This window comes from Oncorhynchus mykiss, chromosome 25, assembly GCF_013265735.2.
Source record: "Oncorhynchus mykiss isolate Arlee chromosome 25, USDA_OmykA_1.1, whole genome shotgun sequence".
In the NCBI taxonomy this organism is placed as follows: domain Eukaryota; kingdom Metazoa; phylum Chordata; class Actinopteri; order Salmoniformes; family Salmonidae; genus Oncorhynchus; species Oncorhynchus mykiss.
Genome location: NC_048589.1, coordinates 18,759,999 through 18,866,197, shown reverse-complemented (window position 1 = coordinate 18,866,197; position 106,199 = coordinate 18,759,999). Strand labels below are relative to the sequence as shown.

The following is a 106,199-nucleotide window of genomic DNA, read 5'->3' as shown; positions in this document are numbered from 1 at the left end:
TTTATAAATCACTTACGTTACCTGGAATTGAGGTTAGAAGAACAGTCTTTTATGGGAAACATTTTCAGACCAGCTTGTTTTTGACGGATACTTTATGTTAGCACATAACCTTAAGAATGTATCTATTACGGCTAGCCAAGTCAAATCAAATCAAATGTATTTATATAGCCCTTCTTAGATCAGCTCTTATCTCAAAGTGCTGTACAGAAACCCAGCCAAAAACCCCAAACAGCAAGGAATGCAGGTGTAGAAGCACGGTGGCTAGGAAAACCTCCCTAGAAAGGAAAAACCTAGGAAGAAACCTAGAGAGGAACCAGGCTATGAGGGGTGGCCAGTCCTCTTCTGTCTGTGCCAGGTGGAAATTATAACAGAACATGGTCAAGATGTTCAAATGTTCATAAATGACTAATAATAATCACAGTAGTTGTCGAGGGTGCAACAGGTCAGCACCTCAGGAGTAAATGTCAGTTGGCTTTTCATAGCCGATCATTGATTTGTCTCTAGAGAGTTGAAAACAGCAGGTCTGGGGACAGGTAGCACGTCCGGTGAACAGGTCAGGGTTCCATAGCCGCAGGCAGAACAGTTGAAGCTGGAGCAGCAGCACGGCCAGGTGGACTGGGGACAGCAAGGAGTCATCATGCCAGGTAGTCCTGAGGCATGGTCCTAGGGCTCAGGTCCTCTGAGAGAGAGAAAGAAAGAGAGAATAAGAGAGAGCGTAATTAAATTCACACAGGACACCGGATAAGACAGGAGAAATACTCCAGATATAACAGACTGACCCTAGCCCCCCCGACAGATAAACAACTGCATCATAAATACTGGAGGCTGAGACAGGACCTTAAGAATGTATCTATTATGGCTAGTCAAATCATAACCTTAAGAATGTACAGTATCTATAATGGCTAGCCAAGTCATAACCTTAACAATGTATCTATTATGGCTAGTCAAATCAAAACTTTAAGAATGTATCTATTATGGCTAGTCAAATCAAAACCTTAAGAATGTATCTATTATGGCTAGTCAAATCATAACCTTAAGAATGTACAGTATCTATAATGGCTAGCCAAGTCATAACCTTAATAATGTATCTATTATGGCTAGTCAAATCAAAACTTTAAGAATGTATCCATTATTGCTAGTCAAGTCATAACCTTAAGAATGTATCTATAATGGCTGGTCAAGCAATCAGAAAATATTTTTGACAGTGTATTTTATGTACAGTATAACTATGTGTACAGTATAACCTTGCAGAGTGAATCTGTAAACATAGATCATTATAGTCTATCAGTAAACACATCCTTGATCCTGAACTAAAAGGTGTTTGTCTGAAAAGAGGTGGCTTCATCACCAGTTGTGTTGTCTTAGAGAATAGTTACTGTTAAGAGGGTTTTTGTTTGAAAAGAGGTGGCTTCATCACCAGTTGTGTTGTCTTAGAGAATAGTTACTGTTAAGAGGGTTTTTGTTTGAAAAGAGGTGGCTTCATCACCAGCTGTGTTGTCTTAGAGAATAGTTACTGTTAAGAGGGTTTATGACTGAGAAGAGGTGGCTTCATCACCAGCTGTGTTGTCTTAGAGAATAGTTACTGTTAAGAGGGATTTTGTTGGTTTGCTTCCCTGTGCCATGTGCCTGTGTGTGTGTGTGTGTGTGTGTGTGTGTGTGTGTGTGTGTGTGTGTGTGTGTGTGTGTGTGTGTGTGTGTGTGTGTGTGTGTGTGTGTGTGGTGTGTGTGTGGTGTGTGTGTGTGTGTGTGAAAGAGAGAGAGAGAGAAAGAAAGTGTGTGTGTGTGTGTTTATGTGTTTTCCTAGGAGACAATACTAAAAGAATGGGCGGTGTTTGGCGGTCGACGTCACCGGTCTTCCAGCCATTGCCGATTCATTTTCCATTTGTTTTGTCTTGTTGTGTATTTAACCCTCTGTTCCCCCAATGTCTTTGCGCAGTATTGTTTGTTGTAAGTGCTTGTGCACATTTATTTGACTGGTGCGCGTCGGGTTATTGTGCCCATATTTTGGATTTCTTATGCCTTTGGTTTTACTATTAAACTGCTCCGGCTATTACCTAGTTCTGCTCTCCTCCGTCTGACTTCCCTGCCACCAGTTACGCACCCCTTACAGGCATGGCAAACTATTACTGACTACAAAGACAAACCCAGCCGCAAACTCCCGAGTGACATGAACCTACCAGACGAGATCAATGCCTTTTATGCTCACTTCGAGGCAAGCAACACTAAAGCATGCATGAGAGCACCAGCTGTTCCATATGACTGTGTGATCACACTCTCTGTTGCCGATGTGAGCAAGACCTTTAAAGGGAAATAATGGTGAAATGAGTGCATTTAAAGGGGGATAGTGGTGAAATGAGTGCGCTCAAAAGGAGATAGCAGAGTGATGGGGGGAATGAAGTCCTGATTGCCCCCTCCACTCCCGGCATTCGTTTACCTTGAGGAGCGATTAAAAGAATATCACATCAATATTCCACCGCTTTGTTCCCTGGCCTCGATTAAGTTTGACCTGGGACAGGATCCAGGCAGTAGCTAGTGATGTTTAATGCATGAGGGAATCAGGGGAAAGGGGTATCTCACTGGGCGTTTCCCCCTAATGCAATGCAAATCTCCCCACCGCAGGAAGGCCCGGGTACCACCAGAATAACACATTGTCAAAATGTGATGCAAGTCATGTGATTATAGCTAGAGAAAGTAAAAACAAGGTTATTGCTTTTCTCTGTTGATTTAAACACGCACATTTCTCTACTCGAGACCTCTGAGGCATCTGTTTTAACATGAGCCATCCTATCTGACTGGCTGATGCGGTGAGGTGTAATGTCTCCAACATTTGCAAACACACGGACGGGCCTCCTGTGCAAGTAATTATCAAATCTGGATGCTATTCTACTCGTAAAGAGGGTCACGCTCTAATGCAAGGCATAAACAACGGCTCTCTACAATCATATTTGGTTGCATGTAAGGTGGTTGTTATTCTGTCAGGAACTACAAGACTCAGGATTAAGGAACAGATGCAACAGGTTAGTCAGTTCAGCCATTAGAGAAACCATGTTGTGGAGTTTAGCTTTTCTAGGTTCTAGGTTGACTAGGCAGTCATGATGCAATTCAACCTGGCTCTTTCAATCACTGAGTATGATAGGTTATATATCCTTGAGCAATATACACAATGCTGGCAACATCATGTCAGCAGACAAATATTATTGAGAGTGCTGAATAGTATGTAATTGTATTTTGTACAGTAGTAAGTGGTGTACATTTGGCTGACTGAACAGGTTATGATGGAACTGTAATGATTTTGCCTCTTGGCGATTCTCCGTGTTTGGTTTGGACAAATGTCTATGCTTGCATAGTGCATGTCTTTGTTCACTAGTGTTGAAGGGTCATTCATTCATATTTACTGTCTCTTTAGACTGATTGGGACTGCACTCGTGAAGGTGGTAAACAACATTTTAATGGCGTCAGACCAAGGCTATGCATCTGTTCTCATTCTCGTTCTCCTAGACCTTAGTGCCGCTTTAGACACCATCGATCACCACATTCTTTTGGAGAAATTGGAAACCTTAATTGGTCTACACGGACATGTTCTTGCCTGGTTTAGATCTTATCTGTCGGAGAGATATCAGTTTGTCTCTATGGGTGGTTTGCCATCTGACAAATCATTTGTACATTTCAGTATTCCTCAAGATTCTGTTTTAGGACCACTATTGTTTTCATTATATAGTATACCTTTTGGGGATGTCATTCGGAAACACAATATCAACTTTCATTACTATGCAGACGACACACAGATGTACATTTCGATGAAACATGGTGAAGCCCCAAAATTGCCTACCCTGGAAGCCTGGCAACAAATGTTTTACTTTTAAACTCAGACAAAACAGAGATGCTACTAGTTCTAGGTCCCAAGAAACAAAGACCCTATTACGGGGGCTGAGTCACTGGCCTACTAGTGCTCTTCCGTGCCGCCCCCAGGAGGGGTGTGCACGTCGTGCTAAGCTTTTTGCGCTATACTCGACTTGAATGGGTTGAGTCACTGACGTGATCTTCCTGTCCGGTCTTGCGGCCCCTCGGGCTTGTGCGGTGGGTACATGGGATATATTCAGCCTTGTCTCAGGGTAATAAGTTGACGGAGTGTTGTTATCCCTCTAGTGGTATGGGGGCTGTGCTTTAGCAAAGTGGATGGGGTTGTATCCTGCCTGGTGTCAGGCAATTCATCTTGATTTACACAAACGCTAAGGATGTGCTCCATTAAGTTACAATCCCGTGACATCCTTTCTTTCTCTATTGGGGGTAATGTCATCTGTTTTTCACCATCAGAAGCACAACACAGCAGTGGCTATAAATTCACACACAAACCTTGTGTACGGTACTCCTGGCTCGCTTCAGTGCACATATCTTTAACCGTCTGTGTGGACAGGACTGCACATATGAAGAGCATGTGTCCTCTTTAGGATGCACCAAACACATAGCTGGATGGGTAAGCAACTGAGGCGGGTGGACAGTGGGCACTTTAGATCTGAGCACTGTTTAGCAAACTTTAACAGTGCTCTTCAAAGAAGATGGGTTTTTCTAGATCATGTCAAATCAAATGAAATGTTATTTGTCACATGCGCCGAATACAACAGGTGTAGATGCTTACTTACAAGCCCTTACCCAACAATGCAATTCAAGAAATAGAGTTAAGAAAATATTTACAAAATAAACTAAAGTTTAAAATAAAATGAAGAGTAACACAATAAAATAACAATAACGAGGCTGTCACGGGTGTCGTTGGAAGTAGACCACCACGCAGCGCGGTGAGCGTATATTTTTATTTTATTTTAAAATGTCGCCAACAAAACAACAAATGAAAGAAACAACCGTGAAGCTTACAGGACTAAGTGCCACAAACAAAGTTAACTTCCCACAAATAACAAAGGGAAAAAGGCTACCTAAGTATGATTCCCAATCAGAGACAACGAAAGACAGCTGTCCCTGATTGAGAACCATACCCGGCCAAAACAAAGAAATACAAAACATAGAAAATAGAACACAGAATGCCCACCCAAATCACACCCTGACCAAACCAAAATAGAGACATAAAAAGCTCTCTAAAGTCAGGGCGTGACAGTACCGGTACCGAGTCAATGTACAGGGGTACAGGCTAGTCGAGGTAGGTAAGGGTAAAGTGACTATGCATAGATAATAAACAGCAAGTAGCAGCAGTGTAAAAACGAAGGGGGGGCGGGGGGGGGGTGTCAATGTAAATCATCCGGATGGCCATTTGATTAATTGTTCAGCAGTCTTATAGCTTAGGGGTAGAAGCTGTTAAGGAGCTTTTTGGTCCTAGACTTGGCGCTCCAGTACCACTTGCCGTGCGGTAGCAGAGAGAACAGTCTATGACTTAGATGACTGGAGTCTTTGACAATTTTTTGGGCCTTCCTCTGACACCGCCTAGTATATAGGTCTTGGATGGAAGGAAGCTTGGCCCCAGTGATGTACTGGGCCTTACGTGTTATGATAGGAGCCAGTGAACTCTTCAACTTTTCTACCATGGCCAATCTGAACATCCTCCCTCGAGACGAGTACAAGCATTCGTCACAAATCACTGCAAGTATTTCTTCACTTAAGCCCCCCAGAGAAAACCACAGAATGGCAATCACTTGGTAGAGCATGGAGCTTGCAACGACAGGGTTGTGGGTTCAATTCCCATGGGGGAAAAATAAAAAGTATGAAAATCTATTTACTCACGACTATAAGTGTCTGCTAAATGACTAAAGTGTCAAATGTAGAAAAAATATGGCAATGCAGAAAACCATTCTACTTAGTTGGTTGGACAGTTGTGGAGATTTTGATTTGAACATGTGATTGAAAACTTTAGAGGCATACATCTCTCTCCGACTAGCACTGTAGACAACCAGCTTCCTTCTGCTAAATCACTTAGTACAACGATAGTTGAGCTAGCCCTGGAGAGGCAAGATGAAGAGGGAAATAAACCACAAGTCCTGTGCATATAAACTCCATAACTTGTCCTTGTCCTTGGAGTTGTATTTCAAACACTTTGGACAAGTTCCTTAGGCATTCAGTGCAATCAGAAAGTATTCAGACCCCTTTCATTTTCCCACATTTTGTTACGTTAATTAAAGCCTTATTCTAAAATGGATTGACATATTTGTCCCCCCTCATCAATCTACACACAATACGCAATAATGACTAAGCGAAAACAGGTTTTTAGACATTTTTGGAAATGTATTACAAATATAAAACAAAAATACTGTATTTACACAAGTATTCAGACCATTTGCTATGAGACTCGAAATTGCGCCCAGGTGCATCATGTTTCCATTGATCATCCTTGAGATGTTTATACAACTTGATTGGAGTCTACCTGTGGTAAATTCAATTGATTGGACATGATTTGGAAAGGAACACACCTGTCTATATAAGGTCTCCCAGTTGACAGTGCATGTCAGAGCAAAAACCAAGCCATGAGGTCGAAGGAATTGTCCATAAAGCTCCAAGACAGGATTGTGTACAGATCTGGGGAAGGGTACCAAAACTTTTTTGCAGCATTGAAAGTGCCCAAGAAAACATTGGGCTCAATAATTTTTAAATGAAAGAAGATTGGAACCCCAGACTCTTCCTAGAGCTGGCTGCCCGGTCAAACTGAGCAATCGAGGGAGAAGGGCCTTTGTCAGGGAGGTGACCAAGAACTCGATGGTCGCTCTGACAGAGCTCCAGAGTTCCTCTTTCCTCTGTGGAAATGGGAGATCCTTCCAGAAGGAAAACCATCTCCGAAGTACTCCGCCAATCAGGCCTTCATGGTAGATTGGCAAGACGGAAGCCACTCCTCAGTAAAAGGCACATGATAGCCCGCTTGGAGTTTGCCAAAAGGCACCTAAAGACTCTCAGTCCATGAGAAACAAGATTCTCTGGTCTGATGAAACCAAGATTGAACTCTTTGGCCTGAATGCAAAGCGTCACTTCTGGAAGAAACCTGGCACCATCCCTACGGTGAAGCATGGTGGTGGCAGCATCATGCTGTGGGGATGTTGTTCAGCGGCAGGAACTGGGAGACTAGTCAGGATCGAGGGAAAGATGAACGGCGTAAAGTACAGAGAGATCCTTGATGAAAACCTGCTCCAGAGCGCTCAGGACTTCGGACTTGGGTGAATGTTCACCTTCCAATAGGACAACGACCCTAAGCACACAGCCAAGACAACGCAGGAGTAGCTTCGGGACAAGTCTCTAAATGTCCTTGAGTGGCCCAGCCGAAGCCCGGACTTGAACCCGATCAAGCATCTCTGGAGAGACCTGTAAATAGGTGTGGAGCAATGCTCCCCATCCAATCTGACAGAGCTTGAGAGGATCTTCAGAGAAGAATGGGAGATACTCCCCAAATATAGCTGTGCCAAGCTTGTAGCGTCATACCCAAGAAGACTTGAGGCTGTACTCGCTGCCAAAGTTGCTTCAACAAAGTACTGAGTAAAGGGTCTGAATATTTATGTGAATGTGATATTTCAGTTTTGCAAACATTTCTAAAATCCTGTTTTTGCCTTGTCATCATGGGGTATTGTGTGTAAACTGTTGAGAAAAAGGAACAATTTTAGGATAAGGATGTTACCTAACAAAATGTGGAAAAAGTCTAGGGGTCTGAATACTTTCCGAAGGCATTGTATGTACCGAAAGCAAACTCTTAGTGACAACTGCTCCCCTATCAATCCCAGAAGTTGTCCACAACTTCTACAGTATTTTGTTTGATCTCACAAAAGTGAGTTCCTGGCTGTGCTGTGTAAACAGTATAAACCTGTGACCTGACAGACATCAGCATATAACGTTATGTCATTTCACGATCATCCATCAAATTCCTCTAGTCCGCCAAGGCATCTCGTCAAAGGAGATTGGAAGTCTTCTCTATGGCCGGTTTTCTATACAACACGTCATGTCTGAGGCAGTGAGCCTATTTCATAGTAGCTGTTTGTGAGCCCTCTGGAAATCAGCCCTGCTCAGACCAGGTCTGTCTGGCTTCTCTATTTTCCATCTTGTGGTTTCTATATAAACACAGCCTGGACAAAGGACACCATATTTGGATTGGTTCACTGTTTGGTTGAGAGGTGTTCAACTACGCAATGAATAGGGGAATATTAAATACGGAATGAATATGGACATTTTAAAGTTGGTAATGTGAAAAGAACAATACCTTAATATTGCACATATTTCTTAAAGAACACCTCTGTTTCACACCCTGATCTGTTTCACCTGTCCTTGTGCTTGTCTCCACCCCCCTCCAGGTGTCAACCATCTTCCCCATTATCCCCAGTGTATTTATACCTGTGTCCTCTGTTTTTCTGTTGCCAATTTGTTTAGTTTCGTCAAGCCTACCAGCGGTTTTCCCTTGTGCCTGTTTTTTCTCTAGTTCCTGTTTTCCTGGTGTTGACCATTCTGCCTGCCCTGACCCTGCCTGCCGTTCTGTGCCTTGTCACACCTCCCTGGATTACTGACCTCTGCCTGCCCTGACCCTGAGCCTGTCTGCTGTTCTGTACCTTTTGAACTGCTCTGGATTACTGACCTTGCCTGCCCTTGACCCGTCGTTTACCTGCCCCCCTGTTTTTGTAATAAACTTTTGTTACTTTGTAACGGTCTGCATCTGGGTCTTCTCCTGAGCTTTGACACTGTGAATAAGAGACATCAGAAAATGTGTTTTAGCTCAGACATTGGCCAACAATGGAACATGAATTGAGATTCAGGTTAGGCCTGAAATAGGCCTAGCCCATTTGCCAATTCTTTATTTGAAGCAGATGGTTAATTACTAATTAATCTGGTTGGTTTAATGATATTAGGGAATTGAAACTAATCTATAGTCTATGTGACAAACTGTAATTGTGTTCAGATTATGTTTTAGAACTTGATTGCTTGTGGTTTATTAAAAATAATAGAAAATATATGGGTGTGTCGCAGTTCAGGAAATTCCGGGCAGAATATCATTATAAATCATTATAAAATCTTTGACCTTAAAAGGAATGTTCTGGGACATTTGACACCTTTAAAAAACTATTTAATAATGACAAATGAATGGATGATGCTCCAGAGTTATCTGCTTTAATGTGTGTATTATTGTATATCAGTTAGTGTTAACTGTAAAGGTGTAAACTTAGTGTCTTTCTCTAAGTGGAGGAACAGTGTGTTCTTTTGTCAGGGGGGACAGGACAACCCTGAACACCCAGACTCTATAGTGTCTCCTGGTTATTAAGTTCCAGATGCTTTGCTCTCTGTCAGAAAGGCGGGTAACAGTAGTAGATGGGAGGAGGATAACTTCAGAAGCCTGTTAACTCTCCCATTTTACAGAAGATTTTCCATGGCTTAAAGAGGCTTTTAAAAAAAAATGCACCCCATTTTATCGAGCAAACGTCCTTGGCACGCTGTAGGAGGAAGACTTATAATGAGCTTCTCCGGAGGAAACTCAATGAAGTCTGGAGACGCCTGTCACATAAGAAGTGGGTTTCCTGTAGGATTAAGGTGTCCTCATCAGAGGGGATCAGCTGAGACCTATATGAGGATGAAATAATGTAATGATGGGTATGATGGCTATTCCGCCCCGTAACACTGGCACTCCCAGGCACTCGCTTGTCACTTCCCAAAAGTCAGCAGTTTTCCTTGGCCTCCCTCCTGCAACCAAAACACATTTGCCTTTTTCATTTCACAGAGGGTAGTTAAAGTGGCACTCCAGTCTCCTTTTCACCTCATTTAACACCTGATTTACTTAAAGGCCCAGTGCAGTCAAAAATGTGATTTTTCTGTTTTATATATACCGAACAAAAAAATGTATGCAACATGTAAAGTGTTGGTCCCATGTTTTATGACCTGAAATTAAAGATCCCAGAAATGTTTCATTTGCACAAAGGTTGTGCACACATTTGTTTACATCCCTGTTAGTGAGCATTTCTCCTTTGCCAAGGTAATCCATCCACCTGACAGGTGTGGCATATCAAGAAGCTGATTAAACAGCATGTGTGTGCAGTTTTGTCACACAACGCAATGACACAGATATCTGAAGTTTTGAAGGAGCATGCAACTGGCATAATGACTGAAGGAATGTTCACCAGAGTTGTTGCCAGAGAATTGCATTTTCATTTCTCCACCATAAGTCGCTCCCAACATCATTTTAGAGAATTTTGAGTTTTTTGTTCTCTATTGCTCCTCAAGCAAGAGGGGAGGCCGATGACATCACGGACTCCCATCAGACCAACTCCTTGAATACCCTACTCCTTGAAGTTGGCAGCAGTGTCTAAAAAAACACAATTTTGCTCAAAACATATATTTTTTTTACGCTTTAGTGTACTTTACTGTATTTATACTTGGGATATCGCTTTTCAACAGTAAAAGTTTGAAGACCGCTGGAGGACTTTAAATATACGTTATTCTTTAGTTCTGACTCCGTAGGTGATAGTAGGGGATCGTTTATTTATGTCAGATAAACACATTTAATTTGAAAAACCCACTTATACTGTACAGTGGCACTCATTTCTTTAGCTATGGAATAGTCAACAGCATGAAAACACCACAATATAGCAATCGTTTCTTAATTAGATACGTGAACACACAATCTTGTCACCCAAGGCTAATAGACTGCCGTGAGCTAGGAAAAGCTGACCAAATAAGGTTGTGTTGAATTAATATATTTCACACTTAACCACCTGTTAAAAAAAAGACTGATGCCACTCTCTCATAAAACAAATCATGTGAAATTAGCAGGAATGGTGGGATGTAAAAAACAGATCACCTCAGCTCTCCCAGAATCAACATGTTCAGGCTAACTGGCTTTGTTTTCTCTACTGATGAGTCACTGGTGGAGGTTCTGGGTTGCTTTGATTTAAGGCAATTCAGAAATTCAAGTGCCATGATCCTGGTTCAGTCCACGTGTTGACAAGACAGTGATCGAACGCTATAACTAGCTGGTTAGTCTCGTGTAGCCATACCTCCAAATCACATTGTTGTCACCCCTCCCTTGGAGCCTGGTTCTCAACGAGGCAACTAGCTGGTATCCAGTCTTGTGGTTATAGGCCTACTCATGAGAAGTTGCAGCAGTTTGATTTAGCTGCAGGCTGGAGTCAAACCAGGTCACCCAACATTTAACAGCTGTCCATTGTACTGGAGCCATACCTCCTGAATTATGACCATATGAACTTGGATACAACAGTAACACTGGTAAATATATAAATGGCAACCTGCCACATGCACACAGGGTTGTTGCTAACATTTCAGTTAGCTATGAAAGGAGGCATTCTCCTTCTGAATAAGGCACACAGGGAAATCCACAGGCATAGAAACAGGAAACAACAACACAGTGTGCACATGTGTAGCACATCTCCATTCTATTAGTGGCCTCCCACAGTAGGCCTACTTGCAGTCAATAATGTTTTGTGTTGCTAGTGACTTCAGAGTAAAAGCCTATCTATACTATACTGTAGAAATCTCTACACTGATCAGGATCTCTGAAGAAAACATCAGAATCAATTGCTCAATTAATGAGATAGATACACTACTAATTTGATGCTAATTTCCTGTGATGAGCCCCTCATCTGTTTGTCTTTGATTTACACCTTGATTTAGACATCCCTCTGGCCTGTATCCAAGCAGTGCCAGCCAAGTTGATTTGCTCTCTTGCCTGTGTGTCTCTTGTCCCGAGTACCAACTGGAACCATCAATTCAGCACTGTGGCTTTGGAAGACAATGACTCTAACTCTAAATGTGCATGCCTGGGTTGGCTTGGACTGGAGCTATGAATCATCCATAGCAAGGACTTCATTGCTCATGTGGGAGCTGAAACATATATGGGAAGACAGTGGGGGATGAAAATAACAGCTGTTATAGGGACTACCATGCTTTTAGCTTTATTTAGACACATACAGCATATTATAACGCCCTAACATCCTTACAGATACATAAACATACAGTGCAAGGCAGTGCCTTCAGACCACTTTATCTTCCCCGCATGTTGTTGTATTACTGCCTGAATTTAAAATGGATTACATTTAGATTTCTGGTCACTGGCCTACACACAATACCCCACCATGTCAAAGTGGAATTGTTTTTCAATTGTTTTTCTCAAATTAAAAAAAAACGTAAAGCTGAAATGTCTTGAGTCAATCAATATTCAAGTAGTTTGTTATGCAAAAGAGTAAATACGTTCAGGATTAAAAATTCACATAATGGGCCGGTTTCACAGACAGGGCTTAGATTAAGCTAGGAGTAGGCCTTAGCGTGTACTAGTTAAACTGGGACATTTAAGGAGCTTTCATGAACGTGGCTTAAATTTGGCTTAGTTAGTCGGAGACTATGGAGTCCTGGAGTAAGGTAAGTAAGCCTAAATGAGAACATCTGGGTTAAGCCTGATTAGGTTAAGTATGAGCACATGCTGTTGGTCTAATGGTGCTCATAAACAACAAAAAACAGTGAGTATGAGAAAACGCTACTAAAACACATTTTGTCAAACCATCCAGTTGTTGAAAGTAAAAACCATACTACTGCTACTGAGCAAAAGAAAAAGGCTACCTGGGGTGGTAGGTAGCCTCGTGCTTAGAGTGTTGGACTAATAACCAAAAGATTGCAAGATCAAATCCCCGAGCTGACAATGTAAAAATCTGTCGTTCTGCCCCTGAACAAGGCAGTTAACCCACTTTTCCTAAGCCATCATTGAAAATAAGAATTTGTTCTTAACTGGATTGCCTAGTTAAAGGTTTTTAAAAAAAGAGTGGTTAGGCTGAAATTTGCATTGAATTCAATGTAAATGCAACCACAAGAAGAGTACAATAACTTCAGGTGAGATATCAGAAGAGAGTTATTTACTACTGGTGGTGGACCACCCAAAAAAGACTGATGAATTGAGTGACTTGCTGTCTGGAATAATAGAGCACCAGCAACCTCTGGATGGTATACCAGACGATGACCAACCTCTGGATGGTATACCAGATGATAACCATTTGGACAGTTCAGATGAAGAACTGAGCACATACAGTATGGTACAAATGCCAAAGAAAGTCAATTGGTTACTTCCTTTGGTAAATATATTCCACTGTCTGTGTCAATCTTTATTATTTCATTCATTCTAAGGATCATATGAGTTTATTTGTACTTCTAAAGGTGTTCTTTTTCCAAAGGAAAGGAACCTGAACAGGTTGGAAGAGCCAGTACACAGTGAGTGTGTTCCCTCCACATCTGCTATAGCATCCCTGAGAGAAGATGCTGTCACCACCTTTCAGCAGAGAACTAAAAAGATGACCATGCATGAAAAGTTAGCCAGAGAATTTCATGAGCATAAAATGAAATGTCTAAAGGAAGAACATGAAATGAAAATGAAAATTCTACAGGTTGAATTGGATATGAAGTTGGAAGAGAGAGGTATGATCCAAAAAAGATATAGTAATGAGACAATTGTGATTACCAGCCTTGGTGAACAATATGATATATAAAAAATAAATGTTTTGTCATTTGGATATTCATGAGTGAGACTATTTTAATCACCACAAACTACATTTTAAACCAGCCTTGGTTTAGTCACTCATTTAATTTTGCTGCACACAATTTGAATTTTGATAATGTTTGTTACATTATCAAAGCAGAAATAAGCCATAATGAATACATTCCATATTTAAATGCACCTCCTAGTTGAAGTGCTGCAATGTGAAAGCAACTCTGTGTGCAAGTCCTCGTTGGTCATTGCCTGCCTCAGCTATGGGCACATCTGCTTGATGCTGATCTTCCATTGGAGGATCGGGACAGCAATGCTACTTCAGGTAGTTGTGCAGTACAGCTGTAGCAATGATCACCTTGCAGCATCTTCTTGGCTTGAAATTAAGTGTATTGCTTGAACAGTGGAATCTATTTTTCCATACTCCAAGCATATGCTCGGCCATCTCTCTCGTGTAGATATGAGCTTGGTTTTATCTTTGCTGCTCAGCTGTTGTGGGATTTATGTATGGAGTGAATACAAAGTTATTCTGATCATATCCACTGTCACCAAATAGTAGTCCACTATGTTGTCCTCTCTGAAACTGAGCACATTATGAAGAATTGAGAAAAATCCTTGAATCATGAGTTGCACCTTTCCAACCATGTTTTAAAACTCTAAACTAGGAGTGCATACACCCTGAACATTAATGGAAAACCAGTTCTTACAGTTCTTGTACTCCTCAGCATCAGGAGTTGTAGGACACTTGATGGGAACATGACATCCTCTCTATACAGCCAATCCCTCCTGGGAAGTGTCCATAGTCATAGAATTGCACTTCATAGTTGGCTTGGCCAGCAGCACCAGGAAACTTGATGTAAAGACTCCTCAGTTCACAAATGGCCCTGCAGACTTTGGGAACTATTATACACACAGTTGCTTCACTGGCACCACACAAATCAACAGTTTCACGATGAAATATTCCAGATGCCAAAAACCTCAAAGTGATCAGAACTTGGAGAGAATTGGGTAAAGGCCTTCCTCTTTGAGACAGAGAGGAAAGTCTAGGCTGAAGCAAAGATATTATCTCTGATGCATTTTTTTTGTACATATGAAAGTGGTCTTGAAAAGCTATTTCATCAAAGTAATTTAATGGATTACTCGTATCCACAAATACTGGTCTGGCTGGCTTCTGTGGTGCATGTTGGTCTTCATTTAGATATTCCAAATAGTCCATGGTCCCTCACAAACAGTACTAAGCAGAAGTTAAACCTGCCTCTTTGAAGGATTAATTGAAGCTTAAATTTAGTCCTAGAGCAGCTCTAATCCTCCCTCCTACAATTGGCTTTGTTTAATCCAGAACAGGCTAAATCTACGACTATTTTAAGATAAGTCTGTGCAAGTCGCTTTGAGTTAAGACAGCTCAAACAGGCATTTTAGTCTGGGACTAGGCTTAAGTCTTGTCTGTGAAACCGGCCCAATAAGTTGCATGGACTATAATAAATAATAAATGATAGGGTTTAACATGATTTTTGAATGACTACCGCATCTCTGTACCCCACTCATAGAATTACCTGTAAGGTCCCTCAGTCGAGCAGGGAATTACAAATACAGATTCAACCACAAAGACCAGGGAGATTTTTCCAATGCCTCGCAAAGAAGGGCACCTATTGGTAGATAGGTACATTTTTTACAAAGCAGACATTGAATTCCTTTGAGCATGGTAAAGTTACTCTCCATATTTTCAAGCATTGTAGTGGCTACATCATGTTATGGGTATGCTTGTAATTGTTAAGGACTGGGGAGTTTTTCAGGATAAAAAATAAACGGAATGGAGCTAAGCACAGGGAAAATCCTAGAGGAAAATGTTGGTCAGTCGGACAATAACCTAAAACACATGGCCATATCTACATTGGAGTTGCTAACCAAGAAGATAGTTCATGTTCCTGAATGTTACAGTTTTGATCAATCTACTTGAAAATCTATAGCAAAACCTGAAAATGGTTGTCGAGCAATTATCAACAAAAAAATTGGCAGAGCTTGAAGAATTTAAAGAGAATAATGGGAAATGTTTCACAATCCAGGTGTGAAAAGCTCTTAGAGACTTACCCAGGAAGACTCACAGCTGTAATCTAGTTAAATAAACATTATATAAAAAAAATACAAAATAAGAATTGATGCCATAGGTGCTTCTACAAAGTATTGACTCAGGGGTGTGAATACTTATGTAAATAAAATATTTCTGTCTTTAAATGTAAATAAATGGGCACACATTTCGAAAAACATGTTTTCACTTTGTAATTATGGGGTGTTGTGTGTAGATGGGTGAAAAAAATGTTTTATTGCATTTTGAATTCAGGCTGTAACACAACAAAACATGTCAAGGGGTATGAATACTTTCTGAAGGCACTGTAGACAATAATGTTGTAAATCATGAAGGTGATTCAGTGTAATAACATAATAATTAGTTGCATAATTTTTAAGTCTAATTATATAGTAGGTTTATTATTTCCATATCAGAAGATCGAGGTCCGAATGTTGAAAGAAATGTTTATTTCTGATCAATGATGAACTGAAATCTTTTCAAATAAACATTTCTTTCAACATTCGGACTTCGAGTATCAGCAATACATTTCACAAATGAAGAAATACTAATGTGGTCATATTTTCAGAAAGCCAATAGACAGATATCAAGTAATATAGAGTGCATGAACTCAATAACATGCCATATGTTTCTCTATATTGACTAGCGACAAGCACAACAGTCTCTGTATTTGCCTTCTGTGAAATTGAACGGCTGTATTTTTTGTTTTAATTCTTGCATGCAGCAAATAAAGTCAAACATTTTGTCACCTTGCATAAATATACATTTAAATCATAAACCCTAGTGTTTGTATTTTGAAACGATATATGCCTGAATCACATGTGAAATATTTATTTAAATACTACTGTATATTCAAAAGTTGTATTCAATTCTGAATTTGTAACCTGTCATCATGACACTCAAAGAAAATATTATGAATACATAAAATAATGGTGTTGTATTACGGACGTAAAAAAATACCTCAGCGACACGTTACTCAATACTCTTCCTCGAATACTTACTTCTAAAGGCTAATGAAAGTCCCAAATACTTTTTGGGATAATTCACCATTCATCACAAAAACAGTCCTTTCTATAACAAATTTTATTGATTATCATAGATGCTCAGAGGCATGGAAATTAAATGTAGGGTTTATTAATGCTATTGATTTAACAACCAACAGGGTTTTATTTAGATTCCTGTTTGCAGGAGATATTTGTTTGAGAGCCCAAAAGGCATAAACCAGAGCTATCTGGTCTGTGGTGGTGATTTAAGTGCTGTAAAAATCATTAGGCCTACATACAATAATAAAACATTACAGGCTACAAGGCTCAATGTCAATGTGCAAATGTTGATTTTCCACTGACACAGACAAAAGGTAAATAAATATACAGTAGAGAAGAGACATGGGTTTGAAGTAACTGAGAAGGTGCATACTAAATAAACTAAATGTCTAAACAGACTTTAGCAACTATGGTTGATGTCAATACTTGTCAACATGTCCCCCTGTCATTCTAAATCTTCTGAAAGAGAGAGAGCGCGAGAGAGAGAGACTTTTTGAAATAATTCAATGTTTATTGGTCTTTTCTGTAGTTGGACTTATATTTTATTTGCTCAGTAATGGCATGTTGGCCTTCGGATTGCATATCCACCCTGACATTAATGAGTGCACCACACACCAGGCCTTTAATACCGCATCATCTTTACAGCAGACACATCTGACTGAGGGGATTTATTCCCCCTTAATAAACTCTCATAGGATCCATAATCGTAATGAAATATCTTCTACATCTATAAATCTATTTGACCCATGGGGCTGAAGGAAAGGTGGGGAAGCTCTAACCTCAGAGGATTACTGTTGATAGCCTGTATCAGTCCATGTTTCATCTACAAATCTGATACATTTGTCACGTTCTATTTTTGTATTAGCTAGGCCAACTGACTACTTCTGTTTCTCATCAGCTCATGTGGAGTCATTTCTGGTGGGAAAATGACACTAAAATGAAGGTTGTTGTTTTTGTTCTATTTTCTAATGGGCAAAGCTCAAGCAAAGACAGTACAGTTGTTTTCTTAGGAATGCTGGTCCGAATACCCAGGCCGGCAAGGGGAAAAATCTGAAGAAGTGCCCTTGAGCAAGGCACTTCACCCTAATGTGCTATAGGGGTGCCATACTACTATGGCTGACCCTGTAAAACAACACCTTTCACTCTACCTATCCGGTGTAGTATGTCTCATTTTATCACATATTAGAATGAAATGGCAATGTTTTTAAACTTTTGAACAGGAACATACTGTTTACGTCTACTGTCTTAGGTTTTCTGTATGGTGAACATCTGCACAAATTGAATAATTGTCTGTATGTCTGTTAATGGGTTTGTTACATTCATGCAGGTATGACTGTACACATAATTGTATCAAGAATGGCCCTGTGGTAACCCACAGCTATGAGAAGAGAGCGAGAAAGAGAGAGAGAGCGAGAGCGAGAGAGAGAGACTGAAGATAAACACATTTTTCAGACATAATTCAGCTCTCTTCAGTTTTAAACGAGACAGGTTTAGTATCTATGAAGTCATTTTTGTCACAGTCCGCTTGTAGGGTCACTACCCACTAGGCAAAAACTGGTTGAATCAACATTGTTTCCAAGTCATTTCAACAACAAAAACGTCCATGTGATGACATTGAATCAACGTGGGAAACTGATTGGATTTACAAAAAGTAAACTTAAGGGAATTTAGTCCTTTTTAAACCCAACTTTTAACCTAAATCCAATAACATGGTTAATTTGGTTGAATTCACGTTGAATTCACGTTAGTTGACAACTCAACCAAATGTAAATCAAAATTAGATGTTGAAATGATGTCAGTGCCCAGTGCGTAGTCAAAATGTTCTGTTATTCTCCTTCACGTTTCACTTGGTACTGGTTATACAGTACTTAGTAATTCCACTAACGGTCCGTATGTAGCCAAACGTAGCTGCTGCTCATGTTGGTATCTGTACTGATGGCGCAAAAGCCATGACAGGGAGACATGGTGGAGTGGTAACGCGTGTTACACCCAACGCCACTTGGGTACACTGCAGCATCCACTGAGAGGCTCTTGCTGCCAAGGGAATGCCTGACAGCTTGAAATATGTTTTGTTTGAAAAATGGTTAACTTTGTTAAAGCAAGGCCCCTGAACTCTTGTGTATTTTCTGCACTATGCAATGATATGGGCAGCGACCATGTAACGCTTTTACAACATACAGAAGTGCGCTGGTTATCAACGGGCAATGCATTGACACGTTTTTGTAAGTTGAGAGACGAGTTTAAAGTTTTCTTTACTGACCATAATTTTCACTTGTTTTACCGCTTGCATGATGACGACTGGCCTATCTGGGTGATGTTTTTTCTCGCCTGAATGATCTGAATCTAGGATTACATTGACTCTCTGCAATTATTTTCAATGTGCGGGACAAAACTGAGGCTATGATTAAGAAGTTGGAGCTCTTCTCTGTCTGCATTAACAAGGACAATACACAGGTCTTTCCGTCGTTGTACGTTTTTTTGTGTGCAAATGAACTCAAGCTTACTGACAGTGTCAAATGTGAAATAGCGAAGCACCTGAGTGAGTTGGGTGGGCAATTACGCAGGTATTTTCCCGAAACGGATGACACAAACTACTGGATTCGTTATCCCTTTCATGCCCTGCCTCCAGTCCACTTATTGATATCTGAACAAGAGAGCCTCATCGAAATTGCAACAAGCGGTTCTGTGAAAATGGAATTTAATCAGATGCCACTGCTAGATTTCTAGATAGGGCTGCGCTCAGAGTATCCTGCCTTGGCAAATCGTGTTGTTAAGACACTGATGCCCTTTGATACCACGTACCTACGTGAGAGTGGATTCTCGGCCCTCACTAGCATGAAAACTAAATACAGGCAGAGACTCTGTGTGTAAAATTATTTAATACTCAGACTCTCTCCAATACAACCCAACATTGCAGAGTTAAATGCATCCTTTCAAGTACACCCTTCTCATTAACCTGTGGTGAGTTATTTACAATTTTTGATGAACAAATAAGGTTTATTTGTAAAATGGTTAAATATTGAGCAAAATGATTGATTATTATTAAATTATAATTTGTGCCTTGGTACTATAAGAGCTCTTTGTCACTTCCCATGAGCTGGGTTGTGACAAAAACTCACATTCGTTCTTATGTCTAATAAATGTATCGAATAGTGTGCGTGTGGCAGGCTTACAATGGTGGCAAAAAACAACATTTGAGAGTGCGCTGACCCTGGGGCTAGAGGGGGTACGCAGCTGGAGGTTGAATGTTTGAAGGGGTACGGGACTATAAAAAGTTTGGGAACCACTGGTCCACACCATACATATATTTCTGTGAGAGTACTCTGAACTAATACTTTATATCTCAAGCTGAGGGAGTCAGTGAGTTATGGCGTTTGTTTTGTTTCTACTGCTGTAGGAGAGGCTTTGCAGATTGTGGCAAAGCTTCTCAAGGCCACACGTTTCACCAGCATGTGCAGCACATAGCTGAAGAGGAGAATAATGCTCCTCTTTCTTCTAGACTAACTCTGCTGCGTTGACTGGCTGGCACACTATATTACATTGATATTAAAAGTTGTCATGAGGTTAAGCAATTTCCCAATTTTAAAGGTCCAATGCAGCCGTTTTTATCTCAATATCAAATCCTTTTTGGGTAACAATTAAGTACCTACCAATTAAAATGGTGAAACAAACATTTCAAGCAAGAATTTAGCAAAGACGGTCTGAGTGAGAAGGGAAAACTGAAAATAAGCTGTAATCCATCCCACTAAAACAGTCTGAGATTTCATGCAGTCCTTTCAAACAGCTCTTACACCAAAAAGGCACTATCATTATATTCACAATTTCACAGTATTATTCCAACTTCACAGTGTGGAATTATACATGAAACACAGGTAAATCTAGTTTTTAACAGCACTGGGATTTCAATGAGTTCAAACCATTAGCATCGTGGTAATGGTTTCCCTTTCATCCCCCCAAAAAATAATAGAATAAAGAAAAATATTGGATTCCTTGGATATTTAATAGAACAGTTGAATAAAGAAGGAAGATTTTTTTATACAATGTTTATGTCTACAGTGGTCACGTCTCAGTCATCAGAGTTGGAAGTATTATATAAAAAGAAAACAGGGACCCCACAGTGATCATACAGAATTGTACAGTACGTGGCTGGTGGAGAGACAGTTCCATTCATCAAAGAATGACTAAAGACACCCTTCAGTCTCCCCATTGCCAAACACTTGAACTTCTCTTGGCAAATTTCACTAGAGTGACTTATCTTGTAAAGCATAAACAAGTATTCAAACACTGGAACTATTGGGAAAAACTACTTTGTCAGTGGATACACAACTATTTTCCGTAACTGATATAGATAGAACGTGAAAAAAACGATCTTTGCTTCAGATTCATTTATAGTTTTTTTTTTAACTGACATCCGAAAGGCAAAAATATTATAATATTATTGACAAGTTTGTTGACGGACAAAGGGTTGAGTCGGTGGCAGTGTAGAAACATTTAAATAAAAGTCCTATTAAAATTCCATTGATGCTGTTTATTCAGACCACTATCAGACTTTTCTACTGTAAGTGTTAAAAGGGTCTGCTGTTATGCTTTGGAAGTCAACTGTTCAAATGACATGAGAATGATGGAGCTCTCAACTCTGGCTTTTGTTTTGGTTATTTCAGATCCCCATTAACTGTTGCTGAAGCAGCAGCTATTCTTCCTGGTTATGAAATAGATGGAGAGTTCACAGTAGAACCACAATTTATTGTCCTTTATGACTTTTGGTTTCCATGGGTCGGAAAACACAAAATACAAACAAAGAGATAATGTAGAGAGGAAACACAAGACAGTGGCCATAATTAGCTCATTGGAGTTGGATGTACATTAAATTAAATCGCAACGTTTCAGATTGGCTCCAAATTACAGTACTGTGGGGCAACAGGCTTTTGGCCCCAGCAGACAGAGTTTTGTGTATTGAAATAGCAATATCAGTTTCAGCCTTTGATTATAATTCAGATGGAGATTCAAGTAAGCCAGCAGCGCCATGTAACAATACTCAACTGGGATGTTTCCCGGAAAACAAACATGCGCACTACCGAGTGATGTGAGGACATCAGAAAAAAAGAAAAGAAAGTATCTACAAGGTCATTTAGAATTTCTCTGTTCATAGCCGCGGGAAGTCGTTTTGGGATGGGGTCCAGTGCAGCACGCAGCACCCTCAGCACCCCTACTTCAAATCAAATCAAATCAAATCAAATCACATTTATTTATATAGCCCTTCGTACATCAGCTGATATCTCAAAGTGCTGTACAGAAACCCAGCCTAAAACCCCAAACAGCAAGCAATGCAGGTGTAGAAGCATGGTGGCTAGGAAAAACTCCAGAGAAAGGCCAAAACCTAGAAAGAAACCTAGAGAGAAACCAGGCTATGTGGGGTGGCCAGTCCTCTTCTGGCTGTGCCGGGTGGAGATCATAACAGAACATGGCCAAGACGTTCAAATGTTCATAAATGACCAGCATGGTCAAATAATAATAATCACAGGCAGAACAGTTGAAACTGGAGCAGCAGCACGGCCAGGTGGACTGGGGACAGCAAGGAGTCATCATGCCAGGTAGTCCTGAGGCATGGTCCTAGGGCTCAGGTTCTCCGAGAGAGAGAAAGAAAGAGAGAAAGAGAGAATTAGAGAGAGCATACTTAAATTCACACAGGACCCCGGATAAGACAGGAGAAGTACTCCAGATATAACAAACTGTCCCTAGCCCCCGACACATAAACTACTGCAGCATAAATACTGGAGGCTGAGACAGGAGGGGTCAGGAGACACTGTGGCCCCATCCGATGATACCCCCGGACAGAGCCAAACAGGGGCTATGCCTCTGTTACTGATGTTCATTTAACTTCTGCTGTTTTCACAATACATAGTAACCACCACCGCATATCTCCATTCATAAAACATTTACATAAGTATTCAGCCTCTGAAAGCAATGTCAGCACAATAACTGTTTGTCGGGGGCTTCATGAAATGTGTTTACATGGCCAAGCAGCCATACACAAGCCTAAGATCACTATGTACAATGCCAAGCGTCGGCTGGAGTAGTGTAAAGCTCGCCGCCATTGGAGTCTGGAGCAGTGGAAACGCGTTCTTTGGAGTGATGAATCCTGCTTTACCATCTGGCAGTCCGACGGACGAAACTGGGTTTGGTGGATGCCAGGAGAACGCTACCTGCCCCAACTGTAAAGTTGCGTAGTCCCAAATGTAAAGTTGGAATAATGGTCTGGGGCTGTTTTTCATGGTTTGGGCTGGGCCCCTTAGTTCTAGTGAAGGGAAACCTTAATGCTACAGCGTATAATGATGTTCTAGATTATTCTGTGCTTCCAAATTTGTGGCAACAGTTTGGGGAAGGCCCTTTCATGTTTCAGCATGACAATGCCCCTGTATACAAAGCAAGGTCCATATAGAAATGGTTTGTCGAGATCGGTGTAGAAGAACTTGACTGGTCTTCACAGAGCCCTAACCTCAACCTTATCAAACACCTTTAGGATGAATTGGAACGTCGACTGCGAGCCAGGCCTAAGCGCCCAACATCAGTGCCTCACTAATGCTCTTGTGGATGAATGGAAGCAAGTTCGCACATGAATATTCCATCATCTAGTGGGTCGGGCATTGATGTTGGGCGCTTAGGCCTGGCTCGCAGTCGGCGTTCTAATTAATCCCAAAGCTGTTTGATAAGGTTGAGGTTAGGGCTCTGTGAAGACCAGTCAAGTTTACATTGAGTTACCATGGTAACAGCCTAGAACGTGTTTCCACTACTCCAGAGTCCAATGGTGGCAAGTTCTTCCCAGAAGAGGGGAGGCTGTTATAGCAGCAAAGGGGGTACCAACTCCATATTAATGCCTATTACTTTAGAATTAGATGTTTGACGAGCAGCTGCCCGCATACAACTGGTCATGTAATGTATGTTCAAGTATAAGCATGACACCTTGTGATGTGAGCAAATTGTGCACATGGCGTGGCAAACATTTTCCATTTTCGAACATGCATTATTTTCACTGATACAAAGCAGCTATAAGCACATGAGTGTGTCCATAAATGCAAGAGGAAGTTGCCTCATTTTGAGAACTGTTGTTCTTGAACCAATAAAATGACAAATCAGTTTACTGTTCAATGGGCAGAGATGCTGATAGTGGGAGTGCACCCAGTCAACTGCCAAGAGTTGAATAATTATTAAATAATAGTATTTGAGCAATAACGTATAATCAAAACCAGCCTTTTACTTGTATTAATCTGAAAAGCTTTGACTCTATTTCAGTAACTATATTCAGCAGATAATCAAAGACATAAACAGCCTTCCATGCCTGGGTAGCGAGTTTCGTGGAAAAACACAATTCATCTAGCTCCCACTTTGAGAGATAGAATGCTTTGAAGGTTTCTCAACCTTTACATTTCTATACCCAGAGCAAAAGTTCAATAGTTTCTGAAGTGATCTTAAATCATGACAGGCATCCCCATGGTAACCCTGCAACAACCACAGTCAGACAGTTATCAAACTGATTGATGTCCGCCTCCCCCATGTCTAGAATACTGAAAACCAAACATTGGTGGTTTGTTTGTCCTTTCCTGGATTAACAAACAGCAGATTGTTTCATATCACATGTCTGGAGTACACGACTTAGGCCATACCAGAGATTCCTGTGGCCTCCGACAAACCCTTCGGTTCAATGTTCAAACCAGAGCTTTAGCATGCACATTTCTCCAGGCCAAACTTGTTATGTAATTAATGCCTTCCCCCTTTACTTTGTACTGAGGTCTCTGGCTGCTTTGGCTGGCTCACTCAGATGAGGACCAGGAGTATAGAAGCTGGCTGGGCTGCCATATAAGGGCAAGGCTACTGTATCCTCACCGCACTTCCTTTAAACTTCCTATAACACTCCCTGGGCAGAGAGGGTATGTACATGGAGAATGACTCACTCTTTCTATCTCCTCCTCCTTCCCATCTACTATATGTTACTGTGTGAGTGTGTGTAGGGTATGTGTGTGAGAGGGAGGGACTGCTTGTTACACTGTTGAAAAGTTTGTGAGAACCACTTCGGTGTAAATCATTTATCCTAGAAATTCTGTTCAGATTATTTAATGTGTTGAATTCTTATGTGTTGACACATTCTTAAAATTGGGCCCTGATGTCCATTGACAGATATTTATAATTGGAAAACAACATTTGTAATTGTGATGAAAATGTCTTATTCGGATTAAATGAAACTTTTTGAAAGTGACGTCAACAATAGCCATTGACCTGAAAGACTTATTCCAAAGACAGATGCCCTTAGTTTGTCCTACGGCACACACTCACCCAGGGTTTGTTTACGTCTGGCCAGCAGCAGTGCAGTACTCATGGGTGACATGAGACACATTTATCTGTTAGAGATGTCTTCAAAGGCTTTTCCTCAGACACAAGCTCACAGGAGGGACCTAGCCATGTTGGACACATTAAGACTATGAAATCAAAAACCTGAAAGGAATCAAGTGGCAGGGGAATGCATAATCAGATACAAGAGCCGTGAAATGTGTCCTTAATCCAATAGTTTAGACACACTATTATTAAAAAAAATACAAATTGTTCTGCTTTTGAAAGCAATGGGGTCCTACAGTGTGTGTCACGATGGGAGTCTGTGTGCGGTCAAAGACATCTGACTAGCAGGCATGGCGTGTGTTTGGATTCATTAGGATTAAGCTCCTGTCCCCAGCAGTCCCTCTGATCTCCAGCAATAATGTGACACAGATTCACAGCCTTCTGCTGATGTTTAGGAGGAGCCCACTATACACATAACTCAAATACCAGCCTGGCTTCAGAGCCTTATGAAACATAACAGATTTGTACGAACAGCCTAGTTACTATAGACAGACACAAAAGTAGGGAGGTTCGTTGGGGAGGATGGGTGGGCGTAATCCGTGATCGTCTAGCAATCTAAAGGTTGCGGGTTCGAGTCGTGTCTGAGACAACTTTAGCATTTTAGCTAACCCTTCCCCTTATTCAAAACGTAACCCAATTCTTAACCCAATTAACCTGCTAGGTAAATTCACCGAACACTCTGGGCGGTTTTAGTTCTCCAAACATTTTACGCAAATGATCCTAACCTTTGTCTTTAGTTCCCTTAACCATCAACGGAAATTCTCCCTGTAATTCTCCTTTGTTGTTACTCCTTTGTTGTTACAGAACAACAAGTAACCTGGTCTCAGAGAAAGGTGCATAAAGCTATACTTCTCCAAGATGTATAGTAAGTTATTCATCCAATTCGTATGCCGGAGCGGTCCGGTACGGAGTACAGTCAACATAAATAGTGGGGGTATGCCGTACCGGTAAAACATGAGCCTATCACAATAATTAAAACAAAGAATTCATGAAAACTGTAGCCTATTACATTATTAATCAGTACCGCATGTCAGACGCATGACAAATGAGCAAAAAGACTTGAAAACTTGTGGAATATGCGTGTGTACAGCAGTGTACGATTCAAGTTACAACTTGTGTAGACTTGTGTAGAGCTTATGACAATCACTGAATGTCATTCATAACGCTTTTTGTTGTTTTGTAAGTGATGTCTGTTTGCATTTATCAAATGGCACTGTATGGATGCCAGAATTATTTTTGAGTGAGTAGCCTAATATTTGGAATAGTAAATGAAGTCTGGACACTGACTGTAAACTTCACATGTAACCTACTTTAATCGTAGTATTAGCTAACTCCTGCAGAATGAAGTGTTCCTCGCAGTAAAATGATACACCAAATGTTAATTTTGTCTCAGGAACAGGAGTAGAGAAATATGATGTATTTCTTTCAGCATCTTGAGAGAATGAGAATGCATTCTTAGGGACCAGTTATGTAGCCAATGTGCAATTTCTTTCAGCGACATAAAAGCTGACGGCGTTTCATTTTCAACCACATAAAATATCCATCCAAGACGAATTGAAATACTAGCATAAACATGTTGGATCTTTTTCACAGCTTTTAATTTCCTTAAAACTGTTCAAACGGATGTAATTTAGAAATGTCCCTAGTCCCTAAACATACTTGCTCTGTGAGAAAAGCAGAAATTAAAGAGGAAACTTTACACATGTCAACCCTACTGTTGATGATTCATTGATCATTCTTGCGATTAAGCCTATGACATTATTCTGGTGAGCATGGCTTTATTTAGTGTTCTGGACAAGCATCAAGGAATGACAGAGGTGGGTGGAGACAATCACAAAGACAGGTGAAACAGATCAGGGTGTGACAACTGGTTGTGTTTATGCCACATTAAAAGGTGGGCTAATACATTTTAAAAGTTAGATGACAAATCTTTACTGTTGTGCCCATAGAGATTCTGTTAAATTAATATGGATTCTGTATGTAATTTTACATACGCTCTTATCCGTATTGACTTACAGTAGTGAGTGCATACATTTTTAATACTGGTCCCCCTTGGGAATCAAACTGACAACCCTGGCATTGCAAGCACCATTCTCTACAAACTGAGCCACACAGACCCATCTTTGTATTTTTATGCGTGCGCATACAAAGGAGGTTCCCACACCAGAAGGAAATTAAATCTACGTTCACCCCTGAACGTAACGTAATATATCATGCTAAATGGATTGTCACAGATTTACGTACAGACTAATACAAATTGCGTGCAGCTATAGCCCTGTGATACTGTGCTGTAGACCAGAGGCAGGCAGACTACTGTTGAGTTACTGCTGTTCCATTCACATGTGTAAGGCACACACTGCACCGTTCATCACAGTTCCATAATTACAGTATACTTACACTTTTAAGCTCAACACTAACAAAAACCCAAACATGATTTTACTGCATAAGCTCTTCTAGAACAAATGTTCTATCGTTTTTTTAAACTCAAGCAATTGAGTGCATCTCAAAATGCTCCATGTTAAAAGCCAGAAGAACATCACAAATTGATTCAGCACTCAAAAATGTGTGTTGACTGGGCCAGTGTCCATGTTGTGCTGCTGTGTCTGCTCTTTGTCTGAGGGAGAGTTGGTTCCCCTCTTCTTCTCCCTCCTTCTCCCAGGCCACTGAGGTAAACATGAGTCACTGACTCAGCAGCTGGGCTCTGTCCACCCTCATATCTCCCAGGATTCCACAAGAGACAGCCATGGCCAAGTCCAACTTGTAAACTCTGATGACGTGATCACTTCCTCCTCTTCCTTATTTGGACAAGTCCACAAAAGAAAGTTTTAACACTTCGTGTAAGACATATAGTGCATTCGGAAAGTATTCAGACACCTTCCCTTTTTCCACATTTTGTTACGTTACAGCCTTATTCTAAAATGGATAAAATAAAAAAAATCCCCTCATCAATCTACACACAATACCCCATAATGACAAAGCAAAAACAGGTTTCAGACATTTTTGCCAATTTAAATATCACAATAACATAGGTATTCAGACCCTTTACTCAGTACTTTGTTGAAGCACCTTTGGCAGCGATTACAGCCTCAAGTCTTCTTGGGCAAGACGCTACAAGCTTGGCACAACTGTATTTGGGGAGTTTCTACCATTGTTCTCTGCAGATCCTCTCAAGCCTGTCAAGTTGTATGGGGAGCGTCACTACACAGCCTATTTTCAGGTCTCTCCAGAGATGTTCAAGTCCGGGCTCTGGCTGGGCCACTTAAGGACATTCAAAGACTTGTCCCTTAGCCACTCTTCTGTTGTCTTGGCTGTGTGCTTAGGGTCGTTGTCCTGTTGGAAGGTGAACCTTCACCCCAGTCTGAGGTCCTGAGTACTCTAGAGCAGGTTTTCATCAAGGTTCTCTCTGTACTTTGCTCTGTTCATCTTTCCCTCGATCCGGACTAGTCTCCAAGTCCCTGCCGTTGAAAAACATCCCCACAACATGTTGCTTCCACCACCATGCTTCACCGTAGGGTTGGTGCCAGGTTTCCTCCAGACGTGACGCTTTGCATTCAGGCCAAAATCTTGTTTCTCATGGTCTGAGAGTCTTTAGGTGCCTTTTGAAAAACTCTAAGCGGGCTGTCACGTGCCTTTTACTGAGGAGTGGCTTCCGTCTGGCCACTCTACCATACAGGCCTGATAGGTGGAGTGCGCAGAGATGGTTCTCCCATCTCCTCAGAGGAAATCTGGAGCTCTGTCAGAGTGACCATCAGGTTCTTAGTCACCTCCCTGATAAAGGCCATTCTCCCCCGATTGCTCAGTTTGGCCGGGTAGCCAGCTCTAGAAAGAGTCTTGGTGTTCCAAACTTCTTCTATTTAAGAATGATGTAGGCCACTGTGTTCTTGGGACCTTCAATGCTTCAGAAATGTTTTGGTACCCTTCCCCATATCTGTGCCTCGAAACAAACCCGTCTTGGAACTCTACAGACAATTCCTTCGACCTCATGTCTTGGTTTTTGCTCTGACAACGGTGGAACCTTATATAGACAGGTGTGTGCCTTTCCAAATCATGTCTAATCAATTGAATTTACCACAGGTGGACTCCAATCAAGTTGTAGAAACATCTCAAGGATGATCAATGGAAACAGGATGCACATTAGCTCAATTTTGAGTCTCATAGCAAATGGTCTGAGTACTTATGGAAATAAGGTATTTCTGTTATTCATTTTTAATACATTTGCAAAAATGTCTAAAAACCTGTTTTCACCACTGATTATGATGAGGGGGAAAATGTATTTAATCCATTTTAGAATAAAGCTGTAACGTAACAAAATGTGGAAAAAGGGAAAGGGTCTGAATACTTTCCGAATGCTCTGTAAATGTATACTTCTGTCTTACATACAGTATGCCTACTTTCAGTCCATTGGACATATGAAGAGGACAGCAAATCAAACATATTTGGTTTTTCTATCGTGACAGTTTCAAAGGCATTCAGTTCAAACAAACGCTGTGGTCCATGCAGTTTGAAAAGCACAACGCAGCCCATTCATTTGAGTGGTGATTTATCGTCCCCTTTGAAAACAGACATATCACAGTGTTTTCCCGGGGTTGCCACAAAAGCTGTACATCACATAGATCGCACATGGTTTTCTTCAAGAGACCATCGAAAGCAGCAGGAAATGGGCCTTAACAGCATGACAGTGGTTTACAGAAACACACCGTTTTTAGGAGGTCTAAATGACTCTCCCAGGACTTCCAGATTGCACTTTTAGCATTTTGTTTTTTAATAACAGTTATTACAATTATATTACATCTATCAAACCTCTTGTATTTGTAAGTCTGAAGTATGAATAATAAAGCCAGCAGGGTTTGGGAGGGACTATCTTGATTGTAACAGTTTGGTGATGATCTCCATGATATTGGAGAGCTATATTCACTTTTTGCCAGACTGAAACGAGACTGGTTTCTAATTAACTAAAGGCAGCTATGGTCTGTCTTCAAGATGGGAATTTAAAAATGTATATTTTGGATCCCCATTAGCTGACACCATAACATCAGCTAATCTTCTTGGGGTCCAACACAGAACTTAAAAGACGTTTACAAATGATTACATTTACATTAAGACATTTCAAAAATGTCTAACAAGTAGGCATTACAGACCATTAAAATACCTGACAGGTAATGCATTGAACATTTTGTTGGAATATAATCTGTCCAGTCATGGTCGATCACCTTAGATATTATTTTATTGTTTTCTTGATGGTGTATTTATGTTTGCCTGGGAAATGTGATTTGGTAAAGAATTTAATTCAGTGGATCTGGATTTGAGGAGAGCTGTGGATTTGAGGAGAGCTGTCCTTGGTTTGTGGTTTATCAGATGTCCTGAACTAGGGAGGATGAGGGACTGTGGTTGGTTAGGCCTGCTTTGGCACAATCTCTTTGGAGTTGAAACTTTTACATAACAAAGTTGATGTTCTAAAGCGTTACAGAGAACCCTCAAACGAATCATAAGCCCTGAGAGTTTGTCCATTTTTCATGCCTGTTGTTTACGGTGGAGTGGATTACATTAGTGAATGTATAAACCAAGGTGTTAAGTTTTCATTCCATTGTTTAAACCAAGGTGTTAAGTTTTCATATTCCATTACTGAGCACAGTCAGGTCTCTGTCTCCTTCCATCTCATCTTCCTTCCTCCCTTTCTGTGCGAGATATGTGATCACGCAGAGTGCATGCTTATTTGAATAGAATCCCTGTCACTTCTATTTTAACCAGGCATGGCCCGGAGATGAGTGCAGATATATCAGGGCCTGTTTATAGTTAGGCAGGTGCTTCTAGTTATTGATGTGATGGAAAATAATGGGTCATGCTTTGAGAGACAAAATGATATGTTGGACTTGTCTCCCTTTTCCTCTATATCCTCCCTCCTTCTCCTCACATGTTTGGTGAGTGGCATGAATGCCACCATTCTCTGTCTTTCTATCCTGTTTAAGATAGTTATATCTGTCTATACCTGATGGCCAAGAGGACATTGACAGGGACTTGTCTCTTACTGTTCATTTATTCATGTAGGCTGAAATAAGTAACTCCCTTGCAAAGGTCTACATCTCAGTACCAGGAATAGTTTCTTAGTTTCTGTTTTGGGGATTTGGTCTCATTCCCGGAATTCTTTGGTCATTGCCACAAGAGTGTGTCACTACCAATAAGTACATGCTATTCCTATCTTCCTTGGAATCTTGATTTATTTGTATGAGTCATTATTGGCATGCAAATGGTCAACAATTAGAATATGTTGATTTACTCCTTGGCATTTTCAAAAACCATAACCCCAAACCATCAGGTTATTCACTGTTTAAAAAAAACAAGGAGAAAACAGTTTGTTTATGCTGGTACAAATATGTTGTGCTTCTTTCATGCAATCTTGAACAAAATGAGCACCCTGAAAATGGTAAATAAGTTGTTGTTATCTGACTCCATTTGAGCTCAAATTGTGCCATTCATAGTTGTATCCTGTCTGAATGACAAAAGCAAAGGCTAATATCCACAAAATCAGCATGTGAATCAAATTATTTATTTATATATAAAATGATAATTCCAGTGAGGTAGTCCCTCCGTTTTCTTTGCAACCCCATTCAGAGTGTTTTTCCTACTAATTTTATGCTCAATAGTGTTGATTGCTATTGAAAGAAACCACACTATACAGAGAAACTCATATTTCACTGTGGGTACACATCATTCTTTGATTATAAAGTTTAAAGTCAGGCCAAAATTTATTTCATAAGCTCTTTTTGGTAGTTCTGGATACCAGGCAAGCACCCACTCCTACAAAACACTTCATAGTAATCAGTGCCAACAGCTACTAGTTGCCAAGGAAAACAGTGTAAAACATAATGTTTTCAATATTATTTAACGGCGTTGATAATGTCTACTATTTGGATGATTGAGTCATGTTCTTAATGTTTTTGATTTTCCTGGACAAATGGGATTTCTTTCATAATGACTTTGTTTTGTCACAGTAGGAGCTCATTTATCATTTAGACTGGCCAAAACGACTTACATTTACCTGACGCATGTATCCAGAACCACCAGGGTTACGTGCCTTGCTCAAGGGCACATCGCTTGATTTTTCAGGGATTCAAACCAGCGACCCTTCAGTTACTAGCCCAACGCTCTTAACCGCTAGGCTACCTTCCGCCCACTTCATTGTCTAACAGCTGCAACTAAATTAGCATATTCCCCTTTTGCTACAGTACTTTGGCATTGCTGGTCCACAGTGGGCTTATTAAGTGTTAGAGGGAGGTTTTCTGGGTCCAGGGGAATAGACAGGCTTGGGCCACTCCCTGACTCACCCATACTGTAGTCGGCTATGTAGCATTTGGCTCCTAGGCCTGTATGAGACCATTTTTCTGTGCATAGGCCAGACTAACTTTTCCCTCTTATTTGACTTAACTGGCTGCATTCATTATAATCCATTATTCTATACTGTCAGTGGTGATATAAATCATTCCTCAGCTCATGAGGAATCAAAGTAACACATGAGGAATCATAGTAATACATTCAGTCTCCTCAGGAGAGAGGCTCCCAGAGAGGCCTCTGAGGATATGACTGAGGATTCTGTCCCTCGACATGTTATTCAGAGTCCCTATTTCTGTAGTGTGATTGAGTCACACACACCAGTACTCTATTTGTCCTAGAGTGACCAGCACTATGATATCCTTGGAGATATAGACTGACAGAGCCGTTCAGCAAGGCCCGTCTTTTGTAATCAACATCAATAGCAGTTAATATGCCTTCTGGATCCGCCTGACAAGAAGATATGAGACCTCAGGGTATCAGAACAAGCCTAAACATCTGCACTCCTCTTCCTATCTTGTCTGAGAAAATATGTGAATCGGAACCCTTTTGGCCCAAAACATCTCTGTCCCATCATCTGTTACTCCTTAACAGCCCGGTAACAGCAGCAGCCCCACCGGCCTGGATGTGGATTTATTTGATACCTCGGCTTGGCAACTTTGGAAATATTTGGCGATGTGGGACCAATTTTCAGGGATCACATCTCCTCACCGAAGGTTGCTTAAGTTTTTTATTTAGACTGAAAGCTCATGAAAGGACCTATTCTTCGCATTCCAAAACCACCAGTCTGCATGTGCTGATCCATAGCAGAGCAAATGCACGGGGGATTTTATTTGTGGCATGGTTCTCAAGCAAGAAACAATGCAATACTAAAGTAGAAATGGCAGAGGTATGCAGTTGAGCAGATGGTAACTGTGAATGTACTTGGAACCTATTACTTTGATATATAGTGCCTTCGGAAAGTAGTCAGACCCCTTGACTTGTTATAGCCTTATTCTAAAATTGATTCAATTGTTTTTTTTCATCATCAATCTACACACAATACACACAATAGGTTTTTAGAAACGTTTGCTAATTCATTCAAAATACAAAACTGAAATACACAAAATTATTCAGACCCTTTACTCAGTACTTTGTTTAAGCACCTTTGGCAGTGATTACAGTGGCAGGGTAGCCTAGTGGTTAGAGCTTTGGACTGGTAACCGAAAGGTTGCAAGTTCATATCCTGAGCTGACATGGTACAAATCTGTCTTTCTGCCCCTGAACAGGCAGTTAAACCACTGTTTCTAGGCCGTCATTGAAAATAAGAATTTGTTCTTAACTGACTTGCCTAGTTAAATAAAGGTAAATAAATTAGTTTTTTTTTAAAACAGCATTGAGTCTTATTGGGCAGAACGCTACAAGCTTGGCACACCTGTATCTGGGGAGTTTCTCCCATTCTTCTCTGCAGATCCTTTCAAGCTCTCTCAGGTTCGATGGGGTGTGTTGCTGCACAGCTATTTTAAGGTCTCTACGGAGATGTTAGATCGGGTTCAAGTCTGGGTTCTGGATGGGACACTCAAGGACATTCAGAGACTTGTCCCGAAGCCTCTCCTGCCTTGTCTTGGCTGTGTGCTTAGTGTCGTTGTCCTGTTGGCCCCAGTCTGAGGTCCTGAGTGCTCTGGAGCAGGTTTTCAGAAGGATCTCTCTGTACTTTGTTCCTTTCATCTTTCCCTCAATACTGACTAGTCTCCAGTCCCTGCCGCTGAAAAACATCCCCACAGCATGATGCTGCCACCACCATCTGACCAGACCACATGTGGGCATCCCCCCACACCAGAAGCTTCAAGAGGAAGCTAACCAGTGCCTATAATCTGGTTCAGGGCATTAATCAACCTAACAGGGTGTTTACAAACACTACAGGAACAAGATCATCCACACGTATTGATCACATTTTTAATGTTATAGGACTTTGTTCTAAAGCTGTTTCCGTACCCATTGGATACAGTGACCACAATATAGTGGCTATATCCAGGAAAGCCTAAGTTCCAACAGCTGGGCCTAAAATAGTGTATAAGAGATCTTACAAAATATTTTGCTGTGACTCTTATGTGGATGATGTTAAAAATATTTGTTGTCTTTTCTGATTAATGAGGAGCATCCAGACGCTGCACTTGAGGAATTTATGAAATCCAATTATTGATGAACATGCACCTGTTAAGAAACTGACTGTTAGAACTGTTAAGGCTCCGTGGATTGATGAGGGATTGAAAAACTGTATGGTTGAAAGAGATGGGGCAAAAGGAGTGGCTAATAAGTCTGGCTGCACATCTGACTGGCTGACTTACTGCAAACTGAGAAATGATTTAACTAAAACTCATCAAAAAGAAGAAGAAACGTTATTATGAAGCCAAGATCAATGATATAAAGAATGTGAACAAAATCTTTGGAGTACCTTAAATGAAATTATCGGCATAAAGACAAATTCAACTCCATCTTTCATCGAATCAGATGGCATATTCATCACAAAACCATTTGATGTTGCCAATTATTTTAATGATATTTCATTGGCAAAGTGGGCAAACATAGGCAGGAAATGCCAACAATGAACAGTGAGCCATCGTATTCTGGCATAAAAAAAACAACAATGAACAGTGAGCCATCGTATTCTGGCATAAAAACAACAACAATGAACAGTGAGCCATCGTATTCTGGCATAAAAACAACAACAATGAACAGTGAGCCATCGTATTCTGGCATAAAAACAACAACAATGAAAGAAAAGCAGTGCAAGTTAGAATTTTGTAGTTAGTGTTAGTGTGTTAGTGTGGGAGAGGTGGAAAAATTATTGTTATCGATCAAAAATGACAACTTAGATGGAAAACTACTGAGGATGGTAGCTGACTCTGTAGCCACTCCTATCTGTCATATTTTTAATCTGAGCCTAAAGGAAAGTGTTTGTCCTCAGGCCTGGAGTGAACCCAAAGTAATTCCGCTACCCAAGAGCGGTAAAGCAGCCTTTACTGGTTCTAACAGAAGACCTATAAGCTTCCTGCCTGCTCTTAGCAAACTGTTGGGAAAAAATGTGTTTGACCAAATACAATGCTATTTCTCTGTAAACAAATTAACAACAGACTTTCAGCATGCTTCTAGAGAAGGGCAATCAACATGTAATGCACTGACAGAAATTACTGATGATTGGTTGAAAGAAATTGATAATAAGAAGATTTGTGGGAGCTGTGCTTTTAGATTTCAGTGCAGCCTTTGATATTATTGGCCTGTTGTTGAAAAAACTGATATGCTATGGCTTTTCAACCTCGTAGATTCAGAGATATCTATCTAATAGAACTCAGAGGGTTTTCTTTAATGGAAGCATCTCTAATGTCAAACATGTAAAGTGTTGTGTACTGCAGGGCAGCTCTCTAGGCCCTCTACTCTTTTCTATTTTTACCAATGACCTGCCACTGGCATTAAACAAAGCATGTGTGTCCATGTATGCTGATGATTCAACCATATACGCATCAGCAACCACAGCTAATGAAGTCACTGAAACCCTTAACAAAGAGTTGCAGTCTGTTTTGGAATGGGTGGCCAGTAATAATCTGGTCCTGAACATCTCTAAAACTAAGAGCATTGTATTTGGTACAAATCATTCCTTAAGTTCTAGACCTCAGCTGAATCTGCTAATAAATGGTGTGGCTGTTGACCAAGTTAAGGAGACTAAATTACTTGGCATTACCTTAGATTGTAAACTGTCATGGTCAAAACATATAGATTCAATGGTTGTAAAGATGGGGAGAGGTCTAGCCGTAATAAAGAGATTATCTGCTTTTTTGACACCACACTCCAAAAAGCACCTTCTGCAGGCTCTAGTTTTGTCTAATCTTTATTGTCCAGTCGTGTGGTCCAGTGCTGCAAGGAATGACCTAGTTAAGCTGCAGCTGGCCCAGAACGGAGCGACACATTTTGCTCTTAATTGTAATCAGAGGGGTGCCTGCTCAGTCCCCTCCTGTACTCCCTGTTCACCCACGACTGCATGGCCAGGCATGACTCCCAACACCATCGGTAAGTTTGCAGACGACACAACGGTGGTAGGCCTGATCACAGACAATTACGAGACAGCCTATACGGAGGAGGTCAGAGTTCTGCCCGTGTGGTGCCGGAATAACAACCTATCCCTCAACGTAATCAAGACTAAGGAGATGATTGTGGACTACAGGAAAAGGAGGACCGAGCACGTCCCCATTCTCATCGATGGGGCTATAGTGGGTCCTGAGATCCTCAAAAGGTTCTACAGCTGCAACATCGAGAGCATCCTGGTTGCATCACTGCCTGGTACTGCAATTTCTCGGCCTCTGACCGCAAGGCACTACAGAGGGTAGTGCGTACGGCCCAGTACATCACTGGGGCTAAGCTGCCTGCCATCCAGGACCTCTACAATTGTCAAAGACCCTGGCCACCCCAGTTATAGACTGTTCTTTCTACTACAGCATGGCAAGCGGTACCGGAGTGCCAAGTCTAGGACAAAAAGGCTTCTCAACAGTTTTTACCCCCAAGCCATAAGACTCATGAACCGGTAATCAAATGGCTACCTGGACTATTTGTATTGTACCCCCCCAAACTCTCTTTTTACACTGCTGCTACTCTCTGTTTATCATATATGCATAGTCACTTTAACTATACATTCATGTACATACTACCTCAATTGGGCCGACCAACTAGTGCTCCCGCACATTGGCTAACGGGCTATCTGCATTGTGTCCCACCACCCACCACCTGCCAACCCCTCTTTTACGCTACTGCTACTCTCTGTTCATCATATATGCATAGTCACTTTTGCCATATCTACATGAACATACTACCTCAATCAGCCTGACTAACCAGTGTCTGTATGTAGCCTCGCTACTTTTATAGCCTCACTACTGTATATAGCCAGTCTTTTTACTGTTGTTTTATTTCTTTACTTACCTATTGTTCACCTATCACCTCTTTTGCACTATTGGTTAGAGCCTGTAAGTAAGCATTTCACTGTAAGGTCTACAACTGTTGTATTCGGCGCACATGACAAATAAACTTTTATTTGATTTGATGTGAATACTATGCATGTCAGTCTCTCTTGGTTAAGAGTTGAGGAGAGACTGACTGCATCACTTCTTCTTTTTATAAGAAACATTGATGTGTTGAAATTCCCAAATTGTTTGCATAGTCAACTTACACACAGCTCTGACACACACACTTATCACACCAGACATGCCACCAGGGGTCTTTTTACAGTCCCCAAATCCAGAACAAATTCAAGAAAGCGTACAGTATTATATAGAGCCCTTATTGCATGGAACTTCCTTCCATCTCATATTGCTCAAATAAACAGCAAATCTGGTTTCAAAAAACATATAAAGCAACACCTCGCGGCACAACGCCTCACCCCTATTTGACCTACATAGTTTGTGTGTATGCATTGGTATGTAGGCTACGTGTGCCTTTAAAAAATTAATGTAGTTCTGTCCCTGAGCTGTTTTTGTCTATTGATGATCTGATGTCATTCTGTATTATGTTTAATGTTTTGTGTGGACCCCAGGAAGAATAGGGATGGGTATCCTAACAAAATACCAGGGCACGCAGGTTGAAATATCAGAACAAACTCTGATCCAACTATATTAATTTGGGGACAGGTCGAAAAGCATTAAAAATGTATGGTAATTTAGCTAGCTAGCTTGCTGTTGCTAGCTAATTTGTCCTGGGAAATAAACATTGGGTTGTTATTATACTTGAAATGCACAAGGTTCTCTACTCTGACAATTTATCCACAGATAAAAGGGTAAAAGTTTGTTTTCTAGTAATCTATAATCCTTCAGGTTTCTTCTTCTTCTACTTTGGACTTTATATGGCGGTTGGCAACCAACTTTAAGGTGCATTACCACCACCAACTGGACTGGAGTGTGGACCTCAGTTCATCTTTCAATCACCCACGTGGGTATATGCTCCTAAAAACCAATGAGGAGATGGGAGAGGCAGGACTTGGAGCGCGAGTGTCACAAATAGAACCAAGTTCTATTTTAGCGCCTGGCTATGCAGACACTCGTTGACACGCACAAGCAGTGTGGGTACAATGATTGAATAACATGTACATTTATTTAGCAAAGCTTGCGTACGTGACACGAGAGGTGTGGTCAGCATGTTATAAAATCAAATGCGCCTTTTCCTATACTGTAGTCACAATGAAAATTCCTAATATGAGGGAAAATAGTTCTAGAAGGGGAACACACAAAGTATCTTTGACTACTAGTTCAGTGAGCATACACATGCACCAGACAAGGCAAGTGACATTCCAAGCATACTAGCACAGACAGGAAGTAAAAACCAAAGACAGGAAAAAATATCTCACCTTCACGTAAATCCAAACACTGACCCCACATGTCAGCTCTTGGTGCACATTGAGCTAAAATAGGCTAAGGAGGGATTTGATAACACTGTGTGAGATGATAAAGACATGACACTGACAGAGAGGCCTATTTTATTTCTGAAAGCAATTTCTGAAGTCAGACTGCAGCATTTTCCTCTCAGTGATATTAGCCAGAAGGTTTCTGTATGCTTAGACGTGGGCTTGCTGACGTAATTGTGTGAGATAGCCAGTCCAGCAACCTCTTCAAAGGGGAAACGCAGTGAGTGTCTGCACAGCCTCACAGCTTGCAAGCTGCCCAGACAGTATCCAATGTGTCATCATGTACATTCTACCATGTAGAATCTACATGATATATTCTCACTGCTAAAAGATGGCAGTCAAATTGCATCTGTCTACATCAGTCCACAGAAAGTCTTTATCAACAGTACTAAGTTTCTCACATGCTTTCTTGTGAGGCAGACAGACAGACAGACTGAGCCTGAACAGAATAACAGCTTTATTTCAGCTAAGAAAAAGAGGGAAAGGAGGAAAACGGTATTAACACTTGAACCTTTTACTTTCTTTTGATGATAACCCCAACAGGAAGGACAGGCAACGTCCCAATCTAAAACTATTTAATATTTTGTCTTATTGGCAGGGATGTACAGTATATTGTTTTCAAAAATCTGCAGACTGGGAAGTCCTAAATCAACAACAGAAGTTGGTTTGATTTTGCCAAGTCATGTTGTTGTTCTTCTTTCTCTCTCTCCGTTTCTGTGCTTTTGCAGAACTCAGCTGCACTGCAGACGAAGACTATATTGTCATTGGATATGCTTGTTGTGTTTACTCCCTGTGGAATGAGCATGTCTGAAGTCAGATTTTGTGATTATCATTGGCTATTGTGTTCCCAGCTGTATCAACCTAAAAAGTTTCTGTCAAAATATCTGGAATTAAAAGTTTATTGAGTTTTAGGATTCAGAATGCATTTCTCTGATGAGCTACAGAAGGTTGTGTGGGGACACCATCACTATAGGTGAAATGTCAATCGAGAGGAATATGAATGTGATTTGTTTCCTTAACCTTAACCCTAGCCCTAACCCTTATCCATTCCCTAAACTTAACCCTTACCCTAACCTTAGAATTAACCCTAACCCTAACCTTAACCCTTACCCGTATTCTAATCTAAACCTAATCCTAACCTTAACCGTAACATCTACAGATGGACTATCTAAATAACGTGTGACCAGACTGTAAACTGCAATTGAGCTCTTAGCTGGCTATGTTGTACACCATAACAATAAACTAAACCTTGAATATATAACGCCTAATGTAAACTCTAATGTAAACACTTATTTTTTGGGAACCGTGCTTCCTTATCTAGGGCTGACACTGAGGACTTGGGAAGAGCAGAATCAACACCCTCTGCATAATCAAAACAGTTGCTTTGTGCGAAGGTGTTAACTATGGAAAGTGCTAACCCATTTTCACAGTTAGCCATTGTTATGTAAATGTAAACTGAGAAGTACCAGCAGCCAGAAGTCAGAGCAGGTCCACTGAGTCCATGGCCTAGTGAGTCTCTGGAGCCGGGCCGTGGAAGTTGAAACACCAAAGTCTGAGCCTTTTTGATAAAATCAGGGTACACTGGGGTAAATCGCCAGTGGAAATTAGCCATTGGCTCTCATGACAAATGGCTGCTGAAAACAATATATATATATATATATGATTGTAGATTTTGGACCGGGTTAGGGTTAGCGCTAGGGTTAGGGTCAGTGTCATTATGCTCTGCAAATCAAACACTACACTTCCAAAAGTGCAGTGAGGTTGACTACTGGCCTCAGTTAGGCCACAGCCAGCCTCGTCCATATGTTGCCTTCTGGAGAACCCTCCTTCTATTGTCACTGAATAAAACCTTAGTCAGAGAAATTAATGAAGGCTCCACCACAAGACTCCTCAGTCCAAACTTTGGATTTGCTTTGGCTACTTTTAATCAAGAAGGGAAACACCCTATACCCCAGCATTACATAGGATGGGTGGCTATGAACAAGAGATTTACAATCAATGATGTGCTAGACCTGGAAAAATGATAAATACTTGATGTAAAGTGGAAAGGTGATTAAAGTCTTTTCAGATTTGAAGGGTTTATTAATGTCTTTTAAAATTCAGTTTTCTTGTGCTGGAGTCAAATCCAAAATAATGTTGCCACAACGTTTATGCACACAAACAAATGAAATAATCTCCATTATTTATTACAATAATATCTGAAATAATACCATCAACTATTTATATACCTTTTATTTTTGAACTGGTGCCATTTTAGTTTTATGATGACAAATTTCAATCATGCTCAAGGGGAGCATTTGAAAGTATAATGTTTCTAATGTGTCATGCATGGAAATATTTCAGACCTTTTACATTTTGATTAATAACATTTACAACCTGGCAGGTAGCCTGGTGGGTAGGAGCATTGGGCCAGTAACCGAAAGGTTGCTGGATTGAAACCGCGAGCTGACAAGGTAAAAATATGTAATTCTTCTCCTGAGCAAGGCAGTTAACCCACTGTTTCCTGGGTGCCGTGGATGTTGATTAAGGCAGACCACTGCACCTCTCTGATTCAGAGGGGCTGGGTTAAATGTGGAAGACATTTCAGTTAAATGCATTCAGTTGACTTGGTATTTTCCTTTCCTGTTTCCAAGAAATCACAAAAAATCTATGTGATGGAACAGTTTTAATTCTTCATAGAAATAAGAAAATGTGTTTGGGGTCAGAATGAACAACAGGTGTGAAAGCTAATCCCTCTGAGGTCGCGAGGGAGTGCGTTAACTCACGAGCAGTCCCCCTGACCCTCTGCACTGCTTCAGCCTGGTCCAGTTGTGTGGGATCATAATCACAGCACCAGACCAGACCCAGTCTCTATCAGATAAAGTGTCCCGGGCCAGCCGGAGAACATTCCAAAGCTGCTCCGTTTCTGATCAACATGTGGACTCTTTAGAGCGAGAGCTGCGTGGAAAATCCTGCATGGAGAAAGCTGCCTAGGACTGATGATAAGATTTGCCCAGAGGGCTCCTGGTCAAGCCAACGGTACTGTGGTCGGACCCTCTGAAGATTAGGCCACATCTGGCCAGGGAAGGACAATGCAATCTGTCCCTCCCACGGCATGCCTTTGGGATGCCATCAATACACGATAAGCTGTACAAAGATAGTGATTTGATAAGGGTATTTGATTGATTTCATTACAGGCGTGATATTGCATATTTCTTCATATTTCTTTCAAATTTTATTAGTCACATGCTTTGTAAACAAGACTAACAGTGCAATGCATACTTACAGTCCTTTCCAACAATGTAGGGATAAATATGTACTGAAGAAAAGTATAAACACAACATGCAACAATTTTAAAGATTTTATTGAGTTACAGTTCATATAAGGAAATCAGTCAATTGAAATAAATACATGAGGGCATAATCTATGGATTTCACATGACTGGGCAGGGGTGAAGCCATGGGTTGTCCTTGGAGGGCATATGCCCACCCACTTAGCATATCCCCCCTCAGATGATCCTGCAGGTGAAGAAGCCAGATGTGGAGGTCCTGGGCTGTCGTGGTTACATGTGGTCTGCGGTTGTGAGGCCGGTTGAGCGTACTGCAAATTCTCTAGAACAACATTGGAGACAGCTTATGGTAGAGAAATTAACATTCAATTCTCTGTCAACAGTTCTGGTGGACATTCCTGCAGTCAGCATGCCAATTGTACGCCCCCTCAAAACTTGAGACATCAATGTCATTGTTTTATGTGACACTGCACATTTTAAAGTGGCATTTTATTGTCCCCAGGACAAGGTGAACTTGTGTAATGATCATGATATTTAATCAATCAATCAAATGTATTTATATCAATCAAATGTATTTATAAAGCCCTTCTTACATCAGCTAATGTCATAAAGTGCTGTACGGAAACCAAGCCTAAAACCCCAAACAGCAAGCAATGCAGGTGTAGAAGCACGGTGGCTAGCAAAAACTCCTTAGAAAGACCGGAGCCTAGGAAGAAACCTAGAGAGGAACCAGGCTATGAGGGGTGGCCAGTCCTCTTCTGGCTGTGCCGGGTGGAGATTATAACAGAACATGACCAAGATGTTCAAATGTTCATAGATGACCAGCAGGGTCAAATAATAATAATCACAGTTGTTGTAGAGGGTGCAACAGGTCAGCACCTCAGGAGTAAATGTCAGTTGGCCTTTCATAGCCGATCATTCAGAGTATCTCTACCGCTCTTGCTGTCTCTAGAGAATTGAAAGCAGCAGGTCTGGGACAGGTAGCACTTCCGGTGAACAGGTCAGGGTTCTCACAGAGGACAGCGGATAAAACAGGATAAATACTCCAGATATAACAGACTGACCCTAGCCCCCCCAACACATAAACTATTGCAGCAATACTGGAGGCTGAGACAGGAGAGGTCAGGAGATCCTGTGGCCCCGTCCGACGAAACCCCCAGACAGGGCCAAACAGGCAGGATATAACACCACCCACTTTGCCAAAGCACAGCCCCACACCACTAGAGGGATATCTTCAACCACCAACTTACCATCCTGAGACAAGGCCACGTATAGCTCACGAAGATCTCCGCCCACGGCACAAACCCAAGGGGGGGGGTTGCGCCAACCTGGACAGGAAGATCACGTCAGTGACTCAACCTACTCAAGTGGCGCACCCCTCCTAGGGACGACATGGAAGAGCACCAGTAAGCCAGTGACTCAGACCCTGTAATAAGGTTTGAGGCAGAGAATCCCAGTGGAGAGAGGGGAACCAGCCAGGCAGAGACTGCAAGGGTGGTTCATTGCTCCAGTGCCTTTCCGTTCACCTTCACACTCCTGGGCCATACTACACTCAATCATAGGACCTACTGAAGAGATGAGTCTTCAATAAAGACTTAAAGGTTGAGACTGAGTCTGTGTCTCTCACATGGATAGGTAGACCATTGCATAAAAATAGAGCTCTATAGGAGAAAGCCCTGCCTCCAGCTGTTTGCTTAGAAATTCTAGGGCAAGGAAGGAGGCCTGCATCTTGTGACCGTAGCGTACGTGTAGGTATGTATGGCAGGACCAAATCGGAAAGATAGGTAGGAGCAAGCCCATGTAATGCTTTGTGGGTTAGTAGTAAAACCTTTAAATCAGCCCTTGCCTTAACAGGAAGCCAGTGTACAGAGGCTAGCACTCGAGTAATATGATCACATTTTTGGTTCTAGTCAGGATTCTAGCAGCCGTGTTTAGAACTAACTGAAGTTTATTTAGTGCTTTATCCGGCTAGCCGGAAAGTAAAGCATTGCAGTAGTCTAACCTAGAAGTGACAAAAGCATGGATACATTTTTCTGCATCATTTTTGGACAGAAAGTTTCAGATTTTTGCAATGTTACGTAGATGGAAAAAAGCTGTCGTTGAAACAGTCTTGATATGTTCATCAAAGGAGAGATCAGGGTCCAGAGTAACGCCGAGGTCCTTCACAGTTTTATTTGAGACGACTGTACAACCATTAAGATTAATTGTCAGATTCATTCTTGGGACCTAGAACTAGCATCTCTGTTTTGTCCGAATTTAAAAGTAGAACATTTGTCGCCATCCACTTCCTTATGTTTGAAACACAGTCTTCCAGGGAGGGCAATTTTGGGGCTTCACACCATGTTTCATCGAAATGTACAGCTGTGTGTCATCCACATAGAGAAGATCTAAACCAGGCCAGAACTTGACTTGTCCGTGTAGACCAATGTGTGTTTCCAACCTCTCCAAAAGAATGTGGTGATTGATGGTATCAAAAGCACCACTAAGGTCTAGGAGCACGAGGACAGATGCAGAGCCTCGGTCTGACGGCATTAAAAGGTAATTTACCACCTTCAGTGCAGTCTCGGTGCTATGATGGGGTCTAAAACCAGACTGAAGTGTTTTGTATATGTTGTTTGTCTTCAGGAAGGCAGTGAGTTGCTGTGCATCAGCTTTTTCCCCAAAAAATTGAGAGGAATGGAAGATTCGATATAGGGTCAAGGTTTGGCTTTTTCAATAGAGGCTGTATTACTGCCACTTTGAGTGAGTTTGGTACACATCCGGTGGATAGAGAGCCGTTTATTATGTTCAACATAGGAGGGCCAAGCACAGGAAGCAGCTCTTTCAGTAGTTTAGTTGGAATAGGGTCCAGTATGCAGCTTGAAGGTTTAGAGGCCATGATTATTTTCATCAATGTGTCAAGAGATATAGTATTAAAATACTTGAGTGTCTCTTGAGTGTCTCAGGACAACTGAGCTTTGGAGGAATACGCAGATTTAAAGAGGAGTCCATAATTTACTTTCTAATGATGATGAATTTATCACTGCTGAAGTGAAAGCCATCCTCTCTTGGGGAATAGGATGATCGAGCAGCAGTGAGGGCTCTTCGATACTGCAAAGTACTGTCTTTTCAAGCTAGTCGGAAGACTTCCAGTTTGGTGTAGCGCCATTTCTGTTCCAATTGTCTGGAAGCTTGCATCAGAGCTCGGGATTTTTCTGTATACCAGGGAGAAAGTTTCTTATGACAAATGTTTTTCGTTTTTAGGGGTGTGACTGCATCTAGGGTATTACCCAAGGTTAAATTGACTTCCTCAGTTAGGTGGGTAACTGATCTTTGTACTCTGACATCCTTGGGTAGGTGGAGGGAGTATGGAAGGGCATCTAGGAATCTTTGGGTTGTCTGAGAATTTATAGCGTGGCTTTTGATGATCCTTGGGTGGGGTCTGAGGAGATTATTTATTGCAATTGCAAACGTAGTAAAATGGTGGTCTGATAGTCCAGGATTATGAGGAAAAACATTAAGATCCACAACATGTATTCCACGGGTGTCACGTAATATCAAGGTGGGTGGAATCAGGCGCAGAGAGCAGGTTACAGTGAGTCGATAGTTATTTATTCTCCGAAAACCAAACACGGTCAACCCAAATATGCAGGGTGAAATAATCCAACACAGGATCAAAATATTATCGGAGAAAATAACACACACGTATTAACCCAAAATACATGAATCCAAAACAATCCCGCACAAAACAAGGGCGGGACAACCTACTACATATAAGGACGTTAATTAAACTAAAATACACACAGGTGAAACTAATAAGACAAAACCAACAGACAAACGAAAAAGGGATCGGTGGTGGCTAGTAGGACGGTGACGACGACCGCCGAGCACCGCCCGAACAGGCAGGAGAGCCAACCTCGGCGGAAGTCGTGACAGTACCCCCCCCCCTGACGCGCGGCCCCCGCAGCGCGCCGCCACCGTCCTCGAGGACGACCCGGAGGACGAGGTGCTGGGCGATCCGGGTGGAGGCGGTGGAAATCTCTCAGGAGAGAAGGGTCCAAAATATCCCTCACCGGAACCCAGCATCTCTCCTCCGGACCGTACCCCTCCCAGTCCACGAGGTACTGTAGGCCCCCCACCCGGCGTCTCGAATCCAGAATGCCCCGAACTGTGTACGCCGGGGACCCCTCGATGTCCAGGGGGGGCGGAGGGACCTCAGGCACCTCACCTTCTTGCAGGGGACCAGCCACCACCGGCCTGAGGAGAGACACATGAAACGAGGGGTTAATACGGTAATACCTAGGAAGTTGTAACCTGTAACACACCTCGTTTATTCTCCTCAGGACTTTGAACGGCCCCACACACTGCGGCCCCAGCTTCCGACAGGGCAGGCGGAGGGACAGGTTTCGGGTCGAGAGCCAGACCCTGTCCCCCGGTGCAAACACGGGGGCCTCACTGCGGTGCTGGTCAGCGCTCCTCTTCTGCCGTTCGCCCGCTAACCGTAGTGAGTCCTGAACGGCCTTCCAGGTGTCCTTGGAGCGCTGTACCCATTCCTCCACCGCAGGAGCCTCGGTCTGGCTCTGATGCCATGGGGCCAGGACCGGCTGGTAACCTAACACACACTCAAAAGGAGACAAGTTAGTTGAGGAGTGGCGTAGGGAGTTCTGGGCTAGTTCAGCCCAGGGAACATACCTTGCCCACTCACCAGGCCGGTCCCGGCAATAGGACCGCAGAAACCTGCCCACATCTTGGTTTACGCGCTCCACCTGCCCATTACTCTCGGGGTGAAAACCTGAGGTTAAGCTGACCGAGACCCCCAGTCTCTCCATAAACGCCCTCCATACTCTGGACGTGAATTGGGGACCCCGATCAGAAACAATGTCCTCAGGCACCCCATAGTGCCGGAAGACATGGGTAAACAAGGCCTCAGCAGTCTGCAGGGCCGTAGGGAGACCGGGCAACGGGATGAGACGACAGGACTTAGAAAACCGGTCCACAACGACCAGGATCGTAGTACTTCCCTGGGACGGGGGAAGGTCGGTAAGAAAGTCCACCGATAAGTGTGTCCACGGCCGTTGTGGAACGGGGAGGGGTTGTAATTTCCCTCTAGGAAGGTGCCGAGGAGCCTTGCTCTGAGCACACACTGAGCAGGAGGAGACATAAAATCTCACGTCTTTAGCTAGCGTGGGCCACCAGTATCTCCCTCTCAGACTCCGCACTGTCCTCTCAATGCCAGGATGACCCGATGAGGGGAGAGTATGAGCCCACCGAATCAGCTTGTCCCGGACCCCCCTCGGTACGTACTGAGTTCCCACTGGACAGTTGGGGGGGGCCGGCTCTGACCGTGAGGCCTCCTCTATCTCCGCGTCCACCTCCCATACCACCGGTGCCACGAGACATGACGGTGAAATGATGGGAGCTGGCTCAACGGGCCGCTCCTCGGTATCATAGAGGCGGGACAGCGCGTCGGCTTTGGTGTTTTGGGAGCCTGGCCGGTATGAGAGGGTAAACCGGAACCTGGTAAAAAACATAGCCCATCTAGCCTGACGTGGATTTAGTCTCTTCGCTGCCCGGATATACTCGAGATTACGATGGTCAGTCCAGATGAGAAAGGGGTGTTTAGCCCCCTCAAGCCAATGTCTCCACACCTTCAGAGCCTTGACTACAGCTAACAACTCCCGGTCCCCCACATCATAGTTTCGCTCCGCTGGGCTGAGCTTGCTCGAAAAGAAAGCACAAGGGCGAAGCTTGGGTGGCACGCCCGAGCGTTGGGACAGCACGGCTCCGACCCCAGCCTCGGACGCATCCACCTCCACTATGAACGCTAAAGAGGGGTCCGGATGCGCCAACACGGGCGCATTGGTGAACAGCTCCTTCAAACGAGTGAATGCTCTGCCCGCCTCTGCTGACCAGCGCAAGCGCACCGGTCCTCCCTTCAGCAGCGAGGTGATGGGAGCAGCCACCTGACCAAAACCCCGGATAAACCTCCGGTAGTAATTGGCAAACCCTAAAAACCGCTGCACCTCTTTCACCGTGGTCGGAGTCGGCCAATTACGCACGGCTGTAACGCGGTCATCCTCCATCACCACCCCAGAGGTGGAAATACGATATCCCAGGAAGGAAACGGACTGCTTGAAAAACTCACATTTCTCCGCCTTGCAATACAGGTCATGCTCCAGCAGTCGCCCAAGTACCTTACGCACCAGAGACACATGCGCCGCGCGTGTGGCAGAATAGATCAAGATGTCATCGATGTACACTACCACTCCCTGCCCGAGCAGGTCTCGGAGAATTTTGTCTACGAAGGATTGGAAGACGGCTGGAGCATTCTTCAACCCGTATGGCATGACGCGGTACTCATAATGACCAGATGTAGTACTAAATGCAGTTTTCCACTCATCTCCTCCCCGGATACGCACCAGATTATACGCGCTCCTCAGGTCCAGTTTTGTGAAGAAGCGCGCCCCGTGAAATGATTCCACCGCCGTAGCGATGAGAGGTAGTGGGTAACTAAACCCCACTGTGATGGAATTTAGACCTCTATAATCAATGCACGGACGCAGACCTCCATCCTTCTTCTTCACAAAAAAGAAGCTTGAGGAGACGGGTGATGCGGAGGGCCGAATGTACCCCTGTCTCAGCGATTCAGCAACGTATGTTTCCATCGCTACCGTCTCCTCCTGGGACAATGGATACACGTGACTCCTAGGAAGTGCAGCGTTCTCCAGAAGGTTTATCACGCAGTCCTCTCGACGATGAGGTGGTAATTGGGTCGCCTTCCTTTTACTGAAGGCGATAGCCAAATCGGCATATTCAGAGGGAATGCGCACGGTGGAGACTTGGTCTGGACTCTCCACCGTAGTCGCACCAACGGCAACTCCTCTACACCTACCTGAACACTCCTCTGACCACCCCTTAAGAGCCCCCTGTCGCCAGGAAATCACCGGATTGTGTTGAGCTAACCAGGGAACCCCCAACACCACTGGAAACGCAGGTGAATCTATAAGGAACAGACTAATCTGCTCCTTATGATCCCCCTGCGTTACCATGTCCAGTGGCACCGTAGCCTCCCTAATCACTCCTGACCCTAATGGTCGGCTATCTAAGGAGTGCACGGGGAAGGGTTGGTCTAACGACACCAGGGGAATCCCTAGCCTTAACGCAAGCCCACGATCCATGAAATTCCCAGCTGCGCCTGAATCGACTAGCGCCTTATGCTGTAGAGAGGGAAAAAACCCAGGGAAAGAAGTCAATACATACACATGACCGACAGGAGGCTCTGGGTGAGTCTGGTGCTTACTCACCTGGGGTGATCGAGCAGTGCTCCGCCTGCCATCCCGACTCCCAGACGAGTTCCTCCAGCACCGGTCTGACGTGTGCCCTCGTCGACCACAACTGGTGCAGGAGGACACTCCTCCTCCTGTCCCCCTCGAAGCTGCCCCTCCTAATTCCATAGGGATAGGGGCAGGAGGGCTGGGAAGTGGAAACGACAGGGCCTGATCCGAACGCCCGCGGGCAGCCAGCAGATTGTCGAGACGGATAGCCAAGTCAATGAGCTCATCCAGTGTGCAGGTGGTGTCCCGACATGCCAGCTCCCTGCGGACGTCCTCCCTGAGACTGCATCTGAAATGATCGACCAAGGCCCTGTCGTTCCATCCTGCTCCTGCGGCCAAGGTCCTGAACTCCAGAGCGAAGTCCTGTGCGCTCCTCGTCTCCTGCCGCAGGTGGAACAGCCGTTCACCCGCCGCCCGACCCTCTGGTGGATGGTCAAAAACAGCTCGGAATCGGCGGGTGAACTCTGGGTAATTATCCCTCGCCGAGTCCGGACCATTCCACACTGCGTTGGCCCACTCGAGGGCTCGCCCAGTCAAGCAGGAGACGAGGGCGCTCACACTCTCCTCTCCAGAGGGAGCAGGACGCACGGTAGCCAGGTATAGTTCCAGTTGAAGGAGGAAACCCTGGCACCCAGCCGCCGTTCCGTCATACTCCCGTGGGAGTGTCAACCGAAGAGCCCCGGAGCCCGATGTGGTCGCAGGAACAGGAGGTGCTGGAGAAGGGGGTGCTAGCGATGATGTGGGAAGACCACTCCTCTCCCATCGATCCATCCTCTCCATCATTTGGTCCATGGCAGAACCAATCCGATGAAGCACGCTGGTGTGGTGGAGGACTCTCTCCTCCATCGATGGGAGAGGAGACGCGGCTGCTCCTGCTGATTCCATGGGTGGTGCGGGATTCTGTCACGTAATATCAAGGTGGGTGGAATCAGGCGCAGAGAGCAGGTTACAGTGAGTCGATAGTTATTTATTCTCCGAAAACCAAACACGGTCAACCCAAATATGCAGGGTGAAATAATCCAACACAGGATCAAAATATTATCGGAGAAAATAACACACACGTATTAACCCAAAATACATGAATCCAAAACAATCCCGCACAAAACAAGGGCGGGACAACCTACTACATATAAGGACGTTAATTAAACTAAAATACACACAGGTGAAACTAATAAGACAAAACCAACAGACAAACGAAAAAGGGATCGGTGGTGGCTAGTAGGACGGTGACGACGACCGCCGAGCACCGCCCGAACAGGCAGGAGAGCCAACCTCGGCGGAAGTCGTGACAACGGGACAATACTAGGTCCAGAGTATGACTGTGGCAATGAGTAGGTCCAGAGACATGTTGGACAAAACCCGATGATGGCTCCAAAAGCCCTTTGGAGTGGGTCTGTGGGCTTTTCCATGTGAATATTTAAGTCACCAAAAAATGTAGTATTATCTGCCATGACTACAAGTTCCGATAGGAATTCAGGGACCTCAGTGAGGAACGCTGTATATGGTACAGGAGGCCTGTAAACAGTAGCTTTAAAAAGTGATTGAGTAGGCTGCATAGATTACATGACTAGAAGCTCAAAAGACTAAAACGCAGTCATTTTCTTTTTGTAAATTTGAATTTGCTATCGTAAATGTCTGCCTTTGCGGAGGTGTTACCACACCTGTCAGGTGGATGGATTATCTTGGCAAAGGAGAACTGCTCACTAACAAGGATGTAAACAAATTTGTGCACAACATTTTTGAGAAATAACCTTTTTGTGCATATGGAAAATATCTGGGATCTTCTATTTCAGCTCATGAAACACGGGACCAACACTTTACATGTTGCGTTTATATTTTTGTTCAGTGTACACAATGAGTAAAGATAACTTGGCTATATGCAAGGGGTACCAGTACAGAATGCAGGGTTATGAGGTAATTGAGGTATATACTGTAGGTAGGGGCAACAGGATACTACTGTAGGTACTAAACAGACGCAGTAGTGTGTGTGAGGAGTAAAAAGAGTTTGTGCAAAAAGGGTCAATGCAGATAGTGTAAGTTAGCTAAATAAGTGTAGTATCAGCGCAGTATTGTAGTATTCATATTAACTGCTCTGGAGGTCCTCCTGTTGATTTGTACGAAGCTCAGATAGTCTTCCAACTCAGGCGGTCAGCATGTGTACAGTAACGCTTGTTACTGGGAGGAGCAAATATATCTATCTTCCAAATTCATTCCCAAACATAATTATGGTCAATTTCAGGCCTAAATCCAAGTTTCCCACTCTACCAAAACATGTTCTCTCTCACTCCAGCTCTGGACTGTAATGTATCTGCTCTCGCACACAGAATTGAAATGACGTGACAGGAAAGAAAAGCAAAGGTTGAGGTGACAGGAAAAACACTTCTACGTGCCTTTCTTAAGCCCTGGCCTGGAGAGACATCTCACAGACCTCCTCTCCCCCAGAGCTTACATAAGCAGAGTGCAGCCACAACATTCCCCCTCCACTCTGCCTAGGGCCATGAGTCTCAACCACACCACAGTACACCACGGAACAGCCCGGCACATCACCATCAGCAGACAACACATTTCATATGACTGCTGTCAGCATGGCCGTTACGTTCTCAAGCTGGGGCTGTTTAAACAAGCAGCTGAGACAGCCAGTGACTACACAGAGCAGTGCTCTGCCACGGGGATGATTTGCTCAGGTCCCGTCCAATTGTTAAACAAATTAACTTATTGTGAAGTATAAAAACACCCAGAGTTAACTATGTGTATGTAGGTTTCTCTCCATCTCGCTGGGAAACAGGCCAGAAACTACAAACATCTGCTCCTCTTATAACGAGAAGACCCTAATTGTCACACCCTGACCATAGAGAGCCTTTTCATTCTCCATTTTGGTTAGGTCGGGTGGTACTAGGGTGGGTAATCTAGGTTGTTTTATTTCTATGTTGGCCTGGTATGGTTCCCAATCAGAGGCTGCTGTTTAGTGGTGTCTCTGATTGGGGATCATATTTAGGCAGGCATTTCCCCACTGTTTCTTTGTGGGATCTTGTATGGAGTTAGTGCATGTGGCACCTCTGATGTCACGGTTTGTTGTTTGTTTCTTTTTGTTGGGAGGTTTGCGCAAATAAATATGTGGAACTTTAATCACGCTGCGCCTTGGTCCGTCTCTCCACACAATCGTGATACTAATAGGTGTGCCATTTTTCTGGGGTTTTGTGAATTCGGAAGACTAGAATATGGTTACATAATGAGTGTTTACTGGTATAATAATGTATGGTTAGTTATGTTATTACCAATAATTGAAGATAACTAACAGTAAGACTCCCACCGTATTTGGGACATTTAGTCAAATAATAACTAACTACTAGAAAGTAGTACTAAACATTTGGATTTTTGGCAAATGTCATTAATACATTAACTTTTGTTGAAGGTTTTGAGGTCTCATTCTGCTTAGTAAAACAAAGACAACCCCAAGGTAGACAGTCAGCAGCACAGATAGGGGCTCGATTGAATCAGATCTGCTTCATTCAGCATCCACATACAGTAGAGGTTGTTTTGGTGGTGTCAGAGGTGGAAATGTTTTAGAGCTCTAAGCTCTAATTCAGTCTGTAAAGCTGAAGAGTTACAGATTCTGCGAGAGTTTTTTAAAGGTAATTTCCGATTGAACCAACATACAGCTTTTACCATGAATGCTGTCTCCACTAAAGCTGGAACATTGCCTTTAAAATTAATTTACGCTGTAAAGCTGAACTTCCGCGATGTGGATTGCATAGAGCCCTTAAGCCTTGTTCACAAAATCAGTTTTGTTTTTCAAATCGGATTTATATATGTGTTCAAACAGCAGTAATTTGCTGACATGGCTACACTAGGGGATCTATACACTAGGGGATCTATGGCCCTTCTTTGGACACTGTGTTAACAAATCTCCAAATTAGCTTCAATGCCATACAACACTCCTTTTGTGGCCTCCAACTGCTTTTAATTTCTAGAAAAACTAAATGCATGCTCTTCAACCGATTGCTGCCCGCACCCGCCGGCCCGACTAGTGTCACTGCCCTGGACGGTTCTGACCTAGAATATGTGGACAACTACAAATACCTAGGTGTTTGTTTAGACTGTAAACTCTCCTTCCAGACTCACATTAAGCATCACCAATCCAAAATTAAATCTAAAATCGGCTTCCTATTTCGCAACAAAGCCTCCTTCATTCATGCTGCCAAACATACCCTCGTAAAACTGACTATCCTACTGATCCTTGACTTCGGAGAATATGTGGACAACTACAAATACCTAGGTGTTTGTTTAGACTGTAAACTCTCCTTCCAGACTCACATTAAGCATCACCAATCCAAAATTAAATCTAAAATCGGCTTCCTATTTCGCAACAAAGCCTCCTTCATTCATGCTGCCAAACATACCCTCGTAAAACTGACTATCCTACTGATCCTTGACTTCGGAGATGTCATTTACAAAATGGCCTCCAAAACTCTACTCAGCAAATTGGATGTAGTCTATTACAGTGCCATCCGTTTTGTCACCAAAGCCCCATATACCACCCACCACTGCGACCTGTATGCTCTCATTGGCTGGCCCTCGCTACATATTCGACGCCAAACCCACTGGCTCCAGGTCATCTATAAGTCTTTGCTAGGTAAAGCCCCGCCTTATCTCAGCTCACTGGTCACCATAGCAACACCCACCTGTAGAACGCGCTTTGGGTGATCCCCAAAGCCAACACCTCCTTTGGCCGCCTCTCCTTCCAGTTCTCTGCTGCCAATGACTGGAACAAATTGCAAAAATCACTGAAGCTGGAGACTTATATCTCAATCACTAACTTTAAGCATCAGCTGTCAGGGCATCTTACTGTACCTGTACACAGCCCATCTGTAAATAGCACACCCAACCTCATCCCCATATTGTATTCTTTTTATTTTTCTCTTTTGCACCCCAGTATCTCCACTTGCACATCATCATCTGCACATGCATCACTCCAGTGTTAATGTTAAATTGTAATTATTTTGCCTCTATGGCCTATTTATTGCCTTACCGCCCTAATCTTACTATATTTGCACACACTGTACATATACTTTTCTATTGTGTTATTGACTGTACGTTTGTTTATCCCATGTGTAACTCTGTTTTGTTGTTTTTGTCACACTGCTTTGCTTTATCTTGGCCAGGTCGCAGTTGTAAATGAGAACTTGTTCTCAACTGGCCTAACTGGTTAAATAAAGGTTAAATAAAACTTTTTAATAAAAAATATTCTAACAAACCTAACGAAATGGTCAATCTAAGCGCTGGGCGGTAATGCTATAGGTTCGGGGGTGTGCCAGAAATATTTTTGCTATTTTCACAAGCACAATTATCAGCGTTGGCGCAAAAGGGCTGGATTTTTATGAATAAAAACAAGTTGTGGGTGTGTCGAGGCTTGGCCCCTCACTGGCCAATCAAAAAGTGTTCCATGGCTAAATATGTGGTTGATTCAAGTTGTGTACTCACAGTCTTTTATGTATTGCCTTGGAATCAACTCCAATTCAAATGTTAGTCTGTTATAGTTTGTTAAACAGCTTACAGAAACAAAATAACAAAATGTAGACATATCCCAGCTTTGCTAAATATGTTAACTTGAACCTGTTTGCAGTCCACATTGTTCTAAATTACATGGCTTCAATGTGGAAGTATATACATAGAATTCACACTGATGTAGGGGCTAGGCCCACTGTAATTGCATTATGGCTGAGCATGGACATGTCAAATGTAGTCAATAAGAAAGATTAAATTCACTAAAAAGAGAGTGAATAATTCGAATAAAATTCTAAACAAAATGAAACAACAACTTGTTTTAAATAGGCTCTATGTCTAAATACACTTACAGGCACCATAATTGCTTCCCATGAACATATAATATTAAAACAACGCAGACTATGGAGGGTTTTAGGCACATCCAATATTTTTACAGTAGCTGGACAAAGATGCAATATGAAGAGAAAAGAATGTCACCTTTATACTGCTCCCAAATAGGCCTATGATCTATGAACATAATCGGAACCATTTTACAGGTCAGATCGCGTTCACACATCTCCAGAAGTTGCATTGCAAGCGCGACACGGATGTTATCACCATAATACCAGAAAGTTGAATCATTCTAATAAGTTTGGTTGTAATAAAATACATCAAAAACAAGCAATGTTTTTTAAACAACAACAACAATACATGTTAAATGTAATGATATCATAAAATCGCCAGGATATAAAATACACATTGCTGTTGAACAAGCCTTCGTTATAGTCGGCCCAAGGAAGGGCTTTGGTTTTTAACATATGAAACGGAAAACAAGCCGTTTTTACGGGTTACAGAAAACTTCAGAATCTCTCGTTTCATGATGAGGTTTGGATACGTGGTCTAAGTCCAAAACGGGACCTGCATGGCTGAAATACTGTGGGCCTGCCTACAATTCAAAAAGTGAATGTCAGCTCACTGTTTCACTGCTATCAAACTTTATATTTTAATAAAGCTTTGGTGATTAAGATTTATTTCCAAGCAGTATCAGGAGCCGAACCATTTACCGACAATTTTGACTTCGCGATTGTATTGGGCAGACAAAAAAAGCCTTCATTGAGAGGAGGGAAGGCTATGCTTGGTTTGTAATAAAATAAAATTAAAAATGGAAAAACCATTCGTTATTATGTTTCTACATAGGAAGTATACAGGCACTACAATTGCATTAAGCTACTCTTGTTCCATGCGCATATGGGCTGTGTGCATCACGTCTCTATAGGCTGCGTTTTCGCTGTCAAAATTCAAGCCATAACCAACTGCGTTACCGCTAAACACTTAAATATCCCTATCAGCGCTGCCTGAAATGATCACTTTGGGTCATGTTTTTAAGGACACGTCTCAAATATTTTCACCCGCACATCTGAACGCAAGAAGCTGATATGGCTGATTGGTGGCAATAGTGGTGCTTAGGTAAAATCACTAGGGAAGCCAAGCCAGGAAAAGGTTTGTTCTATAACCTGTTAGTTCATATACCTTGCCACAATGATATATAGGCCTAAGGCCGAGACAATAAGAACACACCTTATGCAATATAAATTCAACCACATCTCATCACAAAACCAGGAGAGCAACATCTGTCCTCTGAAATCCACAAAGAATTTTGCATTTAAAAAACAGTTACATGACAAGCAAGTTAATGTTCTCAACATTTTCGGACTAATAAATAAGCATTGATTTAGAACCACGGAGAGTTACTACAAGTCAAAAAGAAAACAGGAGCTGCCTCCACTATTCCAGCACCATTTCAACTTCAAGATTTCCACATCATCAAATCACCTATGCATACAGTGACAACTGAAAGATAACAAAAACAATTTAGTCCAGTCAATCAATGTCAGCTAAATATAATGTGGCTGTCCATGGTACTGATTTGTGTGTGGTTTGAAATGTGGCTTGACATATCTGATTCCCTGTGCTTTTTGGTTGTTCACACTGCAGGAAAAATAACAGATTCAAATCAGATATGCAAAACTTTAGAGCTGTCAAATCCACAAGTGGCTCCGGATTAAAAATCATAGGCCTGGGGCATTCCTCTGGACCCAAGCCTCTGTTACCAGACCTCTCATACCCTTCACCAGCAGGGGACAGTGCATGGGGAACACAAAACCACAACTAAATACCCTCTCCAGTAGAATATTACCTTAGAAGCACCTGCTGTGGCATGGAAGTTGAGAAGGCAACATTCAGTCCAGCCTCTAGGCCTCAGACTCCCCTCTGGACTGTGTGAGAGGCTGCGAGGCATACATAGCCTGCAGAGCGCTCCTCTGTGTATGTGTCACTCTGAGGGCTCATCACTGTAATCCCCAGCTGGATTGATGACCTCAGGGGGAACGGTGGGAAATTAGTGCAGCTATTAGTCTCCTGTCTGACATGACACTGCCACTGTGCCCCGAGAGGAATACCTCTGAGGCCACTGCCCTGTCAGTACCATGAGGAGTCTGAAGTGGCCAGAGTGGGCCCTGTCAATCACCCCAATGAGGAATAAGGTGTTGAAACACCCATTCATGTCTACTTAAAAGACAGGTGTCATGTTGTGCCTTGTCGTAACACTCTTATGGTATAAAACGGTTTCTAGTGGACAGCGCAGGGCCCATTTAGCAAAAGGTGAGTACCCTGTCAGATGCAGGCAGCACAGCTTCAATACTAAATCCCAAACACCACAGGGCCTTTGGTTTCTTTTAACCACTACATTTTTCCACTATGTGGGGAGAGAGAAGTGGAGCAGAGGGCCCTCCAGCTAACTGCTGCTGTCTACACATGCCTGCTTTAGCTAGTCCTCTGGTTCCCTGTGAGGCAGAGGGCCCTCCAGCTAACTGCTACTGTCTACACATGCCTGATTTAACTGGAGTCCTCTGGTTCCCTGTGAGGCAGCGGGCCCTCCAGCTAACTGCTGCTGTCTACACATGCCTGATTTAACTGGAGTCCTCTGGTTCCCTGCGAGGCAGTTAAGGGGTTGTTGTAACTCCTAACAGTATGGTGTCCATTAAGACTGTTTATCGGGTCATTCCTATCTAGATGGCTTTAAAATTGGAGACTTATGAGGCTTCTCATGTTACCCTGTATTACTGTATAAACCATACAGTGCCCTTTAGATGAGGAATGCTCAGATCTGAAAATGAGATAAAGTGAGGTTTTATACCTGACACCACAGCAGTGGACCATTCACCTCCACATCGCCCTGTGCTCCACTACAGTAAGGCACAATCTGAGTGTGACAGGTATCAACAGCCTCATTGTCCTGTTTGTAAGGGTTTTCCCATTAAACGTTATCCCTGATGCCTTAATCCCTGTGTGAGAACATAACCTCAAATGATTGTACAGGAGACAGAGAGACTGCCTGGCATGGAAAAACCTGGACAGGAAGAAGGCATAACAGGCTGGGCATTATTCTCCATGGCAGAATCCTGCATTCTGTGAACACACTGGTCAGCTGTGCCAACCCTAGATAGGTGCCAGCCATGCTATACTGTTTGTCTTACTGATGTCCACATTACAGTGAGTCTGACACAGCCCTAAGAAGAGTAGCAGTAGAATGAATGGGAGAGTTGTTGAGACCCAGGCTGGGTTGGGTCCAGCGATTTGGATGGACATCTGGAGCAGCAGCTGTGTTGTTGATTCACTTCTTTAATGATTTTTGACTGTAGCTTTACCAGTGTGACTAAAATGACTATTCTAGTAAACATACAATATTGATTTGACAGTCTGTTGATTGCTCCTTTGGAAAGGGACATCAGGCATAGACTACTCTTACTGGAAATGAGCAGGCTGTTAAACAAGAATTGTTTGCTGTTTAATGGACCCAAACAGATATATCTTATGCCCAAGGGCATGCCCCAGTACTGCCTGCCAACAGCCAATTCGCTAGCATACCCTGTTGTCACACAGCCCCCTATGCCCTTTAATGTTGAGGCTCAATGTTAATGAGTTGAATCCATGCTCCTTGGCACAAGCTCTCATTTCCTGCCAGCTCCGAGCCTGCAGTCTCAGACCTGCACCTCCTCAGTTATTAGGGATTGACTAGTTCCAAAGGTCACTGACAGTGCAAAGTGTGACCTACTGTATGTGCCCAATATTGGGCCCTCTGCTTTGTGGTCTGTGTTTCAGAGGAGAACTGTAACGGTTTTCTTGTGGTGAAGGAGAGGCGGACCAAAATGCAGCGTGGTGGTTATTCATGTTTAATATATAAAGACACTATACATGAATAAACTAACAAAACAATAAACGTGCGAAAACCTAAACAGCCCTATCTGGTGCAAACACAGAGACAGGAACAATCACCCACGAAACACTCAAAGAATATGGCTGCCTAAATATGGTTCCCAATCAGAGACAACGATAAACACCTGCCTCTGATTGAGAACCACTCCAGACAGCCATAGACTATGCTAGATACCCCCACTAAGCCAAAAACCCAATACCTAACAAAACCCCAAGACAAAACACACCACATAAAAAACCCATGTCACACCCTGGCCTGACCAAAATAATAAAGAAAACACAAAAGACTAAGACCAGGGCGTGACAGAACCCCCCCCCCCCCCAAGGTGCGGACTCCCGTCCGCACAACTAAACCCATAGGGGAGGGTCCGGGTGGGCGTCTGTCCACGGTGGCGGCTCCGGCGCGGGACGTGGACCCCACTCTAACAAAGTCTTAGTCCATTTCCTTTGCGTCCTTAGATAGGCGACCCTCGCCGCCAACCTTGGCCTAGAAGCCCTCACCAAGGGCCCCACTGGACTGAGGGGCAGCTCGGGACTGAGGGGCAGCTCGGGACTGAGGGGCAGCTCGGGACTGAGGGGTAGCTCGGCACTGAGAGGAAGCCCAGTACTGAGAGGAAGCCCAGTACTGAGAGGAAGCTCAGGCAGGTAGTTGGCTCTGGCAGATCCTGGCTGGCTGGCGGTTCTGGCAGATCCTGGCTGACAGGCGGTTCCGGCAGATCCTGGCTGACTGGCGGATCCTGGCTGACTGGTGGTTCCTGGCTGACTGGCGGATCTGGAAGATCCTGGCTGACTGGCGGATCCTGGCTGACTGGCGGATCCTGGCTGAATGGTGGATCCTTGCTGAATGGCGGATCTGGAAGATCCTGGCTGACTGGCGGATCCTGGCAGACTGGCGGCTCTGGCTGCTCCATGCTGACTGGCGGCTCTGGCTGCTCCATGCTGACTGGCGGCTCTGGCTGCTCCATGCTGACTGGCGGCTCTGGCTGCTCCATGCTGACTGGCGGCTCTGGCTGCTCCATGCTGACTGGCGGCTCTGGCTGCTCCATGCTGACTGGCGGCTCTGGCTGCTCCTTGCAGACTGGCGGCCTTGGTGGCTCCTTGCAGACTGGCGGCCCTGGCGGCTCCTTGCAGACTGGCGGCTCTGGCGGCTCCTTGCAGACTGGCGGCTCTGGCGGCTCCTTGCAGACTGGCAGCTCCTTGCAGACTGGCAGCTCCTTGCAGACTGGCAGCTCTGGCTGCTCCTTGCAGACTGGCAGCGTTGAACAGGCGGGAGACTCCGGCAGCGCTGTAGAGGCGGAAGGCTCTGGCAGCGCTAAACAGGCGGGAGACTCCGACAGCGCTGGAGAGGAGGAAGGCTCTGACTGCGCTGAACAGGCGGGAGACTCCGGCAGCGCTGTAGAGGAGGAAGGCTCTGGCAGCGCTAAACAGGCGGGAGACTCCGGCAGCGCTGTAGAGGAGGAAGGCTCTGACTGCGCTGAACAGGCGGGAGACTCCGGCAGCACTGTAGAGGAGGAAGGCTCTGGCAGCGCTAGATAGGCGGGAGATTCCGGCATCGCTGTAGAGGAGGAAGGCTCTGACAGTGCTGGACAGGCGAGGCGCACTGTAGGCCTGGTGCGTGGTGCTGGCACTGGTGGTACTGGGCCGAGAACACGCACAGGAAGCCTGGTGCGGGGAGCTGCCACCGGAGGACTGATGCGTGGAGGTGGTACTGGATAGACCGGACCGTGCAGGCGCACTGGAGCTCTTGAGCACCGAGCCTGCCCAACCTTACCTGGTTGAATACTCCCGGTCGCCCTGCCAGTGCGGCGAGGTGCAGGCGAACCGGAGACACCGAGCGCAAGGCTGGTGCCATGTAAGCCGGCCCAAGGAGACGCACTGGAGACCAGATGCGTAGAGCTGGCTTCATGACACTTGGCTCGATGCTTACTCTATCCCGGCCGATCCGCGGAGCTGGTATGTACTGCACCGGGCTATGCACCCGCACTGGAGACACCGTGCGCACCACAGCATAACACGGTGCCTGCCCGGTCTCTCTAGCCCCCCGGTAAGCACAGGAAGTTTGCGCAGGTCTCCTACCTGGCGTAGCCATACTCCCTGTGAGCCCCCCCCCCCCCCCCCAAGACATTTTTGGGGCTGACTCTCGGGCTTCCATCCACGTCGCCGTGCTGCCTCCTCATACCAGCGCCTCTCCGCTTTCGCCGCCTCCAGTTCTTCTTTGGGGCGGCGATATTCTCCAGGCTGTGCCCAGGGTCCTTCTCCGTCCAATTCGTCCTCCCATGTCCAGAAATCCGGATTTAGCAGCTCCTGTTGTCGCTGCCTGTCACCACGCCGCTTGGTCCTGTTGTAGTGGGTGATTCTGTAACGGTTTTCTTGTGGTGAAGGAGAGGCGGACCAAAATGCAGCGTGGTGGTTATTCATGTTTAATTTATAAAGACACTATACATGAATAAACTAACAAAACAATAAACGTGCGAAAACCTAAACAGCCCTATCTGGTGCAAACACAGAGACAGGAACAATCACCCACGAAACACTCAAAGAATATGGCTGCCTAAATATGGTTCCCAATCAGAGACAACGATAAACACCTGCCTCTGATTGAGAACCCCTCCAGACAGCCATAGACTATGCTAGATACCCCCACTAAGCCACAAACCAAATACCTAACAAAACCCCAAGACAAAACACACCACATAAAAAACCCATGTCACACCCTGGCCTGACCAAAATAATAAAGAAAACACAAAAGACTAAGACCAGGGCGTGATTGGAACAAGGGGAATTTGGTCAGAGACTCAGAATGAGGGGGCCATCCCCTTACTGTCTGTTACATTGCCTATAGCAAATTATAATTTGGCTGTACTAATGGTTCTTTTGCATGGGTTGAATCTGATCGACCAACAATGAAACTGGTAATTACTAGGTAATAACTAGGTAAATACCTAGTAACAAAAAGTAAACGCATAGTAACTATTTAGTCCAAAACATACTTACTAGGAGCCAAGCAAGTAAGTACTACATACTTACTGAGTAAATACAAAGTAAGAACTTGTAATTATATATATATTTAGTGCCCAAGGTTAGTATTGAGGACCTTATAAGTAACTACAAGGTACTTACTGTACTATGTAAATACCTAGTCACAAAATCTATGTGGCATTTGATTTATTTATTACCACATACTTACCACATGAATACCTTCAAGTCAGTAATGCTGATATTTCTAGTCTCTCATGTTGTTTCTACGTACTTTACCTTTAGTTCTAAGGTGTTTATATTAAAAGGGCTGTAAAATAAAAGTATGTCTGTTTCCAGGTAGACACAATGTAGTTACTTGAGAAATCCCATCCCATGCAGACAACAGCAAATCTGTCTGCGGTCTTATCCTGTTGTTTCATGTTACCACCTTCACACTTACAGGTTATGCACAAGGTCAGAGGGCTGTAAAATGAAGCATTTGCTAATACCATGTAAATACCAGATACTTGCAGATCAACAAACTCTCCTTATGAGTAAGTGAAATGATTGTGTAGATATAATGTACCAATCATTTCCCTGTAGTTACTAAGTATGCATGTTGTAACAGGGCTGTAAAACTAAGGTTTCCAGGTACATCCCACGAAGACAGCAGCAAATCTGTCTGTGCTCTTACCCTGTCGTTACATAGTACAACCTTCCCACATAGGGTAGGTATAGTATAAAAGGGCTGTAAAAATGACAAGAGGTAACATTTCACAAGCACACGACTCAGAGTTTAATGAAAATTCATATTTAATGAAAATCAACCAGAGGTCAGTAGAAGCACACTTTGTTAGTATACAATCATATAAAAGTGCTAGCACATTTATTTTTACAAGGTCCTCAATACTAACCTTGGGTGCCAAAATATATACTATATAATCATATTGTTACTTTGTACATACTAAGTTACAATGTAAGGAGAAACAATGTAGAGAAACAGACTCTTGTCTTTGTCTAAACTGCAAGTTTAGCAAGTCATCATACACAGTACATGAGTATTAGAATTGGACAGGTTCCAGTCGGCCAACATGTGTGTTCACAAAAAATACCAATTCTAATATATGCAGGGTCACATTTGGTATAGAAAGTGCAAAGCAGTATGCTACAGAAGTCAATTTTCAGTTTGCATAAAGACTACAGTATATTGACATCGATTCCATCCTAATTGTCCACACTACTAGAGGTATCTCTCAGCAAGACGTGACCTCTACATTGAATTCTGGTGGTGGTAACTACTTATATGTGTATACACCAATCAATTAAAGCAGGTCACCTTTCGAAATTGCCATCTGACCCAATTCTGATGATGTGAGTTCCAACCAGACAATCTGGGCCCATGTGCTGGAATGTGACAGGACATATGCTATTTCCATCCCCATTATGTCATCTAACCGTGATGAGCTATAGACACTACTTTCAACTTTTTGTTATTTTGACCCCAGTGGCATGCCTCCCACATCTCTACAACTAATATTTTGCTTTCATAAAAATTCCTAATCCACTTTGCTTTACATTTTATCAGAGGAATTCTTTATTTTTTATTTTTTTCTACACACACTGTGCGAGAAGATAAACACAGGACAACACAGTAGCTTTGTTCCGGCTGCGACCCCTGTGTTGTGTTTGTTTCAGATTTACAATGGTGATTAGCTTTTCAAAACATGCGCTCCTCCTGTTGACACAACATTCTCGAGTCCTGTAAATCAGTGGGATTGTTATTAAGAGAAGATCTACAGCAGGAATTTGGGGAGATGTGCAGCGCATTGTAGTGGGCAGTGGCATTGTGGACGTGCAAGCACACTGGGGTTCGGATTTGATTACATCTCCCCACGGAACATCTGAGAGCCTGAATTCATAAAAAAATGTCCCAGTTCAACTCCACAGAGAGGCAGGCAGTAGGCTCTCCCTGGTTTAAGCTGTTCTCCTCTTGATCTCATGTGGCGGAAAAATACCGCACAGAAGTTGTCTCTCGTGGGGAATTTGTTGTTGAATGGAATACTTGAGACTCTTTTGGAAATAGATAAGCAGTGAGGATTAACCACAGTGCCGTTCTGAGGAAAGTTTGGAGTGTTCTAAGCAGGGATTCTTGATGGCTGTTTTGAATATAAGGAGATGTTTGCTTCCCAGTCTCACATCTGGTCTATCTGTGGTCATCACTGGAGACTGTTAACCCATCAGCCTCGTCAGGACAAATATGTAGGTATAGTCGTGTCATTACTAATTAGTTTGTAGTGGTAAAGGGGTAGTAGTGGTAAATGGGTGAAGATGGAAGTAGTTAAGTTAGTTAATTTCTCTTAACCCATACTTTCAGGCTGAGGGACCATCTAACATAAAGTTGTAAAATAGTGAACTACTCCTTTAATAGGTTCCAGAGCCATGCAATCTGATGAGGAATAACAAGGTGAATTCCACTGTGTTCATTTGAGAAAAGTGAAACAGCAGGGTGACCCTCTCTACTTCCTATAGGCCACGAGGAACTGTCAGCCTATCACAGCAAACAGTAACTTTACTAACACACTATACTAACATGGACTGGGAGTGGCATTCAGGATTTCAAAAAGTGTCTGAAAGATCAAAGATTCCATTACACCCAAACTGCTTGCTTTTATCTTGCCAAGTGAAAGGGCACATTCCTCTCAGGTAGTTCACAAAATGAGCCCAGAAATTAAACGTTCACCATCCATTGTACAAATGTATAGTGAAGAATAAAATCAAACGTTCAAGGACATGCAATAAAACAAAAGTCCCTGTCAAGACAGAGCAAGAATCATTTCTGACCTTTAACCACAAACCTGCTGTGTCACTGCCGTAGACAGTAATAACCACATCGTATTTCAAAAATAGGCATGCGATCTAAAGTGACATGTTATTTTGTCCCTGAGTTTTTATTTTATTTGACAAAATCACATGAAGTCAAAGACAAAGAAACGTGAATACCATGTGCTACACTCATTCTTATTAACAATAACTTTGGGCTTACCCCTCTACCGCTTACCCCTCGATTTTATTTAGAAATGAGATGTACTGAATATCGTCCTCGTGTAATTTTAATGTACATGATTGAGAAGGAAAACAGCAGGATAATAAATGGTGGTCACCAATCATAGTAAACAAACACAATGTCTCAAGATATAAATTAACAGCAATTCAACCAGTCCCCCTACATCCGATCCCATTCTATTCTGTGGACAACTTTTTCCTGTGCTCACAACAGGGTCTCTGCAATATTTATTTTACCTTTATTTAACTAGGCAAGTCAGTTAAGAACAAATTCTTATTTTCAATGACGGCCTAGGAACAGTGGGTTAACTGCCTGTTCAGGGGCAGAACGACAGATTCGTACCTTGTCAGCTTGGAGGTTTGAACTTGCAACCTTCGGGTTACTAGTCCAATGCTCTAACCACTAGGCTACCCTGTCGCCCCAATATACTATGTAGAGAGTCAAAGGACAGGAACACAGTGGCATAGGGGCCTTCTGAGTCAATAAACCATTACATAATACTCTTACATAAGGGAGTCTGAGATGGCCCGCCAAGTGCCTGCTGTTTCTGGAAAAAAACACTGACACAGAGTTACATGGAAAAACAGGATTTATTGATGCTAGCTACAAAGTCTGACACCTTGTTTTACACTAACATTCTTAACTAACAGTATGGTCAAATAAGATGATTCAATCAGTGCATTTTCCTACTGGTGCTTTAAACACCAGTTTGTTTGTTCCATTCTCACTAACATGACATTTTAACTGATGTTAGACATTTTCAACAGATACTGTACATAAACATCTAGGAAATATGAGTAGACAGTTATAAAATGTTGGCCCCTTTTCACAATTTGTCAGGGGAAACAAACCAAATTGTTTTCTGATTGAATGAAGCTTTAAGTTGTAGGGCGTTATTATTGTGATCAATCAAATACCTTTCACCACAGGTTTGTGCCTTTCCCACTGTGCTCAACTGATTCACTCATTCCATCATGATTCTGGAATAACCAATTTACTAAAGAAGAGTGAACAGCATATATTTGAGCAGACTTTGAAATCTGAAGTTTCGCCCTTCCTCCCAATGTGAAACATGTGCCTAATCACTAACGGTCCTCCAAGGCTGGGCCTGTGTGTGAAGATTTCCATAGATTTCCATTATTTGGAGAATAGTCGTGTATTTGATTGATAGCAGCTAGATAGCAGCTAACAATGCAGTTCACAATAATTAGGTTGTTCATTAATATCAGGAATCAAGGTAAGACCCAGATGCAGACACGTCAAATTGACAATGGTTTAATATTCCAACAGGGGCAGGCAATAGACAGGTCAAGGCAGGCCGGGGTCAGTACACCAGGGGTGGGGCAACGGTACCGGATGGCAGGCAGGCTCAGGGTCAGGTTAGGCAGAGGTTAACAATCCAGAGGTGAGGCAAAGGTACAGGTCAGCAGGCAGGCTCAGGATCAGGGGCAGGCAGAGTGGTCAGGTAGGCTAGCTCAGAGTCAGGACAGGCAAGGGTCAAAACCAGGAGGGCGATAAAAAGAGAGACTGACAAAAGCAGGAGCTGAGAACAAAAACGCTGGTTGACTTGACAAACAAGACAAACTGGCAACGGACAAACAAAGAACACAGGTATAAATACACAGGGGATAATGGGGAAGATGGGCGACACCTGGAGAGGGGTGGAGACAATCAAAAGGACAGGTGAAACAGATCAGGGTGTGACAGTTAAAGTGTGTTTCCTGAGAAGAGAAGAGTTGTTTTGATAAGTTGGGGGTCCTGGGTAGAAAGTCCTGGTTAGGGGCTTCAGAACCAGGCTGAGAAGCCGTGTTTTTCCTTCACCATCCAGATGCTGTCGATCACCTTACCATACTGAAAGACAAAGAGGCATTCTCCTTCATCACAAAACGGGATGAACAGGCCAATGACTTCTGCCTTCCTGTATTACATACAGTGCCTTGCGAAAGTATTCGGCCCCCTTGAACTTTGCAACCTTTTGCCACATTTCAGGCTTCAAACATAAAGATATAAAACTGTAACTGGGCTGAATAATTCTGCACGCCTAATTTTTCAGTTTTTGATTTGTTAAAAAAGTTTGAAATATCCAATAAATGTCGTTCCACTTCATGATTGTGTCCCACTTGTTGTTGATTCTTCACAAAAAATACAGTTTTATATCTTTATGTTTGAAGCCTGAAATGTGGCAAAAGGTCGCAAAGTTCAAGGGGGCCGAATACTTTCGCAATGCACTGTAACATCAGTAAGATATTGCAGAAGGCCATCCACTTCACAATTAGGTGTAGAATTGAGGTATTCTCGCTCTGCTCACCTGCTCACCTGGTCATCGGACACCTGCTCCAGATACAGATACAGATAGATGGGTGGTGTTGTGTACCTGCATGCAGGTGTATCCATAATCTGTACTGCAGAAGGCACTACAGTCCCTTGGATTAGATATGGCACCGACAGATATGGCAGCTCTGATTCTAACTCCTAAGTAACTTTGCAGTATTTTTATTTTGTGTGTGTTATTTCTTACATTATTAGCCCAGATTTTTTTTGTATTATTACCTACAGCCGGAAATAACTTTTTGATATCAGAGCGGTGGTAACTCACCAGCATTACAACCAGGAATATAACTTTCCCGAATAGGGTCCTTTGTTCGTACACCCCGGGGCAATTTAAGTTATTCTAGAGGATGCTCCAAAACATAGCCGAGAAGAGGTATTCGGAGTGGACTCAGGAGGTGTGCAACACCATCCACTGCTTCCGAGTATAGTACTCCCTAATGTTCAGTCTCTATATAATAAAGTAGATGAACTCAGGGCGAGGATCTCCATCCAGAGAGACGTCAGGAATTGTAACATACTCTGTTTCAAGGAAACATGGCTCTCTCGGGATATACTGCCCCTGTTCATTCAGCATGCTGGATTCTAAGTACATCGCACAGACAGGAATAAAGAACTCTCCGGGAAGAAGAAAAGAGGGGGTATATGCGTCATGATTAACCACTCATGGTGTCATTGTGATAACATACAAAAACTCAATTTCGTTTGTTCACCCGACCTAGAATACCTCACAATCAAATGCCGACCCTATTACCTCCCAAGACAAGTCTCTTCGGTTATAGTCACAGCCGTGTATATTCCTCCTCAAGCCAATATCACGACGGCCCTCAAAGAACTACACTGGAATTTAAGCAAACTGGAAACCACGTATCCTGAGGCCGCATTTATTGTAGCTGGGGATTTTAACAAAGCATCATTTGAGGAAAACACTACCGAAGTTTTACCAACACATTGACTGTAGTACTCACTCTGGAACAAATTGGACCACTGCTACTGAACCTTTTGAAATGCCTACAAGGCACTTCCCCGCCCTCCCTTCTGCAAATTTGATCACAACTCCATTTTGCTGCTCTCTTCCTATAAGCAGAAAATTCAACCAATCGGAATCCATGCATCAAGATTGTTTTGATCACACGGACTGGTATATATTCCGTGTAGCCTCTGAGAATAAGTTCATCAGGAAGTGTATAGGAGATGTTGTACCCACTGTGACTATTAAAACCTACCCAAACCAGAAACCATGGATAGATCGCATCATTCGCGCAAAACCACCACGCATTTAACCATGGCAAAGTGACTGGGAATATGGCCCGAATACAAACAGTGTAGTTATTCAATCAAGTAAGGCAATCAAACAGGCAAAACATCAGGACAGAGACAAAGTGGAGTGGCAATTCAACGGCTCAGACACGAGATGTATGTGGTAGGGTCTACAGACAATCACGGACTACAAAGGGAAAACCAGGCACGTCGTGGAAACCGACATCTTGCTTCCGGACAAGCTAAACACATTCGCCCGCTTTGAGGATAACACAGTGCCACCGATGCGGTCCGCTACCAAGGACTGTGGGCTCTCCTTTTCTGTGGCCGAAGTGTGTAAGATATTTAAGAGTGTTAACCCTCGCAAGGCTGCCATCCCAAATGGCATCCCTAGCCGTGTCCTCAGAGCATGCGCAGACAGGCTGACTGGAGTGTTTACGGACATATTCAAACTCTCCCTACAGTGTAGTTAGTCTGCTGTCCCCACTTGTGTCAAGATGTCCATCATTGTTCCTGTACCCAAGAAAGCAATGGTAACTTAACTAAATGACTATTGCCCCGTATCACTCACTTGTGTCATCATGAAGTGCTTTGAGAGGCTAGTTAAGGATCATATCACCTCTACCTTACCTGATACCCAAGACCCACTTCAATTTGCTGTAGAGCCACAGACGATGCAATCGCTATCGCTCTGCACACTGTCCTATCCCATCTGGACAAGAGGAAAACCTATGTAAGAATGCTGTTCATTGACCATAGCTCAGCATTCAACATCATGGTGCCAAAAATATCATCAAGGACTTCAACCACCTGAGCCACGGCCTGTTCACCCCGCTATCATCCAGAAGGTGAGGTTAGTACAGATGCATCAAAGCTGGGACCGAGAGACTGAAAAACAGCTTCTATCTTAAGGCCAACAGACTGTTAAATAGTCATCACGAGCTGGCTTCCACCCGGTTACGCAACCCTGCTCCTTAGAGGCTGCTGCCCTATCTACATAAACTTGGAATCACTGGCCACTTTAAAAACCTGTTGGGGCTAGGGGGCAGCATTTTCACTTTTGGATGAAAGGCGTGCCCAGAGTAAACTGCCTCCTACTCTTTCCCAGATGGGAATATATGCATATTATTATTACTGGTGGATAGAAAACACTCTGAAGTTTCTAAAACTGTTTGAATTATGTCTGTGAATATAACAGAACTCATATGACAGACAAAAACCTGAGAAGAAATCCAAACAGGAAGTGAGAACTCGATTTTGAAAACAGTGCCATTTGATGTCCATTTAAGATATGGATGTGCATGCACTTCCTAGGGCTTCCACAAGATGTCACCGTCTTTAGATTCTGGTTGTATGATTCTACTACAAAGGAGGGGCTCATAATAGCTCTTTGAGTGAGTGGTCTGGCAGAAAGCCTCGGTCTCATTGCGCGCGGTCACGAGAGAGTGTCCTCACGTTCCAATGCTTTTCTTCAGACAATGAAATTCTCCGGTTGGAACCTTATTGCTGATTAATGTTTAAAACATCCCAAATATGGATTGCATACATCATTTGACTTGTTTCTACGACCTGTAACGGAACTTTTTGAGTTTTTGTCTGGAGGAATTGCTCGTGCTTTTTGAGGATTGAATGCTGGGCTGAACAAGCTATCAACAAGTGGCTAAATGATGGGTTTTATGGAACTTTATGGAACAAATCAGTCATTTATTGGTGAACTGGGATTCCTGGAACTGCCTTCTGATGAAGATATTCAAAGGTAAGTGAATATTTATAGTGTTTTTTGTAGCTTCTGTTGATGCCAAAATGGCGGCTATTTCTTTGGCTAATTTGGGTTCTGAGCACCGTTCTCAGATTATTCTTTTTCCGTAAAGTTTTTTTGAAATCTGACACAGCGGTTGCTTAGAGGATACGTTTATCTTTAATTCTGTGAATAACACTTGCATCTTTTATCAATGTTTATTGTGAGTATTTCTGCAAAATCACCGGATGTTTTGGAACATTACTGCACGTAACGCGCCAATGTAAACTGAGATTCTTTATATATATATATACATATGCACATTATCGACACAAAACACACAATACATGTATCACATGAGGTCCTATGAGTGTCATCTATCTGCTGGAGATAATCAAAGGTTAGTGATTCATTTGATCTATAATTCTGCTTTTGTGACTCTACCTTTGGCTGTGAAAAATGGCTGTGTGTGTTTTTTAATTTGGTGGTGATCTAACATAAATATATGTTGTGTTTTCGCTGTAAAACATTTTAAAAATCGGACACGATGGTTAGATTAACAAGATGTTTATCTTTCATTTGCTGTATTGGACTTGTTAATGTGTGGAAGTTAAATATTTCTAAAGAATATTTTTTTAATTTCTCACGCCACCTTTTCAGCTGAATGGAGTGGGGGACTTCCCCTAGGGGAACGCCTAGCCATAATTAAAAATGGAACACTAGTCACTTTAATAATGTTTACATACTGCTTTACTCATCTCATATATAAACCAAGCAAAAAATAAACATTATTTTTCAGGACCCTCTCTTTCAAAGATAATTCGTAAAATCCAAATAACTTCACAGATCTTCATGGTAAAGGGTTTAAACGTTATTTCCAATGCTTGTTCAATGAACCACAAACAATTCATGAACATGCACCTGTGGAACGGTCGTTAAGACACTAAGAGCTTACAGACGGTAGGCAATTAAGGTCACAGTTATGAAAACTTAGGACACTAAAGAGGCCTTTCTACTGACTCTGAAAAACACCAAAATAAATATGCCCGGGGTCCCTGCTCATCTGAGTGAACTTGCCTTAGGCATGCTGCAAGAAGGCATGAGGACTGCAGATGTGGCCAGGGCAATGAATTGCAATGTCCGTATTGTGAGATGCCTAAGACAACTCTACAGGGAGACAGGACGGTCAGCTGATCATCCTTACAGTGGCAGACCATGTGTAACAACACCTGCACAGGATCAGTACATCCGAACATCACACCTGCAGGACAGGTACAGGTTGGCAACAACAACTGCCCGAGTTACACCAGGAACGCACAATAGGCTGAGAGAGGCTGGACTGAGGACTTGTAGGCCTGTTGTAAGGCAGGTACTCACCAGACATCACTGGCAACAACGTCGCCTATGGGCACAAACCCACTGTCGCTGGACCAGATAGGACTGGCAAAAAGTGCTCTTCACTGACGAGTCGCGGTTTTGTCTCACCAGGGATGATGATCGGATTTGCATTTATCGTCGAAGGAATGAGCATTACACCGAGGCCTGTACTCTGGAGCGGGATCGATTTGGAGGTGAAGTGTCCGTCATGGTCTGGGGCAGTGTGTCACAGCATCATCGGACTGAGCTTGTTGTCATTGCATGCAATGTCAACGCTGTGCATTACAAGGAAGACATCTTCCTTCCTCATGTGGTACCCTTCCTGCAGGCTTATCCCTCCAGCATGACAATGCCACCATCCATACTGCCTGCTCTGTGCGTGATTTCCTGCAAGACAGGAATGTCAGTGTTCTGCCATGGCCAGTGAAGAGCCTGGATCTCAATACCATTGAGCACGTCTGGGACCTGTTGGATCGGAGGATGAGGGCTAGGGCCATTCCCCCCAGAAATGCCTGGGAACTTGCAGGTGCCTTGGTGGAAGAGTGGGGTAATATCTCACAGCAAGAACTGGCAAATCTGGTGCAGTCCACGAGGAGGAGATGCACTGCAGTACTTAATGCAGCTGGTGGCCACACCAGATACTGACTGTAACTTTAGATTTTGACCCCCCCTCTTTGATCAGGGACACATTATTTCATTTCTGTTAGTCACATGTCTGTGGAACTTGTTCAGTTTACATTTTATTTTTGCTGAGTTTATATACTGTATTCTATTCTACTGCATTTTAGTCAATGCCACTGCGACATTGCTCAATCTAATATTTATATATTTCTTAATTACATTGTTTTACTTTTAGATGTGTGTGTATTGTTAGATAATACTGCACTGTTGGAGCTAGGAACACAAGCATTTTGCTACAACCACAATAACATTGGCTAAATGTGTGTATGTGACCAATTAAAATTTGATTTGATTAGGGGCGAACAGATTCTCCTGGCAGCCCTGAAAAGACCATCCACAATCCATCATCTATGCTACATCACAATCCTTCTTTGATCATGTGTAGCATACTATCTTCTGTTTTTAGTCAAAGGTTCATCTTCTGTTTGTGGAGAGCCACGTGCTTCCCTTAGGCTTATCCTCAGGATCCTGTGACGTTTGGAACACTGGACTGTGGCTCTGTCCTGACACCACTTTGATATGGGCATGACTAACTCATCTGTGGTTAGTCATCACATCAGACAGCATTTATACAGATGAAAATAATTGAATTGTGCACCAGATAAATAGCTGTTTGAAAGACCACAGCTCACCACCTATTGAATGTGATAAAGATAAGTCAAAGCAGTAAGCTACTTACAGTAGAGCCTGTGATGACATGTACTGGAGCTTTGGGCTGTTCCATGCGCCAATTGAAAACTTTGGGAGAGGACCATCAAGGGGCTTTTCAGTCTGTGACAAAACATTGATGGCGAGTGTATGATATACTGATTATTCACATGGGAACTGACCTTGTAGCTGTAGACAGGCTACAGTCTCTCATATGTGTGCTCCTGGGCCCATAGCTCCAGGTCCAGTCCTGGAAAAATACATTTCAATAGATTGATATGAAACTTTAGATACAGTATTTATCTACAGACTATGGATACCATCACAAAGGACAAAGAGCAATTGCTGGATCATAAGGCCTTTTCATGCCAATATTGTGTTATGAAAATATTAATAAGTTAACCCGCATAGAACATGCATCACATGTTTTGCCTATTTATTGCTATCCATCAAAGAGCACTAAATATAATGGTTCCCAATGGCTTAGACCACTCAATAAACTCTTAAAGGCAACAAACAAGCTAGAGAAACGTATAGGAAAACCTTTGGATAAGGGCTTTTTGGGCAGCGTCCAAACCAGCAGTCTGTCGTTGTAATAAAGGAAATGTGTTTGGATTGCTCTGCTCGCGCCATTGGGACATTAGTCTGTCTGAGAGGACAGATTTGTGAGCGTAACACCTATTTGAGCACAGTGCTATTGTGTGAGGTCATCAAATGGAGACCATACTGTGGAGGCATAATACATCCTCCAGACCCGGTGCAGGCGGTTTGGTGTCGTTCCGTCCGAGTCGGACCTGAGACAGAGCAGAGAGACAGACAGACAGATAGCATGCTGGGAGTAGGATCTGAAACCTGAAATCTGGTGTTGCTCTCTCATGCCAGGCTGTCACTCCATATCCATGCCAAGTGCTGAATGAAACTGTGGTTCAAATTGTTGTGATTACAACATCTAACACATACAGACGTGCTTCAGTGCTAATGTGGACTAGCCAGTTGCCTAAGACGTTACAGGTCAGACCCGGCAATTCATGTGTCCAGCAACACAGCAGAAAACAAATCCTGTAGAGGCTTTCACGTAGCATAGAAGAGCCCGCTGGGACACAGCCTAGCTGTTCTTCACATATCTAACAATGCTATGTCAAGTAAATCATCAGGACCATGTGATTTATAAAGGGTATTAACAGAATGATATAGAGCCCCCTTGGCCAGACAATAATAACAATTGAATGAGTAAAAAGTTGCATGAGGGGGAGCAGGGAGTTATTCCTGGTTGTAAATCTTCTCTTATGATCAGTATAAAGGATGTTTGGCCGGTCGACCGGTTGTTGCTCAGATTTGGTCAGATTTACACCCCTAGGGACGAGGAGCGATCAGAGTGTTTCTGAAGCGGAGCTCGCTTCAGTACCAAGCTCAGTCCCCCTCTGCCTCGCTCCCTGCTGGACTGCTGCATGCCGCCTTCTACTGACCTGTCAGGCCCAGGGTGATCTACACCGCAGCCCTCACCACGTCTGACTGACCAGACCACTCCAAACACGTTGCTTAATAGAGGACGGCTGTGTTCTTTGTCGTTACACGTTTTGGATGCTCCCACTCTAAAACCCCTTGTACGTGTTAACAATAGTTGCTGTTGAAGTTTACTTGTTAAAACAATTGCACATTCATTAATCTAGGAATACCATTCCTGTTCACAACTAATACAGAGAGTATCATTCATCCATCTATCCATGTAATTGACCCCCCCTCTCCCTAATCAGTGAGTGGTTTTATGCCGTACATACAGCACCAGTCAAAAGTTTGGACACACCTACTCATTCAAGGGTTTTTCTTCACTTACATTTTTTTTTACATTGTAGAATAATAGTGAAGACATCAAAACGATGAAATGACACATATGGAATCATCTAGTAACCAAAAACAACCTTCTGGCCCATAGCCCTGCGTGGCATCGACTGTGCCACAAAAGCATACTGAAGTGGCAAAATTAGGGTTGCTACAGTTATTGTTTTTTTTTTTGGTTGTAAACATTATTTTGAGTTAATTCTATGAGGCTATTCAATGTATTTACAGTGAAAGGGGAGGGGCACGTGAAAACATATATAAAGTCTCCGTCAAAAGTTTGGACACACATACTCATCCAAAAAAGTGTTAAACAAATCAAAATATATTATATATTTGAGATTCTTCAAATTAGCCACCCTTTGCCTTGATGACAGAAGTGTCTTGGCATTCTCTCAAACACCTTCATGAGGTAGTCACTTGGAATGCATTTCAATTAACAGGTGTGCCTTGTAAAATGTTCATTTGTGGAATTTCTTTCCTTCTTGATGCGTTTATTTAATAGTTTTGATGTCTTCACTATTATTCTACAATGTAGAAAGTAGTAAATATAAACAAAACCCTGGAATGAGTAGGTGTCCAAACTTTGGGCTGGTACTGTACATGCAGTAGCTCTAAAAGTGAGTGCTGTCGTCTTTGTTGTTGTTAGAGCAGTACATGGATCTGTTTCCTCCCATAGTGATGATCCACTCCGCTTGGTTCCCTAGCCTGTTGGCCTCCTGAGGAAGGATCAGACACCAGAGAATGAGTCACATCGCTGTGTGTGTGTGTGTGTGTGTGTGTGTGTGTGTGTGTGTGTGTGTGTGTGTGTGTGTGTGTGTGTGTGTGTGTGTGTGTGTGTGTGTGTGTGTGTGTGTGTGTGTGTGTGTGTGTGTGTGTGTGTGTACTGTTTAGAACACCATGGTCCAGTTCATGTTTTTCTTCATTGTCATAACATAGCTACTCTAAACAAAAAGTGTGTTACTCAAGATATTACATAATCCTAAAAAGGGCATTACTGACACTGCCAAGTCCACTAATACTGGGACTGTCAGTTAAAGGCTAAGTGCAGTCAAAACCTTGATTTCCCTGTGTTTCATATACAGTTGAAGTCGGAAGGTTACATATACTTAGGTTGGAGTCATTAAAAAGCATGACACAAGTCATTTGTCCAACAATTGTTTACAGACAGATTATTTAATTTATAATTCACTGTATCACAATTCCAGTGGGTCAGAAGTTTACATACACTAAGTTAACTGTGCCTTTAAACAGCTTGGAAAATTCCTGAAAATTATGTCATGGCTTTAGAAGCTTCTGATAGGCTAATTGACATCATTTGAGTCAATTAGAGGTGAACCTGTGGATGTATTTCAAGGCCTACATTCAAACTCAGTGCCTCTTTGATTGACATCATGGGGAAATCAAAAGAAATCAGCCAAGACCTCAGAAAAATAATTGTTGACCTCCAAAATTCTGGTTCATCCTTGGGAGCAATTTCCAAACGCCTGAATGTACCACGTTCATCTGTACAAACAATAGTACGCAAGTACAAACACCATGGGACTACGCAGCCGTCATATCGCTCAGGAAGGAGATGTGTTCTGTCTCCTAGAGATGAACGTACTTTGGTGCGAAAACTGCAAATCAATCCCAGAACAACAGCAAAGGACCTTGTGAAGATGCTGGAGGAAACAGGTGCAGAAGTATCTATATCCAAAGTCAAATTAGTCCTATATTGACATAACCTGAAAGGCCTCTCAGCAATGAAGAAGCCACTGCTCAAAAACCGCCCAAAAAAAGCCAGAATACGGTTTGCAACTGCACATGGAGACAAAGATAGTACTTTTTGGAGAAATGTCCTCTGGTTTGATGAAACAAAAGTAGAACTGTTTGGCCATATTGACCATCGTTATGTTTGGAGGAAAAAGGGGGTGGCTTGCAAGCCAAAGAACACCATCCCAACCGTGAAGCTCGGGGGTGGCAACATCATGTTGTGGGGGTGCTTTGCTGCATGAGGGACTGGTGCACTTCACAAAATAGATGGCATCATGAGGGAAAAAATGATGTGGATATATTGAAGCAACATCTCAAGACATCAGTCAGGAAGTTAAAGCTTGGTCGCAAATGGGTCTTCCAAATGGACAATGACCCCAAGCACACTTCCAAAGTTGTGGCAAAACGTCTTAAGGACAACAAAGTCAAGTTATTGGAGTGGCCATCACAAAGCCCTGACCTCAATCCTATGGAGAATTTGTGGGCAGAACTGAAAAAGGAATGGGCCAAAATTCACCCAACTTACTGTGGGAAGCTTGTGGATGTCACATCTGCTCCCCCCCCCGCCTTGGCGATTGAAGTTGTCAGGCTGCACTGCATCACGCACTCCTGCCATCAATTACTCACACCTGCCTTCTCTCGTCACGTGCATCAGCGATATTGGACTCACCTGGATTCAGTCATCACCTGTTTATTTCCTCCCCTATATTTGTCAGTACCCTTGCTCTGTTCCCTGCTGCTGCATTCATAGTTTTTTTGTCTATATTACTCATTTGCTGACCCTGTTCCTGACTCGTTCCATGTCCGTTCTTTATTAAATGCTTGACTCCCCGTACTTGCTTGTCTCTCCAGCGTCATCCCATATGACAGAATGCAGCAGCCATCATACGAAGCATCGGGGAGTACTGGCATTCCGGTTGTTGGTGACATCGGCTCTGGGTCGCCGCCGATGGAACCGGGGGACCCTAGCCAGCTCGTCGGGCTTCCATGCCCTAGCTGGCTCGAGAGATATCCTTGCACCGGTTGGCTTGGATGGCGCCCATCCCACCTCGGGCCTCAGCCGGATCGTCAGTTCTTGTTCTCCCAGCCGGTCCAGGAGTTTCTTTTGTTTTGTTGGTGCCGTTGGGGTGGATTCTGCCGCCGATGGAACTGGGGGTGCCTAAGTCAGCCCGTTGGGTTTCCACGCCCTGGCTGGCTCGAGAGGTTTCCTCCTCTCGGTTGGCTCGGCAGTTTCCATACCACGTCACACTCCACCGGGCTCCCTCTCTGCAGCGGGATCGACAGGCTTCTTGCCTCAGCCAAATCGTCAGGTTTCCATGCCTCAGCTGGCTCTCCAGGCTCCCACGCTCCTGCCGGTTCGTTGGGCTTCCACGCCCCAACCGGCTTGCCCAGCGCCCATTTCTCGGCCGGTTCCCCCAGGCGGGTCGCCAGATGGGGGGGGGGGGGGGTACTGTTACGTCTGCTCCCGCTCTTCCCCCCCAGCGCTTGTGGGCGCCAGGCTGCCCTGCATCACGCATCTATTACACACTGCCATCTATTACACACACCTGCCTTCCCTCGTCACACGCAACATATTGGACTCACCTGGACTCAGTAATCTGAGTTTATTTCCTCCCCTATTTCATCCCCTATAGTTGTCAGTTCCCTTGCTCTGTTCCCTGCTGCTGCATTCATTGTTTTCTGTCTATATTACTTGTTTGCTGAAGCTGGTCCTGTCTCGTTTCATGTCCGTTCTATATTAAATGTTTGACTCCCCATACTTGCTTCGTCTCTCCAGCGTCATCCCATGTGACAGTGAAAGGCTACCCGAAACATTTGACCCAAGTTAAACAATTTAAAGGCAATGCTACCAAATACTAATTGAGTGTATGTAAACTTCTGACCCACTGGGAATGTGATGAAAGAAATAAAAGCTTAAATAAATAATTCTCTCTAGTATTATTCTGACATTTCACTCAATTAAAACTTAAAACTTCTTATGACATATGTTAGGTCAGAGCCAAGTCACAAAAATACACACAGCTGTTTTTCCAGCCAAAGATAGGAGTCACAAAAAGCAGAAATATAGATAAAATTTATCACTAACCTTTGATGATCTTCATCAGATGACACTCATAGGACATCATGTTACACAATACATGTATGTTTTGTTCGATAAAGTGCATATTTATATCCAAAAATCGGAGTTTACATTGGCGCGTTACGTTCAGTAATGTTTTACTTCCAAAACATCCGGTGATTTTGCAGAGAGCCATATTAATTTCCAGAAATACTCATATTAAACATTGATAAAAGATACAAGTGTTATTCACAGAATTAAAGATAGACTTCCCCTTAATGCAACCGCTGTGTCAGATTTTTTTTTTTATATACGGAAAAAGCACACCATGCAATAATCTGAGTACGGCGCTCAGAGACCAAACCAGACAAAGAAATATCCGTCATGTTGTGTAGTCAACATTAGTTAGAAATAGCATTATAAATATTCACTTACCTTTGATGATCTTCATCAGAATGCACTCACAGGAATCCCAGTTCCACAATAAATGTTTTATTTGTTCGATAAAGTTCATAGTTTATGTCCAAATTCCTCCTTGTTGTTAGCGCGTTCAGCCCAGTAATCCATCTTCATGAGGCGCGAGCACTAGGTCCAGACAAAGTCCAAAAGTTACGTTACAGTCCATCGAAACATGTCAAACGATGTATAGAATCAATTTTATTAACATAAATCTTCAATAATGTTTCAACCGGAGAATTCCTTTGTCTGTAGAAAAGCAATGGAACGCGAGCTACCTCTCAAGTGAACGAGCGTCACGAGTTTGTGGCACTCTGCCAGACCGCTGACTCAAAGAGCCCTTATGAGCCCCTCCTTTACAATAGAAGCCTCAAACAGTTTCTAAAGACTGTTGGCATCTAGTAGAAGCCTTAGGAATTGCAATTTGACCCCACAGACACTGTGTTTCCGATAGGCCAAGCTTTGAAAAACTACAAACCTCAGATTTCCCACTTCCTGGTTGGATTTATACAATACAGCCATTTATCAGACAGATGTCCACATAAACACTACACCAGTCCCCTGCTACAGCAAAGGTCTGTCAGTGGTCACCTCTCCAGACAGGACAGGATGCGATCAACCAATATTTCCTGAAATGCCACCACCTCTACCGCTGGTAATTTTTCAACACTATAGCACCAGAACCACCAGACCGGAACACACACAGATAGAACCGGTTCCCATAATGAAAGAAGACCCAAACCCAAACCTGTGCCTTGGAGAGTGTTGTGTCTTTGGCTATGCCGGATTAATTGCTATGCCATGCTATTCTATAAAATCATTTCTCTGTAATTAATATCACCTGATTGAGCTAATCATGTAAATGTAATTAACTAGAGAGTCGGGCACCACAAACTAATATTTATAGAGCTGTTATCTTCCGAATAAACTCTTAAAGATTTAGCAATATTTTACATCAATAGCAGTCAACATTAATCGTCATCTTACTTCAGTCTCATATTCTGAAAGTTGTAAATTCTTGGTTATTTGAAAGAATCCTGGCTAACAAGTTGAATCAGCAATACAAAATTGGGTTTAATTATTTATTTACTAAATACCTAACTAATCACACAGAATAACATATACAAATCATTAATTATACCTGGATAATTCTTTACGTCATAGGAAACGTCCCTAGCGGGCGGAACAGATATGACAGCTTGTTACACAAAGGAAAAGGGGCGGGGTTTGAGTGAAAGAGCGGGAGACTGGGGGAACAAAGGGAAGAAGCTGTGCTATCGTAAATACAGTATCTTGTGCATTCTAAATTACCGCCCATTTGGAAAAGGAAAATGCAATAAATATTTATTCTGAGCTGCGCTTCAGTAGGTTGGTGGTAGATGGAAGACCGTGTTGCCAAACCGAGTCCTTTGTCCTTTGAAGAATGTCTCTGGTGGTCACTTGGATAAGTTGTAGTAACGTTGTTGTGTGGTAGATGAGATACTCTGTCTGTTCCTTCCTAACCTGCGTTTGCAGCTGTGGTCGCTAACTCGATGGCTAGGAGGTATCACTTCTGTCGTGAATAAGAGTTCAAGGTTCATACCATTCGCAACCAAAGCTCATGCTGATGTTGGCTTCGTTCTGTAGTTTTTATCTGAACCATTCTGACATGGGATCGTCATCTCACATCCGCGGAACAGGAAGTTATGTTGTCGTCAAGAGCTTATATAGGAAGGAAGAGAAGGGGTGTGTGTGAAAAGTTTACGACTTCTGTCTCTTCACGTGGGCAGGCCACTGAGTGAGCAGCCCTAACTTATGAAAACCCACATCTCACATTTTAGAAGCTAAAATCACATTTCATCCCATCACAAATAATTTCATATTCAAACATTTAAATTGAACAACAATTCCATGTGAATCTGATAACTCTGATGTATAGACTTTCCACTGTGGAGTTTATGTCATCTTATCATTGATGAGAATGTCTCAGATGACAACCAAACTGACATCATATTCATTAAGTACCACTGCATATGTTCAATTGTTCGGATTACCAGAATATAGTTCATTTCCTCCCACATACTGATGTTCCCAGATTCTCTATGTTAACCAAGGGGTTTTTAAATGTAACCTTAGTAGGTTAGAGAAGAGAAAAGAGGGAAAGAGGTATTTATGACGGTCATAAACCTATCCCCCAGGCCAACGTCATGACAAGAGCGTCAGTCCCAAGCGTGCTATCCACCCACCCAAACACGTGCCATTTCCACAATATTTCAATTGGGGAAACCTGTGGTGACACGCAGCATGTAAAAAGAAAAGCCTTTCTAGGAAGACGGTTACTAACAACGGCAGTCCAAGCCAAGAGCTAGCCGTGTCTTTATGAGTTTAGAGATTTTAATTTCACCAATAAAACTGGGAGCCAATCTTCCTTCCAGTTAAAACAGTAAAGTACGTGGTGAGGTGATGGGGGAGTCTGATACCTCTCCTGGCTTATGTAAGAGGCAGACAGGGTCGAGCAGCCCACCAGGGGAGCCCTGAGTGAGTATGGGTGCTGGAGGTCAGCTGACAGGGTTATTTACACTTTACCAATTAGGTTAACTGAGAACAAACACTCTATTTATTTTACAGCAACAACCTGCGGAAGAGTTACAGAGGGGATGAATGACATCGCATTTTTGTATCTGTCCCATTATGGTGTCTGTGATTGCACAGGCAGCGCCATTAAGGCCATCTCCAGTTTGAAGTAGCCAATTGTCTTCGACTACTACGTCTATAAGTTGGCAAACAAACTGAAAGGGTGCATGCTGCCACCTAGAGTGTGTTGTTTGAAGAGGTATAAAGTCAAAGTTGGCGATTTACTGCCAACTGCAGTTATGGAATGTTCGCTCATGAGTATAATTAATTGGCTGATCTCTTCTGGTGACCTGGGTGGAATTATGTGATCCTTCCTTAACCCATAGGAAGTCCTACCCAGTTGACTACTTCAAAATGGTTTAAGTCCTCAATGGTGCTGTCCAGTGTGCATGCTAAAACAGGCTTTTGGGTACTATGTCCACTGTGGAACTTAGCCAGGACACCAGGGTTAACACCCCTACTCTTATGATAAGTTCCATGGATCTTTAGTGACCCCCAGAGAGTCAGGACACCTGCTTTAACATCACATTCTAAAGACAGCACCCTATGCAGGTCAATGTCCCCTTCACTGTCCTGGGCATTTGGGATCAGAGGGAAGAGTATCCCCTACTGGCCCTCCAACCCCACTTCCAGCAGCATCTGGTTTCCCATCCAAGGACTGACCAAGAGAAACCCTGCTTAGCCTCAGAGGCAAGTCAGCAGTGGGATTCAGGGTGGTATGCAGAGTTGGGTAACCAGAGACAGTTCCGGACAGAGATTAAAAAGAAAGGTCAGGTTCAGGATAATAGAGGATCTCTAGTCAATGGGATAGTGCAACCTAGGGGTTAAGATTACATGGTCAAGGTAAAAGCTATGACAACTCAATAATTGGTGGTTAAATTGTTTGTAACAAAAGACCGGTCTACCATTTGCAACAAAGATTCTGACATAATCCTCATTATGCTGTAACATACTTGATAATCACAAACCATCCTGTGTGAGTTAGAATGGGAGCCACAACAGTATGCAGCAGTATGAAGGAGCCTGTGAACCCCTGTGAGCGTCACAGTCTGAGTCAAAGGTACTGTACTTAGTCTGGTTAATACCCCCATCTTGTGGTGGCTAGGCAGGGAAGCAGTTGACTGTCTGTTGGATGGACACGAGACCCAAGGTCTCCTTCTGGGACTCCACTTACCGCATACATCAAGCAATATACATTTTAGGAGACCCTGGACAATACAAATAAAAAAGCACTTCTGTTAAGTTCAATAACATATGGGCTTGTTTTGCTCAAATACTGAATGATATACTGTATGTGCATGTCTGAAGAGAAATAACTAGAACTTCCTAGAACAATAGCTCAAAAGTGTTTCTTTTTTTTCTCCTATTGACAGTGGAAAATCTGATTAGCATAATTTAATACGCTTATTTGTGTCATTAATGGATATTGTGTCCCCATGACAAACAGTGAGTCATCGGTTGTTAAAAAAAATAAAGTATTTAACCTTTATTTAACTAGGCAAGTCAGTTAAAAGAACAAATTCTTGTTTTCAATGACGGCCTAGTTGTAACTAGACAGGCTGTTTCCATGTGTGTTTTATTTTCCTAGAAAATAATATCAAGATAAAAATCTGAGGGGAGATGTTCCAACTTCAACCATGTCAAATGCAATGTGGATGGACTGATTCCTAATCCTAATCAACGTTCCCCCCCAACGTTAACTGTTTAAAAACAACACATACTAACCAATCAGATCTGCCCTTTCATGTCACTGATGAGTCTGTGCTACAAGGTGCCCACTTAATCCAGGCTCTTTGAAACGTTAAAGAAACAATTGCTGTCTGAATATCACCAGCTCACGTCATGGCTCATTGTTTCAAATGGCACCAGTTACATCCTATTGCCTCAGACGGGCCAGTGATCTATATGTGCAGGGGAACAAAGGCACTCTTGATAGTGGCCTTAGCATCTCATGTGGACACGCTGGTCTCATGCAGCTGGAATGCTAAGGACTCTTGTGGTCAGCCGGGCTTAATTGTCTTTCACTCTGTTGGTTTTGGGCGTAAAAAAAAAAGCTGAAGCAAGCTGCCACGAGTTTAGGTTCTGACGAGCGCCACAGAAAAAAACGTGGTGTTATCTGAGTGAGGGGGGAGGGTACTGATTTTTGATTTCATGTTCTAATGTCTGGTGACAAGGCCAAGAAAAACAGGCTACAGTTAGCAGCTCCTTAATTGAGGCCAGACAGTAGGCAGACTAGGCACATTACACTGGGAAAGAGTAAATCAGGCCTGGGGATACAAGGAGCACAAACATTATGGTGCATGATTAGATGTTTTGCATTCAATCCCCCCTTATGCTAACACACTCACACCTGAAAGCACATTCTCGCATCTGCACACAGATGAACAAACACAGACACACACGGTATAAGCATTTGAGATGTGTTGGCAGCTGATCCTCTGGATATGACACATCTGAATGCTTGAGCCTGTAAATCTCTGCCCTTTTTATGCAGATCTCTCACTGAGCTGATATCCTAAACCCAGATTCCAAGGACTTAAGCTCTGGAACTCTAATATCTAAGGGGCATCAAGGTTGTCCATCATGAACTCAGGGTTACACAGAGTATGATTAGGCATAACGTTGAGTAATGTGACAAACGTTTATCAATAGCTATTATTAACGATCAGGACATACGATCAGGACACACAGAAAGAAATATCAAAACAAACTATGAACCAACTATATTAATTTGGGGACAGGTCGAAAAGCATTAAATATTTATGGCAATTTAGCTAGCTAGCTTGCTGTTGCTAGCTAATTTGTTCTGGGATATAATCATTGGGTTGTTATTTGACCTGAAATGCACAAGGTCCTCTACTCCAACAATTAATCCTCAGATAAACGGGTAAACCAAGTTTGTTTCTAGTAATCTCTCCTCCTTCAGGCTTCTTCTTCTACTTTGGACTTTATATGGCGGTTGGCAACCAACTTTAAGGTGCATTACCACCACCAACTGGACTGGAGTGTGGACCTCAGTTTATCTTTCAATCACCTATGTCGGTATATGCTCCTAAAAACCAATGAGGAGATGGGAGAGGCAGGACTTAAAGCGTATGGCTACGCAGACGCTCATTGACGCGCGTGAGAAGTGTGGGTGCAATGATTTAATAACATGTATGTGTAAGTGTATTTTCCAACGCTCGCGCACGAGACGCGGGCGGTGTGGTCAGCATGTTAGTCCCCTCCTGAACTCCCTGTTCACCCACGACTGTGCGGCCCCGCACAACTCCAACTCCAACACCATCATTAAGTTTGCTGATGACACGACGGTGGTAGGCCTGATCACTGATGACAATGTGACCGCCTATAGAGAGGAGGTCAGTGACCTGGCAGTGTGGTGCCAGGACAACAAACTCTCCCTCAACATCAGCACGACAAAGGAGCTGATCATGGACTACAGGAGGCCCCCCTCCACATTGACAGGGCTGTAGTGAAGCAAGTTCCTCGGTGTCCACATCCCTAAGGAATTCACATTGTCCACACACACCAATATAGTCGTGAAGAAGGCACGACAATGCCTCTTCCCTCTTAGGAGGCTGAAAAGATTTGGCATGGGCCCTCAGATCCTCAAAACGTTCTACAACTACACCATTGACAGCATCTTGACTGGCTGCATCACCGCTTGGTATGGCAACTGCTTGGCATCCGACCACAAGGCGCTACAGACGGTAGTGTGTACGGCCCAGTACATCACAGGGGCCGAGCTCCCTGTCATCCAGGACCTCTATATCAGGCAGTGTCAAAGACTTCAGCCACCCAAGTCATGGACTGTTCTCTCTGCTACTGCACGGCAAGCGGCACTGATGCCGCAAGTCTGGAACCAACAGGACCCTAAACAGCTTCTACACCGAAGCCATAAGACTACTAAATAGTTAACCAAATAGCTACCCAGACTATCTGCATTGACCTTCTTTGCACTAACTCTTTTGACTCGTCACATTCGCTACTGTTATTGTTTAGTATTTATCCGGGTGCCTGATCACTGTACCCCTACCTATATGAATATCTACCTCAATTACCTCCTACCCCTGCACATCAACTCAGTACTGGTACCCTGTGTATATAGCCAAGTTATAGTTACTCATTATGTATTTATTCCTTGTGTTATTATTTTTCTATATTTTTCTCTCACTATTGTTGGGAAGGGCTGATAAGTAAGCATTTCACTGTTAGTCTATACCTGTTGTTTACGAAACATGGGACAAATGCAATTTTATTTTATTTGAGCCCAGTAGACTTTGTCTGAGAGTCATTGTGGGGTAAATAGAGTTTCTGTCAGTTGTTTCCATTGGCTTAAACGCAAGTTAGGAAACTGATCTGTCTCAGCCAGTGTTTATTTTGGACAAGGATTACTTGTTTAGATGTAGGTGGTTCTTGAACCAGCTCCAGACTTAGAAGCTGAAATAGCTCCCATATGTTCCAATGGCACAGTGGAGTTGACGAAAGTGTTTTCTACAGTGGAAAAGCTGTGGTTGCTCCACTCTGACCAAAAAGTTGTTTTTCTGAGATTCTACCCCTGCCTCACAGTACAGTACAGTAGCACATTATGGATACCAAGTCTGGGGAGGTCTGGCAGTCTGTCTCACCAAAATGAAATGCAGAATGTACTGAGTTTTTACCCAAACCATGTAATAATAGCATTGATTAGATGTGACCTGTACGGAATGAACCAAAATATGTACCAGGAGGGGAAAGCATTGGCTAATGGGGAGTAGAAAGTAAGCAGACTTCAACCATGTTGACTCACTGTTTATGAAGATTTCGTAATACTGTCAGTTTTTATCATCAGTTTAACACTGAATGACTGGTGCCTGTGTGTGTGTGGGTGTGTGTGGGTGTGAGAAAGTGAAAGAGCGAGAGAGAGAGAGAGGAGTAAATAAGTAGATAGGGTCAAGTTCAGGTCCTACACACTATGCAGCCTCGTGGTTCCCAGGACAGGTCATATAGGGCACGTAGACAGCTATGGACTGGATCTGGCGCATTAACTCATCTCCAATCCTACTGTTGCCCTGAAAAAGTTTGATTTAGTCATTTGCCACAGTATAATACACAGTATTAGTGCTAATGAAGTCTGAAATAATAACGCTCACAGAATAAATGTAAAAAGCACATTCAATTATCTAAAGCTAAAGTACTGTAAATCTTTCCAGACAACTTTAGGAATGTTCCATTTGCATACCAAACAAAACCCCAATGAAACCAGAACTGTTAATTTCACAAATATTCTAATAGTGGCAATTGAGCTTATGTACACATTGCGGTGGATGGCATGGCCGTCTTCTGGTTTTCAGTGGCCATTGCCCTTAATGAGCTTTCAGACAGAATTTCTATTTCTGTTTTTCTATTTATAATATCAAGGAAGCCGCGGAACAGAGTTAGACATTCCAGTTCAAACTCAGCATGAATTTGCAGTTATTCATTTTTGAGGTTGTCTGCTCATTAATGTCCAGCATTTTTCTCCATGTTTGAGAAAAGTATAAAATGAGCCAACTTTGCTTTTTAATTTCAGGGAAACAGCAGCCGCTGATGTATACCACTGGGGATTAATACCCAATAGTAATTGTGAAGAGCGCTGGCCAGTTAGGTTTAGGGAAACATGGCCTCTGTCTCGGCTGAATAGAGCCCTGGTGCTGTACTTCATAGGTGTTATGTCCCTAATTCCAGAAGATCTGCTGATGAAATGGGGAACACTAGAGATAAGACTGAGAAGGGGCAGAGTGGCTCTATCTCATATATCATCATTGATCTATACAGATACCCAGATGGCCTTTAGTGGTCTAGGCTCATGACGACAGAGCCCACTTTTACATCTTACCCTGAGGATACCATAAGCTTTGAGTGTGCCCCTGTATGCCATAGTTTAACTTCATGAAAATCCCATGAGAAAGTGCTGAGCATAAATGGTATGTGTATCATTCTACCAAATGACCAGTGATGGACAAGCGTGTACAGAAAACGAAAATATTTAGACATTTTACCTCATCCATGTCACATGCAAAGTCCCCTAGAAAACAAAAAAGCACATATTCGTCATGCTTTGCACAATTTTTACAAAGTGTGCTCCATATTTCACCTATGAGGTTTCAGGTAAGACCCAAATGCAGACTGTGTTGAAGTAACAATGGTTATTGCAACAACAGGGGCAGGCAAATGACAGTTCAAGGCAGGCAGGGGTTGATAATCCAGAGTAGTGTGGCCAAGGTACAGGACGGCAGGCAGGGTGAGGCCAGGCAGAGGCCAGTAATCCAGAGTAGGGGCAAAGGCACAGGAAAGCAGGAAGGCCCAGAGTCAGGACAGGCAAGGGTCGAAACCAGGATGACTAGAAAAAGAGAGACTAGGGAAAAGCAGGAGCTGAGACAAAACGCTGGTTGACTTGAACAAACAGGAGACAAAGGGCTGTGAGACATGGGTTTAGATCTAGACAGATGAAAAGTAGGAAGTACTGTATATGGAGGGTACGGGGCAACAGAGGAGGAACAGCAGAGGGGCTATTGATTTCATGCAATGGGCATGGCAGAACGGGCTCGATGGCACCAGTAGACCAGTCAATCGAGGGATTGTGTCTCTGGAGCCAAGAGAATCCCAATACCACAGGAATCTGCAGAGACTCAATTAGGAGGAATTGGATCGTCTCGCTGTGATTCCCTGACACTCGTAGGTTGTTGGGGATGGTATGGTGGGTGACCCGGCCTATAGAGCGCCCGTCCAGTGCTCTAACATCCATGGGAATGGAGAGGGGTTGAGTGGGGATGCCCAGCTTGGATGCCAGGGTAACATCTATAAGACTCATATCGGCCCCCGAGTCGATGAGTATCTGGAGAGACTTGGACTGGTCGCCCCACCACAGGGTGGCATAGAGAGGGGGGTGAGTAGGGGAAGAAGCAACATTATCCTTAAGACCCACCAGAGTACTCATTCCTACCAATGAGCTAGGTCTCTTGAAGGGACAAGTAGACACATAATGACCGACAGTACTGCAATACAGACAACTCTAGGTGTTAAGTCTGCGTACTCCTTCGGCTGCATCGGCTAGGGGCAAATTGTCAGTCTTCGGAGGCTCTTGGAGGAACTCGGGTCAACTCAGGTCCTTTTGGGGACGAAGACACCGGGGACTTCCGGAGTTCATCAGATCTTGGGATCCTTGAGTGAGCGATTGGGACCGCAATCAGACCTCTTCTCCCTCCTACTTTCCCGTAGCCGACCATCGATCCGGGTGGTTAAAGCGATGAATAAGTCAAGATCCATCGGTAGTTCCTGGGCTGCAAGATCGTCCTTTACTTCCTCTGAAAATCCGTGCAGGAACGTGTCAAACAGCTCTTCCGGGTTCCAGGCACCCTCCTGGATGCCTGGAACAAGCACAAGGACAGGTGAAACAGATCAGGGTGTGACACAAAGTTAACCACAATTATACACCACTATGATTGAAGTTATTATGCAACGGCAACATTGATTTGCTATTCACTTATGACAATCAGTCGGGAGTTAGCCGCATAAGCACTTAGGATGAGATCATAAATGCTGCCGACCTGGGTCTACTACTGCAGTCTGGCCAGAGACTGAGGGTTCTCATTGCCCATGTACCCATAGATGGAAAACCTGGGACTCCAGCTAGCACTCTCATTCAGAGCAGTGAAGGAGAACACATCACTCCAGCTAGCCTCACTGCCACAGTGGTACACTGCAGTGAACACAGGAAAGAAAACACTGTTCTATCAATACTATGATGATGACCGAATGTGACAGGCCATAAACATCCATCATGCTAGTTCGGTGAACATGGAACCCTAACATAAGCAGAGGCAGGTCTCAGGGCAGTGAGTGTGACCCTGTGTATGTGGATCTCCCTCACTTCTGATCCCGTCCATAAAAAAATCTGTCGTTCTGCCCCTGAACAAGGCAGTTAACCCACTGTTCCTAGGCCGTCATTGAAAATGAGAATTTGTTCTTAACTGACTTGCCTAGTTAAATAAAGGTAAAATACATTTTAAAAAGAGTTGCGTTGCTCTTGGCGGTCAGCTCAAACAGTCCCCCTCCACAGGCCGTACTCCATGGTGCTCTCCTCTGTCTCATTGATGGTGGTCTAGGTCATCTCCATAGAGGCAGGGAGTCCTGGGGAGAAAAGCCCCAAAGTTATCCAGCGAGGGGGCCTGTATTTTTCAATAACTCACAAGTCTGTGCTTTTGATATCCCTGTTGACAGGATTTGAGAATTAAACATTTGGTTAAACTCACTGGATATGACTTGTTAGTACAGTAGTGCTAGTGTAATATACAGTAGTGCTAATGGACTATATAGTAGTGCTAGTGTATTATAGTAGCGTTAGTGTATTATATAGTAGTTTTAGTGTATTACATGGTAGTGTTAGTGTATTACACAGTAGTGCTAGTGTACTATATAGTAGTGTTAATGTATTATACAGTAGTTCTTGTGTTTTATACAGTAGTGCCAGTGCACTATACAGTGGTGCTAGTGTGCTATACAGTATTGCTAGTGTATTATACAGTAGTGCTAGTGTACTATATAGTAGTGCTAGTGTACTATATAGTAGTGCTAGAGTATTATACAGTGGTGCTAGTGTACTATATAGTAGTGCTAGTGTATTATACAGTAGTGCTAGTGTTTTATACAGTAGTGCTAGAGGACTGCACAATCAGTCAATCAGTCAGTGTTTCTCTGATAAGGAAGTCAGAATCAGTCTACCAAACTGATGAAACAGCAGCCTGTGGAGTCAGCAAATGCAGTGTGGCAAGGCATGATGAGTCAATAAAAGCAGATGTGTTTGTTGATGTGTGCTTGTGATTGTTGATGTGTTCTCATTTAAAGGACAATTCATTCACTTTGAGTTAATATGTTCTTGCATTGGCTGTCTAACGGATGAGAACTGTATCACTTTGTGATTGTCTCCATACAAGCAGCCTTAACGTTCTATTAAAATAGTATTTTAGAGTGAAGCAGTGAAAGATCCAATCCACTACGAGAATAGGATGAACCTAAAAGTTACCAAAAATAGATAATTAATTAATTCTGTATTTGAAGCAGTTAATATTTACATTTTGAATTGGACTGCACCAAGCATGTTGAACACTAGGGGGTGCACAACAATAGTCCAGTATTCCTATTGTTCAATGAGTGCATTAATGAATCCCCAACAGTGTCTGGTCATTGTTGAGAAAAGTAACAGGGGCTCCGGTTGGGTTAAGAAACCAAGGCGAACGGATAGCAAAACCAGCCTTGTGAGATCAGAAAATCTTAGAACGTCTATCAACACTGACAGGTAGGTGATTGCAGCTATAGCAAGCTATCTATTACAATAGGTTAGCTCGAGGAAGTTTTAGTTATCTAACAAGCAACGTTAATTGAGCTCATCTGTAGCTATCCTTCCACATTCTACTGCTGTCTCGAGCTCGCTTGCTGCAAATGTTTAAACTACAATGCCGGTTTTACTGGCTGATAACTTTAAGAGATATGTATCGTGACAATGGTAAACAGACATTAGCTTCCTATGAATTAAAATGTGCAACATAACCAAAAGTGGCACTAAACATAGCTAGCCTTGCTCTCCTTTTCTGGCTACGTCATTATTAAAAAATAATAAACAACGTGCCCGCGAGGAATTGTGGGTAAAACACGTTTACCCAGCTGCTTGGTGTAGCTAGATATGTAATTACACATTCTTTCCCTATGCAAACATAGGCCCAAAGAAAAACCTGGGAATAATTTTGCCCCTTAATGTATCTCTGACTTTTTAAAGTGTATGTTCAGTGTGATGTAATTCAGGTTCTCGCTAGGCTGTCAACCCTTCAAACAGTTGTTCTTATACAAACAGCTGTACATTGTCTCTCTGGATATTCCCATTACAGAGCTTTGTGTTTATGTGAGGAGTTTTGATGTATATTGATTGCAATGTGTACTTTACCCTCCAGGATATTGATGATGGACTCAGAGGAGCCAGAGGAGCATGATAGTGAAGAGGGAGAATATCAAAGCCTTGAAGAGCAGGACATGGTCCAGTACAGAGTATGCTACTCTCATCCAAAGTACACCAAGGAGGTAAGTTTCGGCAGGGAGGGGTTATGATTCTTCTCAATTGCAGTCTATTATATTACTGTAACAACACATTATAGACATTATTGAACTGCATCAGCAATGTTTTGGTAACACCTCCATACAATTAATTGAAATTGATTTTGTAATATGTCTTTCCCTTTTAGTTGGATTTATATAAAAAGGAAGACGTTAAGAAGAAGAGGTAGGTTTTTGCCATTTCAAAAGTACGGGTTTAAAGGGGCAATCTGCCATTGCTACATTCATCTTTGTATGTATAAATTAATGATACCTATGGATTCTTGAAGAATATAACTTTTTTTTGCCTCATGAGCATAGTTCAACTATTTTACCCCATCAGAACCAAATATAAGCTTGTCTTACTCCAATGTTTGTAAACAAAGAAAATGTAACAAACACTATATAGCCTCAAAACATGGTTATAACTATAATTTTGATATCATGAAAGGTCTGTCATTTCATCATTAGCTCTGTGAATTTGAGAGTGGTTACATTTCTCCAGCCCCATCCTGCTTTTTACCAAAACAACTGCTGATTGCCACTATTGAAATCTTCAACTGGAACAACGTGCACACCTTTTTTCATTGTTTCATATAATTTATGATTGAGTGTAGTATTTCTGAGTATTCAGCCATATTTATGTTTCATACTGTAGATGTCCGGCAGGGAGACAGAAGCGGGTTGTGTCGTGTAAGAGGAAGACCCACCATCTCAATATCTGTCGAAGGAAGCAGCCAGCCACATGGAAAACTTGTGATGTGGCCAACAAGGAGAACGAAATGGCCTGTGTGCAGGACATGGAAGAGATATTCTATATGGACCCATGGGAGTTTCCACTCACTGCCCCCCATCCTAACAAGACTGACGAGGCTGGTTCAAAAAACAGTGACTACTTCATAGAGGTGTGAAATATCAGTAGTGTATTATATTTGTCTAATGTCTTTGGGGTGGGTTGTCTCATTATCTTATCATCGTGATATGCTTGTTGTCACAAATTTTTGAATGTATTCCATCACCGCTCTGCTGTTTTTCAGTTATCAAAAGACCACAACACAATGACAGAGGTGCTCTTTGGAAGAAATCTGAGACTGAGTGTAGCTTTGACCCTGTGGCAAAGAAATGTTGGAGAACTGCTTACGTATTTTTTAAGGTACGGTAGAACTTGTCAAGATTGAAATATCTAAGGCTTTATTGACACAAAGTTGTGATTCTATAATAGCAAAGCTCTTTTCTCCATCAGGATCCAAGACACTGGTGTGTTTGTTGATTTTCTTCCAGTGATAACAAAAAGGTACATTTCTCATTTTATTTTTAGGGGTAAAAAGCAATGATTACAATTGAAGTTTCATGACATTTATTTTCTATCTTTCACCGATAGCCTTGATGGTGAGTCAGAGTCACCCAGCGTTTCCATTGGCTGTTGTGTTGACCTTTTCCCCCTAGTGAAAAAGGTCCTCACTACTCCATATGAAGAGTGAGTACCACCGTTAATGACACTTTTCATTACAAATTCTTGAAAATCCAACTAAACTAATCCCATGTGGTCTTGCAGGCACCTGGTAGCTGGTTTACGATTGGTACAGTCAGTATTAAGACATTGGTGGCCAGAGCTCTCAGCAAGTGGAGGAACTGACACACAATCTATGGATGGGTATGTTTACTTAACATGCTGACTGGAAGCTATGGAGATGTGTATTCTTTGTGGTGCAGGCACGCCCCATGTGTAACTAAAACCTCTCTGTTTTTAATGATCATTGCAGAAATATCCAAGTGTTCAAACAGCAGCTAAAGGAGTTTTGGAACCAGCAGCCTCATTTGAGTTCAGTTCCAGGAAGTGCAGGTGACATAGCAAAGGTGGGTTCTAATTTACGATACATGGTAATTTGAATATATCTAAGACAAGTGCAAATAGTGTTAGTGAAATTTCTGTCATCTTCGTTCTTGTTTTCTAGGTTATAGACTATTACCTGTTACAATTGCCCTGATCGCAATGGTGGCCCATGCCAAGCTCCAGTCCAGTCCTGATGACATGTCGTTGGAGAGTTGGAAACCACATAAGAACACAATAGACTTGTGACACAATGATCTGCACTACTTGACTTTTGATGTGGGCAAAAGCATTACCAAATTAATTTGAGGGCTCCTAAACAGTGCCCAAAGAGTGCCTGCTGTAGTGCCAGAGAGCCACTCCATACAATGATTGTGCCTTGTTATTTTTTAAGAATTTTAATTACAATTTGAGATGACCAACCCTTGTCCACAATTGCTAACATGATTTAACCTCACTAAATTTCAATGGTATGAAATTAATCCAAAGGATGAAAGTGTGTGCAATTGATTGGTTACAGTAGAGAACCAATTGAAGTTGTGTTGGATGAATTAAAATGGTACTTGACATTGTTTTATTGTAAATTATTTTATTTTTTTATAAATGAAAATGCCAGTAAGGTTATGTGACACCTTTGTGTTCAGCCAGGCAGTGGTGTTTCAGAGTGGAATGGTTGGCTGTTGGTTGATGGAGTCGGAGAGAAAAGGTAGCGAGAGGGGGTACACTGAGTGGTGAGAGAGAAGAGGTGAGTCTCAGTGGGAGCATGTGTTGGTCAGTGCCGGCAGCTCCAGAGTGACTGCCAGCCGGGCAGCAGTACAGCATAATTAGTTATTAGCAACCGCCACTGCCCCGTATTTTTAGTCAGGCTATACTGAAATACTCTAGCCCTAGTTAGAGCCGATAACTAGGACTGAGAGTATAACTACGTTTTTATTTGTCAGGTCACATGGTTAGGAAAGATTACTTCCCCTATTCATAAGGTACTTGTATGTGTTGTCTTAGTGCAGAGGTCCTCCAAAATAATGAAGAAATGTGTTTCAATTGTGAGAGCAAAATTGCAAGATTACGTTATAATACTTGTATTGCATCAAATGGTTGTTTTATTCAACAGAATAGAGTATTCTTAACTATTGTGTGTGTGTGTTCTGCTGAGGATGGGCCTCTGGGAGATAACACTGACAGGAGATCTACGATGTCTTTTGGGTGATAAAACCTAAAGAGCGTTCCAGAGCATGGGTCAATGTTTCTGTTCTATATCATACCAGGGAGAGATGGTTCCAGTTTGGAGTCGGAGGGCCAGACACTGGTCTATACAATGATAACTGTTGGAAAGCCATTTGGATAATGTATTTAAGGTAATTTGTAATACTGATTTCAAGGTCATTTGTAATATTGATAATTATGATATTTGTGATTTGGAAGAAGGAGAGGGCATTGCCTTTGACTAAGTCTATGTTCCTATGACCATATGGGTACAATCCTTTTTCTTTATGGAGTTCTTAAGAGTAAATATTTTAATTTGATTTTGTTATTTTAATTTTTGTTTTATTTTTTTGACCAGTAGTAGTGTTTTTGTTTTTACACATTACTCTCATGGAGAGTAATGTGTTAAAAATGGGGAGGGTACAGTCCCCTGAAGTTTTGGATTGAAGTTTACACACCTTGAGTGATGTGTAGGAGTGTATGGAGTGATATGTGAAGGAGTGTATTGTTGTGTTGTTTGTTCTGTTCCCGATGGGTTATAGGTCTAACTCCCTGATCCTGTGGCTCTGTGATGAAGTTGACAGTGTGATGGGGAGTATAAGCCAATTTGAAAGAATAGTTTCAATAGAATGTGTTGTTATTCGCTTTGACATATGTTTAGACATTTGTATTAAGAATAATTGGTAAAAGTAATCATTTATCATACAGTTAATGAACGGAACTAAACTGTTGTTCTGATCTGTCCTCTCGAGGCTATCATGAAAAGTGACATCAGACGGTATTTTAATGCATGGAAGAGATAATTGGACCGAACAGTGTGTGTACTTCAAAACCCCCTCTACCGAGAGAAATGAGTCCGAGCCAGCAACCGGTGTACAGCATCCAATCTAAGCTATCAACTGCTTTTCTCTCATGTCTTATCTCAGGAGTGTGAGAGGAGTCCACATGGAGTGAGCATGGGGAGGGATCTGTTCTAAACTTCTCTTGTGTTGCTGGTATACTGGTTGACGGACGAATGGACAAGACATAATGGGTGGTAAAGGTGATGGCGGCTCAGGTGAGACATTGAAATTGGGACATTATCACGGCCATCCACTTTGAACTGTAAAGCTATCTGAAGAAGACGAAAAGGACGCCAGAAGAATCAGTGCCTGAAGGACGGGGTTTGTCAACTGTGCCCAAAATTGTTTTAGACTTTTGGGGTATCAGGTTGATTGTAGAGGTCTACAATACATGAAATTATAGTAATTTAGATTAAGAATGCATTGAGATACTGATCTGTATTATAATCGTGATACAACAATGTAATAGTAGAATTATGGGATAATTATACTGGATGTTAATATAAATGTACATTCTGCCAATGTGTGTTAAATTGAGTTTTTTTTTACTTTGAGTGTTAGGACCAATTTGAATCACTGAGCAATGTCATTCAAGATTTTGGTTGGATAATTAATTGGGTTTTTAATTATGATTTGGAAACTGAATGATTTTTAAAACGGAAGGATTGATTTGAGTTTAGTATGTTAATAACTATATGAGTGAAGCCATGAATGTATTAGGGATTGATTGTTTTGCTGTTATGAACTAAAGATGTTGACACTATTCTCATCATGCCCTGGTGAATGGAGAGGGTGAACTCTGATCTGGAGAGTGAAACTGATCCTAATCTATTTGCTCTATAGGCATTGCCTTATAAATAGTGGAATTGTGATGCTTGTCTTGGGTCATGTTCATTAGGCACCAATGGAATACGTTTTACTTTAACTAGGAGTCACTACCTGGATTTGTCCAACAAGATATGCTCATTTTAGTTTCTGGGATGGAAATAATCATTTCCACCATACCATGCTGATCCATTGGAGTGTGATGTATAACTAAAGCTTATTTTATTAAACCTCCATTGTTGCATGCAGTGCATTATACACTAAACATGTGCTTTTCACTGTCTATGAAGATATAGCTTTGAATCTCATAAACTGTATGCATTTTTTGTTTTTCTTCATGGGTTCGTGCAGGTGACTGTATCATAACCTTCCCAGACAAATTGCTAGAATGCTTTGAAAATGTGTTGGTGGTTGAAATAGGAGACAGTGCTGAGTTTCTTGGAAGGAGGCTGAGCCAGTGCTACAGCAGCCGGTCATGTGCAGGAACCCATGCAATGACTTATTGCTTTTATGCTTCTTGGTTTATGTAGAATACACTGTATATACATTTTTGACATGTGAACGAATGTTCTTAAATCTTGTAATTTTCTTTTAAGTTGAGAGGACTCTTGAAATGGGGGAATGTGAGAGCAAAATTGCAAGATTACGTTATAATACTTTTATTGCATCAAATGGTTGTTTCATTCAACAGAATACAGTATTCTTAACAGTTGTATGTGTGTTCTACTGAGGATGGGCATCTGGGAGATCAAACTGACACGAGATTTACGATGTCTTTTGGGTGATAAAACCTAAAGAGCATTTCAGGGCATGGATTAATGTTTCTGTTCTATACCGTACCAGGGAGAGATGGTTCCAGTTTTGAGTCGCAGGGCGAGACACTGGTCTGTACAATAAAAACTGATGGCACAGCAGATACAGTCTGCAGTACAACAAATCTTAGCCTTTGGCCCCAAGGTTGAAAGGGGTGTATCTTGGCTATAAAAGACCTTTGTACTTTTGTCTCGGGGCTCTCAAGGAATCATCAGAGACGGTGATTTGTCGACCAGCCATCGCTATTTCAAAGCTCTCACTAATAAAGGTTCAGTTTAAGTATAAACTTGTGTGATACGTTTGTCTCTTCTCATTTGATAATATAGAAATGAACCACCACACAATTTACTGTATATTTAATCATCATGAAGATAAGTTGCTTAGGCCTTATCATTATGGTGCTTTGTTTAGGCCGTATCATTATGGTGCTTTGTTTAGGCCTTATCATTATGGTGCTTTGTTTAGGCCTTATCATTATGGTGCTTTGTTTAGGACTTATCATTATGGGGCTTTGTTTAGGCCTTATCATTATGGTGCTTTGTTTAGGCCTTATCATTATGGTGCTTTGTTTAGGACTTATCATTATGGTGCTTTGTTTAGGCCTTATCATTATGGTGCTTCGTTTAGGACTTATCATTATGGTGCTTTGTTTAGGCCTTATCATTATGGTGCTTTGTTTAGGCCTTATCATTATGGTGCTTTGTTTAGGCCTTATCATTATGGTGCTTCGTTTAGGACTTGATAGTTGAAGATCATCTATCTTTGTAATTAGTTTTTTAAAATCACAAATAGCTTTAAAAACCCTCTTTGCATAACAAGGTGGAACAGGAGGTGTGGGGATGGGGAAACAAATTTACAGTATGCGTGTGATTGATAGTCCATTTTAAAAGATGTTTGTTTGTTGTTCCACTTGATCAACTAAAACAAACTGACATTGCAACACCAAGACTAAGGTTGCAATCTCTACTTCCCAAGAGTGGAGGAAGTGTTTGGAAGGTGAGATATGAATCCCACTTGACACAGATAAGTGAAGGCTGGCTTTAACCCTTGGTGTTTCCTATTGTGACATGAAGGAAGCTTAGGCTGAAGTCCAGTCGTGACTGGCCTGTAGAGGCTGTGTGGAAAGGACTGCACCTCCGTGGACTCTGGGTCTATGGTTGGCAGCCTGATTAGCCTTGTTTGCTCTCTCTCTCTGCCCTTCTCTCTCTGTTTAGTGCTATCAAAGTACAGTTTACTGTATGTTTGACAGCTTATAGTCACAGAGCTCAGCACACACAGGCAGTGGTGCAGTAACAGTGGAGGTAAGGGTGTTCATCCGTTACAGTTTAGTAAGTTTCATTGTTACTAAAGTAGGATTTCTAGTCATTGTATACAGTGGACTGTTGTGCTATGAACTGTGACAGGAGTAGAATTACATATTTTTGTCCATGTATGAAAATGGATAATTATCTCTCGAAGGGGTGTAGTAAAATTGTTTGAGAAATGATGCATTGCCACTCGGTGAATCCACATGTCCGTTCACCATGAAGGAACATCCAGTTCGAAGAGTTTTGGGACATGGACAGTGGCATTAGCAGCAGCACTGGTGATAAGTCTGATGGGAGTACACACTGAATCCCTGCTAGCTGAAAGGACACGTCTCCTGGCCTCTGAAGAGCACAAGGTGGTCCTCAACCAGGGAATTAATGGTATGGACATTCATGTAATGTCATTACTAACAAAATGTAGAGATGGATTGTACATTAAAACGTGTGGCTGTATCTGTAGCAGACTTGGGTTCAAATATGTGTATTTGATTATTTGATGTTTAAATACTTCTGTGTATTTGAATATTTTCAAATAATGTGGCCTAAATCAACTACAGCTATTGGAAGTATTTGAATGTACTTGTAATGCGTCTGTGTGTAGCTGGTGTAGATGAGTCAGGCGCAGGACAGCAGATATGAGTAATGTACGCAATTTAACTGAACAATAATCACAATACACGTCAAATAATCCAAGGCCACAACTACGGACCGCAATACAATAAACAATCACTCACAAACAAACATGGGGGACAGAGGGTTAAATAATGAACAAGTAATTGGGGGATTGAAACCAGGTGTGTAAGACAAGGACAAAACAAATGGAAAATGAAAAGTGGATCGGCGATGGCTAGAAGGCCGGTGACGACGATCGCCGAACGCCGCCCGAACAAGGAGAGGGACTGACTTCGGCGGAAGTCGTGACAGTACTTTCAAAAATGTTCTATAAAAAGCCTAATATTTGAAAATACTTTCAAGTACTTATTTCAAATACCGAACAGACCTGGGTTTAAATGCATGGGAGTATTTATGTGTAAAATGTGTAGAATATTATTTCAATTATTCACAGCTGTAATGGCTGCCAAAGGTGCTTCCACCAAGTATTGACTCTGGGGTGTGAAGACTTACGCAATCAAGACATCTTTGTTATTTTATTGTTAATTAATTTAGAACATTTTCTCTAACTTTCTTTCACTTTGAATATGTGGAGCAGGTTTTGTAGATCTATAGGGAAAATAATTCCATCCTTTAATTGTCCATCCTTTACTCTTTCTTATTTAGATTTACCTTAAAGGCAGAAACATGTGAAGACTGTGCAAGGGGTGAATAGACTTTCACTAGGCACTGTATAGCATTTTGCAACAAAAAAAACATTTTAATACACATCTTAAATATATTAATAAAGTATCTGAACAGTACTATTTCACACTCACACAAGAAGGCAATCATAAGCAATCATTTCTGATGAAAAAACACCCTTATGAAAAATGTGTGTATATAGCGTTTTGGAACTGTGTATTTCCAAATACATTCCTACACTACTTGTGTTTAAAAATAATAATCAAAATACTTACTTCCAAATACCTTAAATAGTCTGATCTGTAGCTGTCATGTATCATTTCAGGCGGATTTAATTTGGGCTTTAAATGGTATTGATTGAGAAGGGCTTTACTTCTCTGATGATGTAGAATGAGAAGCCCCACTGTATGTGTGGGCTATGTGTGGTCATTTTAAGTCTCATATCTTTGCTGATAGACAAACAAGTTTGTTTTGAGTCTCCATTATTCTGGAGGTAGTTCAAATGCCAAAGTCTAGACCGAATGACTTATTGACCCTTCTGCATCATCCTTTCTATACACTTGTTACACGTTTCACATTTGTTATCTGCTAATAAGAGCATTCGTGTATCGTTGTGATACACTTTTGTCATACTGAACAGCTGAGAAATGATGTTAGAGCATCAATGTTTGATGAACACGTTGAAATCCCATGTGTGTTGGAACTGCCAATATCCATGAGGATTAGTCCATCGCTGAAAAGACAGGGAGTGGCAGGTTCAATGTATACTTTGGGATTTTGTCAATGAAGCCCCTTATCTACTTCCTCAGAGTCAGATGAACTGGTGGATACAATTTTTATGTCTCTGAGTCTTCATCCTATATGACGAAAGTTAGAGGTAGTTTCGCGTGCCAATGCTAATTAGGATTAGCGCAATGTCTGGAAGTCTATGATATCTACTAGCATGCTAGCAGTTGCCATAGACTTCCAGGCATTGCGCCAACACTAGTTAGCAACTTCCTTCAAACTGCATGCAGAGACATACAAATCCACCAGTTCATCTGAGTCTGGGGAAATAGATAAAGGGCTTAATTTCCAAAATCCTGAAGTATCCCTTTAATCATCATCATAGTACCTTGAATAGGTGTAAGTAATGCTTAGAAAAAGCAATCCAGATTATCTGCTTTGATTTACTCAGCTTGACCTCATGTTACCCATCAACTCTTTGTGTGATCTAAGTACTGTGGGTGTTAATTCAGTTTGTTGCTATTTCACCCTGCAGAGTACCCCAGATACTGTTATGAGATGTTGATGGGTTTAGGGGTTCAGGCCAGAGATGGAGTGTACCTGATTCAGCCTGGTGATTACCCCACCCTGGCCTACTGCGCCATTCAAGAGGGTAGTTGGACCGTAGTACAGCACATCACGGTTAACAGCAGCGTGGACTTCAACCGCACCTGTGTCGAATACAAGCAGGGTGACTGGTGACCACTGGCTGGGGAATGAACTCCTCCACCACCTCTCCCAAGGGCCTGGACGCTACAAGCTATGTGTCAAGCTAGTGAACAAAGATTGCCATCACCAAGATGCGCAAGTATGTCCTTTTATGGTGGAGGAAGAGCGGTTTTGGTTCAGGCTGCATCTTGGTCTGTTCCAGGGCACTGCCTTAGACACTCTCACCTAAGACACAGATAACTACCTGCATGACAACCAGAGGTTTACCACCATGGACCGAGACAACAATTACTTCCAGAACTGTGCCGAACTGAAGTTTTGGGGTGTGGCAGGAGGGGGCTGGAGGTACAACGCCTGTGCTGGAGCCAACCTAAACCGCAGGAACGTCATCTACTGGCAAAAGGACTGCAACAAGGAGCACCCGTGTAAGTACGCCTGGATGATGGTAAAACCCTCGGACACAGTGATGGTGGTCCGCACTGGGGACTGTACGAAGGATGAACTGTGAGTGTTGTCTGGAGATTAGGTTGATCAATACCATAGATGTCACGCCCTGATCTGTTTCACCTGTCCTGTGAAACCTGTGTTTTCTGTCTGCCTGTTACCAGTTCGTCTTGTTTGTTCAAGCCTACCAGAGGTTTGTCTCAGCTCCTGTTTTTTCATAGTCTCTCTTTTTCTCGTCCTCCTGGTTTTTGACCATTGCCTGTCCTGGCCCTGTACCTGACCACTGCCTGTCTCTGACCCTGAGCCTGCCTGCCGTCCTGTACCTTGGCCTCTGCTCTGGATTATCGACCGCTGCCTGCCTCGACCTGTCGTTTGCCTGCCCCTGTGGTTACAATAAACATTGTTACTTCACACAGTCTGCACTTGGGTCTTACCTTGATTCCTGATAATATGTGGTTGTACTTATGCAGGGGTTCTCAAAACATTGTTTACATAATAGAGACAATAGTTCAACACTTTTAATTCAGAAATACACAGAGACCAAAATACTGTAATATACTTGTCACACATTTTTTTAAGTAATAAAAGAATCTATCATTATTTTAGGGATTTCATACACGTAAGTCTCCTCCTCGACCTTCCCCCCCAAAATTTCAAGTGCAGTTTTCTTGTAGTCTAAATGATCGCCGATACCAAACATTTTGTGGTCATGATATCATAGCTTATTACACATGTAATACAACATTTGCAGTATTTTTACTCACTCACCCAATATCACTGAATGAATGACCTTTGTATGTGTTGGTTGTTGGTAGAAAAACCAATATGTACTGAATCAAACAAGATTATATACATTGAGTTTACAGTAGATTTTCTTATGATCAATTGCAAGCAGTACTCAGCGATGTCATTTTTTTTTTTTTAATGCTATTTCTATCAATGGGTAGATGAGAATGATAATAAAGTCCAATACAGAACGACCAAAACAAAGGCCTGTATCCTGAGGACAGATGGACATAAAACAGATTGTTATGAATACATGACACAGAACAGTGCATGAATCAAACCTGCTCTCCCCCTGAATGTAAATGTGTAGAGAGCTGTCACTGTGCTAAGTGACTTATAGTGACCCTGGGCAGGTGAAATCACTCCCTGATAAGATTTCATCCTTGGGTCTTAACCACCAAACAAAGAGGTACCCACTATAATTGATTAAAGGCCAATTCTTATCTGAACTTGATGACGTCACAATGACTTGGGTGAGATCAGAACAACAAAAACAAACCTGTACACCAAAAAAGTATATATACCACCATCCAAAAGGGCACTCGGCGAGTGGGAGGGCAAAGGGGCAGGTGGGACGGCACAGCTAGACCCCTATCTGTGCACTTGCCTGGTTAGGTGTATACTTTATGCGGAAGTGTCCAGTGAACTATAGGATAAAATCACGTTTTATGAAATGTTTGTGCACTTTAAAGCTGCTGAGTCGATAATAAAAGTAATAGTTATTTGGAAGAATTTGATACTGAAACCTCAGCATTTACTTTCATCAAATCTCTTCCCCTGTGTTTCTGTGCTGTCTGGCTTCATTTGGACTGTATGTGTTTGTGCTTGTGGAAAGATTGGCTGCCACACGTGAACAAGGCTTTGATGAGTGTACAATCGTTTGTTGTCCAGCTCGCTTTAAAACCACGACAAAAACTGTGATAGCCCTTAAAGCAAACACAATGTAGTCTAACATAATACCTCTAAAACAATGTTTTTTTAATAAAACATCTCTCACTTTTTTGTGCATGTCGGGTTATGTTTTTATATTTTCATATTCAATGATGTATTGGTGTACAGTGTCAACATTTTCGGCAAAGCACTTTTGTATTTCTTGTGAGCAGTAAGCAAAGTACTGATTAAAGAACCACACCACGAACAAACTAGTCTTGTCTCTAACCTTTGTACATTTGACACACCCTACCTGTAGGCATAATTCAAGTACCAAACAGAAACATATCCATGTGTATCTGAGTCATATGGTCTTCATACTTGTTCCTCTGGAAGGACAGAGTGAATGGCTCAAGTTAGTTTGCTGCTCACTGCAGGGTTTTGCCCATACCAGTAGAGTTTCTCTTCCACTCTCTTCTTCTTCCACTGACAAAGCAGCAGCATGCGAAAGGTCTTCTGAAAGGTCTTGTTGCAGAGCGCGTAGCACATGGGGTTGACTGTGCTGTTGACATAGCATAGCCAGTAGCCCAGGTGCCAGAGAGACACAGGGATACAGTCAGAACAGAAGGTGGAGATGAGCACCATGATGTTGTATGGTGTCCATGTCAGGATAAAGGCCAGCAAGATGGCACTGAGAGTCTGAGCAGCCTTCCTCTCCTTAATCAGCACCATCCTCTTCCTCTTGGTCAGCTGGATCTTCAGAGTTGCGTCTATTGGCTTGCAGGAAGTGGTGGAGGGTGGGGCACTCATGGAGTCTGCTGAGGAGAAAGATGATGGGACCATGTTGGTGTCCCCATTCTTGCTCTGCTGGGCACCGCTGGTAGTGTCTTTGGGAACTGGTTTAAACTTGTAGGACACACACTTCTTGCTCTTATGGGAGTTGGTCTTGGGAGGCGTGTGGAAGAAGTTGTCCTCGTAACTGCTGAGCTGCTCATTCTCACAGCCCTCTGCACCCGTGCTCGGCCCACATGACTGGTTCCGGTAGGTGGGCTGGAAGACCCCCGGGGACACGGGCTGCTCCTCGTCCTCCGAGGAGGCATAGCTGTTGAAGGTGGTCAGCTGGTCGCTCTTGGACCACTCATCGTTGGTGGCAGCAGCTGATTTGGCTGCGTGGCTCCTGTTGGAGGAGGACCAGGAGGCCTGGGTTCTGTCCCGGGAGGCAGAGCTGAGCTGGTTGCAGTTGAAGCAGGATCTGATTATGGTTTTCTGGGGCTTGGTGGTACCAGCGTCTGTGGAACTGTTGATGCCCTGGAGCTCAGCGAGGTCCTTGGTGCGACGCTCCGTCTCCTTGTAGATCCGACAGTAAAGGATGGTCATGATCGACACAGGGATGTAAAACGCAGCAATGGCTGTCCCAAATGTTATCACTGGCTCAGAGAAAAACTGGATCTGACACTGCCTCTCAGGGACTGTCCTTTTCCCCACAAAATACTGCCAACACAGTATGGGAGGGGCCCACAGGATGAGGGACACCAGCCAGGCCATGCCTATCATGACCCCAGCCCGTTTTGGGGTGCGCTTGGCTCTATAGGTCAGAGGTCGGGTGATAGAGAAGTACCGGTCAAAACTGATGACCAGCAGGTTCATCACTGACGCATTACTGGCCACATAGTCCAAAGCCAACCAGAGGTCACAGGCAATACTCCCCAGCGCCCAGTAGCCCATCAGTATGTAGGAGGTGTAGAGGTTCATAGAGAACACACCTATAATGAGGTCAGCTACAGCCAAACTCAGTAGGTAGTAGTTGTTGACTGTCTTCAGCTGGCTGTTTACCTTAAATGACAGCATCACTAGGATGTTGCCCACTATCGTAATCAGGCTCACGATGGCCGACACAGTTGCTATGGTTATGACCTCCCATAGACTGTGTGTGGCAAGGTGGATGTCGGTCGCATTGCCATTTATAGATGAGTTCTTTATTCCTTCACCTTCCATGTTGTTTCTCTCAAGTTGTCCTTATTGTGGTATCAGTGGTATGACTATGAGAGAGTAGTCTGCCGGGTGCGCCATCTTGAGTAGGATATCCTGAAAAGAAGAAATAATAAAGTGAGTTAATAAAATAACAAATGCAGTTTATGGGTGATCTCCTGATGTAAACTCAAAACTAAATGTACAACGAGTAGTGCCACAAGAGCCACCAGCCACTAGATGGCAGTAATAATCAACAATCATCAGCTAGTGAGTTAGTGGGCAGGGCACCAATGTTAACACTGGCCAAAGATGGGGACCATGCACCTTGAAAAAACACTCAGTAAGACTGTTTAGGACCTCAATATAATTAACATGTGATAATAGCACCTATGTGTAGCATGCATGTTTGTGCTGTGTCATATAAAAGTGTATGATTACTGCCAAAAAAAAGCTCATGTAGAACAATGTCATATATGAATGCATGTCTGAACATGTTAGGGCCATTAGGTCATATAAGCACTCACGTATCCTTTGCTCTAGTTATTGTTAATTCATCTAGTATATATGCATAGGTGGCTGTATTGAGGTCTATTACAGACAGTTTGTTACAGTACAGAGGTACATCAGCAGACAACAAGGCTTCACAGATGAGCAC

General features: G+C 42.8%; 2 protein-coding genes and 2 pseudogenes across 3 annotated transcripts; 2 read left to right on the top strand and 2 right to left on the bottom strand.

The window, feature by feature from the left end:
• Nucleotides 1-24,399: 24,399 nt before the first annotated feature.
• LOC110505507 (KATNB1-like protein 1) lies at nt 24,400-94,838 on the top strand. Of its 2 annotated transcripts, none has more exons than XM_021584766.2 (10): nt 24,400-24,495; nt 91,784-91,910; nt 92,072-92,109; nt 92,581-92,827; nt 92,960-93,075; nt 93,166-93,216; nt 93,304-93,399; nt 93,478-93,576; nt 93,686-93,779; nt 93,878-94,838. In XM_021584766.2, exons 2-10 carry the CDS (start codon nt 91,791-91,793, stop codon nt 93,908-93,910), a joined length of 894 nt encoding a protein of 297 aa, XP_021440441.2. In that variant the 5' UTR covers nt 24,400-24,495; nt 91,784-91,790; the 3' UTR covers nt 93,911-94,838. The 2 variants fall into 2 exon arrangements, with proteins under 2 accessions (XP_021440441.2, XP_021440440.2); XM_021584765.2 differs by lacking the exon at nt 24,400-24,495 and adding an exon at nt 90,980-91,134.
• LOC110504201 lies at nt 66,853-89,955 on the bottom strand (annotated as a pseudogene).
• Nucleotides 94,839-98,590: 3,752 nt separating the features above from the next.
• LOC110505506 lies at nt 98,591-102,423 on the top strand (annotated as a pseudogene).
• Nucleotides 102,421-105,652, bottom strand: LOC110505505 (muscarinic acetylcholine receptor M5-like). The gene has a single exon (XM_021584763.2). The coding sequence runs from the start codon at nt 105,566-105,568 to the stop codon at nt 103,985-103,987; it is 1,584 nt and encodes a 527-aa protein (XP_021440438.2). The 5' UTR covers nt 105,569-105,652; the 3' UTR covers nt 102,421-103,984.
• Between the last annotated feature and the right edge of the window lie 547 nt (nt 105,653-106,199).

Bases quoted from the DNA above. Each gene is read 5' to 3' on its own strand.
- LOC110505507 (XM_021584765.2), top strand. From the start codon at position 90,986: ATGAGTGCATTAATGAATCCCCAACAGTGTCTGGTCATTGTTGAGAAA. The intron at 91,135-91,783 runs GTAGGTGATTGC...TTTACCCTCCAG, and splicing joins ACGTCTATCAACACTGACAG to GATATTGATGATGGACTCAG. The intron at 93,076-93,165 runs GTACGGTAGAAC...TTTCTCCATCAG, and splicing joins CTGCTTACGTATTTTTTAAG to GATCCAAGACACTGGTGTGT.
- LOC110505505 (XM_021584763.2), bottom strand. From the start codon at position 105,568: ATGGAAGGTGAAGGAATAAAGAACTCATCTATAAATGGCAATGCGACC.